A 144,179-nucleotide genomic window follows, 5' to 3' on the forward strand; every position below is an offset into this window, starting at 1 on the left:
TCCTTTCCACTTGCACTGCAAACGTGCGCATGCATCGCGCTATGCAATTAGCAGCGGCTGCGCGCACTATGGTACGCCATGCTGCGCACTGCATTCACACCATGCAGTCGTATGAGGTCCTATGCAGACAAGATTTGCCGCACAAGCGCCAAAGATGCAACTGGACATTTCTGTAGGCCGCCTCAGGAAAAAATACACACAATGGCCCCAACAGGGAAAAAATACACACATTGGCCCCAACAGGGAAAAAATACACACATTGGCCCCAACGGGGAAAAAATACACACATTGGCCCCAACAGGGCAAAAATACACACATAGACCCCAACTGTCACCTTCTAGAAGATAATAGCTAGTATCTGATTGGTTGCTAAGGGCAACATTTCCACTTCTAAAACTCTCACTTTATCTGTCTCCACTTATCTCTCTCCAAACTGTTATAAATCTCCTCCATAGTTGCTACTCCATATCATTTCATATATCCTCCATATCTATTATTTTACTTACACATAATATGTTACATGTTTCCTATTTTAACTAAAGAATTAAAGTAATGTCTCTATAACACATTCTATGGCTGACGACTTTCCTCTTTAGAGTCCACATCTGTTGCTGAGGAATCCACTACAGAAATTACTGGTGAGCTATGATATATTTTTGTCTGACCTTTGAGTTCTATTACACATAAATATGTTACATGTCTTCTTATCTAAACTATTGAAATAATAATAATGTCTAATTAACACATTTCATGGCTGATGATTTTCCTCATAAGGGTCCACATCTATTCCAGATCCTTCCACTACAGTAATGACTGGTAAGCTTATTACATTCTATTGTCTGATCTTTGGGTTCTATTACACACAATAACAGCCTGGAGTGTAACTAGAAATATCTGGGTCCCAGCGCAGCACCATAAATCAATACCCACCACCATGTCTGCGCCATCCCCAGTTAGTGTCCAATAACAATACAATATAATCAGGCACTAATATATGGTGGAAACCCGTATGACGGACTGCTGCTTCTTTCGGGGGAACACTGGATACCCACATGCAGGTTCGTATCTATAATGGGTGCAGGGTGTGCTCACCATGCACCCATATAGGGGTCTATGGGTGCTAGGAGACAGAGTGAAAAGTGATAAGAAAGTGATAAGGTGTCAGCCAATCAGCTCCCAACTGTCATTTTCCAAACACAGCCTGCGAGATGACAGTTGGGAGCTGATTGGCTGGCACCTTATCACTTTCTTATCACTTTTCACTCTGTCTCCTAACACTGCTTAGTAAATAGATCCCTCAATCTTATACTTACCTGTCCGTAGTGCCGAGCCGACGCTGCAGAGCAGCAAAAATTATCTGGGAAAATGGCGGCAACCATTTTCCTGGTGACCCGCGCATCCACTGTAGTTTCTGGCACTGAGCCATAATCTACTGCACACCGGCACCGCCAGAGAGAGGAGGGGGCCTGCACTGAGGGCCTGATTCAGAGCCGGATGCTCTGACAAGAGCGCTCGCTCTGAATCAGGGCCCTCCTACCTAAAATTGGAGCGGCCTCTTGGCCGCTCGCATAGCTGTGGGTGACCACCCACAGCTTATGCGAGTGGCCAAAATGATGGTCGCGATGGTCAAGACCATCGCGACCATCGGGCTTGCGACGAGACCCTGCGGTAGGGTCTCGCTGCCGCAAGCCCAGGAGTGCTTTTTGCTCTATCAGAGCCAAAAGCACTCCCACTGACATCACTCGTGATGTCAGTGGGGCCGGCTCCAGACGGTAGGTGTTCCCATGGGCGTGCCTCCGTCTGGGCAGCAACGCCCCAGCACGCCCACCAAAGGGGGCGTGCTGTCACTCACCATCGACAGCACGCCCCCTTTGGTGCGAGACCCATAGTCACGGCTGGCCATCGCTATGCGGGTCTCACGCATGCGCATGATGGAGCTCCCTCCGTCGTGCGCATGCGCACTAGGGCACCATCGACCTGCTTGCGAGCGCTTAGCGCTCGCGAGCGGGTCTGAATCAGGCTATGAGTCTGCACACAGACCCCCTCTTATTTCAAAATGCCGCTGCCCACAAGAGACGCAAAAGAGAATAAACATAGAAGCGCTCTCAGTCAGACTCTGAACATTTATTTACATACACATAAAAAATATATACAAATACACATCCAATCACAGTCAGTGTACATAGGGTTGATCCGAGCTTTACTATCACCCCATGGAAAACATTTTGGAGCGCTCCCCCCCTCCCCCAATCCAGCTATATCCATAATTTATACTTTTATTATTATTTAAAACAAAAAAAAAAACCACACACGTCGCCCCCCCCCGCAGGAAAAGCACTCACACATTGTTCCCTACAGAAAAAAACACACACGTCGCCCCCCTCCGCAGGAAAAACACACGCACATTGTTCCCTACAGAAAAAAAACACACACACATTGATCGCCCACAGGAAAAACACACGCACATTGTTCCCTATAGAAAAAACACACGCACATTGATCCCCCACAGGAAAAACACACACACATTGTTCCCTACAGAAAAAAACACACACACATTGATCGCCCACAGGAAAAACAGAAGCACATTGTTCCCTACAGAAAAAAAACACACACACATTGATCCCCCACTGGAAAAACACACACACATTGTTCCCTACAGAAAAAACATACATGCATTTATTGTTCCCTAAGGGAAAAAGTCCCACACACATACGCCACCACAGGAAAAAAACACACACAGGCTGCCACAGTAAAAAGACACACACATACAGATGTGTCCTCTTGCATCCTTTCCACTCGCACTGCAAACGTGCGCATGCATCGCGCTATGCAATTAGCAGCGGTTGCGCGCACTATGGTACGCCATGCTGCGCACTGCATTCACACCATGCAGTCGTATGAGGTCCTATGCAGACAAGATTTGCCGCACAAGCGCCAAAGATGCAACTGGACATTTCTGTAGGCCGCCTCAGGAAAAAATACACACAATGGCCCCAACAGGGAAAAAATACACACATTGGCCCCAACAGGGAAAAAATACACACATTGGCCCCAACGGGGAAAAAATACACACATTGGCCCCAACGGGGAAATAATACACACATAGGCCCCAACTATCACCTTCTAGAAGATAATAACTGGTATCTGATTGGTTGCTAAGGGCAACATTTCCACTTCTAAAAACTCTCACTTTATCTGTCTCCACTTATCTCTCTCCAAACTGTTATAAATCTCCTCCATAGTTGCTACTCCAAATCATTTCATGTATCCTCCATATCTATTATTTTACTTACACATAATATGTTACATGTTTCCTATTTTAACTATAGAATTAAAGTAATGTCTATATAACACATTCTATGGCTGACGACGTCTTTCCTCTTTAGAGTCCACATCTGTTGCTGAGGAATCCACTACAGAAATTACTGGTGAGCTATGATATATTTTTGTCTGACCTTTGAGTTCTATTACACATAAATATGTTACATGTCTTCTTATCTAAACTATAGAAATAATAGTAATGTCTAATAACACATTTCATGGCTGATGATTTTCCTCATTAGGGTCCACATCTATTACAGATCCTTCCACTACAGTAATGACTGGTAAGCTTATTACATTCTATTGTCTGATCTTTGGGTTCTATTACACACAATAACAGCCAAGGGTGTAACTAGAAATATCTGGGTCCCAGCGCAGCACCATAAATCCATACCCACCATTATGTCTGCACCATTCCCAGTTAGTGTCCAATAACAAAACAATACAATCAGGCGCTAATATATCGTGGAAACCAGTATGACGGACTGCTGCTTCTATCACGGGGAACACTGGATACCCACATGCAGGGGTGTATCTATAATGGGTGCAGGGTGTGCACATAATGCACCCATATAGGGGTCTATTTACTAAGCAGTGTTAGGAGACAGAGTGAAAAGTGATAAGAAAGTGATAAGGTGTCAGCCAATCAGCTCCCAACTGTCATTTTTCAAACATAGCCTGTGAGATGACAGTTGGGAGCAGATTGGCTGGCACCTTATCACTTTCTTATCACTTTTCACTCTGTCTCCTAACACTGCTTAATAAATAGATCCCTCAGTCTTATACTTACCTGTCCGTGGTGCCGAGCCGGCGCTGCAGAGCAGCAAAAATTATCTGACCATTTTCCAGGTGACCTGCACATGCGCAGTAGTTTCTGGCACTAAGCCAGAATCTACTGCACACCGGCACCGCCAGAGAGAGGAGGGGGCCTGCACTGAGTCTGCAAACGGACCCCCTCTTCTCTCAAAACGCTGCTGCCCACAAGAGACGCAAAAGAGAATAAATATAGAAGCGGTCTCAGTCAGACTCTGAACATTTATTTACATACACATAAAATATATATACAAATACACATCCAATCATAGTCAGTGTAAATAGGGTTGATCCCAGGTTTACTAACACCCCATGGAAAACATTTTGGAGTGCTCCCCCCTAATCCAACTATATCCATAATTAATGCTTTCAATATTATTATTATTTTTTTAACACACACATTGTCCAACACAGGAAAAAAACACACACATTGTCCCCCACAGGAAAAAAACACACACATTGTCCCCCACAGGAAAAAAAAAACACACACAATGATCCCCCACAGAAAAAACACACACATTGATCCCCCACAGAAAAAACACACACACATTGGACCTCATTCAGAGTCGGTCTCGAGCGCCGATGCGCTCGTAACTGACTCGATGGTTTGGCCTGCGCACGCGCAGCGGCCGCACTGCGCGTGCGCAGGCCCCGATGCGACAGAGAAACTCTGTCGCTTTGGAGCTCGTTACCAAAGGGGCGGCTCTCGATGTTGATCGACAGCTGCCCCCGTTTGGTAGGTGGGCCCGGGGGGTGGTTTCCAAAATGGAGGCGTTCCTTTTTGAAAAGACACTTCTGCGGGTATAGGGTCTTTCCTCACTGTTCACTTGGAAGGTAAAGGAGTCGGATTTTAAGTCCCATAAGAGTCCAAGGCTACGTTGAGCTGGTGGAGAATCAGTTCCTAAATCTAAATCTCTTAAGTCACTGTTATGATCTTGAGAAGGGAAGGCTTCCATCACTCTTTTGCTGTTGGAAGCTATTTTGTGAAGCCTGAGATTAGAGCAGGCAAGCATTTCCTGAGCTCTCTTGAGGAGGCTGACTGCTGTCTCATCCGTTGGCATAGATTTTAAACAGTCATCTATGTAGAAATTTTTTTCCACAAGTTGTCTAACATCAGAACCATACTCTAGATCGCCCTCTTGAGCTGAACGTCTGAGTCCGTAGATGGCAACTGCAGGGGAAGGGCTGTTTCCAAAGAAGTGTACCCTCATGAGGTACTCTGCAATATCTTTAGAGGGGTCGTTGTCTCTGAACCAAAGGAATCTTAGGAAATTCCTGTCACTTTCCCTCACGAGGAAGCAATGAAACATTTGTTGAATGTCAGCTGTGAGGGCAATAGAGTCCTTACGGAAATGTATGAGTACTCCAAGGAGTTTTTTTGTTAAGGTCTGGTCCTGTCAAGAGAACATCATTTAAGGAGATGCCTTCGAACTTGGCACTGGAATCAAACACGACTCTGATCTGACCTGGTTTCTTTGGGTGGTATACTCCAAACATTGGTAAGTTCCAGCATTCATCTGTGTCTTTAAGAATGGGAGCTATCTCAGCATGACCGTTCTCAAATATTTTGTCCATGAAAGAGAAGAAGTGATCTTTCATTTCTGGCTTCCTGTGGAAGTTGCGTTTTAGTGAAGAGAAGCGTTTAAATACTTGTTCTCTGTTGTTAGGTAAGCGCCGTCTTTATGTTTTAAAGGGTAGAGGTGCAACCCAGCTGTTGGCATCATCTTTGACTAGTCCCTTTTTCATTATTTCCAGGAATAGATTGTCCTCTATGGACATTGCGACTTGGTCATCCTTTTTTGTTCTTTGGGAGACTGTGCAAGCCAAATGTTCTTGGTAGCTGTCACAGATGTGGTTGTCACTAGGAGAGTCTATGACAGTGCAGTGTGGTAGTTCCTTTATGAGGAGGTGATTGTGACATAGTTGAAATAGAGAAGGGCATCCGTTTTCTGAAGTACAGGTAAGCATGCTGTTGACAGTAACTGGTTTATGCACATTTCCAAGACATACTTCTCCTATTATGACCCATCCTAGGTCTAGTCTTTGAGCATAAGGAGCATTGTGTGGACCGTTAATCTGACTTCTGGCTTTGTGGACTCGTAAGATATCTCTCCCAATGAGTAGAATTATCTGGGCTAGTGGGTCCAGTTCTGGTATCAGATGTGCTATATGTTTCAAATGTGCATGATGGATAGCTGCGTCTGGTGTAGGGATTTCAGACCTATTATCAGGGATCTCATTGCATTCAGTGATAGTGAGTAAGGACTCGACTTGATAGCCGATTGCTCTTCTCCCCATTGTCTCAAAACTCCCTGCACAAGTCCTTAAGGAGTATGGAGTGCTGGGTCCTTTGATATTAAAGGTCTCAAAGAAGGTTGCTCTGGCTAGAGACTTATTACTTTGATCATCTAGGATTGCATAAAGTTTGACGGCTTTCTCTGATTGGCTGTTAGGGTAGAGTCTGACTAAACAGATATTGGAGCAAGATCTGCCACTAATAGTGTCTTTGCAGACTTCGGTACATTGTGAAGCTATCTCTGGTATAACTGCAGTAGTGTCTCTTTGCTCCACACTGAGCTCCCCGCCATGCTCTGTGTCACAATAAATCCACAAAAACAGAGAATGGTGGAAACGGCACGTTGTGCCGCTGCTTATATTTGGAACCATGGATGAGCCATTGCTTCTGCAAATTGTAAGGTAGCTTTTGCACTATAGGGTTAATGCCTCTGGCTGTGTCGAGGAAGGCAAGTCCTGGTAAGTCTCCCTCACACTTGGCTACTTGAAGCTCCATTAGTAAGTCACTTAATTCTCTCAGTCTCTGATAGCTTTTGTTAGATAACCTAGGGCAATCATCAATTCTTTTGAATAGTGCACTTTCTATTATCTCTGGTGAGCCGTAGCACTCATAAAGTCTATCCCAGATCATATTAAGGCCATTCTCAGGATGGTTAATATTGATCACTCTTATCCTTCTAGCATGCTCAGCGGATTCATTCCCAAGCCATTTAATTAATAGGTCTATCTTTTCGCTATGTGAAAGGTCTAACCCTCTGATTCCATTTTGGAAAGAGGATTGCCAGGTTTTGAAGCTCTCAGGACGATCATTGAACTTTGAGAGTCAATTTGTGACCAGCTCATGGTGAGCAAGAAACTTGGAAAAGTCTAATGTGTCTTGATTGGCTTTGGGAGATGTTGTTTGTGCATTAACATGGTGAGTATATGGTGCGTGGTCATACCTGTTAGGATTGTATGGTTCCTGTTGGCTTGTATCATACCACTTTTGTGTGCGGGTAGTTGTGCCTTTGTTGTAGTTTGCAGATTCAGACACCTGGTTTGGGGAAAGGTTGTCCCTCATGGGTTCCCTGTGTCTAGAATTCTCTTGTTTGCAAGTTTGCAGTTCACTGTTGACTAGTGGGGGCACTGCATAGTGTGTTTGGCTTGTTTCACTGACAAAATCTGAATGCATGCTTTGTACTGATTGAGGTTTGCTGTCCATGTTGGATGCTTGATTTACATATTCTGATGTGCATTGCAATGAATTCTGCGATCCAAGCTCTGTGTCAAGCACATTGATCTTCCTTATATTAAGAAGTTCTACAGACTCTAAGAATGCTGCTTCGGCCATAGCAGCTGCTGCCTCCATCTCTGCAGTGAGCTTCTCACTAATTGCTTCTAGGCGTTGTTTCTCCATAACTCTTTCTGCATCCAGATGTGACCTCTCCATATCTCTTTCTGCTTCTAGACGTGATTTTTCTATTTTCAATTGCATCTCTTGTTCAGCAAAGGTGGCCCAAACTTTTGCAGCTTCTGCTTTTGTGCGTGCCATTATGGCTGCATTGCTGACAGATAAAGATTTAGAGGAACTAGAGACTTGGAACCTTGTTTTGTATGAAGATGTTGTTTTCTGTGACATGATGATGGAAAGGATATGCTTGACTGCGTAGAGGCTGCTGTATTGTAATGTGTAGATAACTGAGCTGACACTGTAGCAGGTCTCTGAGTAGTCAGGGTCTTGGGACTGTTGTTAGGCTGTTTGACTGTGCAGGGACTGTTATTTTGCCATATGCAGGTGGCTGTACTGACAGTGTGAAATTCCTGTGTAGTCAATGGCGGTACTCCTATTGCTGAGCTGCCATGGTTAGACTGTGTAGACACTTTTGTGCTGTCATATGCAGGTGGCTAAACTGACAGTGTAAAATTCCTGTGTAGTCAATGGCGGTACTCCTATTGCTGAGCTTCCACGGTTAGACCTTATAGAAACTCTTGTGCTGTCATATGCAGATAGCTCTGGCTGGCAGTGTAACAGATCTGTGAGTCTGTATGTGTCCCACTTGCTGATAGAAATGTTGCTGACGAAGTCAGATATATGCATCACACGCTGGGAGCCCGATGTTTTACTGTACTGCCCCGCACTAAGTGTCTGACAAATATTGAGCAACCAGCATAACCAATACTTTATCTTCCAATAATCCAGTCAGATGTGATCTGAAGAACTGAGTTTATTATTCGATAGAGGAACTTGCGTAGATATGATAAGTAATGATAAGTGATCATATGACAAGTGATGTGGCAAGTAATGTTGGTAAAACTGTAAACAAATAAACAATGAAAAGCAATTACTATATGTACATGGGAATACAAGACAAACATATACATAACATGAGATATGCAAACAACATGAAACATACAGTATGCGAAGTACAGGCTGCAATGTCATATAGTACAGCTAACATGCATTACTGACTAAGTAGATCTACAATATGATGGCACAGTTGGAGCTTAGAACTCACCATCGGATGCTGTACCAGGTTGAGCATATGTAATGATGACTGTCTGGGACCATGTGAAAAGGAAAATGGCTGCTTACAGCTCCTTTGGCCCAGAATGCATTGCTAGACTGCTATGGAATGCTAAGAAGGTCAAAATTGATAAGATTTAAACTGCTGCTGTCATGACCACTAGGTGGGGCTGCTAACCTGAATTAGTGCTACTTAATAAACCCTATGCTGAAGGCATGACGGCATATATGTAGGCTGCCACAGGAAAAAACACACACATACAGTCAGGTGTATAAATATTGGGACATTGACAGAATTTTCATATTTTGGCCTCTATTCACCATCACAATGGTTTTGAAATGAACCAAACAAGATGTGCTTTAACTGCAGACTTTCAGATTTCATTTGAGGGTAATTACATCCAAATCAGGTGAACGGTGTAGGAATTACAACGGTTTCTATATGTGCCTCCCACTTTTTAAGGGGCCAAAAGTATGGGACAAACTAAACAATCCTAAATCAAACTTTCACTTTTTAATACTTTGTTGCAAATCCTTTGCAGGCAATTACAGCCTGAAGTCTGGAATGCATAGACATCACCAGACGCTGGGTTTCATCCCTGGTGATGCTCTGCCAGTCCTCTACTGCAAATGTCTTCAGTTCCTGCTTGTTCTTGGGGCATTTTCCCTTCAGTTTTGTCTTCATCAAGTGAAATGCATGCTCAATCGGATTCAGGTCAGGGGATTGAATTGGCCATTGCATAACATTCCACTTTTTAGCCTTAAAAAACTCTTTGGTTGCTTTTGCAGTATGCTTTGGGTCATTGTCCATCTGCACTGTGATGCGCCATCCAATGAGTTCTGAAGCATTTGACTGAATATGAGCATATAATATTGCCCGAAACACTTCAGAATTCATTCTGCTGCTTTTGTCGGCAGTCACATCATCAATAAATACAAGGGAACCAGTTCCATTGGCAGCCATACATGCCCACGCCATGACACTACCACCACCATGCTTCACTGATGAGGTGGTATGTTTTGGATCATGAGCAGTTCCTTTCCTTCTCCATACACTTCTCTTCCCATCACTCTGGTACAAGTTGATCTTTGTCTTATCTGTCCATAGGATGTTTTCCAGAACTGTAATGGCTTTTTTAGATGTTGTTTGGCAAACTCTAATCTGGTCTTCCTATTTTTGAGGCTCACCAATGGTTTACATCTTGTGGTGAACCCTCTATATTCACTCTTGTGAAGTCTTCTCTTGATTGTTGACTTTGACACATATACACCTACCTCCTGGAGAGTGTTATTGATTTGGCCAACTGTTGTGAAGGGGTTTTTCTTCACCAGGGAAATAATTCTTCTGTCATCCACCACAGTTGTTTTCCCTGGTCTTCTGGGTCTTTTGGTGTTGCTGAGCTCTCCGGTGCATTCTTTCTTTTTAAGAATGTTCCAAACAGTTGATTTGGCCACACCTAATGTTTTTGCTATCTCTCTGATGGGTTTGTTTTAATTTTTCAGCCTAATGATGGCTTGCTTCACTGATAGAGGCAGCTCTTTGGATCTCATCTTGAGAATCGACAGCAACTGATTCCAAATGCAAATGTCACACTTAGAATCAACTCCAGACCTTTTACCTGCTTAATTGATAATGAAATAACGAGGGAATAGCCCACACCTGTCCATGAAATAGCTTTTGAGTTGATAGTCCCATTACTTTTGGCCCCTTAAAAAGTGGGAGGCACATATAGAAACCGTTGTAATTCCTACACTGTTCACCTGATTTGGATGTAATTACCCTCAAATTAAATCTGAAAGTCTGAAGTTAAAGTACATCTTGTTTGTTTCATTTCAAAGCCATTGTGGTGATGAATACAGGCCAAAATATGAAAATTCTGTCAATGTCCCAATATTTTATGCACCTGACTGTAGGCTGCCACAGTAAGAAGACCCAAACACATTAGCCCCAACAGGGAAAAATACTCACATAGACCCCAACTATCACCTTCTAGAAGATAATAGCTAGTATCTGATTGGATGCTAAGGGCAACATTTCCACTTCTAAAAAACTCTCACTTTATCTGTCTCCACTTATCTCTCTCCAAACTTTTATAAATCTCCTCCATAGTTGCTACTCCATATCATTTCATGTATCTTCCATATCTATTATTTTAGTTACACATAATATGTTACATGTTTCCTATTTTAACTATAGAATAGAAGTAATGTCTCTATTACATATTCTATGGCTGACAATTTTCCTGTTTAGAGTCCACATCTGTTGCTGAGGAATCCACTACAGAAATTACTGGTGAGCTATGACATATTTTTGTCTGACCTTTGAGTTCTATTACACATAAATATGTTACATGTCTTCTTATCTAAACTATAGAAATAAAAGTAATGTCTAATTAACACATTTCATGGCTGATGATTTTCCTCATTAGGGTCCACATCTACTACAGATCCTTCCACTACAGTAATGACTGGTAAGCTTATCACATTCTATTGTCTGATCTTTGGGTTCTATTACACACAATAACAGCCTGGAGTGTAACTAGAAATACCTGGGTCCCAGCGCAGCACCATAAATCCATACCCACCATTATGTCTGCTCCATCCCCAGTTAGTGTCCAATAACAAAACAATACAATCAGGCGCTAATATATGGTGGAAACCGGTTTGACGGACTGCTGCTTCTATTGGGGGAACACTGGATACCCACATGCAGGGGCGTATCTATAATGGGTGCAGGGTGTGCACACCATGCACCCATGAAGGGGTCTATTTACTAAGCAGTGTTAGGAGACAGAGTGAAAAGTGATAAGAAAGTGATAAGGTGTCAGCCAATCAGCTCCCAACTGTCATTTTTCAAACACAGCTTGTGAGATGACAGTTGGGAGCTGATTGGCTGGCATCTTATCACTTTCTTATCACTTTTCACTCTGTCTCCTAACACTGCTTAGTAAATAGATCCCTCAGTCTTATACTTACCTGTCCATAGTGCCGAGCCGGCGCTGCAGAGCAGCTAAAATTATCTGAGAGAATGGAGGCAACCATTTTCCAGGTGACCTGCACATGTGCAGTAGTTTCTGGCACTAAGCCAGAATGTACTGCACAGCAGCACTGCCAGAAGAGGAGGGGGCCTGCACTGAGTCTGCACACGGACCCCCTCTTCTCTCAAAACGCTGCTGCCCACAAGAGACGCAAAAGAGAATAAATATAGAAGCGGTCTCAGTCAGACTCTGAACATTTATTTACATACACATAAAAAATATATACAAATACACATCCAATCACAGTCAGTGTAAATAGGGTTGATCTCAGGTTTACTACCACCCCATGGAAAACATTTTGGAGTGTCTCCCCTCCCCCCAATCCAACTATATCCATAATTAATACTTTCATTATTATTATTTTTTTTAAACACACACACTGTCCCCCACAGGGAAAATAAACACACACATTGATCCCCCAAAGAAAAAACACACACACTTTGTTCCATACAGAAAAAACAAACATAAATTTATTGTCCCCCAAGGAAAAAAACACACACATACTGTAGGCTGCCACAGTAAAAAGACACACAAATACAGATGTGTCCTCTTGCATCCTTGCTGCTCACACTGCAAATGTGCACATGCATTGCGCCAGGCAATTAGCAGCGGCTGCACGTGCCACGGTACGTCATGCTGCGCATCGCGTTCACACCATGCAATCCTATGGGGTCCTATGCGGACACGAGACTCGCGCCATGCATGGTGCGATTTGCCGCACAAGCGCCAAAGATGCAACTGGGCATATCTGTAGGCCGCCACAGGAAAACCATTCACATAGGCTTCCAAAGTAAAAAAAAACCCATACACATTGGCCCCAACAGGAAAAAAATACACATATTTGCCCCAGCAGGGAAAAAATATACACATTGGCCCCAACAGGGAATAAATACACACATTGGCCCCAACAGGGAAAAAATACACACATTGGCCCCAACAGGGAAAAAATACACACATTGGCCCCAACAGGGAAACAATACACACATTGACCCCAACAGGGAAAAAATACACACATTGGCCCCAACAGGGAAAAAATACACACATTGGCCCCAACAGGGAAAAAATACACACATACCTTCTAGAAGATAATAGCTAGTATCTGATTGGTTGCTAAAGGCAACATTTCCACTTCTAAAAACTCTCACTTTATCTGTCTCCAATTATCTCTCTCTAAACTATTATAAATATTCTCCATTGTTGCTACTCCATATCATTTCATGTATCCTCCATACAGTATCTATTATTTTAGTTACACATAATATGTTACGTTTCCTATTTTAACTAAAGAATTAAATAATGTCTATATAACACATTCTATGGCTCACGACTTTCCTCTTTAGAGTCCACATCTGTTGCTGAGGAGTCCACTACAGAAATTACTGGTGAGCTATGATATATTTTTATCTGACCTTTGAGTTCTATTACACATAAATATGTTACATGTCTTCTTATCTAAACTATAGAAATAATAGTAATGTCTAATTAACACATTTCATGGCTGATGATTTTTCTCATTAGGGTCCACATCTATTACAGATCCTTCCACTACAGTAACGACTGGTAAGCTTATTACATTCTATTGTCTGATCTTTGGGTTCTATTACACACAATAACAGCCTGGAGTGTAACTAGAAATATCTGGATCCCAGCGCAGCACCATAAATCCATACCCACCATTATGTCTGCTCCATCCCCAGTTAGTGTCCAATAACAAAACAATATAATCAGGCTCTAATATATGGTGGAAACCGGTATGACGGACTGCTGCTTCTATCACGGGGAACACTGGATACCCACATGCAGGGGCGTATCTATAATGGGTGCAGGGTGTGCACATCATGCACCCATATAGGGGTCTATTAACTAAGCAGTGTTAGGAGACAGAGTGAAAGGTGATAAGAAAGTGATAAGGTGTCAGCCAATCAGCTCCAACTGTCATTTTTCAAACACAGCCTATGAGATAACAGTTGGGAGCTGATTGGCTGGCACCTTATCACTTTCTTATCACTTTTCACTCTGTCTCCTAACACTGCTTAGTAAATAGATCCCTCAGTCTTATACTTACCTGTCCATAGTGCCGAGCCGGCGCTGCAGAGCAGCAAAAATTATCTGGGAAAATGGAGGGGACCGTTTTCCAGGTGACCTGCACATGTGCAGTAGTTTCTGGCACTAAGCCAGAATGTACTGCACAGCAGCACTGCCAGAGAGAGGAGGGGGCCTGCAGTGAGTCGGCACACGGACCCCCTCTTCTCTCAAAACACTGCTGCCCACAAGAGATGCAAAAGAGAATAAATATAGAAGCGGTCTCAGTTAGACTCTGAACATTTATTTACATACACATAAAATATATATACAAATACACATCCAATCACAGTCAGTGTAAATAGGGTTGATCCCAGGTTTACTACCACCCCATGGAAAACATTTTGGAGTGTCTCCCCTCCCCCCACTCCAACTATATCCATAATTAATACTTTCATTATTATTTTTTTTTTAAACACACACATTGTCCCCCACAGGGAAAATAAACACACACATTTCATTATTTTTTTAAACACACACACATTGTACCCCACAGGAAAAAAACACACACATTGTCCCCCACAGAGAAAACACACACACTTTTTTCCATACAGAAAAAGCACACATACATTTATTGTCCCCCAAGGAAAAAAACACACATATTGTAGGCTGCCACAGGAAAAAACTCACACATAGGCTTCCAAAGTAAAAAAACCCACACACATTGGCCCCAACAGGGAAAAAATACACACATTGGCCCCAACAGGGAAAAAATACACACATTGACCCCAACAGGGAAAAAATACACACATTGGCCCCAACAGGGAAAGAATACACACATTGGCCCCAATAGGGAAAAAATACACACATTGGCCCCAACAGCGAAAAAATACACACATTGGCCCCAACAGGGAAAAAATACACACATTGGCCCCAACAGGGAAAAAATACACACATTGGCCCCAATAGGGAAAAAATACACACATTGGCCCCAACAGCGAAAAAATACACACATTGGCCCCAACAGGGAAAAAATACACACATTGGCCCCAACAGGGAAAGAATACACACATTGGCCCCAACAGGGAAAAAATACACACATTGGCCCCAACAGGGAAAAAATATACAAATACCTTCTAGAAGATAATAACTGGTATCTGATTGGTTTCTAAGGGCAACATTTCCACTTCTAAAAACTCTCACTTTATCTGTCTCCACTTATCTCTCTCCAAACTGTTATAAATCTCCTCCATAGTTGCTACTCCATATCATTTCATGTATCCTCCATATCTATTATTTTACTTACACATAATATGTTACAAGTTTCCTATTTTAACTAAAGAATTAAAGTAATGTCTCTATAACACATTCTATGGCTGACGACTTTCCTCTTTAGAGTCCACATCTGTTGCTGAGGAATCCACTACAGAAATTACTGGTGAGCTATGATATATTTTTGTCTGACCTTTGAGTTCTATTACACATAAATATGTTACATGTCTTCTTATCTAAACTATAGAAATAATAGTAATGTCTAATAACACATTTCATGGCTGATGATTTTTCTCATTAGGGTCCATATCTATTACAGATCCTTCCACTACAGTAATGACTGGTAAGCTTATTACATTCTATTGTCTGATCTTTGGGTTCTATTACACACAATAACAGCCTGGAGTGTAACTAGAAATATCTGGGTCCCAGCGCAGCACCATAAATCCATACCCACCATTATGTCTGTGCCATCCCCAGTTAGTGTCCAATAACAAAACAATACAATCAGGCGCTAATGTATAGTGGAAACCGATATGACGGACTGCTGCTTCTATCACGGGGAACACTGGATACCCACATGCAGGGGCGTATCTATAATGGGTGCAGGGTGTGCACATCATGCACCCATATAGGGGTCTATTTACTAAGCAATGTTAGGAGACAGAGTGAAAGGTGATAAGAAAGTGATAAGGTGTCAGCCAATCAGCTCCAACTGTCATTTTTCAAACACAGCCTGTGAGATGACAGTTGGGAGCTGATTGGCTGGCACCTTATCACTTTCTTATCACTTTTCACTCTGTCTCCTAACACTGCTTAGTAAATAGATCCCTCAGTCTTATACTTACCTGTCCATAGTGCCGAGCCGGCGCTGCAGAGCAGCAAAAATTATCTGGGAAAATGGCGGTGACCATTTTCCAGTTGACCCGCGCATGCGCAGTAGTTTCTGCCACTAAGCCAGAATCTACTGCACAGCAGCACCGCCAGAGAGAGAAGGGGGCCCGCACTGAGTCTGCACACGGACCCCCTCTTCTCTCAAAACGCTGCTGTACACAAAAGACGCAAAAGAGAATAAATATAGAAGTGGTCTCAGTCAGAATCTGAACATTTATTTACATACACATTTAAAATATATACAAATACACATCCAATCACAGTCAGTGTAAATAGGGTTGATCCCAGGTTTACTACCACCTCATGGAAAACATTTTGGAGGGTTCCCCCTCCCCAATCCAACTATATCCATAATTAATACTTTCATTATTTTTTTTAACACACACACATTGTCCCCCAAAGGAAAAAAACACACACATTGTCCTCCACAGAGAAAACACACACTTTGTTCCATACAGAAAAAGCACACATACATTTATTGTCCCCCAAGGAAAAAAACACACATACTGTAGGCTGCCACAGGAAAAAACACACACATAGGCTTCCAAAGTAAAAAAACCCACACACATTGGCCCCAACAGCGAAAAAATACACACATTGGCCCCAACAGGGAAAAAATACACACATTGGCCCCAACAGGGAAAAAACACACACATTGTCCCCCATGGGGTAAGAAACAGGAAAAAAAACACACATGCAGACATAGGCCTCCACAAGAAAAACAGACACATTGTCACATTTGAAAGTATTAGCCAATCAGCTGAACAAAGTCACAATTCTGTGCGCCTGAAAGTCAATCCCGCCCACTGTTCTAGCGTCCGCAGATGCAGTCGTCATCATTAGTATCAGCACTAGCCCCATGCTAGGTGCAAGAGATCATCTAAAACCAACATCCCTTACCCGTATGCACGACTCAGAATCACACAGAGATGTATATACACACACACGACACTCCTATAGCCGATACATGCGTTTTGATACCACCCAGTTGTTGCCAGAAATGCCTACTTCATGCTGGTCTCCATTTGCACAAGATGCGTCATGCACACACCTATTTGCTCATGCGGACACATTGCGTGGCTCATACGTACATTGATGCTGTTGGCTCAGAATAAGGCCCATAGTGTAATTAGGACTTTTTTTCTCTCATCTCCTTTCACGCCTCACAAATGTATTTGTTTACATTTGGTTGCAGCTACTCTTTAGTATAATTACTTGTCTAAGGCCCCCATTTACTAATGAGTTTTATCACCAAAACGAGTGATAAATGTCACTGTGTATGATAAATGGCGCTCCAGCCAATCAGCTCCCAACTGTCATTTTTCTAACAGTTGACAGTTGGGAGCTGATTGGCTGGAGAACCATTTATCATACACAGTGACATTTATCACTCGTTTTGCTGAGAAAACTCGTTAGTAAATGGGGGCCTTAATATTGTATTTCATATTCTGATTCTAAAGAAGCTACAAGAACTGTAAGGCAAGCTTATGAATCACTATTAGCATCATTACCTTTATGGGGGTGATTGAGACTTGTGCGTATTTGGACATAGCAGCGATGCTAAAATATGCTAATGCCACAAGAAGCATCTAAGGACAAAACACCTCTCCTGCCAGCGTCACAAATCCGAGTGCTGACAGAAGACTCAGCATTGGATTACCATCGGTCGTGATGGTTGCAGCCATTGGCCGTCAGTGTAAGCCTAAGCTGCTGTAACTGGTCAGCTAGGGCTAGTAAATCTGCATCTGAAGAGGTAACGGGGGGTGGTTAGAAACGCAGGCGTGTCGGACCGTTTTAAACACTGTTTTCATGGGCATCCATAAATTAGCCTCTGTGTTCATGCTCACAGCAGGAGAGCCCTCTGTGTATCTGGAGACCCGCTATGTCTGCGATAGCTGAGACTTACTCAGAAGGCTGATGACCATCTGATCTGCCTTCGATGTTTCCGGTTTTGAGCATGAGCAGTAAATACGAAATGCCTTTAGTGGGAGTCTCTAAGCACTAGACGGGCGAGTGGCTAATTAGCATATTTTCGCAATGGCAAATCCATGAGAGATCGCAGCTGCGATGGCATTTGCGTTCAGATCTGAATCAGGCCCTTATTATGCAGTGGCTGTGCAATGTTATACTAATGTTTACACTAGGCGTCTTGTGTTAATAGACGCCTCCTGCTTGCTTCTGTGATACCCTGCTGTGTTTGAGGACGCAGCCATCGGATCACTTGTGTGACATTGGCCATCTGAGTAACCCTCATTATGCTGTCGGGGCCAGTGAAGCTGCGTTGGAAGATGCAGATACTTTCCTCGGCACGCCCAATCATGTCACTCATGCTCCAGCTTAGGCGGCACTTTCATCATCATTGCCGATACTGATTAACACATGCACAGTACAAATCCTACATATGGGCCGATCACCAACCATCGGGTTTGCATACCACTCTGAATTAGACCCTATAGTCTTTGATAATATTATTAATAGAAAATTAGATAAAAAGGGGATAGGTACTAAAGGACAAGGGCCTGTAATACGTCTTCTAATTTGAATAATGTGTAACGTGAACATTTAATGAATATATTGTTTTCCCTGTGTTGTCCCAGAAATGGCTCTGAGACTGGTTAATGGAAGTAATCGATGTACCGGACGGGTGGAGATCTTCTATAAGGGAGATTGGGGAACAGTGTGTGATGACCTGTGGGATATGAGTGATGCAGAAGTGGTATGTCGGCAAGTAGGCTGTGGAAAGCCAATTGCATTTCATGGTAATGCCCTTTTTGGCCAAGGAAAAGGGAAGATTCTTTTAGATGACGTGAACTGTCGAGGAAATGAAATTATTTTGTGGAACTGCCCCCACCGTGGGCTGGGCACACACAACTGTGGTCATCCTGAAGATGCTGGAGTCACCTGCTCAGGTATGTACACTGTAAGGATAAGATTCATGTCCTAATAGTAAATGACATGGTGTTGCTAGCTGGAAACATTTTCTAAACATAAATTATGAACAGCAATAACATTTTAGAAAATGTTATTTGTCATCTATATGTTGTGCATTATTGTATAAAATATAATCTACTGTAATTCCATTTTCTCTTAACATACATGTAGTTTGGTTCCTCTTACAGTACCACCAGTAACCATGCACTCACCGACCATAACTGTCAACATCTTACCACTGTGGTTCTCCCAGTTGTAGGAGTTCAGTTCTTGCCATCAACAGGGTCCATCACCTGCACCTGGAACAGGGGCGTATTAAGAGGGGGCCCATGTGCATTCCCCGTCTGGGGTCCCTCTTCTCTCTCCAGTTGCTGGCCACCGCAGCATCAGTAGAATCTGCCCAGAGTATACTGCGCATGCACAGATTGCTGGTGAAATGGTACAGCCGCCATTTTCTAAGCGATTTCCTCACTGCACATGCGCAAAACGAAGGAAAAAAGGCATGGTGGCCATTTTCTGGCGTTTTTAGCAGCGCTGAGACACCTAACACGGGACCATGGAGAGGTAAATTTTAGATAATAGGGGTGCAGGGTGTGCAGTGCGGGCTCCCCCTGGACCCAGGGGCCCATGTGCACCGCACACCCTGCACCCATTGTGTGTGGCTGCTGCACCACCTCTTCACTGCTGACTGTGCCTGAACACGTATTCTGGATCAGGACTGCAGGGAAACAGGCTGATAGTTGAATAAGAGTGCAGTGTTTAACACAGGTTAACTGTGATGCCATATACTCATGAGGCGTCACGAGGGGGGTGTGGGCCGCACCCATGTGTCACCTTCTGAGGGGGTGACACCATATTACCAGCTCCTCTGCAGTGACAGGAGCCGAGTGCTGAAGTGTGACATTCTCCTGTCATAGAAGAGGAGCCGACAGGGCAGACTGCCCAGTCTTCAGGGGCAGCGCAGCATCTCCGGTGATGCTGGGCTGCCCCCGGAGTGATGTTATCGGGATCCCCCTTGAGGCCATGCCCCCTTTATTTAGGACACCCCCTTTTTCAGCCAGGGAGTATCTAGAGTGCACACCGGGTGTCCCCAGACCTGGTGACGCCTCTGCATATATGCCCTGACTTTATAGTAATTACTAAACAAAACATACTGTACTCTATAGTAAAGATAGTAAAGAGACTTTATTTACCTGTAACCGCTGGACCCATGCCAGAACTGCAGCGCGTGGCTCAGTGGCTGGCTGCGATGATACTTGATGTTACCGATGGTTTGCAGTCTTGCTAAGGATTACGGATGTGTGTAAGGTAAAGTGGGCGTCCTTATGTTGTGCTGCGACGGCATAGCGATCACAATGGATTAGCATACTATCACAGTGAGACTGTGTGCGTAATCGCTTTTGCAATCGAAGTTGCGATCGGTAGTGATTCAGGCCCATAGTCAGGTGTATGATTAACCAATCATAGCAAACAGGTGATAATAATCATCATTTTCATATGTATGTTGAAAAACACAGTCATTAACTGAACAGAAACTGCTGTGTAGGAGGCTTAAAACTGGGTGAGGAACAGCCAAACTTTGCTACAAAGGTGAAGTTGTGAAAGACAGTTTCATATCACAGGGCATACACCATGGCAAGACTGAGCACAGCAACAAGACACAAGGTAGTTATACTGCATCAGTAAGGTCTCTCCAATGCAAAGATTTCAAAGCAGACTGGAGTTTCAAGATGTGCTGTTCAAGCTCTTTTGAAGAAGCACAAAGAAACGTCCAACATTGTGGACGCAGTGGTCAGCCAAGGAAACTTGTGCATCAGATATAAGACACATCGGGACAAATGTAATAGGGTGAGAGTTTAGAAAATGTGAGAGTTTGGCAGTAAACTCTCTCACTTTTTAAACTCAGCCAATGTAATAGAGTTCGAGAACATGCAAACTCACATGTTTTAAAACTCTCTCAATTTATACTCTCATCCAGATGTTGTTCCCATTTTGAACTTAAAAGCTGCCCAATGTGAGAGTTTAGCAAATATGAGAGAACTCTCACATTTTTAAACTCAGCCAATGTAATAATGTCACAGAACATGCAAACTTGTATGTTTTTAAGACTCAAAAAACTCAAGATTTAAACTCTCATCCAGGTGTTTCCTGTTTTGAAAATACAACTCGATCAATGTATTAGTGCGAGAGATTTACTGCTAAACTCTCACATTTTCTAAGCTCTCACCCTATTACATTTGGCCCATCATGTTTACTTCCCTTTGAAATCGGAAGATGTGCATCAGTGCCATCAGCTCAGAACTGGCAAGAACCAGTGGGACACAGGTACACCCATCTAATGTTTGGAGAAGTCTGGCAAGAAGTGGTCTTCACTGAAGAATTGTGGCCAAAAAGACATACCTTTGATGTGGAAACAAGGCCAAGTGATTCAACCACGCATGAAAACATGGGGTGCAGAAAAATGGCAGCACGTGGTCTGGTCTGATGAGTCAAAATTGGAAATATTTGGCTGTAACAGAAGGCATTTTGTTTGCCAAAGGGCTGGAGAGTGTTACAATAATGAGTGTCTGCAGGCAACAGTGAAGCATGGTGGAGGTTCCTTGCAAGGTTGGGGCTGCATTTCAGCAAATGGAGTTGGGGATTGGTCAGGATTAATGGTATCCTCAATGCTGAGAAATACAGGCAAGTACATATCCATCATGCAATACCATCAAGAAGGCGTCTGGCTCTAAATTTATTCTGCAGCAGGACAGTGACCCCAAACATAGAACTATCTTCAGCGTAAAGAAGAACAAGGAATCCTGTAAGTGATATGGTCCCCACGGAGCCCTGATCTCAACATCAAGTCTGTCTGGGATTACATGAAGAGACAAAAGGATTTGAGATAGCCTACATCCACAAATCATCTGTGGTTAGTTCTCCAAGATGTTTGGAACAACCTCCCTGCTGAGTTCATTCAAAAACTGTGTGCAAATGTACCTAGGAGAATTGATGCTGTTTTTGAAGACAAAGAGTGGTCACACCAAGTATTGATTTGATTTAGATTTCTCTCCGGTTCATTCACTTTGCATTTTGTTAATTGATAAAAATAAACTATCACTTCTATTTTTGAAAACATTCTTACTTTGCAGCATTTCTTCCAAATCTGTGTAAAACTATAGCACAGTATTGTGTGTATAATATATATATATATATATATATATATATTATACACACACACACAGTCGAGTCACAGTATTATGACCACCTCCTACATTTGATGCCGACAGCGCATAGCCCATGAAATACATCACGTGCCATGCGCTGACTTGGTGGGCATATAAAGTATGTGATAGACCGTTTGCACACCATTTGTTGCTGTCATGACTAAAAGGGGCGATTTATCTGAGTTGCAAAAAGGGATGATTATTAGCTTTCGGGCCAAGGGTGGCAGTATTTCTGAAACAGCAGTTTGTGAACTATTCACGTGCTGCTGTGGTGAAGGTGTATAGTGACTGGACAAATGGCACCATTGTGAATAACCAACGTGGAAACTGCAGAGCACCACGTGCCATTGATGTGAGAGGTGAACGTCGGCTACAAAGGTGCGTGAGGGCCAACCAATACACTACAGTGGAGCAGCTCACCATCAAAATGAGGGCCCTCATACGTGTGTCTAAAATGACAGTTCAGCGAACCCTGCTGCGTATGGGGCTCCGAAGCAAATGGGTGGTCACTGCAACTATGCTAACAAAGGTGCATTGGTGGAAAAGGCTTCAATTTTCACACCTATACCGAAATTGAACCTCCGCTGATTGGCGAAGGGTTGGCTTCTCCGATAAGTCACGTTTTCTGCTTCATTGAACGGATGGACATTGGTGTAAAACGATAAACATCAGAGAACAAATGCCCTGCAACCACTGCTGGAAGAACACAAGCTGGTGGTGGAAGCGTTATGGCCTGGGGAATGTTTTCATGGCATTCTCTGGGCCCACTCATCCATGTGGAAGGCACCCTCAACCGATTTGGTTATGAATCCATCCTTGCAGATACATTGCTGATTGTCTTCCCTGAGGCAGATGGGATCTTCCAGCAAGACAATTCGACATGGCACACAGCTAGAAATGTCCAACAGTGGTTTGGACGAGCATGACCAAGACTTATAAGTACCTTCTTGGACCCCTAATTCCCTGGACTTGAACCCAACTGAGCATCTGTGGGACCACCTTGATCTTTGTTTTTGCTCTATGGATACTCCACCATGCACCCTCTGAAAGCTTTGGGATGCACTGCAGTCAGCATGGCTCCAGATACCTGTGCCGACCTACCAGCACCTTATTAAGTAATTCCCAGCCCGTGTAGCTGCTGTACGTGCTTCACACGGTGGTTACTCTGGTTATTAACTGGTGGCCATAATAATAATGTGACTTGACTGTATGTAATATATCTTGTGTGTGTGTGTGTATGTATGTATGTATGTATATATATATATATATATATATATACATATATATATATAAATTTCCAAACCTGCCGGCACTCTATTGTTAATCAGCAGTTAATTCATATCCAAAGAAAGCACTGGGCTCCAAGGCTCTTTTTAAAGATGCAAAAAATCAGTGTATTAACACATGGTTGCCAAAGTTTCAGGGCCTCCGCCCTTTCGTCAGGACACACAGTCTTTAAAGTGTGTCCTGATGAAATGGCGGAGGCCCTGAAACGTTGACAACCATGTGTTAATACAAAAAATCAGTGGCTCTTTAAAAAGAGCCTGGGAGTGCTGTGCTTTCTGTGTGTGTTTGTGTGTGTGTGTATATATATATATATATATATATATATATATATATACAGTCAGGTGCATAAATATTGGGACATTGACAGAATTTTCATATTTTGGTCTCTATTCACCACCACAATGATTTTGAAATGAAACAAACAAGATGTGCTTTAACTGCAGACTTTCAGATTTAATTTGAGGGTAATTACATCCAAATCAGTTGAACGGTGTAGGAATTACAACGGTTTCTATATGTGCCTCCCACTTTTTAAGGCCACTTTTCTCCGGCCAAAGCATTACCCCTGACCGCTAGTCAGTCCAGGCCGGGGATCCCTGGGGAGTTGGGTACCCCCCAATAAATCCATAGGGGTGTACCTGAAAAAAAAAATCCATACTCACCTCTCCTATGCGTCGATCACGTCCTCAAATAGGCAATCCAGGGGTTAAAATAAAAAAACTTATAAAAGAACTTGTGGTTCTACAAATAAAGACAATATGGAAAATTTTATTTTACACTTTACACTTTACACTATGAACCCGGCACCCACCGCCCTAGGGTGCCGGAGATAGCCCCGGGCTATCAGTCTAGGCCTGGGGTGCCCTGGAGAAGGGTACCCCTTTATTGGGGGGGGTACCCAACTCCCCAGGGATCCCTGACCTGGACTGACCAGCGGTCAGCGGTAATGCTTTGGCCGTGGAAAACGCTGAAAGGTTTTCCCTGGCTGTGGCATTATCCCCCCGCTAGACAGAGTTCGGTGCTGGTTCTGGAATTTTCAGGGGACCCCTACTCGTTTTGTCCCCGGATTTTCCAGAACCAGGACCAGCTCAACAAAGCCCTGTGCTGGTTCTTAATATACAGGGGCCCCTACGCATTTTGGCCCCTGTATTTTTAGAACCAGAACAGGCTTTATAAAGCCCGGGGTTGGTTATGCTTTTGGGGAGGGGGTGCACGTTTTTTTTTTTTAACACACACAGAAGCCATCACGGATCTCACTGATCTGTGATGGCTTCTCTAAAACTCGCACCTTTTAATGCTACTCGCATTAAAAGGTGTCAGTTTGCATAGTCCTAAACTCGCCTGCACTCGCAAATGCAGTAGCCTCGAGCTGAAAAGTTCGCAGGCTATTGAATTTGCGAGTTTCAGTACAAACTCGCAATTTTTAAAAGTGCGAGAAAGTGCGAGTTTGTACTGTTACTAATACTGACTACCTATTACATTTAACCCATGAAGTCTATTCAACTGGGGTCTGAGCACCCACATCGCACTCAGTGCCCACAATCTTCCCATTCGGTCACCACAACAATCCCAATGGGTTCCAACATCCTTCTCACGCCATACATCTATCTCATTTAGAATACACATTCAGCTCCCTAATTGCTAATTGCTAAACCTGTTCTACTCTGTCTATGCATGTACACTTTCTTCCCCTATAAGCCTCCATGTTGCTCTATCTTCTCCAATCCCTACTGCTGTGTGGTCTCCCCACTGTGCTAGTCTGTATTCTCTCATCCGCACCAATCTGTCTTTCCCCATCCGTGCCGCCCTGGCTTCTTGCATTTGTGCTAATCTGTTTCCTTACATCTGCACCACTACCTTCCCCCCAGCCATGCCGCTTTGTCTTGCCCTCATCTTTGCAACTCTTTCTTCATCCTTCTGCACCACTCTGCCCCCCCCCACATCCGCACTAATTTGTTTTACCCAATCCCTACCATTGTGTGTTCTCCCATTTCTGCTAGTCTGTATTCTCTCATCCACACCAGTCTGTCTTTACCCATCTGCGCTGCTCTGTCTTCCTGGGTCCATGCCACTCTGTAGCACTCCATACACGTCACTCTGTCCCCCCAAACCATGCCACTCTGTCTCCTCCCCCAATCCGCACAACTGTTTTCCACCCATCTACATCATTTTGTCCCATCCCCAGCCGCACCACTGTTTTCCACCCATCTTAATCACTTTGGTTTTCCCCTGCTGCTCAGACCTCAATTGCAAAGACTACATGTGTGTATTTCAATGAGCACACAATTCTGTGAATTAGCAGCTCCACCATTTTGTGAGTGACAGCAATCTCACTCTGTGAGTGCTGAATCTGTAGTTAACCACAGGGTGTGATGCCATACCATATCTGTATCGCGCAAGGCACACGTCCATTAAGGCGTCAGCCTTAATGATCAGAATTTCATACATTTTTTTCAGTCTGAGTGGCAGAAATTCAGTATGTTTTGTGAAAATTTAGATCATGTGTAAGAAGCCTTAATTGGGCATGCAAAACCATAAGGTTTTTTGTCTATGGAATTTCATTACTTTTTAAAAAAATGTATTAACTCTCAGTTTGGAGAAGCAAACCGTGCCACCTGCAGGGGGGAAGGGCAACAAAATTGTACACTAGCGCAGATGGAAGAGGGGCCAGCACACTGGAGGTGGTTTGGGAGGTACAGAGTGAGAGATGGCTGCAGGGGCGGGCTGTAGGCTTGTGGGGTAGCAGCAGCAGCGGGGGTGCAGTTCATAGGGGCATTAGAGGGGCTCACTGGTGTTGGGCATGCATCTGAGAAAATAAAATCAATAAGACGCAGATGCATGGATGTATCAGTGAGTTCTAGCTATGCATCTGAGTTAAAAATGTAATATGTATAAAATGTAATATGTTTAAAAAAAGCCCACTAGGGCTTTAGCATCTTCGCCTGGTGGGTGCCAACCAGCCAGGGCTCTGGCGTCTTCGGGTGGAAGCCTGTGTCAGCTCTTTTGCATGGCCACCGCCCACTAGGACTTCCGGCATCTTCACCTGGTGCCAACTCCCCAAGTTTAAAATATTAATCAGAGGCTAATTGCCTGATACTCTGCTCACTGGCTCTGCCCACAGTTCCAAGCTGCACTCCAGTCTCCATTTTCCACTCAGATTACTTAGAACAGGCATCAGTGCTCCTTTCCCGAGAACATTTTATTTAGATGAATCTAGGGAATGGAGCATAGCTTTGTTTTTTTATTTTAAGTTATTGTACAATTTTTGCTTCCTGTTTTGAGTGGAGTTTTCCTTTTAAGGCACACATGATACTGCTATTTGTAGGAAATTCAGAGTATTATAAGAAACAAAATAACAAAAAACCAAGATATAATGTGTGGGTACTGAATAAATAATTTACTAATATTGATGTTGGAAATTGACCAACCAAAAAAGTGTCTAAGTTCAGCAGCGAAAGTGTTAATTTATAATGGCTTAATGTAATAAATAGGTGATGTAGTTTATAGACCGGTGGACTAAATGCCGCCGGTCTATATCCCGACACGAGGAGCCCGACAGGGGACTTCAGATAGGCGTCAAAATACCGACGTCTATCTGAATCCTGACTCTGGAATGCCAGAGAAAAACAGCCCGAATGAGGTAAGTCTGGGGTGTCCTCAGCGTTAGCTGTGGGGGGGGGGGGGGGGAGGAGAGGAGGGTTAGGTTAAGGGAATGTAGCGGGGTTAGGGGAAGGTTTTTGGGTGGAAGGTTAGGGTTAGGCACTCCCGGGGTGGGGGGGACTTCGGGTTAGGCACTACCCAGGGAGTTTTAGACTTAGGCACCCCCAAGGGAGGGTTAGGGTTAGAGTTGGAGGGGGAGAGGGGAGGGGATCTCCTGCTGTCGGGCTTTTCGTGTTGGGATTTCAACAGCCGCCGATATTACATACTTATTCCAATAAATAGTTTTGTATTAACTCTGTCTCATCTCTGTCTAGACATATGTAATAAGTCCCTCTGATATTAGGGAAAGATTGAGCAAAGCTTAGAGGGAGATATAGAGTAGAGAGAGAAAGTACCAACCAATCAGCTCCTAACTGTCACTTTACAGGCTGTGTTTGAAAAATGACAGTTACAGTAGATGCTGGTTGGTTGATACTTTATCTCTCTCCAGGGGGTATATTTACTAAAGATCGATTTTGGATTCTGTTCGATTTGCCATTCGATTTTGGTTCGATTTCCCATTCTATTTGGGTTTTATCTACAGTATATGATACATGTTTTTCTATTTAAACTAGAGAAATAATAGTAATGTCTATTTAACATATTCCATGGTGATGATTTTCCTCATTAGGGTCCACATCTATTTCAGAACCTTCCACTACAGTTACTACTGGTAAGCTTATGATATTATGTTGTCTGATCTTAGGGTTGTATTACGCACAATAAAAGCCAGGGGTGTAATTAGAAATATCTGGGTACCCAGCGCAGCACCATAAATTTATACCCACGACCACGTCTGCGCCATCCCCAGTCAGTGTCCAATAAGGCAGTGTACAATAGTCTGAATTATATAAACAGTCAGTTTCCAAATTATATAACTACATGGATACATTTGTTTTGTAGCCCTATTAGGTTTGAGCTTTAAGGTACATTTTCAGTTTTGGTACATGGTCTTCTGTGCTGGAGTGCCCTATAGTAATTGGCCCTTGATTAATGTATTGTCTGTAGACTTATAGCTTTTTGGTCATTTATGTTAAAATAATTTATTATTATTTATTTATAGTTATTTCGATAGCGCACACATATTCCGCAGTGCTTTTACAGAGAGTATTTGGCCATTCACATCAGTCCCTTCCCCAGTGGAGCTTACACTCTATATTCCCTAGAAAAGGGGGCCCTAGACTGCACACCCTGAATATATATATAATGGGAGATGCTACTTGTGGAGACTATTGTTGCAAACACAAGAAGAAAAGGTACAAGTGCACAACTCCAACTTTACTAATTATATATAATACATTATGCAATAGAATTTTGCAATACATAGAGGTTTTAGCATAATCATGGCCAAGGCTATGGGCCTACCCAAAGCACCCAGGTAACCTCTGAGGGTAGGTCCCTATCATACTGGGGTTGAAATCCAGAGCACAGGACACCCCCAAACAGGCCCAGCTGAGCCACCCCACTACCACATGCTCACACACTATGGTACATTTTTGTTGGGAGCCAATTAACCTACCAGTATAATTTTGGAGTGTGGGAGAAAACCAGAGCATCCATGGAAACCCACGCAAGCACAGGGAGACTATACAAATTCCACACAGTTAGGACCATGGAGGGAATTGAACCCACGACCTCATTGCCGTGAGTCAGCAACGCTAACCATTACACCGTCTGTGCTGCCTTATCCCACCCAAATCTAAAAATGTATTGGATTGAGCATAAAATGTTTTAAACATAAACTGAATGCTTATTGCATGATACACTCTGCTCACTGGCTCTGCCCACAGTTCCAAGCTGCACTCCAACCTCCAATTCCCACTCAGATTACTTAGAACAGGCATCAGTGCTCCTTTCCCGAGAACATATATTTAGGTGAATCCAGTGAATGGAGCATAGCTTGTTCTTGTTTTTTTGTCTGTGTTTTACATCCTTGTACAATTTTTCTTTATCTTTTTTGGATGGAGTTTTCCTTTATGACATGCATGATACTGCTGCATATTTATAGGAAATTCAGAGTAATATGAAAAGACAAAACAAAAGATAACAAACAAGATATAATTTGTGTGGGTACTGCATAAATAATGTAATGTTATTGATGTTGGAAAGTGGCCAGCGCAAACAGTGCCAAAATAGACTCAGTAGCGAAGGAGTTAATTTATAATCACTAAGGGTCCTACTACAATCTGCATTTAAAATGCAGTTTTAGTGTGATATTTTCAACAAAATTCGCTTTGCAAATTTTGGAAACATCACAGGGATTTATTTGAAAGCCCTTGCAGGGACAGAGCTTGCGATTTAAGCTTTGTCCGTGCAAATCCCCTCCGCAATCTTTTCACTGTATATTTCAGAAAAAATACAGTGAGATGGTGTCAGTGCATGCACCGACTGGCTCGTTTAACCCCCCTGCGACTGCATCCCGCAATCCCCCGCAACGTCATCCCCATACTTTGACTTACCCTCGGTCATTGGTGCTCCGGTGAGGTCCTCTGGGGCTCCTTTCAGCTGGTCTCCCATCCAGCACTGTGACCCCAGTCAGCTGCTCTATGCAGCAGCTGACCAGGGTCACAGTGCAGGACATCATCGGAGCACCGATAACCAGCTGATCACTGGGGCCGGCTACCGGCTCTGCTCTGCCTGTTATAGCAGAGCAGGAGTCAGGGAACCAGGGGAAACCCTGGATAACACTATCTGAAGGTGGCGTTATTATCACAGTGCTTTCCTCTGTATTTTTTCACATTTTATTTTTAATAACTTCGGCCAGATCACATTCCCATTACAATTATGGGAAATGTGATCTGCTTACTAAAAATATGTCATAATTAGGGTTTGGAGTAGAATTGTTCGAGTTTTACTCCAATTGCCCTTTAGTAAATTTATGTGAAACTAAAGTAATGGGAAAAGGGTGTGAAAACCCCCCATCTCTCTTTTTTTTTTAGTAAAAATAATGTTGATAAATAGAGCCCTTAATGTAATAAATAGTTTAATATTAACTCTGTCTCTTCCTGGGTTGTATGTGGCTAGAGATATGCAGTAATGTCTATTAAACACATTCTATGGCTGATGATTTTCCTCATATGTTACAGAGGAATTTACTACAGGAATTACTGGTGAGTTGTGATATATTTTTGTCTGATCTTTGAGTTCTATTACACATCTATATGTTCCTATTTAAACTATAGAAATAACAGTAATGTCTATTTAGTATGCTCCATAGCTGATGCTTTTCCTCATTTGTGTCCACAACTATTACAGAACCTTCCACTACAGTAATGACTGGTAAGCTTATTAAATTCTATTGTCTGATCTTTGGGTTCTATTACACACAATAATAGCCTGGAGTGTAACTAGAAATATCCGGGTCCCTGTGCAGCACCATAAATCCATACCCACCATTATGTCTGCGCCATCCCCAGTCAGTGTCCAACAACAAAAATACAATATATTCAGGCGCTAACATATGGTGGAAACAGGTATGACTGACTGCTGCTTCTATCGGGGGAAAGCTGGATACCCACAAGAGAAGCAAAACAGAATAAATATAGAAGCGCTCTCAGTCAGACTCTTAATGTTTATTTACATACACATAAAAAATATATACAAATACATATACAATTACAGCCGGTGTAAACCGGTTAATAATTTCATTATTAAACACAGACATTGTACCCCACAGGAAAAAAAACACACATTAGTCCCCTGCTGAAAAACACATGCACACCTTGTTCCCCATTGGAAAAAAAACACACATATAAAAAAACACACATATAGGCCACCACAGGAAAAAACCCTGAAAAAAAGACCTCCACCGGAAAAAAACACACACACATATAGACCGCCACAGTAAAATAACGCATTTGGTATGGGATCCTGGCTGCCGCATGACCGGCAGTTCGATTCCCGGCTGCGGCAGCCCAACAAAACAGCAGAGCCCTGCAGCGGAAGCCCGACAGCGCTGGAAATCCCGATCGTCCCTAAGGTAAGTATAAACTAACCTAACCAACCCCCCTAACCCTAACCCTCCTTAGGGGTGCCTAACCATAACATTTTATTTAGATGAATCTAGGGAATGGAGCATAGCTTTGTTGTTTTATTTTAAGTTATTGTACAATTTTTGCTTCCTGTTTTTGAGTGGAGTTTTCCTTTTAAGGCACACATGATACTGCTATTTGTAGGAAATTCAGAGTATTATAAGAAACAAAATAACAAAAAAAACAAGATATAATGTGTGGGTACTGAATAAATAATTTACTAATATTGATGTTGGAAATTGACCAACCAAAAAAGTGTCTAAGTTCAGCAGCGAAAGTGTTAATTTATAATGGCTTAATGTAATAAATAGGTGATGTAGTTTATAGACCGGTGGACTAAATGCCGCCGGTCTATATCCCGACACGAGGAGCCCGACAGGGGACTTCAGATAGGCGTCAAAATAGCGACGCCTATCTGAATCCTGACTCTGGAATGCCAGAGAAAAACAGCCCGAATGAGGTAAGTCCGGGCCGTCCTCAGCGTTAGCTGTGGGGGGGGGGGGGGGGAGGAGAGGAGGGTTAGGTTAAGGGAGTGTAGCGGGGTTAGGGGAAGGTTTTTGGGGGGAAGGTTAGGGTTAGGCACCCCCGGGGGGGGGGGACTTAGAATTAGGCACAACCCAGAGTGTTTTAGGGTTAGGCACCCCCAAGGGACGGTTAGGGTTAGAGGGGGAGGGGAAGAGGGGAGGGTTAGGATACTTACCAGCTGGCGTCGGGATCTCTTGCTGTCGGGCTTCTCATGTTGGGATTTCAACCGCCGCCGATATTAAATATTTATTCCAATAAATAGTTTTGTATTAAGTCTGTCTCATCTCTGTCTAGCTATATGTAATAAGTCCCTCTGATATTAGGGAAAGATTGATCAAAGCTTAGAGGGAGATAAAGTGGAAAGAGAAAGTACCAACCATCAGCTCCTACCTGTCACTTTACAGGCTGTGTTTGAAAAATGACAGTTTATCTCTCTCCAGGGGGTATATTTACTAAAGATCGATTTTGGATTCTGTTCGATTTGCCATTCGATTTTGGTTCGATTTCCATTCTATTTTGATATTGGAGATTTACTAAAGCCAAAATCTGATGTCAGAAAACTGAATTTCACTCAAAATCGAATATAGGTAAAACATCAATGTTTTCCCATAGTTGAATATAGGAACCCTTAATTTTTGCAAATCAAACGGAAATCTAACTCCAAATACCCAAATGAATAGAATAAGGAGAGACAGTCGATGTGAGCGTTCTGTTGGCTGGAAATTGATTGTGATGCCTTTAAATGTCCCCAAAATCATATGGGGCAGTCTGGCTGTAGGAATAATGGCTGCTCGAGGCTATGCTATGCTGTGCACTTACCTGCGGTATCAGGGGAATAACTAGTTCTTTGGGGGCCCCATAGCAAAGATGCATACGGCCCCCCCATGGTGGGGTTCAGCCGACATAGCCAGGCGAACAAAAAAAATGAATAAATTTACCCCCAAGTTTTGATAAATCTCTTCCATAGTCGCTACTCCAAATCATTTCATGTATCCTCCCTATCTATTCTTTTAGTTACACACACTATATCACATATTTTCCTATTTTAACTATAGAATTAAAGTAATGTCTCTATAACATATTCTATGGCTGATGATTTTCCTCTTTAGAGTTCACATCTGTTGCTGAGGATTCCACTACAGGAATTACTGGTGAGTTATGATATATTTTTGTCTGATCTTTGGGTTCTATCTACAGTATATGATACATGTTTTCCTATTTAAACTAGAGAAATAATAGTACTGTCTATTTAACATATTCCATTGTGATGATTTTCCTCATTAGGGTCCACATCTATTTCAGATCCTTCCACTACAGTTACTACTGGTAAGCTTATGATATTATGTTGTCTGATCTTTGGGTTGTATTACGCACAATAAAAGCCAGGGGTGTAATTAGAAATATCTGGGTACCCAGCGCAGCACCATAAATTTATACCCATGACCATGTCTGCGCCATCCCCAGTCAGTGTCCAATAAGGCAGTGTACAATAGTCTGAATTATATAAACAGTCAGTTTCCAAATTATATAACTACATGGATACATTTGTTTTGTAGCCCTATTTGGTTTGAGCTTTAAGGTACATTTTCAGTTTTGGTACAGGGTCTTCTGTGCTGGAGTGCCCTATAGTAATTGGCCCCTGATTAATGTATTGTCTGTAGACTTGTAGATTTTTGGTCATTTATGTTAAAATAATTTATTATTATTTATTTATAGTTATTTCTATAGTGCACACATATTCCGCAGTGCTTTTACAGAGAGAATATTTGGCCATTCACATCAGTCCCTTCCCCAGTGGAGCTTACACTCTATATTCCCTAGAAAAGGTGGCCATAGACTGCACACCCTGAATATATATATATATATATAATGGGAGATGCTACCTGTGGAGACTATTGTTGCAAACACAAGAAGAAAAAGTACAAGTGCACAACTCCGACATTATTAATTATATATAATACATTATCCAACAGAATTTTGCAATACATAGAGGTTTTAGCATAATCATGGCCAAGGTTATGGGCCTACCCAAAGCACCCAGGTAACCTCTGAGGGTAGGTCCCTATCATACTGGGGTTGAAATCCAGAGTACAGGACACCCCCAATCAGGCCCAGCTGAGCCATCCCACTACCACATGCTCACACACTATGGTATATTTTTGTTGGGAGCCAATCAACCTACCAGTATATTTTTGGAGTGTGGGAGAAAACCAGAGCACCCAGAGGAAACCCATGCAAGCACAGGGAGAATATACAAACTCCACACAGTTAAGGCCATGGTGGGGCCACTCAGATTACTTAGAACAGGCATTAGTGCTCCTTTCCCAAGAACATATATTTAGGTGAATCCAGTGAATGGAGCATAGCTTGTTCTTGTTTTTTTGTCTTTGTTTTACGTCCTTGTACAATTTTTCTTTTTCTTTTTTGGGTGGAGTTTTCCTTTATGACATGCATGATACTGCTGCATATTTATAGGAAATTCAGAGTAATATGAAAAGACAAAACAAAAGATAACAAACAAGATATAATTTGTGTGCGTACTGCATAAATAATGTAATGTTATTGATGTTGGAAAGTGACCAGCCCAAACAGTGCCAAAATAGACTCAGTAGCGAAGGAGTTAATTTATAATCACTAAGGGTCCTACTACAATCTGCATTTAAAATGCGGTCTTAGTGTGATATTTTCAACTAAATTCGCTTTGCAAATTTAGGAAACATCACAGGGATTTATTTAAAAGCCCTTGCAGGGACAGAGCTTGCGATTTAAGCTTTGTGCGTGCGAATCCCCTCCGCAATCTTTTCACTGTATATTTCGGAAAAAATACAGTGAGAAGGTGCCCGCGCATGCACAGCCTGGCCCCGCTAACCCCCCTGCGACTGCATCCACAACCCCCCGCAACTTCACCCCCCATACTTTGACTTACCCTCGGTCATTGGTGCTCCGGTGAGGTCCTCTGGGGCTCCGGTCAGCTGGTCTCCCATCCTGCACTGTGACCCCGGTCAGCTGCTCTATGCAGCAGCTGACCAGGGTCACAGTACAGGACATCATCGGAGCACGAATAACCAGCTGATCACTGGGGCCGGCTACCGGCTCTGCTCTGCCTGTTATAGCAGAGCAGGAGTCGGGGAACCAGGGGAAACCCTGGATAACACTATCTGAAGGTGGCGTTATTATCACAGGGCTTTCCTCTGCATTTTTTCACATTTTATTTTTAGTAACTTCGGCCAGATCACATTCCCATTACAATTATGGGAAATGTGATCTGCTTACTAAAAATATGTCATAATTAGTGTTTGGAGTAGAATTGTACGAGTTTTACTCCAATTGCCCTTTAGTAAATTTATGTGAAACTAAAGTAATGGGAAAAGGGTGTGAATACCCCCCATCTCACTTTTTTTATTTTTAGTAAAACTAATGTTGATAAATAGAGCCCTTAATGTAAATAGTTTTATATTAACTCTGTCTCTTCCTGGGTCGTATGTGGCTAGAGATATGCAGTAATGTCTATTAAACACATTCTATGGCTGATGATTTTCCTCATATGTTACAGAGGAATTTACTACAGGAATTACTGGTGAGTTGTGATATGTTCTTGTCTGATCTTTGAGTTCTATTACACATCTATATGTTCCTATTTAAACTATAGAAATAACAGTAATGTCTATTTAGTATGCTCCATGGCTGATGCTTTTCCTCATTTGTGTCCACAACTATTACAGAAACTTCCACTACAGGAACTACTAGTAACTTTAGTAAGCTTATGCTATTATGTTGTCTGATCTTTGGGTTCTATTACACACAATAACAGCCAGGGGTGTAACTAGAAATATCTGTGTCCCTTGTGCAGCACCACAAATCCATACCCACCACCATGTCTGCGCCATCCCCAGTCAGTGTCCAATAACAAAAATCCAATACATTCAGGCGCTAACATATGGTGGAAACAGGTATGACTGACTGCTGCTTCTATCGGGGAAACGCTGGATACCCACAATTGAAGCAAAAGAGAATAAATATAGAAGCGCTCTCAATCAGACTCTTAACATTTATTTACATACACATAAAAAATATATACAAATATATATACAATTACAGCCGGTGTAAACTGGATTAATAATTTAATTATTAAACACAGACATTGTCCCCCACAGGAAAAAAAACACACATTGCTCCCCTACTGAAAAACACATGCACACCTTGTTCCCCATGGGAAAAAAAACACACTATATGGCCACCACAGGAAAAAACCCAGAAAAAAAGACCTCCACCGGAAAAAAAAACACACACACATAGACCGCCACAGTAAAATAACACATACATTTTTCCCCATGGGGAAAAAGACACACACACATTATTACTCACAGGAAGAAAATCACATGCATTATCCCTCACAGGGAGAAACACCCCCCCCCCCCCCAACGGGCAACAACAAACACATTGTCACATAAAACATTGTCAAATAAGCATACTGTAAAAACCCCTCCTAATTATTTCACTGGATGCTGAAAAGGCATTTGACCGAATATCCATGGGGTTCTTGGATCAATGCGCCTTGTACCTCTCTCCTTCTGCATTCATTTCTGCTAATGATCTGACGTCTGCCTCATTTGCAATTTCCAATGGCACGCGTCTCCAAGTCCTACAGAGATCCACGCAGGGAGGTGGTCTGGGCATCCCTAATTTTAAATGCTATTATCTCTCAGGTCCGGGTACTTTTAGAGTATGGGTTCGTGTTGATGTTGAAGGTCTATGGCTGCACTCTTCTGCTTCCCTTTTTGGTTCCCATGGGCTCAGAGCCCGAAAAAGATCACCTCATAGTCTCCCACTCCCTGGTGATATGGGACATATTTTGATACCTGTACAGTTGACTCCAAATTTGAAATATATATAACTAATTATTCATGTATTTGTTGCAGTACCTAATTGGTCTACACCATTTTATGGTAGGCTGTGTCTCTGAAATTATCCCACCTTACATTTCTTAAACAAAATATGATATATACAGCATATAAATAATATAGTTACTTGGGCCATGTACTCGACTTAAGCATGTAATTCTTTGGTAGCTATCAATTATATTTATTGCTCCCTCTTGTGGTAAATTGACATTAGAGCATTTTTGCTTTACAATCTGCACTGTACGGTATTTATCATTTAGTGTTGGGAGAAACCAAATAAAGAGAAAAATGACTACTTTTAGACCTCATGCTGTGTCTTAATATCATTATCCACAGACTGTTATATAGGATCACTAACTACAGTAACCACAAATTATGCAGCTGCATAGCGTACAGTGTATAATTTTGTGCAAATGATCTACAGCATCTGGTCGCAGAGTACATAACAAGGACCATGTTCACTTTATGCTTCACTAAATGCCTTGTGCAAACGCTCTGCATGAATAAAGGCCAAAATGGAAATGCGCCTAACACTTGCTCGCTGAATAACGTATGTCACACATTTTTATATGTTTTAAATTTATGATTGTGCCATGCAAATTGAGGTAGATAAGATTAAAGTTCTGCTGCTGGTAAAGGGGGATGTAAAAAACATACATGTACATTTTAGGAAACTGCAAAAGGGCATTGAAACTCCTATTTCCCTGGCACTGCCTCGTTGCCACACCTGGGGGTTTATGTACTAAATATTGGGCTTTAAACCCCAGCGCTTCTGATCGTGGTTATGCCTGAAATTTAAATGGGCAATGCTTTTTTCTAGTAAAACTTGGCTAGTAAAAGGATCACTCTTTAATATTTCAGGCAAAAACACGATCAGAAGCTCCGGCATTTGGAACCCGGTATTTGGATAGCCCCTACTCTGTTTTTCATTCTTACAGACATCCTATCCACTCACCAACTGCTGTTATTTTCCTGGAGGAAACTTTTTCCTGGTGTTTAACATATAGCATTTCTTTTACTATTACAATGTATTCATTTGTGTTTTCACATCACTTGTGCTACATTTTGTTTTACCTCCTTCTTATTTTTGTTTCATTCACACTTTTTTAATGAGAGAAGGAGCTGTCATAGAGCAGCACATTCATAGGTACCTGGGCGAAATTCAGGTATGATAACTATGGACCCCATTTAATAATGAGTGATATACGTGTTATCACTTGTTACTAATCTTAAAGGGTGCTCCAACCAATCAGCCCCTAAAGCCAGGCACACACCAGACCATACGCCGTCTGATCTGGCGGATCGGACGACATATCGCTCACATTGGCCAGTGTGTACCGGCTATGTCACTGATGATGCATGCTCCCAAGCGTTGTCAGCGACATTGTCCATCAGACCTGCTTGCAGGTCCGGCAGGCGATATCGTCAGCGGGACCATGCTGCCTTCGCCCCTGCTGTTGCTCCTTTGCTCCCGCCATTGGCAAGTGTGTATGCACTTGCCGATGCCGGGACTCCCACCGGGTCCCATTGTTAGCGAGATTGTGCTGGGTACACATCGTTTAGTGTGTACCCAACCAGGGGCGTTTTAAACGAGGAGGGGGCCCATGTGCAGACTCAATTCAGGCCCTCTCCTCTCTCGTGCGGTGGTGCAGCAGTAGATTCTGGCTTAGTGCTAGAATCGACTGCGCATGAGCAGGAACAGCAGTACAGCACATGCGCAGAGTCACCGGGAAAATGGGCGTCCCCATTTTCTCAGTGATTTTTGCTGCTTTGCACCCGGCCTGGAGCTGCGGAGCAGCACGCTGGTGACTATGGATGGGTAAGTATGAAACTATATGGGTCCAGGGTGGGTGATGTGGGCTCCCCTGGACCCAGGGACCCGTGTGCACCGCACACCTTGCGCCCATTATAGATACGCCCCTGTACCCAGCATAAGTGTCACTTTACAGACTGTGTTTGAAAAATGACAGATAGGAGCTGATTGGTTGGAGCCCCATTTAAGATTGGTAACGAGTAATAACAAGCATATAACTCCTTATTAAATGGGGCCCTATATTTGTTAGGGTCAGCAAAGGAGCAATAGGTATTGTTTAGGGGCAGCATTTGTGCAACTAAAATATATTACTACTTGTGTCACTTTAAATTAACAAAAAACAAAACAAAACGATGATCACTAAGAGAGTATGGGGGAGATGTATCAAGCCTTCTAAAGAGTGGACAAGTTGCCCATAGCAACCAATAAATCTCCACCTATAGGATGTACTTGATAAATGCTAGCTAGAACTTAGTTGGTAGGTGCTCATTTCTCAATTCTTTAGAAGTCTTGATACATCTCCCTATATTTTACATTTGTTTATAAAACTAAGCACCACAGTGATATTATAGTATTTTATCACTATGTAAACATTAAGGAATGCACTACTGCATAGATTTGGTAAATACAGTATGTTAGATCTAAAATAAAAACCAAATAGATAAGGACCTGAGAAGAAAATATTACCATACTTAAGGCCCCCATACACAGTGTGATATGCACCTTGCGATGCGACTTGCGATCCGACAGCCGACATATCAGGCGGTCCCCACACACAAAGCGATCGGGTGGACAACCGCCAGATATGCCAGCACCCCCCTCTGCCTCCCACATACCGCTGCATGGGATCGTACATCACATCCTCAAATCAAGTGAACATGCAGAAAGATCTGGAGGAGCGATGTATGACCCCATGGGAGCACGCACTGGCCGATATCATGCCCACACATGCAACAATGTTGTACCAATTTGTCAGATCGGCTGCTATATATCACCATGTATAGGGGGCCTTAAAAGGGCCACAAAAATCTCCTAGATATGAAGCCGCAGAAGCCAGGAATACTATCTTATTGTAATGTGAGAATCTATAATATAGAACCAGCGCTAAATAAAAAAATATATTGAATAGACAAATATGATGGACAGAGTCCTGTTAATGAAATCAATATAATTCTATTTATTACACTAAAATAAGCACTCTTGTGCAATGATATGATCTCTAATTGGAAATATGGATCATTTAAATATATACAATTTGCATATAAAATGACAAACAATAAAATAATAACAATTCTGGGACTCTGTGGAGGGAGTCCTATTCCTACTGTGACATTGGTGGACTTTATTTACATTGTTTTTATTTTATTGTTTGCCATTTTATATGCATATTTATATATTTAAATGATCAATATTTCCAATTAGAGATCATATTATTGCACAAGAGTGCTTATTTTATTCTAATAAATTGTATTATATTGATTTCATTAACAGGACTGTCCATCATATTTGTCTATTCAATATATTTTTTTATTTAGCGCTGGTACTATATTATATGTTGTTTCCCTGTTTATTGGGGATGACTACCCTAGTTACCAGCAGCTTTCGTGGCAGCGCGTCTATTTTTTGTATTTAATGTGAGAATCTGTAGGGCTAATGCGGGGGTTGCTGCTTCTGCATGTGGAAAGCCATAAACCTAGTAACGGCTGAGGTGTGCCCAGTGTGCGTGATCATTATCCCATAACAATATAAACACTTCAAACTTATCTAAGAATAAACACACGGAGACAGTAATGGATTTTAAAACAGGTCAGCTATTTATTTAAGAAAATTAATTGAATTATTTTAAATATTTTAAATATTGTATGGTGACTGGAAGGACGGCACTTACACAGAGCAGCCCAACAATGCAAACTCAACAACAAAACACAGCATTGGGGCGGGTTCCGCCCTGTGGATGTCAAACCCTACACTTGGATATTAAGCATAGACCTTCTACCATACACAATACCATCCTTAGATGGCTGTACTGCCCCCGTAGAGGTGGTACAGTACTTCTCCACACTTAATAGAAGGTGAGCACACCCAATGCACACACACTACACCCAGGCTGATGATAAGCCGTACTTCCCGCCACACAAAATAATAGCTAACAGACAATGAACGCTAAGGTAAGAGAGGGCGGGCAAATGTCCCCAGGAAAGAGGCCACAGGCTTGTAAGCCTGGCCTTAAATAAGCTTTGTCCCTACTCCACCCACTAAGAATTTAATAGGTTGCACCAACCCCATGATCACCACCCCAGGCCAATGCCCAGCCTCCTGGTTTAAGTCACTCCTGGCTCATTCGAGCCCTCTGTTATTCTTCTTCCTTTGATCTTATTTTAATCTTTATTCTGACTGCAAATATAAAAATAATGATGACGGAAAACTAATTTATAGTTATGCTGTAATTACTTGGTGTAAAATCATACCTGGTGCTAGGAGCTAGGAGATAAAAATAGATTTTTCTTTTTAGAGACTTATGTACTACACTGTGAAATATTAATTTTCTTGTATAAATGTGATATATGTTTGCTGTTACAGAATGGAATTACACTTGTGGCGGCCTAATGACTCAAAGCTTTGGTGTCATTTCAAGTCCTTTCTATCCTAGCAATTATCCTCCCAACAGCCAGTGTACATGGGAAATCTGGTCAGCACCAAATACTGCAGTAGAAGTCAGCTTTCTAAATATAAAGTGAGTATTGTACACTGTACAGTATGTGTATGCAACTATAGGTGACTTTGCACACTCTCGTGGCAGATACCAGAGTCATTAAGACTTTGCAGTGTATTTAAGTTATGTTTGCCTTGTGATATGAAATATTGTATTTGCAATTTTTTAATTGTACCTCCATTAAAATACAATCATTTATTTGCACAGTAACGTAAGAAAATATAGTTCTCGCCTCTCTGCTCCTCTCATTTTACTTTTCTCTTTTCATTTTTGTTAGTACTCATGTCTTCTGCTTGTGCACTGTAGGGGAGATTGTTGGAAATATGTGTGCATAGGTTAGTTGTGTGTTACATAGTTCCAGTACACACCAGCGGTCCAGCGGATGCTCTGAGACAAGGAACAGCCCGATTGCTTACAGTTTATTGCTTTATAGCACTCTTCACTTTCAACATCTCTCCTCGCTACAAGCTTCTCCATGTTACACAAACATTCAATCAAAGCTTTCCTGTAGCAACCTGTAACAGAAAGAGGGAACATAAGAAAACATCAATATATCATGTGACTTAGAGTCCACTCTTCTTCTTGAGTGAGTGTGATGTTACACTTTTCATAAGCAAATCTGCAGGGTTTTCTGCACTGGTAATGTGAACTACACCAGAAATCCTCTTTCCACTCGTGAATGAAGTGGTCTCATATGTTTAGACCTCCTGCGGTGGTTGGTGCTATATGATATGTTGATAGCACCCCTATTATCGCACTCGAGGTTAATGGTATCTTGTATATTCATGACATTCAATTCATTCAAACTTTCCTGGAGGAATCTTATGTAATACCGGCTGTTGGGATGCCTCCTATCACAATACCGACAGCGGCATCCCGATTGTTGGTATCCCGACAGAGGTCGGGTAAATATACTTACCCTCCCCCTTCTCCCCCTAACCCTCCCTTTCTGTAGCCTAACCATTACCCTCCCCACCCCACCCCGCACCCTAACCCTCCCCGTTAGTGCATAAACCTAAGTCTCCCCTCTTCATGCCTAACCCTAACCCTCCCCCCTTAGTCCTTAACCATAACACCCACAGTGATGCCTAACCTTAACCCTCCCCCCTAGGGGTACCTAACCCTATCCTCCCCCCAAAAATCTAACTCTAATCCCGCCACGCTGCCTAAACCTAACCCTCCTCCCCAGGGCTAACAGTTAGGACGCCCTGGACTTACCTTGTTCGAGCTGGCGTCCTTCTGTATTCTGGCATCGGCATTGGTATTTCAACACCTATCTTAAGTTCCTTGTCGGGCTTCCCTCGTTGGGTTTTAGACCAGTGCCATTGCGAGCTGCTGGTCTCATAATTACAATCCCTTCTTGGAGGTGCAAGGCCTCCTTAGTCAATTCAGTCAATGCCATGTATTCTGCTCCCGTATTATTATTATTATCCGTAGTAGACAATGCCACTGTGGGCTGTTTCCTACTTGCCCAGCTGACCGCTGCACCTGCCAATAGAAACAAGTATCCAGTGTAGGAATGGCAGTCATCTTCATTCGCCCCCTAGTCGGCATCATAGAATGACTACAATAAAGGATTTCTTTACCTTGTAAATTCCAACTTCATGGTAGACATCCCCTTTGTTTGAAATTATGTGTGTGTGCAGCTGTTGATATTGCAGAGTTATGTGGGCACACACCAGCGGATAATTCAAACTGTCAACAGCCCAGTTACTTAACCAGTGGTGTTGATTTTATTAAAGTACACGAACTACAGTCATACTCATTGATACTTACCTTTCTTCGTCAGGATCTCCTCCTGTTGGGATTTGAACCGGTGGCTAAACAGTATTTCAATCCCATTCCCCTCATCCTAACCCCAATATTTACTCTCAAAATGCCAGTGGTCGGGATGCTGGCACCGGGATTCTGACTCACTAATGCTACTTTTGATCTATTTCCTAGTGACAGAGTACACTTTCTGGTATGTGTGACAAAGCAAGACTTGTGTCTGGAAGCTCTGATTTTGTTAATTATTTGGTGATTGGTGATTTTATTGTTATTTAAACTGGGATCCATACACCGTGATGGTACCTGTTCCATTGGATTTGTGGTAATGACTAGCCCCCATACACTAGAGATAGACTGGGCCTATTCGCCGAACCCCAGATGCCAGGGTCGGCGCATTGGTGAAATCCAACATGTTGGGGATTTTTAACACATAGAATTTCACCAATCAGGAATCAGCTGATTGTATGGGGCCCTTAAGGTCCATAATGGAATTGAAACATTGATCTGTCCTGTAAAATTTATTATGGAGTAAAGATTTTGCTATTTGTGATCTGAAGTACAGTATGGTAGTGCCCCTCTATAGGTGGTATTCAATTAGTTTAGTGTCTGCGAAAAAGTTCCGCCTGCCCAACTTTTCGTCTACATCGCGTGTTTTGGACACGAAAACTTATCATGCGCGTCCCCGCTTTTCGCCCTATTCAATTACTAACCAGGCGAAAACGGCAAGCGGCGAATGTAGAACAGGCGGAAAGTGCTGTCAGAATGGGGGAAATCAGTCTGAAACCCCTAAAAAGATACACTAACATTGGGGATCAATGTAGAAGTGTTCCAATAGCCCTAATAAAACTATTTGGGGTACTAAAGCTATTTAAAATCCTTGTTATTAGCGTCCTTGTAAAAGTGGTGAAGAATGGCATTAAGCAGTATTTTTTGATGAAAATAAGTAGTCCTGTCAAATTTGGGGTACTTGAAAATGGGTGCAGGCATTTTTTAAAGTCTCTAAAGTGAAGTTTTTAAAATTGTGAAAAACGCACCAGTTACATGCACCTGCAATCCTAAAAACACCTGACCCATCCTTGCAGACCCCTAAGAAGGCTATTTCGCTAGTTTTTATGCTTGTTCCCCCACTTTTACTTTTACCCCCCCCTAAAATTAAAGTACTTTTTTGGGGTGTTCTAATGTTTTTTCCTAGGATTTTTTTACACATTTGTCCTTTGGGGGGTTACCCCACGTTTGCACCCCATAATAAAAATGTTGCGCTTCTTTTCTCCTGCTATTCTTAGGCAAATCTTTTTCACCTATTACATTGCATTGACTTACCGCGTAGATGAAAACCGTCTGGAATTGAATTTGGAGATATGATCCGACCACGCAAAAAGCCGAATAGGCGATACTTTTTAGTGGAAAACGGCTTTTCGCTTTTTTTTTTTATAACACAATTTATTAAAGTTGTTGAAAGAATACAATACAAAATGCATTATGAGTATCATTACATAAGCCTAACATATAATAGGGATAGCATCAAATAATATAGTTAACTTTTCATAATCCATAGGCAGAAAGGACTCTTCAATGTTACCACACAAAAGGCAATGAGGAAGATCTTATTGCATCATGATACCATAACATAAAGAAATAAACATATAGTATATAATTGACAAAAACCTTAATCATTTTGTTCTTTTTTTGTTTTGTATAGAGCTCAATAAAGGAGTAAAGAATGAAAAGGAAGAAGAGAAAGAGAAAGAAGGGGGGAGGGGGAGGGAAAACACATAGGGATGATAAGGTAATCCAATACCAAGGGTAGACAAGACTGTACAATTTTTACAATAAGACATAAGGTATTATGAAACAGACCACACAGAGCGGAATCTATATCTTCAAGTAATCAAACATTAGTGTCCAGCTGACGCATTAAAAACCAATTAGTGGGTTAAAAAATGTTTTGAATATGTTGCTGGGTTTCAGCATCTAGTTGGTCAATATAAGTACCCAACTTTTTATAAAAATGAGTGACACCTTTCTCTATATCAGGTAGAGTGGCTTGTCGCTCAAAGAACAAAAGCATATTTTTAATTCCAGTTACTGTAGGAGGAAACCTAGAGGTCCATTGATTTAATATAAGTTTCTTAGCTATAGTGAGAATAACTGTAAGTAGGGGTATAATAGATTTGCCTCTAGCGTCAAGATTCCAATTTGAAAAAAGTAGGAGGAGGCAAGCAGCAGGATTTTTAGCTAATCTTAAGGAGAAAATAGTATTTATAAAATGAATGGTTTTGTCCCAAAATTTTTTCATATTGCCACATTGCCAAAAATTATGAAAAAAGGATGCATCTGCAGCTCGACATTCCAAACATCTACCAGATTCATTAGGTGCCATATATTTTCTCTGTGATTGAGATATATACGCTCTGTGCAGCATTTTCAAGTGTACCTCCTGTAAGGCAGCAGATTATAAATATTTCAATGAAATAGAGCAATGATTTAGCCATTTCTCCTGAGGTTCCAGAGAAGTAATATCGTTTGACCATTTCAGATATGACCGTTGCCAAAGAGCTACTTTTTGTGGAGCTATAAGCTCTGGGTATAAAAATTTGATTCTAAAAATATTATTACGTAAAAAAGTAAGTAAAGTAACTACATGATCTACATCTTGACCTTCTAATAGGGCTGGGGGTTGATTTTGCGCAAAATGTCTAGCCTGTAGGTACATAAAGAAATTATTATGCTGTAATTGATATGTGTCTTTTAAATAAGGAAATGTAAGGATTATACCTCCCGGATCGAATATGTCTCTTATGGCGGCAATTCCTGCAGGTTTCCAAGAAAGAAACGTTTTATTCTCTAAACCTGGAGAGAAACAGGGGTTTCCCCAAAAAGTGTTATATGGAGAGCTGGTGGGATTTCTACGTAGTTTTTTGTTAATGGAGAGCAAGGCCTTATATGTACCTGTAAATAAGACATTAGTTAATATGTTAGCAGGTAATAAGCGTTTCGGGGTATGTAAAAGTGCGCTAGGTGAGAAGGGGTGAAAAAGAGCCTCTTCTAAATCCCAATTAATAAAAATAGATCTCTTCATCAACCAATCAGAGACGTATCTAAAGGGCGCAGCTTGTGTAAAAGAGTCAATGTCAGGAACTCCAAATCCTCCGTCACCCTTCTGTAATTTAAGCTTTGCGAAAGCAATCCGAGGCTTTTTCCCCGCCCATATATAGTTAGAAAAAAGAGAATTAACTTGCTTAACATCTGTCTTAGTAAGGCCAATAGGGAGCATCTGTAATAAATAGGAAAGTTTAGGGAAAACTATACTTTTAATAACTGTTATTCTGCCTAATAATGATAGTGGGAGAGGCATCCAGTGTAATAATGTCTGCTTGATTGATGAAATAACTGGCAAAAAATTTACATCATACAAAGATTTTAATCGAGTTGGGATTTGTACTCTGAGGTATTTAAGGGAAGACTTACATATTGGGAAAAGGAAAAGGGATGCGTGTGACGTAAGCAGGGAAATATCTCCCCTCCAGGGGAAGCATCTCCGATTTTGTAAAATTAACCTTGTATCCTGCAAAAGATCCAAAGCAATTTATTATATAAGTAATATTCAGAATAGAACGAAGGGGATCGGAGATGAATAGTAACATATCGTCGGCAAAAAGAGCCAACTTCACCTCATAGCTACCTAAGCGTATTCCCGAGAAGATTGGGGAGTTGCGCAGGGCTATAGCCAGCGGTTCTAATGCAATATCAAATAAAAGTGGGGACAATGGGCAGCCCTGACGTGTACCTCTATTAATATAGAAAATGGGGGACAAGTATCCGTTACTCAGAATTTGTGATGAAGAATTACAATACAGACATTTGAGGACTGAGATAAAGTCATCCGGAGCACCAAACCTATGAAGGGCTTCGAATAGATGGTCCCAAGTAATTAAATCAAAAGCCTTTTCGGCATCGAGTGAGAGGATAACACTATCAGTTTGAGATCCGGACAACTCCATCTTTTGCATTACTGAAAGAATCTTCCTAATGTTAACTACAGAGTGCCTTCCCCAAATGAACCCTGATTGATCTGAGTGTATAATAGATGGTAAGATAAGTTTAAGTCTGTCAGCCAATATTTTCAATAATTATTTTTAGTCAGAATTCAATAGGAAGATATGTCTGTAAGATTGAGGAAGCTCTGGGTCCCGTCCCGGTTTTGGCAAGACTTTAAGCAGCGCTGATTTAAAATAAAGAGGGAGAGCCTCTCCCGATAACAATTTGTTAAAGACAAGTTGTAGTGTTTCGCTGATTTTAGGAGCTAAAATGTTGTAATAGTCATTTGTAAGGCCATCAAGGCCAGGGGCTTTACCTGGTTTAAGGTGATGGATGGCGTTTGTTACTTCTTCTATAGTTATAGGGGCTAGAAGTGAGGAAGAATGGTCATTAGTCATCTGTGGAAGATTAATACTTTCCCAAAAAGCTGCCTTCTCAGTAGCATCAATCTGCGGTTCAGAGTATAGATTAGTAAAGACATTTTGCAGAATGCTGGATATTTGGGCTCCTGATCTAGTATTATTTCCATCTGTGGATCTAAGTGATTTAATAATAGACGGGGGGTGTAGGCCTTTCAATAAATTGGAGAGCATTTTGCTAGGTTTGTTACCATATCTATGAAAATGGCAATGAGAATGAAAAGTGTATTTAGCCTCAGTGTCAGAAGAGTATCAAACAAGGCTTTCTGGTAGAGATATGTCTCCTTAGCTGCTGAGGAGGGGTTAGTTTTAAAATGTTGATATGCTGTGGTTAGAGCGGCCTGTTTCTCAAGATATGTACTGCGAAACATTTTATCTTTATGGGCACAATAGGACATGATATCACCTCGGATCACTGGCTTTGAGGCCTGCCAGAACAATAAAGGAGAATCTCTCTCTGTATCTACATTGTTATGTTTATAACTGATCCAAGCAGATTCTAACATAGCACAAAACTTTAAAAAGTGGGATATATGTGAAGGAAAACGCCACTGTATAATCGGGCCTTTATTTACAGAGCATGACATTTTAAACCAACATAAAGAATGTCTGAAAGACATATAGGTTCAATATTAGATTCCAGTACTCGAGGGAACAATATTTCAGACAGTAGCAAGTAATCAATACGAGAAAGCGTGTGGATAAACATGTATAATCATGCTCTACAGGATGGCATGCCCTCCATACATCAACCAGGTGTAGTTGGCGGGAAATATGTGGTATTCCAACTCTCGGAGCTGAAGTTCGTGGACCCGGACATGAGGATCTATCAAGCTGCGGAGCAGCGACTATGTTGAAATCTCCACCATAAATAATAGAAGAATTATTATATTTATATAAACGACTTGTAATTTTTAAGAAGAAATTTTTAGAATAGCTGTTAGGGGCATAGATATTACATAATACATAGCGAGATGAATTTATAGTAACATCAACTATAATATAGCGTCCCTCTGGATCCATCTCCGTGGAGTGAACCGTAGTGGAGAGAGATTTTTTAACTAGGATAACAACCCCTCTAGCTTTCGATGAATATGGTGCAGAGGCCAAAACAGACCACCTGAGCATATTTCATTTGAGGATTTCTGGAGGCAACAGATGCGTCTCCTGAAGAAACGCTACATCCAAATGAAACTTAGACAAATAAATCAATATTTTTTTCCATTTGGCCGGAGAATTGATGCCTCCTACATTTAGAGTTCCGATAGTCATAGTAGACATATCACATGAACAAAATATAAATAAATGAAAAACATATCACTAAAATAGATATCAGAAGATGCGGATGTAAGCATCTAACAGTCATTATCAGAGCTTTCCAAAAAGTGATGGCTATACCAATAAGGGGGATACAAGACATGAGACATTGGGGAACGAGGAAAAGAATGGTAGAAATTGAAAAGAAAGAAAGAGTAGAAACAAGAAGTAGCATAGGCCATAGAATAGCCATGCATATATTGCATTGTGCAGATAAGGAAATCCGGTATAGTTTAAAGTCCCTATAGGGCAACACAAGGAGAGTGGAAACTCCCAGTGAGACCCCACCTGAATAAGTAATACTAAATGTAACACAGAACATTTAGTTTGGAGCTTATATTAAAAGGAAAGAAGGAGATGTGACTGAGCACACCGCAATCAAAGGCACTTATATACATATAAACAGTTAATTAATCTATATATAACCAGAGGAGGAATTAACACCCTATCACAAACATGAAAGAACCTTACTTAATGGAGAAAGGTAGGCATTGAATATAAGATATATACTTTAAGTCGGTAGGCTGATATTGATATCTGATGCCTAGCTCAAAATATCTTATACTTAGCAGTATCTTTTATAAGAGGAACATGAGTCACTTAATTATTCAAGAAGCAAGGAAAAGCAATCAAATCAAACGTGAACAGGACTCAGGGCGCAGCATCAGCGGCAGAAACAGCAGACGCCTCTTCTTCAGCCAAGTAACCCTCTGCATCTGCTACATTTGAAAAATCTTTAAATGAGTCACCATTGAAAAGTCTTAGACGAGAGGGGTATAGCTAAGCAAATTTCCGATTTCCCTTAAAGAGTCTGGAACATAAAGGAGAAAACTCTTTTCTAGCATGTGTGACTTCAGCAGAGTACTCTTGGAATATATGTATCCGGGAACCATTCCACGTCAAGTCACGCTGGCGTCTAGAGGCTGACCAAATGGCTTCTTTATGTAAATAATTTAAGCAGCGGAATATTACTGCTCGCGGCTTGCTTTCAGGAGATGTGCGTATTGGACCCAATCTGTGAGCTCGTTCAATAATAATATCAGTACTAATATCCTGTATATTTAGTAGCTGCGGCAAAGAGGATTGTATAAAATGCATGAGAGCTGGCCCTTTAATTGACTCTGTGAGGCCTATAATACGCAGATTGTTCCTTCTGGACCTGTTCTCAAGATCATCCATTTTATTAATGAGCTGGTAATGGGACTTTTGCAAAATGGTCGAATTGGTTTTGAGTTCAGCCACATCATAAAATACTTCTCCTAATTTCTGCTCAGTAGTAGTTATTCTGTCAGAAAGCTGTTTCATTTGAGTCTTAATACCCTGGACAGCTTGAGTCAGCTTGTCAGCATGTGCTTCCATTATGGGGCCCATTGTGTCCTGAATTGCTTTTACCACATCATTATATGTGAGTGGACCCTCAGAGGCAGGTGCGGGGGAGATGTGTATTGACTGGGAATCGGTAGGAGAAACATGCTCCAGCGTGTCTCCTACCTGTGTATCAGGTGCGGCGGCCATGTTGGATTCTGTCTTCCTCCTGTCTGCGCGCTGGCATTGTTTGTTTGCCGGCATTGAAGTGGAGAAATATCTCTCCATCAGGGCGTCTTCCCCTCCGGTTAGGTGCCTAGGATGCGGCTCTCAGCCACTTGTAAGTGGTGCAGTAGCTCCGATTAGCAGGGCTCACAGCGGAGCTAAGTCAGCCAGCGTCTGTACCCATCGGCACCGGAACCGGAAGTCCGGCTTTTCGCTTCTAACTGAATACGGCCCTATGGATGAATTTATATTATATACATTAAATATTATATATCTATACTAGATTATGTAATTTGTACTGACTATGTCACTACTAACCATGTGACACAGTCAGAACAGCAGTGCCAGCCATCCCTTACCTCCTGTGTTGCTTCTAGAGCCATGAGGAATTACTCACGGAGCTCCTCAAAGGCCCATGAAAGGAGCTGCTGCTGGGCAGTCACAGCAGCTTCTGCGCGGTCGGATGTGAGCTCTGATCGAGGAAGTTATGAATTGGTAGGGCTGGCAACAGAAAACATGGGGCCCGGTACACCCATGTTTCTGGGGCCTACCATCCCCTGGTCCTCATGAGGTACAGGTTAGTTGGCTTAAAAGTCTTTCTTACATACTGTATATGATGGTTTTTCTGCAATGGGGAACCATTGAAAAAATTAATCCTCCCTTGGCGGATGGTGACTTCAGTCGGTATTCACTATTCACATAAAAGATCACATGGGCCAGAATATGCTTATATGCTTCTTTGCACAGGAATATAACCAATGTTATCATCCTATAAATTGGTTCAATCAGCTAATGCATATTTACAGAGGTTTTGGTGCAGGACAAAATGCGAATGTCTCTGATCAAACAATTTTATATTATTAAACCATATTTGCTAATTTGGTATACCATTTGTATCAGTAATATATTTTCTTTAGAATTGGTGCCTTATTGACGATTACTGTTCCCAAGCCTTTTATTTTAATCCTGCCAGTCATAGATAATCTACAGCAACTCTCCCCCAGTTCTCTTCAGCCTCATTACTCCTTGTTTCTCTCCAGCTTCATTCCCCTGGGTCCCCCCAGCTTCCTTGTGTCCCTCGAGCCTCACCCCAGACCTGGGTCTCCCCACCTCCAGTCCCCAGTGTCTCTTCAGCTTCATCCCTTTTCAGATCCAGCTTGCTTGTGCCTCTCCAAGTCCAGTGTCCTTCTGTCTGCTCACTAGTGTCTCTCCAGATTCACAGTGTCTTTCCAGCCCCTTTCTGTCTCTCCAGCCCCCTACTCGCCATATTCCCAGTGTCTCTTCAACCCCTTCTATCCATCCAGCTTCCCAGTGTCTCTTCAGCTTCCCAGTGTCTCTCCATCTTCTCTGTCTCTCTAGCCAGCTTCTGTCTCAGCAGCCCCCTTCTGTCTCTGCAACCCCATCTTTCTCTGCAGTCCCCATCTTTCTTTGCAGCCCCAGCCCCCTTCTGTCTCTCCAACCCCCAGTGTCTCTTCAGCTCCAGAGTTTCTGTGTCTCTCTAGCTCCCCAGTGTCTTCTGTCTCTTAAGCACCCTAGTGTCTCTACAGCTTTTCAATGTCTCTCTAGCCCATTCTGTCTCTCCAGCTACTGTCCCATTCCATCTCTCCAGCTCCCCAAAGTCTCTCCAGCTCCATCCCCTTCTGTCTCACCAGCTCCAGCCTCCTTCTGCCTTTCCTGACCCACAGTATCTTTCCAGCTTCAGAACCCTTCTGTCACTACAGCTTCCCAGTGTCTTTCCTGTACCCTTTCTTCTTGCCAGCCCAATTCTGTTTCTCCAGCTTCAGCATCCCTTTGGCTACAGTTCACAGTCATAGTCACTTACCTTCTTGCTGCTGCTGATTTTATGGCATCAAGCGCTGCGCCAAAATAAGAAAAAACTTTATTGTACCAGCTGCCAGTACTGTAAAAGGAGAAGACCAAGTGACAGGGCTCCCTGGACCATGTACATGGTGGAGGAGATCCAGAGGCCATGGCAAGCCACTGAGGGGAGCATGGGGCCTGGACCAGCATGGACTATCTTGTGTTCCCAGAGGCCCAATCTGCCCCTGCATCTCCCCATTTGTCTCTAATCTTACTGGTCTTCCCTCCATTATTTACCTGTATTCTACCGAATTCAAAATAAAATATTTTTACATACACATAAGGCTATTAACCAAACTATGGCAACATTTATCTTTTCACTTATTTCAAAATATCTCCAAGCTCCACCTCTACGCTCTGCACAAAATCTCCCATCCACACTCATTACCTGCTCCCATTCACTGTTTTCAGGCTGCACCACTCTGTGGAATGTCCTCCCATGCGCAATAAGACTCTCCTCTAGTTTTCAGATCTTCAAGTGTTCCCTGAAAACTCACCTCTTCAGGCAAGTTTATTAAATTCCATAACTTTACATATTTTCTCTTTCTTCACTTTCACATCATGCCGACCATACAGCCCACCAAGAACCTCTGCAATCTGTCTGGACCAATATGTAGTATGTAGCAATTATCCTTGTGTATCAGTGTCTATTTTCCTGTAGATTGTAAGTTTGAATACAGAGCCTTCTTACATCTTTGTCTGTTATTACACAGTCTTGTTTTATTACTATTTTGTTCCCAAGTGTAAAGTGCAACAAAATATGCTGGCGCTATATGAATAACTGTTAATAACTAAATAAATTTGTCTCTTGTCTTTTCCTACTCGTTGCTTTCTTCTAGTGTCTCCAACCTGCACTCAAACATTTAAGAAGTTCTAGTTTTAATTATCTGGAAAAATATCACACAGTTTCTTGTTTAGCATCCAATATCTACTAACATATTGTACAGTGGTTTGAACAGTCACAAACATGCTTGGGCATTACTGCTGAGTCTCCAGGTCTCATAAGTATGGTTGTAATCGCAGATGCTCCACCACTGTAATGAAATATGTATTGCAGAGAGGTGGAACAGGTGATTAAGGTTTAAATGGCCAATTGTACCTTAGTATTTTATAACCTATTAGCGCAAAATAATTAGAAAGTATATACGTACCTGGCTACATGTTCTGTGATATCTCCTGTTTTATCTATTGTCTTTTTTCTTTTAACAGCTTAGAAAGTCACCCAAGTTGTATATATGACTCAGTGACAATGTATGATGGACATATTGGAAGCTCTGTGCTTGGAAAGATTTGTCAGCCAGTAAACAACACCTACCGGTCATCATCTAATTTAATGACCATTGAGTTCAGAAGTGATCGAAGTGTACAATATACTGGCTTTGAGGCTTGGTATAACACTTCTGCGGCACCAAATACAACATCAGGTAAGGTTTACTGACAACATGTGGAAGGATAATAGGCTTCATTATATGATGCCTATTAGACATTTTTGGGTGTAATCTGGTGTAATCTGTTCCAGTCATATTCTTTCTTCTATTTCAGTCATTCCCAAACTGGGTCCTCAAGGCAACCAAACAGTCCAGGTATTAAGGATATCCATGGCTGAATACAGATGGGTAAATCAAATTGAGTGAGGTACTAATTAAGTCAGCTAGCATGATTATCCTTAAAACCTGGGCTGTTAGGGTGCCTTGAGGACCAAGTTTGGGAACCTCTGTCCTATTTCATGATTCATTAAAGGGCTCTTATGGATAACTTCTCCACTTGTCCACTTCCCACTCTAGATGGTTTAATACATTTCCCCCTTAGTAACCATTTTTTTGGTTGCAGTATGTATGCTTGCTAGAATGATGGGGTACCACATCTTAAATACAGGCCCCTCTTTTTCTTATTGCCAGATGTTACTACATGGTGCATACTGAATTTCACAATGCCACAAGACTGAATTGCTACTATACGAGCTAACCAATAGTGAAATTATATAGGCAGTTTTCCTATACAGAAGGATTTGGGGATTAGAGGCAAAATGTTGAAAGTCAAGCTATAAAATGGACATTTTGTTACTACCTTAACTAAATTTGTAGTTTATATATTTTATTACCATGTTTATATAGTGCTAGCAGATTCACTTCCATTTTACAATTTGGAACACAGTAATAAAACCATAATGAGAGAGAGAGAGGTAAGTGGGCCCTGCTCACATTCTTACAAGTACTTTCATGAGATTAGTGCTATATATAGAAAGTAATTACAGATACTGCATGTCCTCTTGCATCTTTGTCGCTTGTGTGGCAAATCGTGCCACCCATGGCTTGAGTCACACATCCGCGAACTAGTATGCGTTTGCACCCACGACTTCCTAGGATTGCAAGTTGTGAACACAGTGCGCGGCATGGCCGCGGCTAATCTCATGGCACGATGCATGTGCACATTTGCAGTGCAATCGACAAAGATGCAAGAGGATACACCTGTAGGTGGATATATCTGCCTGTACATCTACGGTGGCTGACGGCGCCCAGGGCACATTCACCGCTCGATCCCCCTTAGTTACGCCACTGGATATTTAGAGAGATGTAGAAAGAGTGGGAGAAAACAAAAAATAGACAGTACTCTGTAACTCTGTTACTGCTTGAGAAAGGGCATTTGTGCCTGAAATGCTCTTGACTTGCACAATGACACACTTTGTTTAGTGTAACTGCTCCAGTGTGCTGTCTATTATTTGCTCTCTATATTATATTGGACTTGGCACCAGGACCTTATTTTTTCCTGATTTATTTTGGGTGCGAACCTGTTTTACATTTTTTTCTGTATATTACATCTGTTCAGCTCTTTTCTTTTGGGTTTCAAACGCAGGTTTGACTTTCACTTTATTGTGGAATCTAGATGTTATACAGTATTTGTACCAAGAGCTGTATTTAAATCTTCTCAATGTAAATGCTGAATTTCACTCAGCCAGTTTTGGCCTTTGCATTATATGGGTATGATATGGCTGTTTAAAGATATATGAGTATATTTTTCTTTCAACCACCCTCGGTTTGCTACAGTGCTTGTCTCACATCCAAGGTGGATTTCTTAGTTCCTCTCAAAGTGTTCCCATCAGTGTAGACAGCCATTTTGTTTGCTTACAGCTGCTGGGACAGCATGATGGCACAGCAGTTAGCATTGCACTGGGGACAAGTGTTTGATCAGGGTCCAATCTATGTGGAAATTGTATGTTCTTTCCATGTCTGTATGGGTTTAGTCCTGGTGTCCAGGTTTCCTCCCACAGTCTAAAAACTTACACATAGAATCATTTTACCATGTCATGCAGATATATTGGCTAGGCACAGAAAATAATTATATAGAAAAAACTTTTTTCTGTGTTTATGCGCAAAAACAGACAGAATAATGCAGCATATGTATTAATGGGAAGGTTCACATAACTTCCCACAACAAAATCTTAGAATACAAAAATATAATACAATATATGCGCAAAAAAGCTGTATTCATGTAATCATGGAAAGAATAATCACCCTTGTAAATCCAACATCATAGTAAATGAGGTCCTGTATATTTAGCGCTTTGATATATGGATCAATCACAGAAGTCCTCTTTTTTCCTCAATTTAGGGAAGTTGATGTACCAACAGCACCACTTCACGATGATATAAAATGAAAAAGAGAAAACCAATAGGGCAGACACCTTTATAATGGAAAAAGGTTTTTAATATTTAAAAATATTGCACTCACAAACATAATGAATTAACAAGCATATAACACAAAGGCATGTGTAGAGGGTCAGCATATACTCATCAGGCCAGCTCTTTGATGAAGACAGTGCTCAGAGCTACGGATACTCCACACACCTTAGGCCGAGACAAACAGGCAGACACCCCAGGGACATCCAATACTTAAAATAGCCACACCGCTTAACGCATTTCTAACCGGATTGGTTCTTCCTTCTGAGGACTACCTTCATCAAAGAGCTGGCCTGATGAGTATATGCTGACCCCCTACACATGCTTTGTGTTATATGCTTGTTAATTCGTTATGTTTGTGAGTGTAATATTTTTAAATATTAAAAACCTTTTTCCATTATAAAGGTGTCTGCACTATTGGTTTTCTATTTTTCATTTATATCATCGTGAAGTGGTGCTGTTGGTACATCAACTTCCCTAAATTGAGGAAAAAAGAGGACTTCTGTGATTGATCCATATATCAAAGCTCTAAATATACAAGACCTCATTTACTATGATGTTGGATTTACAAGGGTGATTATACTTTCCATGATTACATGAATACAGCTTTTTTGCGCATACAGAAAATAATTAACCTGTACAGAAAGCTATTAATTGTACAGAATAAGGCCCTCATTCAGAGCCGGATGCTCTGAGCAGAGCGCTCGCTCTGAATGAGGGCCGTCCTCCATAAAAATGGAGCGTCCTCCAGGACGCTCGTATAGCTGTGGGTCACCACCCACAGCACATACGAGCGTGCAGGATGATGGTCGCGATGGTCTTGACCATCGCGACCATCGCCAGTGCGACCAGAAGCCTGTGGTCGGGGTTTTCGACCACAAGCCCTGGAGTGATTTTGGCTCTATCAGAGCCAAAACCACTCCCACTGACATCACTAGTGATGTCAGTGGGGCCGGCTTCTGATGGTAGGCGTTCCCTTGGGAATGCCTCCGTCTGGCAGGCACGCCCCCGGCACGCCCACCAAAGGGGGCGTGCTGTCAATCAACATCGACAGCACGCCGCCTTTGATCAGACACAACGAGCGAAGGAAAGTCCTTCGCTCGTCGCGTCTGGCACATGCGCACGACGGAGCTCCCTCCGTCGTGCGCATGCGCAGTGCACACCATCGACCCACTTGCGAGCGGACAGCCGCTTGCGAGTGGGTCTGAATGAGGCACTGAGCTTTTATAACCAAGGTGTCATATATAACTTATTTCATGTTGGTTTTGTTTGCAGATGATATATGGAACAACCCATCATATGGTAAGTTCTATCTCTTAAAGTAACCCAAATGGCAATGTGCTTTATTGACTGTTTTTAAAATGCTGAATCCTTATAGACTAATCAATTAGATTAAAAGATTTTGTAGGCAAATAGTCACTGCTGCAACCTTAAATAGTGCCCCTCTGCATATTTAATTTAAACTAAACATTTATATTCATTATAAATCCCCAAGGCTATATGTCAAAATAAGTCCTAAATAGTGTTTCATATACATCAAACTTGATAGATTAATTTCCATTGTGGTATGCATACAATTGTACATTACAATATTTTAAAACATTAAATAGTTACATAAACAGACATATGAAGCAAGAGATGCCAAACTTAATAATAGATGAAAATGTCCCTCTCATCTCCCGCCTGTTCCTTTATATATATTTATATATACTAGCGGGGATACCCGACATTGCCCGGGTTGAAGAATGGACCTTAAAGAACATCTGCAGCTTTCATTTTTTACACTGAAGACCAACACTGGAGACCATGGCATATGAAAATGTGCTTGGAAGAAATTAGTAACTGTCAATGCAGGTGCAGTGTGACAGTTGATCCTCCAACTCACTGCTCTTCCGTTGGAGCTCTGCCTGGCCCCCACTGGTACACATCAGCCTGTGCCTTCAGATCAGTGTAGTGTTAGGCACTGGAAGATATCCTGAGTGAACTTGCTTAAACCAAAATTTCAAATCAGAGACTCCACGTCTACATGGTGGGCACCATATAGACCTCCATGGCCCTAACGAACTTCAAACCTAGCCAAAAACTTAATTCTGGTCAAACTACACCACCATGCCAATTTGGTGGAACTAGGTACAAAACTCTGAGCATGCCTCAAGGACAAACAGACAAAGTCACTTTCTCCCTTATTATATACTAGCTGGGATACACAGCATTGCCCAGGTTGAAGACTTCAAGTACACCTGCAGCCTTTATTTTTTTACTTCCTATAACTTGGATAACTATGCAAATTAGGAGTAAATGACAGTGCAGACAGGTGTATTCTCATGCCACTTGAATTGGAGTATATCAGGACAGACTGACTTACAGAACAGAAATCAGTATAGCTTCCAAAATCACTTGAGTTTCAGAAATCACTTCAGAATAGAGGTGGTGATTTAGCTGTGGACAGATATGCTATCGCAGCTGCTAACATGTTAGCAGCTGTGGTATCTATAATAAGGTAATGCGGCATTAGTGCATTAGTTATCACAGCTGTGTCCAAGGATGCAGTATCATATCATCTGCGATCCCTTTGGCCAGCTGAGAGACCAAAGGGTCACACAAGATGGCTGCTGCAGAATAGTAAAAGAGGCTAGAAAATCTCTGTCAGCCAATGGAGATCTTGCCTTTCCACTCCCCCCAAACATGGAGACAGAGGAGGTCATCGTCGCCGCCGCCCGCTACCTTGCCTGAAATGGCAGCAGACTGTCAATCACTGACAGTCTGCTGCCGGACTACTTGCAAGATCACAGACACGTGCTGCACATGTGCAGTATGGGTCAGGTGCACACACAGATTTCCCATAATCAGGAATCTGCATGATACCTGCCACTGCCTCTGCAGCTGAATCACCTCCTGAAATCACTCTGCATACCAACATTGAAGACCATGCCTAGCATGGCTGCAATGAGGGGGAATGTTGGGACTGGAGTCCCGTTCGCGGACAGATGGGGGCCTGTCTGGAGTGGGAGTGTGTGGCTGCGATCAATCTTGCCTGCTGTTTATAATCTCCTTATGTTAAGCTTTGCCAGGATCAAAGATAGTGGATTGATTATGCTGTCTGCCACAGTCTGAATGTATCGAGTGCTGAGCTACTCATGAGCCTGCCAGAGGGTGACAGTGGGCTCTATTCATCATGTTAATTACCTTTTTGCCCTGAGGAAACCGGATATCAAGCAAAATGCGCCATGGCATCACTGACCACTGAATCAGTCTTGTAAAAAATGTTTAAATAACTATATAATAAGATTTGAGTAGTCTCCTTGTGCACCTATGACACTACCTAAGCAGCAAAAAAACAATCAAAATAATAGTTCAACCCTTAGAACTCAGGGACATATAATTAAAACAAAATATTGAAAGCTGAAATGCGCTAATGTTTAAAATAACATAGATACTTCCCTTTCAAAGGTGGACAGTTTGTCTTATGGGTAGATGTTCTTTTCATAAATGATAATCTTCCAGTATATGAAAGACAAAAATGTATACCACGACCATAGTGTAGTATTATCGTGAAAAAGTATAATTATTATCATCAAAACAAAAAAACATAACTTAGAATGTAATGTGTACTTCCGGTAGCCTGTACCATACACTATTACATGAATCCGGATATTTTAAAAGATGGGAAACTACCAGAAGTCCACTAAATGAGGGCACGTAGATGTAAAATTGGAGGTATCCGTATTACCTCTGTACGACATCCAGTCAAGGTCCTTCTGGAAAATTCCTTAATTAAAATGGGTCCTGTCAGAGGTGTCCAGCGCGTTTCGGGAGCGGTTCCTCCCTTCCTCAAGGCAGTGTGACAGGAACTATTCTACTGGTCCTTAAATACCTAACACTGCATTAACTTCCGAGTCTTTAGGTCAAATAATCTTACAAAATGGGGTTTTAAATATATATTCCATTATACTTATTGTTCAAAGGAAGAATAAGATACACAGAATAAATTATAAATGTGTTGTGCAATGACTAATGTGTGCAAGTGCAATAAATACCACCAATAACAGACAATTTGGGAATATATTAGAGTTACTTTCTCACACAGAACAGCCGGTTGAGCAGTACAAACTAATACATATAATTGGCAACATTGTTTCTATCTTGGTAGGAAAGTAATGGTTACAACTACATTAGCTATTGAGACAGTAACTGTCATAACATCATCACAGTGGGAAGCATTGCCTGAAAAGATAAAGCATTGAAATAAAGGATATAAATCACATATTACATATATTGAACTATATAGCTCTCACAATGGTTCCTTATAGAGAACTTTGTTGAAAGACACACAATAAAATTACAAAACCCGGTGAGTCTGTGTCTTAATCACTTTATTTGTATACTTCAAGCACTTTGTCTATATAATAATTTTAATCAAGATACTTATTAGGGATACAGTATCCCCAGTGTCGGACTGAGACATGAAGGGCCCACCATGGTAATGCAATGCTAGGAGCCCATTGAAAAACTTCCAACCCACCGCAGTACCCCTTTTTGTTGTCCCCTCAAAGGGACCTCTAAGTACCAGTTGCATGAGTCAGGGAATCGGGGAATGTAGTTAGTTCAAACTAGGGGTGAGCGGGTTCGGATTTCTGAAATCCGAACCCCCCCGAGCCCCCCCGATCCGAGTCCGATCCGAGTCAGGCTCGACTTTTCCCGCCTGACTCGGATTCTGAAATCGAGGCAAAACGTCATCTTCCCGCCTTCCGAGTCTCGCGGGTTTTGGATCCTATATAAGGTACCCACGTCGGCGCCATTTTCTCACTCGGCTGTGGACAGTGAAGAGGGAGGGTGGGAGTTAGGGCTGTGTAGTGTAGTGTAGTGTAGTGCTGCTGTTGTCCACTACTTCAAAGTCCATAGGGGCTGGCTGTGTTGTGCTGTGCTGCTGTTGTTAATAGGGGCTGTGTCCACTACTTCAAAGTCCATAGGGGCTGGCTGGACTGTGTTGTGCAGTCAGTTCTCCATAGGGGCTGTGTCCACTCCAAAGTCCTGTGCAGTGTCCCAGTCCTAAAGAGGTGCTGTAGTGTTGTCCAGGGGGTGCTCTGTCCATCAGGGGTGCTCCCCCCAAGTGCTAAAAAAATAATATATTTTCTGTGTTTGTGAATTGTGTGCGCAGTAGCCGCACGTGCATCAACAAAGTAGTGCCAAGCGTGCGCCTGTGTCATAAGTAAAGGGCCGGCTGGCTTGACCGTTAAGGGTGCTGTAACCCCCGAAAGTACACTCCAGTCCAAACCAAAAAAAAAATTATTTTCTGTGTTTGTGAATTGTGTGCGCAGTAGCCGCACGTGCATCAACAAAGTAGTGCCAAGCGTGCGCCTGTGTCATAAGTAAAGGGCCGGCTGGCTTGACCGTTAAAGGGTGCTGTAACCCCCAAAGTACACTCCAGTCCAAACCGAAAAATTTTTTTTTTCTGTGTTTGTGAATTGTGTGCGCAGTAGCCGCACGTGCATCAACAAAGTAGTGCCAAGTGTGCGCCTGTGTCATAAGTAAAGGGCCGGCTGGCTTGACCGTTAAAGGGTGCTGTAACCCCCGAAAGTACACTCCAGTCCAAACCAAAAAAAAAAATATTTTCTGTGTTTGTGAATTGTGTGCGCAGTAGCCGCACGTGCATCAACAAAGTAGTGCCAAGCGTGCGCCTGTGTCATAAGTAAAGGGCCGGCTGGCTTGACCGTTAAAGGGTTCTGTAACCCCCAAAGTACACTCCAAACCAAAAAAATATATATTTTCTGTGTTTGTGACTTGTGTGCACTGTGGCTGCACGTGCATCAACAAAGGAGCAGCGCCAAGCGTGCGCCTGTGTCCCATAAGTAAAGAGCCGGCTGGCTCATTTCTTAAAGGGTGGTGTAACCCACAAAGTGCACTACTCTCCAGCAAAAATAAAAAAATATTTTCTGTGTTTGTGTGCGCTTTAGCCGCACGTATATATATCAATATAACATAAATGGAGGACCAAACTTTCTCTGATAAAAATAAAATAGGGAAAGATCAAGAACCACTTCCTACTAGTGCTGTTGCTGCTGCTGGGAGTTGTTCATCATCCCAGAGAGGAAGTAGGAACATCACTACTTTTACTAAACAATTGACCCTCCAACAGTCCCTAGCGATGAGGATGAAGTACGACAGCAGTCATCCTGAAGCAAAACGTATAACTGAGGCCTTGACTGCTATGTTGGTGTTAGACGTGCGTCCGGTATCCGACATTAGTGCAGTGGGATTTAGACAATTGATGGAGGTAGTGTGTCCTCGGTTCCAAATCCCGTCTAGATTCCACCTGCATCCTCAAAGCAGCAGCGACAAGCGTGCGTCTGTCTGTTAAAGGGTGGTGACACCCTCAAAGTGTGCTACACAAACAATTAAAATATTGTTCTTTTTTTTTCTGTCTTTGTGAAATGTGTGGGCTGTAGCCGCACCTGCATCCTTAAAGCAGCAGCGACAAGCGTGCGTCTGTCTGTTAAAGGGTGGTGACACCCTCAAAGTGTGCTACACAAACAATTAAAATATTGTTCTTTTTTTTTCTGTCTTTGTGAATTGTGTGGGCTGTAGCCGCACTTGCATCCTCAAAGCAGCAGCGACAAGCGTGCGTCTGTCTGTTAAAGGGTGTTGTAACTCTCAAAGTGCTCCAAAAAAATCAAATTTTTTTTTTTAATGTGTTTGTGACTTGTGTGCGATGTAGCCACACTTGCATCCTCAAAGCAGCAGCGACAAGCGTGCGTCTGTCTGTTAAAGGGTGGTGACACCCTCAAAGTGTTCTACACAAACAATTAAAATATTGTTCTTTTTTTTCGGTCTTTGTGAAATGTGTGGGCTGTAGCCGCACCTGCATCCTTAAAGCAGCAGTGACAAGCGTGCGTCTGTCTGTTAAAGGGTGGTGTAACTCTCAAAGTGCTCCAAAAAATAAAAAACTATTTTTTTTATGTGTTTGTGACTTGTGTGCGATGTAGCCGCACTTGCATCCTCAAAGCAGCAGCGACAAGCGTGCGTCTGTCTGTTAAAGGGTGGTGACACCCTCAAAGTGTGCTACACAAACAATAAAAATATTCTTCTTTTTTCTGTCTTTGTGAATTGTGTGGGCTGTAGCCGCACTTGCATCCTCAAAGCAGCAGCGACAAGCGTGCGTCTGTCTGTTAGAGGGTGGTGTAACCCTCAAAGTGTGCTCCACAAACAATAAAAATATTCTTTTTTTTTTCTGTCTTTGTGAATTGTGTGGGCTGTAGCCGCACTTGAATCCTCAAAGCAGCAGCGACAAGCGTGCGTCTGTCTGTTAAAGGATTACATCGGTGACAGCATCCAAGTAGGCATGTCAGACAGTCCGTACCTGTACTGGCAGGAAAAAGAAGCAATTTGGAGGTCCCTGTACAAACTGGCTCTATTTTACCTGAGTTGCCCCCCCTCCAGTGTGTACTCCGAAAGAGTGTTTAGTGCAGCCGGGAACCTTGTTAGCGAAAGGCGTAGGAGGTTGCTTCCACAAAATGTGGAGAAGATGATGTTCATAAAATGAATGATCAACTCTTCCAGGGAGACCAGCCTCCAGAACGTACAGAGGGACCTGTGGTTCCAGCAGGGACGAATTAATACTCTGTGAGGATGAGGATGTACATAACACTGAAGAGGGTGAGGAATCTGTGGATGAGGAGGATGAGGACGACTTCTTGCCTCCGTAGAGCCAGTTTGTGCAGGGACAGATTAATTGCCAGCTTGTTTTGTGGGGGCCCAAACGAACCAATCATTTCAGCCACAGTTGTGTGGCAGACCCTGGCGCTGAAATGATTGGTTTGTTAAAGTGTGCATGTCCTGTTTATACAACATAAGGGTGGGTGGGAGGGCCCAAGGACAATTCCATCTTGCACCTCTTTTTTTTCTTTGCATTATGTACAGTTTGGGGCCTAGTTTTTCAATGCCATCCTGTCTGCCACTGCAGTTTCACGCCTAGATGGGTCACGTGTTTGTGCCGCCCACTCGTGTCGCTTAGCATAGTCATCCAGCTACCTCGGTGCAACCTTTTGGACATAAAAACACTATTGTGAGGTGTGAGGTAGTCAGAATAGACTGGAAATTAGTGGAAATTAAGGTTATTGAGGTTAATAATAGCATAGGAGCAGAAAAACCTACAAATTCTGTGATTTTAGCTGTTTTTATGCTTTTTTTCAAAAAAATACAGATCCAAAACACAAAACCCAGAACCCAAAACACGGAAGGGTGGTTTTGGCAAAACCAATCCAGATCCAAAACACGAAGAAAGATCCAGATCCAAAACCAAAACACAAAACACGAAAAGTGGCCGGTGCACACCCCTAGTTCAAACACGGTATGAACACAGGCAGACACTAAGGATAAAGAACACAGGGCCTGATTCACTACCGGTCGCAACAGCGATTGCGCACACATTCGGATGATTGTTGCCTTCTGCGCATGCGTATGCATTACAGTGTGCATGTGCGAAACACAGGCATGCCAGTGCGTTCAAAACAATGGTCTTGCAGTCTTGCTATGGATTACAGATGTGTGTAAAGTAAAGCGAGCGCCCTTATGTAGTACTGTGACAATATTGAGTTCACAATAGATTAGGATACTATTGCAATGAGACTGCGTGCGTAATCGCTATTGCAATCGCAGTTGCGATCAGTAGTGAATCAGGCCCACAAACAGGGCAGACAGACACTTAAGATATGGAACACAGACAGGACAGGCAGAAACCAGATATAGAACACAGACAGAATAGATAGATGCAGGATAAAGAACACAGACAGGGCAGGCAGGCACCAGATATAGAACACAGACAGGACAAGCAGACACTAAGGGGTAAAGTTACTAAGAACCGAGTCTGGTTGAGTTAACAATTTCTGGAGAGTTTGGGCATATTTTTTCCACTTGCAAATTTACTAATGTAAAACTCAGAGAGAGATCTCCTTTGCTATGGGAAAATACTGGAGAGTTAGCAAACTCTCTTCAGTTCACCATCGGCTAAACCTTTTCACTAGTGAAACTAGGATTCGGGAATTTACCAAGATGAGAGTTTCTAAACTCTCATGAGAATGGACAACACTCCTGTAGAAATTCGTGAAATCAATTCACCTGCCTGTGATCTGCGAGTTTGGCAGAAATTTACACAGATCAGTGTGATCCAAGAATGTTTCTGCCTAAAGTGGGGTCCCCCCTCTCCCGAAACCCCGTGCTTGGACTGAAGTCCGGGGCTCTTCCCTGCACCCCTGAGCTGTGGGTACTGGAGTAATAAAGTGTTAAATAGTTGAAAACTATTATATTTTACAGTGGAACTACAGGTGCCAGCATGCCTGCCCTTTGTCACTTGTGGAACTACAAGTGCCAGCAGGCGGCCGGTACCTGTAACTACACGGTAAAATAAATATTTAAATAAAGACAGGACCATTAAAAGTAAGGGACACAATGTAAATGCAGAAAGAGGTGTCTCTAGGACACCTCCTGCATGCAACTATGATCCAATTGCAACGTCCATCGATTCTGCTTCGGATCACCATCGCGACCATTGGGATCAGTCACGATGTTTGCTGCCCTCGTCCATTCTGCATAAGCCAAAACTCACTCAGCCTGGCCGTCGGAGCGTCTCTGCCTTGTCCAGGAATTCTGCGTACAAAGACGCAGACCCTGGGCTTAGCACGCCTACAAAATTGGGGTGACATGTCCCTCTTTTTTACAATGGTCCTGGCTGCCACCCCCGCTCCGCCCCCCCAAAACTTTGCAGCATGTTAATCTAAGTGGGAGACTGCAAGTGATTACGCAGGACCTGCTCTACAAATGCACAGATCCACAACATTTGGATATGTACGTTAACCATCTGGTTTATGTACATATCTGAATCATGCCCAAAATTAGAACATGTATATCCCCAATTAGAGCAGAGAAAAAACCACCACAATGGCCCTGGTGGCAAAAGAATAAATGAGTGCACAATAAATAAGCCACACACAATGTGACACGGAGGTATTGTGAAATGATTTCACAGGAGGAGCATTATAAGCAAAGAAGACACCTAATTAGTGTAACTGGTTATTGTCACCCATGGGAATGGTCTCTCTAATCTCTATCAGTCTATCTGCTATTCACTGACAAAAGGTTATAATTTGTCAGTATAATACAGGTAAGTATAGTTAGGTTACATATAACATATATACCAACTAAAGGAGAGATATTCCCCTCTTTTCCATCAGGACATTTGCTAATGCACTAAACTTTATGTGGAATGATTATGTGCATGTCACAAGTGATTTAAATGTAATTGCTACCAGTGCTATTTTATACAATTACAGTGTGTTTTAGATACATGCTTTTGTTTTATTATGTCTATTTTTTAATGCTATCTATTGTAGGTTTTTGAATAAATTTGTTTTTTATATTTAGAGGAGCCTGGATCGTTGATTCATTTCAAACAAGCGATATACAGTATATGAGATATTATATTTTATAGCGCAGTCCTAATTTGTAGTTTTTTATTAGGCTTATTTCAACCTTCCACTATACTTTGATAATTTATGTGTATTTATGATAAAAAATTATGTTTAACAATCGTTGATTTTTTTTATTGCAGAGAAATGTGGAGGCATTTTTACTAATTTAAATGGAGCAATTCATTCATCCAGCACAAATTCTTCTGATTCTGATAGCTGTGTCTGGTACATCACGGTGAACAATAATTACAAAATTAATCTGACTGTTTCTCACTTTTTGTAAGTATAGTAATGGAAACCTCTTCAGTGGTTGCAGAACCTATTTCCTTAGATGTATTGGGAGAAATAACAATAAATAAATGTCCCATATAGGGCCTGATTCAGAGATGGACTCTATTGCAGCCGCGGTTGCGTTCCGGAGTCACAGTGGTGTTAATATGCAAATGCTAGTTTCAGCCTTTATTAGTGTGCGCCCTCCCTGTGACTAGCATGCGCCGGACGCCCACTTTCAATTCTCTTGGACAATGTAATTCCACCGGTTGTACTATACATTCCACCAACAGCGCACCTTCATGTCCACCATCAGCGCACCTTCACATCCACCATCAGCGCACCGCAGCGATATATTGTCCAGTCGCATGTGCCATCGCTGGGTACACACATTGTGTAGTGTGTACCCATCTGTAGCTTACTATGTTTTAGAATGACACTCTGTTCATTTTTGTTCTGTAATCTCTTTGACTTGTCTCAACCCTATCCTGTCAATATTATGGGATAATCTTGTCTCCATGAGTAGATAGTGGAGGTAGAGGCAAGGGATGTAATGAGACCTCAATAGTATTTAGAGATGTGAGGTTTGGTTTCCTGGAAAACAAGCACACACAAAGTTTGGGGTTAGGAGTGGAATCGAGTCCTGGCTTGGATCACTTTTGGGGTTCCAAGTAGAACCGAGTCCCAGGTTGGGTCTGCTGTAAGTTTGGATTGCATGTAAACAGGCACAAATTACTTTATTTTAGCATTTTTTCTCAATTTTTTTTTTAAAAAATCCCCACAAAACCCAAAACCGAATTCAAACCAAAACACTTGAGAGTGGTTTTACCAAAACCATAGCTATAACATTTGAGGATGGCTTTGGCAAAATCAAAACCAAAACATGGGGTTCTGCGCACATCTCTAATAGAATTGTGAATGGCTTGAAATAACTTAAAACTAAGGGCTGCAGCAGTTGCATATACAGTATGGAGGACAGAGCCGTTACTAGACTTTTTGGTGCCCTGTGCCAGAAAGAGCATTGCCCCCCCCCCTTTTTCAAATAGGGACATAAGATAGTGCACCTTAAAAAGGGCCATGGCCTAATGGGGAAGGGCCAGGGAAGAGACAGGGGAGGCCAGGAGATGCTGGGGATAAAAGAGGAAGCTACAAGTGAGAATGATAATAAACAGGAAAATTGACAGGCCCAAACAGCACCCCCTGCCCTGCGGTGCCCAGTGCCATGGCACTGGGCTCCATCAGGGCAGTTAAAGCCCTGATGGAGGACCCCAACAGGACCAAAGGGAACCTTCTATATTCAGTTTGCATTGGGTACTGTGATATCTTCCTAGGATACTTTATTATGTAAAATGTCCAGGATGTAGTCATAATCCCAGCGTGCGGGATGCTGGTGCCGGAATCCCAACACCCATCAGAATCCCGGTGCTGGCATCCTGACAGTAAGTAGTGGGGTTAGGGGGAGGGTTAGGCACTAGGGGGAAGGTTAGGGGGAGAGTTAGGGTTAAGGGTTAGGCACTAGGGGGAGGGTTAGGGTTAGGCAGTAGAACGGGAGTAAGCTAAGTAAGGCTCTGTACATTGGGGATAATAAATGGAGACAAGCAATGCTAATACGGAACAACAAATGGGATACACAAAAAATAGTGGTGAATAAAGCAAAAGGAGGCAGATAAGAAACAATAGGTGTAACTTACAAACCGCAAATGCTGTAGATCCTCAATGAGTGACAGGTGCTTCCTCTTGTACTTACAGTAAAATGAATTTTAAGGTGAATGCTCACTTTACAGTCTTTGGAACACCCTATAAAATCAGCATGTTCCTAGTTCTGATTGTTTTCGGAAATATTTAGAAAATGTACATGTTGGTAACACAATCAACAGGTCACATCATGTCCAACATGCTCCAGCTCATTTCTATAATCTTGTCCCACTGACATAAATCTTGTTTTTCTGCAAGGCGGATTCCATAGTTATTATGATCATCATCAATGATGTCATTCACATCTTATTTATTTGTTTGTTAGGATTACAGTATATTTTTGTGCCATTTCCTCATTATAGTCATTCTACTTTTTCTTTATAATTCTGTTCACTAGAATGAAAACGTCCCTGTCCTGCCACTCCTTCTCTCTGTCTGTCTACGATGGGACTCCGCATGGGTCACCTTTACTTGGGGAACTCTGTGAGCATACTGCCCGAGTTTTCACCTCTTCATCCAACAGCATCAGCATAGTGTACTCCAGGCTGAATCGTGATACTGATTTTGGCTTGGAATTCTCTGCCTCGTATTACTCTGTCTTAAACAACAATGCTAATGGTACTTTAATGTTACTTTCATTGAAAGTACAGAACATAGAGTTTTATTACATCACTAAATTAGATTGATCATTTCATAGGTTTTTAGGAGTATGATATAATTTATCATGGTATTATAGTTAAAGCTAAAATAATAGTTAAGTAGGATTTTATATTATGTTGGAGTATTTCCTCACCCGCTCCATCTGTGGACCTTATTTACAACAGGCCCTGGATACACAAAGATGTTCCCAGATAGACTGCCTAGTACAGACTGTCTACCCACACACCTATTCTCTGCTGCCAGGAAACCAAAAAGATGAGATCCAACCTCCAATCCTAAAAATTGTTCCTATCTATAAATAAAAAGTTACCATTTATCTTCCCAAATACTACTTAAATTAGCCTAATCTTTCATTCAATAATACATTAATACTGAAAGTGAGGGGATATCAGAACGATTATCTGTTTATTACATTTTTAGGAGTATGCCTATATACATACCTCCCAATACCGGAGGTCTCAACATTGGAACATGGGGATTGGTTGTTGCAAAATAGGGGTATGGCCACACCCCAAGTGGGCATTTTCTTTTGCAAAATATATATTTATTTGCTTGATGCTTTGGAGAAACCTGCCTGCCAGTGTGCGTGCGTTATTCACTTCCCAACCCCCACACAAATCGAGATGAATAATCATGTGACAGTCCTCCAAAAAATGGACAGTTGGGAGGTATGTGGCTAGAAACCAGAAACGCAAAGAACGTCCTCAGATTGCAACCTATTGTGCAGCAACTCTGAGCTGAGGCAAATATTTAAGTCTGTTTTGACTAGCGGAAATACCAATATTCCGGTTTCACTGAAAGGGACAGGGGCCGGCTGGCAACTTTTAGCCTGGAGGGCAAATGCATGCAAGCGGCCCTGGCAGAGGAGTAGTGTGTAGCCAGGGTGCTCGGCAGGGCCGGCCCTAGCCAATTTGATGCCCTAGGCAAGATTTTGGCTTGTGCCCCCTAGCACCGCCACTAGTTCCGCCTCTAACCCAGCACCCCACTCCCAGCAGCAAACCTCATCCAGCAGGCACTCCTCACCCAGCACAGCGCCCCTCACCCAGCAGCACAGATCACAGCTGCAGCACCCATCACCCCTCACCTGGCCAGCACACAGCACCTCTCACAGCAGTCAGCTCAGCACCACTCACTCATGTTGAGCTGACTTAGTAAAAAACTCACTCTTAAGAGCTGCCAGACTACCTCTGAAGCCATGCGTACGCCCGCCCCTACAGTTGTTTCCCCAGCTCCTAGTCATTCCTGTGCATGGTGGCTGGCAAATACATTGCCCCCACAGGAAAAAAACACACTGCCCCAAACAGGGAAAAATTCAAACACATTGTCCGTTATGCATTATCCACTGACAGAGGCCCCCATTAAACAATGAAGCATAACCTCTTTAGCCCTCGCTGAAGGGGTTATGCCTTCCTTTCTGGATTTAACAACAACAGTAACATAAGATTCCCGCGGTTTGTCAAGCATCACTCTCGCCATCTTTTAGATGACGAAAGCGATGCGTTCCCCATTGCTGGCAATGGAGACCCGGCGGTGCCTTTCCGGCTTCTGCGAAGCCTTCCAGGTACTGCTGGGTCCCCGTGTCATGCACATGCGCAGACAAACCATTGTGCATTACACTGGCCCACCAGTGAGCGGAGAACCCCGCCGATGAGGAGGACTTCATGGGATCTCGCCGGAGGGGTAAGTATTGATAAATACCAGTGGCATTTTCGTTTGTATCACAGTGATACTAAATGAAAATTGCCGCTGGTATTTTCATTCGTTTATAAATGTGGCTCAGTGTTGTTATATTTGGTAGGAGAGCCGGACAAAAGAGGATTGTAAAAAAAATATATAATAATAATAAAAAAAAATATATATTTATATATATATACATACACACACACATATGCTGTATACATATATACACACACATATACTGTATATATGTACACACACATATACTGTATATATATATATATATATATATATATACATATATAGACTTATGTTTAAATATGTATGTATATCTATCTATCTATATATATATATATATATATAGATCTCTCAAGATAGCTATATACATACTGTATATGCTCACACACAAAAGTAATATACTGTACTGTAAATGTATAATGTACCAGGAGCAGGACAGGTAGTCAGGTCACAGGGCTGGTTTGGCTCAGGCTGTGTGTGCTGGGCTTTTCTTTTTTAGTGCCGGGGACTGTCACAAAACATCAGATTCCCGGCGGCAACTGCAGGAGCAGAGCGGACACAGGCGCTGGGGGAGAGATGACCAGAGGTGAGTGGAGACAGAGAGACCTCCTTCTCCTGGCCCGACTTCTTTTCCCTCTTCACTACGGGCTGCGCGGCAGCGCCGCAACTGCCAGTGCCGGCGTACTATGAGTCATTCTGACTCACAGTTTGTACCTGACTGGTGGGGGCGGCTGCAGGCCCCTTCATAGTGGCGGCTCGACCGTGGTGCCAGGTACCGGCCGCCGCTAGTTCCACTAGACCAGCGTCCATTTCAGTTGCTGTCCCTGCCAAAAATCTCCTCCGGCCCTAGGCTTGGAATGCCCCTAGGCATTTGCCTATGTTGCCTATGCCTATGGCTGGCTCTGGTGCCCGGAGCATGTGCGTCCTACGGCGCCCCCCCTCAAGTGTTCCAGGGAGGAGGCAGGTCCATATGGGATTGATGTAAAGTAAAATTAAAGATTAGGGGCAGCCACCTGTAGTGGTGCCCATATGCAGTGCCCCCCTGTGCCCCAGGAAAGGACCCCCTTATGCAGGCCTCCAGTAGTGCCCCCAGTAGTGATACCCCTATGCAGTGCCCATTATACAGTGCCCCCAGTAGTGGTCCAGCCTGTTCAGTACCCCTTGTGCTCCCAGTAGTAAGCCCCTTATATAGTGCCCCCAGTAATGGTCCCCCATGTGCAGTGCCCCTTATGCCCCCAGTAGTAAGCCCCTTATATAGTGCCCCCAGTAGTGGTACCCCCAATGCAATGCCCCCAGTAGTGGTACACCCTATGCAGTGCCCCTTATATAGTGCCCCCAGTAGCAGTCCACCCCCCATGCAGCGCCCCCAATAGTGGTAACCCTTATGCAGTGCCCCTTAAATTGTGGCCCCAGTTGTAGTTTCCCCCCTATGCAGTACCCCCAGTATTGCCCTTTATATAGAGCCCCCAGCAGTGATCCCCGATGCAGTGCCCACAATGGTAGCCCCCTCCCCCCTATGCAGTGCCCCTAGTAGTAGTCCCCTACACTTGTAGTGCCCCTAGTAGTAGTTCCCCCCTTTGTAGTGCCCCCAGTAGTAGTAGTCCCCCCCTTGTAGTGCCCCCAGTAGTAGTAGTCCCCCCCTTGTAGTGCCCCCAGTAGTAGTCCCCCCCCTTGTAGTTCCCCCAGTAGTAAACTCCCCCTTGTAGTGCCCCCAGTTGTAGTCCACTGCCCTTGTAGTGCCCCCAGTAGTGATCTCCCCCTTGTAGTGCCCCATCTTGTAGTGCCCCCAGTAGTGGTCTCCCCTCATGTAGGGCCCCCAGCAGTGGTCTCCCCCCTTGTAGTGCCCCCCCCCAGTAGACACACGTAACAAAAAAATAAAATAAACACTTACCTGAATCCCCGCTCCCGCTGCTGCCATCAGCTCCTCCGTCTGTCCTCCCAGGCCGGCCCGCTCTGCATTATGGTAGAGACATCATGATGTCTCTACCATTACCCACTGCATTAGCCGGAAGATGGAGCAGCTCCGGCAGTGGGCGCAGCAGCAGTCAGTGAGAGTCTGACAGACTCTCATTGGCTGCTACTTAAAACAAACGCACAGCAGCCGGTACCGGCAGCTGTGTGTTTGTCAGTCACTGTGTAGCGCTGGCCGAACTCCGTCCGGTCAGCGCTACACGCGCGGTGCAGGCAGCTGTGTCACAGAGACACAGACTGTCCGCAGCACATGGCACCCTGCCCCCCGGCCCAGCCCGCCTCTGGAAAGAGACACCCATAAAAATTTTCCCTTCTTAACCTTAGTATTATTTTTAACATTAGCAAGAATTATGAAATTAGACAGTTTTCTAGATTTCAAAAGAATATTTTATTACCATAGTCCAGAGGTTCACAAATACAGTCCTCAAGGCACCCCAACAGTTCAGGTTTTAGAGATATCCAAGGTTGAGCACAGGTGGTTAAATCAAATTTGACTGAGCTACTAATTAAGTCACCTGGGGTCAAGCATGAATTGTCACAGTGCGACGGACCCCGGCATCTACTTACCGGGTCCGGCGGCACAGGGCTCTGGGGACTATAGCGAAACAGTGGGTGAGAAGTGCCAGCACCTGGTGCAGTGAATTCCACTGACTATCATCTGCTGCAGGCTCACCAGTGATCTTTCCGTCCTCCTGGATGCTGCATGCTGTCTGTACACTGGCCCTGATTCAGAGCCGGACGCTCTGACAGAGCGCTCGCTCTGAATCAGGGCCGTCCCTCTTGCTTTTTGGAGCGGCCTCCTGGCCGCTCGCATAGCTGTGGGTGACCACCCACAGCTATAGCAAGCAGCCAAAATGATGGTCGCGGTGGTCAAGACCATCGCGACCATCGGGCTTGCGACGAGACCCTTGTGGTAGGGTCTCGTCTGTCGCAAGCCCTGGAGTGCTTTTGGCTTTATCAGACATAAAAAGCACTCCCACTGACATCACTAGTGATGTCAGTGGGGCCGGCCCCAGACGGTAGGCATTCCCATGGGAACGCCTTCGTCTGGGCAGCCACGCCCCCGGCACGCCCACCAAAGGGGGCGCCCATCAATCACCATCGACAGCACGCCCCCTTTGGTGCGAGACCCATAACGATGGCTTGGCCGTCGTTATTTGGGTCTCACGCATGCGCACGACGGAGCCGCCTCCGTCGTGCGCATGCGCACTTGGGCAACATCGACCCGCTTGCGAGCAGGTCTGAATCAGGCCCACTGTCCATACATGAGTTCGCGACATGGATATCCTAAAAATCTGGACTGTTAGGGTACTCTGAGGACCGAGGGCCTGATTCAGACCCGTACGCTATGCTGCGCTCGCTCGCATTGAGCGATTTTTTGCAATCTGCGCATGCGTATGATTCGCAATGCGCATGCGCGAACCAGTCAGTGCGATGGGAAAGTGCTCGCCCGTAGCCCGCAGTCGGGCCGCTATTTTGAGACAGATAGTCCCATTTGTGTGTGGTAACAGGGGAAGGTGCTTGTAAACGGGGGTGTTGATGTGCGAACGCAGGCGTGCCCGACCGTCAGAACGGAGTTTAATGAGTGTGCATAATTAGCAAAGTAGCGTCATTACACACGTGACTGGGTTGTATTTTAGCCTGAACTGCTCGCAATGTTGTGGTAGGAAAAGGCTACCACAAGCGCTGCGAGCTGCTCCGATGGCTCTCGATATTCCTGATTAATCCTACAACTGCCGGAGATGACGTGTGTTGCGAGTGGCAAAGGGGCATCTTTATACAGGTGCGAGCGCATAGTGCGGCCGCTCACTATTACTTAGTTGGTGGCTTTACGCGACGCACTGCGAGCGCATGATTTAAATAGCTGTCCCCTTTTAGCCATCGAGAGGCCGCAAATAGCATCTGGGTCTGAATCAGTCCCCGAGTTTGGGAACCTCTGCCATAGTCTATAGCTTTATGATTAAAGTTAAAATAATAGTTCATTATATTATTACCTATTATATTTGTGTTACTATATGTCTATAAGCACTGTGGCTAGCTAAACTGGGTAATTTAGTCAGTGATAGGTGTCTGCACAATAGGGGTCTGCACGATGCATCAAAAGGTCATAATAAATAATCAGTAAACCCCACCAACAATTGAAATGGCAGGACTTCACTGGTGATAGCCACACCATGCAAATCATAGGGAAGTGTATTTAACTAGCATTGTAGTGGTAAATTTACCACTGCAATACGTGTTCCGTTGCTGCCATCTCAGAATGAAAAGTACAGAAAACAATTGATTCAAATTGTTTTTTTTTTTTGAACAAAGTATTTTCTCACTGATCAATACTTACTTTTAACATACGTATATTTTAATCTATTTTTGTAACAATATTATTATTATTAGTTTTTTTTATTAGAGTTACTGAAATCTCAAGTTTGGGCTACTAGCTTCATTGCCCCCCCCCCCCCCCCCCCGAGATTCCTAGCACACACATGCTTATATTCCCTGTGACTGTCCCAACAAAGCGGTAGTTTTACCCTTACTACTCCAGTACTGTATGGCCGAGGCAGCAGAAAAGTACTCAAAAACTAAATTGCCAAAATGATGGTGTGGCAATCCTCTGCGAAACAGTCTCTTGTGCATAAAATTTTAGCTCATCTCTAATTAAGTGCAGATGGATAATGACCCGAAGCATACTGCAAAAGCAACCAAAGAGTTTTTTAAAGCTAAAAAGTGGAATGTTATGCAATGGCCAAGTCAATCCCCTGACCTGAATCCGACTGAGCATGCATTTCACTTGATGAAGACAAAACTGAAGGGAAAATGCCCCAAGAACAAGCAGGAACTGAAGACATTTGCAGTAGAGACCTGGCAGAGCATCACCAGGGATGAAACCCAGCGTCTGGTGATGTCTATGCGTTCCAGACTTCAGGCTGTAATTGCCTGCAATGGATTTGCAACAAAGTATTAAAAAGTGAAAGTTAGATTTAGGGTTGTTTAGTTTGTCCCATTACTTTTGGCCCCTTAAAAAGTGGGAGGCACATATAGAAACCGTTGTAATTCCTACACCGTTCACCTGATTTGGATGTAATTACCCTCAAATTAAATCTGAAAGTCTGCAGCTAAAGCACATCTTGTTTGTTTCATTTCAAAGCCATTGTGGTGGTGAATAGAAGCCAAAATATGAAAATTCTGTCAATGTCCCAATATTTATGGACCTGACTGTATATACTGTATATATTGTGGCAGTATCACCAGAGATGGCGCTGGTGAGCAGCAGATTCTGTGTGGGGCAGGAGAGATCCACCCACACAGACAAGAAATGGATTCTGGGAAGAGGTGTAAGGGCGGCCGAGTGAACTCAGTCCAGGGAGGACTGAGGCAGACAGAGATCACTGTGCTAGCAAGCCAGTGTGGGCCAGGAGGCCTGAGCCTAGACCTGTGAGATACAGGGAAAGCTATCAAACTCTGGGACTGAGCTATGGTACCTGCAAGGAAGCAGGCCAGACTGTGAGAGGTGACAGCCAACAAGCTAAGGAAGCTATACCATGCCAGGAGGCCAGTGTTTTACTGGAATGCTATGGGTGGAGTCTGATTCTGCACCTAATAACTGCACCACTGACACTAGTCTACCGAGCTAATTACCCCAAATTATCACATTTGGTGGAGAATGCAGGCATAAAGGTTCTACGCAAGAAAATGTGAAATTCAAATGGAAATATGGAGGCTCACTGCACCTGTATGGTAGAATGATCACAGCCTTGAGATGGTGATGAGTGAAGATAAAATGTGTTTTGAAGTATTTCATGGAAAACTTGTAAGCATGTCTGAAAACCCTGCTACAAAGTCTGCTAAAAGTTGTGCACTTTCTTCAGCATTGGAAGGGTTAAAAGAAGTTGTATGGTTTATTCTGTTGAAATCAAGCTCATTAAGACAAGGTGTGTCTAATTATGTGGCCTGGACATTTGTTTTGCAAAGAAAAGAGCAAGTGCTATGTTGATTGCTGGACATTGTAGTTCCACAGAAGTGAAAGCAGGTGCTGTATTATATTGTGCTGTAAGACAATTGAAAGTCAAGTGTTGTTACAAGTGAAAGAAGAACTGTGCTAAAAAAAAAAAGTGTTTAAAATTTAAAGGGACAGACACCCAATTTATTTTGGGGCACAAATACTGTGGTTCTAGGCTCTTCATGGTGCTGGTATCTATTCAAGCCGAACCCTGCTTCACTTCTAAATCACCAGACAACATGGATGACATGGTGAAGGCCTTGCGGATGGCTAGAGCAGCTCTGCAAAAATCCAACAAGCAGCAGTAGGCAAAGCTCAAGGCCCAAAAAGAAAATGGTCTGGGTATGGTGCAAGGTCCGTCCAGAAAGGACTATATCAGCCTGGATGAATTTGACAATATGCGTAAAGTTTTGAATGAAGGTAATGCGTCTTTTGCTGGGAAGGTTGATAACTTAATGGAACAATTAGCTGATGAGAGAAATGTTCATGAACAAACTGAAAATAAATGAAGTGGTGAATTGTCTTTGAAAATGGCATTTGAACAGCAAGAAATAAAAAACGTGAAGTTATTAAAGAGACAGACCTCAAATTGGCAGCTATGTCTGAACGCCTAGAGGAAGCTAAAATGTTCCAATGTGTTACAAAGTATGAGAATGATGTGCGCCTAGCAAAGAATGACGTATTAGAGCAGGATGTTGTGGAATTGCAGCAAAAGTGTGTGGTACTTCAGCATGAAGTGGAAGAATTGAAAGAAGGTGTCCAGAGATATCAGTGTGATGCAGAGCACGCACAAGTGAAAGTGGCAGATCTGGCTCTGGTGTTAAAAGGGAAAGACTCTTTCAATGTGTCCACACAAGTAAAACTTAAAGATTGTGAATTGGAGAAAAGTTCTCTGGCTGAAGAGTTTTGTGAAGTAAAAGAGAAGTATCTCCAGATGCTGAAAACTCGCGCTCAGTGGGAAATGACACTGAAGGAAAAGAGATGGAGATGGTCCGTCTTGAAGTCAACTGTAAAGAGCAAGTACAAACTCACCAATCCGATTTAACAGCAGCTAGAGCAGTTTCAGAATGTTTGATGGAAAGAAATGTATTCCTGGAGGAAAGTCTGCATAATGCCGCAAAGCAAAGTGAATCTTTGGAGAGAGAGCTTAACCTTGCCCATGGCAGGGCTTGGAAGTTGAAAGGACAGAAGAAGAACCTTGAAAAGTGTCTGCTAAGTACACAGGACCAGTTGCAAAGATTCCAAGCAGAGGGGAATACCAAAGAACTGGAGTTGCAATGTGTATTAAAAGTGGTAGCGTCTGAAATAGTTGTATCAAAGTTGGGGAATTCCCTAAAAGTCTGTCTTGCAAAAGTGGATGAGAGTCCTTGCAGTGACTTCCAGCTTACACTGATAGCTGAGGGTATGAAGTCCTCCCAAAGAGATACAGGTCCAGATGGCAAAACCGTGTCTGAAGTTGATGATAAAGAACTGACGTATACAGATGGTGATCGCATGACCTGTCAAGCAAAGGTACAGGATGTACAGAAGTCTACGGAGATAGTGATGGCTTCAAAGGATGAAACTCTCTTGCTGCCGTGGATTCAGGGTGATGTGAATGTGACGCAATCACACAGTTTGTAGTGCAAAGCAGCACCTTAAAGAAGGTTAATTCTGAGTCTTGTGAAGAATAATACTCAGGTATGTGAAACAATGCCTTCATGCAAGCAGGATGGAACTTGCAATTCTGCTGAATTTGTCTATGAGGAAGTAGGGCACTATGGGAAAATGTGCCTGAAATCCTTAAAGCTTGATATGCTCAAGAATGAATCTCAAGTGCTTCATATAGAAAGCAAGAAGTACCACAAAGTGAGTAAAAAAGTTAGGAGGAAAATAAATTCTGGAATCTGGAGGATGAGACCCCCAGAGGTCGCAAGAGTTTGTATGACCGTGAATGCATGGATTTCCCTCATGAGGAGAGTGAAGAGGGACATCATCATGAGAATGCCTCGTCCCATGTCGCTGAACCCAGGGGTTTCAAGCTGGGGAGGGGGATATGTGGCAGTATCACCAGAGATGGCGCTGGTGAGCAGCAGATTCTGTGTGTGGCAGGAGAGATCCATCCACACAGAGAAGAAAAAGATTCTGGAAAGAGGTGTAAGGGCGGCCGAGTGAACTCAGTCCAGGGAGGACTGAGGCAGACCAGTCAGACAGAGATCACTGTGCTAGTAAGCCAGTGAGGGCCAGGAGGCCTGAGCCTAGACCTGTGAGATACAGGGAAGGCTATCAAACTCTGGGACTGAGCTATGGTACCTGCAAGGAAGCAGGCCAGACTGTGAGAGGCGGTAGCCAACAAGCTAAGGAAGCTATACCAGGCCAGGAGGCCAGTGTCCAGTCCTGCCATGTGGCAGGAAGGACCACCAATCTCAGAGACTGTGAGAGACTTTCATGCAGAGTGGCTGCTTCTGTAGCGAGGGTTTAAGAAGTGAGCTAGTGCCCTAAGAAAGGGCTAGGTGTTTGTTATTTTCTGTTTGTCTCCTGATTATGCTGGAAGTAAAGCACCACGCTCATTTGTTTTACTGGAATGCTATGGGTGGAGTCTGATTCTGCACCTAATCACTGCACCACTGACACTAGTCTACCAAGCTAATTACCCCAAGTTATCACATATATATATATATATATATTAGGGGTGTGCACCGGCCACTTTTCGTGTTTTGTGTTTTGGTTTTGGATCTGGATCTTTCTTTGTGTTTTGGATCTGGATTGGTTTTGCCAAAACCACCCTTCCGTGTTTTGGGTTCTGGGTTTTGTGTTTTGGATCTGTATTTTTTTGAAAAAAAGCATAAAAACAGCTAAAATCACAGAATTTGTAGGTTTTTCTGCTCCTATGCTATTATTAACCTCAATAACCTTAATTTCCACTCATTTCCAGTCTATTCTGAACACCTCACACCTCACAATAGTGTTTTTATGTCCAAAAGGTTGCACCGAGGTAGCTGGATGACTATGCTAAGCGACACGAGTGGGCGGCACAAACACGTGACCCATCTAGGAGTGACACTGCAGTGGCAGGCAGGATGGCAGTTAGAAAAACTAGGCCCCAAACTGTACATAATGCAAAGAAAAAAAGAGGTGCAAGATGGAATTGTCCTTGGGCCCTCCCACCCACCCTTATGTTGTATAAACAGGACATGCACACTTTAACAAATCAATCATTTCAGCGCCAGGGTCTGCCACACAACTGTGGCTGAAATGATTGGTTCGTTTGGGCCCCCACAAAACAAGCTGGCAATTAATGTGTCCCTGCACAAACTGGCTCTACGGAGGCAAGATGTCATCCTCATCCTCCTCATCCACCGATTCCTCACCCTCTTCAGTGTGTACATCCTCATCCTCACAAAGTATTAACTCGTCCCCACTTGAATCCACCACCACAGGTCCCTCTGTACCTTCTGGAGGCTGGTCTCCCTGGAAGAGCTGATAATTCATTTTGATGAACATCATCTTCTCCACATTCTGTGGAAGCAACCTCCTACGCCTTTCGCTGACAAGGTTCCCGGCTGCACTAAACACTCTTTCGGAGTACACACTGGAGGGGGGGCAACTCAGGTAAAATAGAGCCAGTTTGTACAGGGGCCTCCAAATTGCCTCTTTTTCCTGCCAGTACAGGTATGGACTGTCTGACATGCCTACTTGGATGCTGTCACCGATGTAATCCTCCACCATTCTGTCAATGGTGACAGTATCATATGCAGTGACAGTAGACATGTCAGAAATTGTTGCCAGGTCCTTCAGTCCGGACCAGATGTCCAAACTTGGTCCTGCCTGCCCTGCATCACCGCCAGCGGGTTGCTTAGGATACCTAAGTTTTTTCCTGGCAGCCCCAGTTGCGGGAGAAAATGAAGAAGGAGCCGTTGACGTGTCACGTTCCGCTTCAGCTGACAGTGTGTTCACCAGCAGGTCTTTGCACCTCTGCAGGCTTGTGTCGGCCGGAAAGAGAGACACCACATAGGCTTTAAACCTAGGATCGAGCACGGTGGCCAAAATGTAGTGGTCTGATTTCAACAGATTGACCACCCTGGAATCCTGGCAAAGCGAATGAAGGGCTTCATCCACAAGTCCCACATGCCGAGCGGAATCGCTCCGTCTTAGCTCCTCCTTCACTTTCTCCAGCTGCTTCTGCAAAAGCCTGATGAGGGGAATGACCTGACTCAAGCTGGCAGTGTCTGAACTGACTTCACGTGTGGCAAGTTCGAAGGGCTGAAGAACCTTGCACAACACGGAAATCATTCTCCACTGCGCTTGAGTCAGGTGCATACCCCCTCCTTTGCCTATGTCATAGGTGGATGTATAGGCTTGTATGGCCTTTTGCTGCTCCTCCATCCTCTGAAGCATATAGAGGGTTGAGTTCCACCGCGTCACAACCTCTTGCTTCAGGTGATGGCGGGGCAGGTTCAAGAGTGTTTGCTGGCGCTCCAGTCTTCGGCACGCAGTCGCTGAATGGCGAAAGTGGCCAGAAATTTTTCGGGCCACCCAAAGCGTCTCCTGCACGCCCCTGTCGCTTTTCAGAAAATTCTGCACCACCAAGTTTATTGTGTGAGCAAAACATGGGACGTGCTGGAATTTGCCCAGATGTAATGCCCGCACAATATTGGTGGCGTTGTCAGATATCACAAATCCCCAGGAGAGTCTAAGTGGGGTAAGCCACTGGGCGATGATTTCCCTCAGTTTCTCTAAGAGGTTGTCGGCGGTGTGCCTCTTACTGAAACCGGTGATACACAGCGTAGCCTGCCTTGTAACGAGCTGGCGTTTCTGAGATGCTGCTACTGGTGACGCTGCTGCTGTTGCTGCGTAAGGTGATACATCTACCCAGTGGGCTGTCACAGTCATATAGTCCTTAGTCTGCCCTGTTCCACTTGTCCACATGTCCGTGGTTAAGTGGACATTGTGTACAACGGCATTTTTCAGGACACTGAGGACACTTTTTCTGACGTTTCTGTACAGTCTCGGTATCGCCTGCCTAGTGAAGTGGAATCTAGACGGGATTTGGAACCGGGGACACACTACCTCCATCAATTGTCTAAATCCCACTGCACTAATGGCGGATACCGGACGCACGTCTAACACCAACATAGCAGTCAAGGCCTCAGTTATACGTTTTGCTTCAGGATGACTGCTGTCGTACTTCATCCTCCTCGCTAAGGACTGTTGGAGGGTCAATTGTTTAGTAAAAGTAGTGGTGTTCCTACTTCCTCTCTGGGATGATGAACGACTCCCAGCAGCAGCAGCAACAGCAGCAGCGGCAGCAGTAGGCGTAGCAATGCAGGATCCTCCGGAGGAATCCCGGATAGGAGAGTCAGTCATGCCAGTGATATGGCCTGCAGGACTACTTCCGATCCTGACTAAGGAGGAAATTGACGAGGAGGGAGTTGACGGTGTGGTTTGCAGGCGCTTGGATACAACAGGACAACGGGATTTAGGTGTCCCTGGACTGCTTACGGTCTGAGCCAAAGTTTCTGAACTTGACAGTAACTTTTTATGAACGCGCTGCAGGTGCCGTATAAGGGAGGATGTTCCTAGGTGGTTGACGTCCCTACCCCTACTTATTTCACCTTTACATATGGTACATATGGCAAGACAGTTGTTGTCCGGATTTGGATAGAAATATTGCCAGACCAAAGAGGTGGAATGTTTGGTCTTCTGCCCAGGCATGACCGTGATGGGCTTTTTCATCCCACGGACAACAACTGTCTCCCCCGGAGCCTGATTTAAACAAACCACATCACCATCAGAATCCTCCTCGCCAACTTCCTCCTCAGCGCCAGCTACACCAGTATCCTCATCCTGTTGTACTTCAACAGTGACATCTTCAATTTGCATATCAGCAAGTGGACTGTGGGTGCTCCTTTCAGCACTTGCAGGGGCGTGCAAATGGTGGAAAGAGCCACCTCTTCCCGTCCAGTGCTGGGAAGGTCAGGCATCGCAACCACCACCACACTTGGACTCTCTTTGGGGATTTGTGATATCTTCTTAGAAAGCACAGTTCTTCGCTGTGCTTTTGCCAGCTTAACTCTTTTGATTTTTTTAGTGGGAGGAGTGCTTCCATCGTCATGTGAAGCTGAACCACTAGTCATGAACATACTAGGGATCGACCTTAGCCGTTCCTTGCCACTCCGTGTCGTAAATGGCATATTGGCAAGTTTACGTTTCTCTTCAGCTGATTTAAATGTCTTTTTCAAGGTCATTTTCCTGAACTTTGCCATTTGGGATTGTATGTGCCCTCTACTATGACATTGGGCATCGGCCTTGGCAGACGACGTTGATGGCATGTTATCGTCTATGTCATGACTAGTGGCAGCAGCTTCAGCACTAGGAGGAAGTGGTTCTTGATCTTTCTCTATTTTATTTTTATCGGAGAAAGTTTGGTCCTCCATTTATGTTATATCGATTTGATATATACGTGCGGCTAAACACAGAAAATAAATTTTTTTTTGGTTCGGACTGGAGTGTACTTTGTGGGTTACAGCACCCTTTAACGGTCAAGCCAGCCGGCCCTTTACTTATGACACAGGCGCACTCTTGGCACTACTTTGTTGATGCACGTGCGGCTACTGCGCACACAATTCACAAACACAGAAAATAATTTTTTTTTGGTTTGGACTGGAGTGTACTTTGGGGGTTACAGCACCCTTTAACGGTCAAGCCAGCCGGCCCTTTACTTATGACACAGGCGCACGCTTGGCACTACTTTGTTGATGCACGTGCGGCTACTGCGCACACAATTCACAAACACAGAAAATAATTTTTTTTTGGTTTGGACTGGAGTGTACTTTCGGGGGTTACAGCACCCTTTAACGGTCAAGCCAGCCGGCCCTTTACTTATGACACAGGCGCACGCTTGGCACTACTTTGTTGATGCACGTGCGGCTACTGCGCACACAATTCACAAACACAGAAAATAATTTTTTTTTAGGTTTGGACTGGAGTGTACTTTCGGGGGTTACAGCACCCTTAACGGTCAAGCCAGCCGGCCCTTTACTTATGACACAGGCGCACGCTTGGCACTACTTTGTTGATGCACGTGCGGCTACTGCGCACACAATTCACAAACACAGAAAATAATTTTTTTTTTGGTTTGGACTGGAGTGTACTTTCGGGGGTTACAGCACCCTTAACGGTCAAGCCAGCCGGCCCTTTACTTATGACACAGGCGCACGCTTGGCACTACTTTGTTGATGCACGTGCGGCTACTGCGCACACAATTCACAAACACAGAAAATAATTTTTTTTTGGTTTGGACTGGAGTGTACTTTCGGGGGTTACAGCACCCTTTAACGGTCAAGCCAGCCGGCCCTTTACTTATGACACAGGCGCACGCTTGGCACTACTTTGTTGATGCACGTGCGGCTACTGCGCACACAATTCACAAACACAGAAAATAATTTTTTTTTAGGTTTGGACTGGAGTGTACTTTCGGGGGTTACAGCACCCTTAACGGTCAAGCCAGCCGGCCCTTTACTTATGACACAGGCGCACGCTTGGCACTACTTTGTTGATGCACGTGCGGCTACTGCGCACACAATTCACAAACACAGAAAATAATTTTTTTTTTGGTTTGGACTGGAGTGTACTTTCGGGGGTTACAGCACCCTTAACGGTCAAGCCAGCCGGCCCTTTACTTATGACACAGGCGCACGCTTGGCACTACTTTGTTGATGCACGTGCGGCTACTGCGCACACAATTCACAAACACAGAAAATATATTATTTTTTTAGCACTTGGGGGGAGCACCCCTGATGGACAGAGCACCCCCTGGACAACACTACAGCACCCCTTTAGGACTGGGACACTGCACAGGACTTTGGAACTGACTGCACAACACAGTCCAGCCAGCCCCTATGGACTTTGAAGTAGTGGACACAGCCCCTATTAACAACAGCAGCACAGCACAACACAGCCAGCCCCTATGGACTTTGAAGTAGTGGACAACAGCAGCACTACACTACACTACACTACACAGCACTAACTCCCACCCTCCCTCTTCACTGTCCACAGCCGAGTGAGAAAATGGCGCCGACGCGGGTACCTTATATAGGATCCAAAACCCGCGAGACTCGGAAGGCGGGATGATGACGTTTTGCCTCGATGTCAGATCCGAGTCAGGCGGGAAAAGTCGAGCCTGACTCGGATCGGACTCGGATCGGGGGGGCTCGGGGGGGTTCGGATTTCAGAAATCCGAACCCGCTCACCCCTAATATATATATATATATACTGTGTGTGTGTGTGTATATATATATATATATATAAATATATACTGTATATATAATATATATAGAGGGATAGATAGATAGATATAAAGATATATACAATATAGAGATAGAGATGTGTATATATAGATATAGTGAGGCGCTGCATATATGGTGCGGTTCTATTTAAACAATCCAAGTTATATACTGTATTGCAATGTTACTGTATGCAGTGTAGTTTTAATTAATAGCTATACTTGAATATGTATGTACTTTAACCTTTATTTTTAATTTTCCAGAAGTCACTCTCTCCTGCTACTCTGACTACATGACAGCTCGAGTTTCTTCTTGGTATCTTCACTCTTTGGGTCATTCTTCAGATAACATTTTCCTAAATGATCCAGAGTGCCGTCCTCGGGTTGTGTCAGGCTGGTTGGAGTTTCACATCCCTTATCAAAGTTGTCTGACAGTGAAACAGGTATGAAAAGATCTATGGTATACAAAGACAGGACTATACACATGACTGTGTCACATTTGCAAATCCAAAACCTGCCAATTTGGCAAGCTTTGTGCGAGAGCGTGTAATAGGTGAAAGTGTTCTTATTTGAGATGAGGGGTTTGGGTTCAGGGTAATCAGACAAATCTTTAAAATAACCTTATTTTAATAACACACACTTAAAAAACTCTATTGATTTTTTTGAAAAATTCACTCATTAAATAGAAATTGCTTCTGGGCCCCTCCGGGGTTAGGGGCCCTGAAGCTTAAGCTTCATTAGTTTCACAGTAGATCCGCCTCTGCCTTGAGGTGACTGTCAGCTACTGTACATTTAATGTTGACCATTTCCTTCTATCACACTTGCATGATGAAGTACCACTTGGTGCGTTTGCTCTTAATTATAAGGCCTTATGTCATATCTGTGACACTTGAAGTATTTGTAATTGGGCTTTTTGGGTTTTACACTCTTTCATAGCAAAACTGAATTCGCAGCATTGGTCTCCACAGGAATGCTTTCTTGACACTGCAGCAGTTTGGCCCGTACAATATCTGTTGATAGCTTGGAGCACATGACTCCAAAGCTACTATTAGAAAATCATATTCTGGCGAAAGATTTTGCAGCATCGCCATTGCACCTTCTCGTCATCTACTTGGATGCCTTTTGAAGTAATTTGTTGAGAGAGAGGTTGCTAGCTATCTATATATTCATTCATGTTGTTGCATGCACTTAGCTTAGTAACATCCTGAGGACCTCATTTAGAGTCTCTCTAGATGCGATCACTCGCCCCTAGCCTATGCAAATTTGTCAAAGTGACGCCACGGGAAGCAATCACTCTCCAAGGCATAAGCACGCCCACCATATCTTAGCGAGCGGCCAGCGTACGCCCAATCGCACAGGCAGGGCCGCCCACCAGCACACGTCATCTCCAGGAAGTGTATTAAAACATTGGTACATTGAGGACAATCGGAAGCGATCGCAGCGCTTGTGGTTGCCTTACCCTACTGCAAGCACTGTGAGGACTTCAGTGTAAAAACAGGGATGTGACGTGTACTATGATGCTGCGTATTAATTATGCACGCCTCTAAAATGGTGTTGAAACACTCAGGCACGCCTGTGTTCGGACCTCCACTCTCCCCGTATTAGTGTCCTGCCCCTGTTACCACCCACAAATGGCCTCTCCTGTCACTCATTTCACTGGGCTGTCCTTGCTGGGCGAGCGAGTGGCCTGCGATCGCACAGAGTAGTTTGCGCACGCACATAATGAAGAATGCGCATGCGCATATGCAAACCATTGGGCCGCTTGCGAGTGCACAGCGCTAGCGAGAGACTCTGAGTGAGGTCCTGAGTGTGCCTCTGGTTAATTCTTCTCAATAAGCTTTTGTCTTCATAAGATGTATGCAAATCTACTCACCTTCTGGTGAATGATGGAATACACATGCTGCTCTACAGCTAAGCCTAACATGCCGATCACTCTATCGATATCATCTGGGTTAGCGTTATACCTGGGATCGCTAGTAACTTTTCCACAACTTTTCCCACTTTAGCTGCATCTGCATGCCGGGTTTCCATGTAACATAGTTATCTGAGCCTGTTAACTTGGCAAAGCTCATACTGGCTCATGCACTGTACATTTTTATCCTTAAAATGAATAAAAGATTCCTTGTAGTCAAATCCAGGATCAGATTGGCCCACAGGTGTACAGTGGGTCCATCCTCTGGGGGTCAGGTTCCAGATTGTAAACTCAAAAGATTCACTGTTAATCTACAAGAGGGTCAGTAACTTAGTGGAGCAGGACCATGGATCACATTGGGTGCTTGGTGTAGTTTCCATATGGAAACTACACCGATATTTGCCCTTCTTGCTGTAATGACACCTCCCCCCCCCCCTTTGTAAAGGAGTTCTGTTCTATGCAGGCTAACTATGTCCTTTCTAATAGTTGTCAGATCCTTTGTTCCATGTTGTTGCAGCTGCTTTCTCTGTGTCGTTATTCTTTGCATGCTGGTGGCCTGAGCACATAACCAATTGGCAGATCTAATAGATGTTGTTCTAGGTGCCAGCATAGTTTAATGGAGGTCAGTCCACACAATGAATAACTTAACCAGGTTAATTAACTAGGCTAAGTTAACCAGGTGAGATAGACCTTACAGTGCTGCTGGAATATCCCTTTCCTATAGGACCTACAATCTGATGGCAAAGAATCAGAGCAACATATTCCGTATATTCTAAGTTGGAGTTAAATGCATAATTGGCTCTTCATATACAGTAAATCAACTTCAGGGGCTATTGCTCATGACACACAATATAATTCACCATGCTGAGCCTTTTATGCTAAAAGAAAAAACATTGATCAGGCTGACTCCAATTGAGCCTCTGGAGGTTTACAATACAAATGGCCCAAATTCTACATATTTACAGATTTTGCACAAATAATGAGCAGCATAGCAGCTAATTGGTGTATTTATTTATCTATCAGGTTCAAAGAGACATGATCATCTATACAAACACCCTGTTCACTTACTCTACTAAACCAGTGGTAATTCATAGAAAAAAGTTCCGTCAACTCCTGAGATGCCAGATGTACCAGGACACCATGGTGGAGACCCTGTACAATGCTGATGACATAATGGAGAACAATTTAACTCAACATGGCCTCTACTCTGCTAATCTAACTTTCTTCCACTCTCCAAGTTTCATATACCCAGTTTACGAGTATCCGTACTTAGTAAACCTCGATCAAAATTTGTTTCTGCAAGCCAGCTTGGACACTTCAGACCTGGCACTAGTCCTGTTTGTAGATACATGTGTGGCTTCACCTGATCTATATGATTTCACAAGAAACGCTTATTACATCATACGTAATGGGTAAGTAATGTTAACAGTTTTTTTTCCTTTATACTTAACCTTTTCTGGAAAAACACCTGTTGTTTACAAACACTTTGCTTAGCATTTAGCTGAATTCTCTGGAGAATTTTCTATTACAATTTACAGCACAGACCAAGTAGTGGAGTAAACCAACTGAATCCCTCAATCAGTGGTGTTACTAGGGGGGGTGCAGGACTCACTGGGTGTCACCATCCGAGGGTGTGACACCAGAATGCCTGCTCCTGCTCAGTGACCAGGAGCCGGGCACTGCACTGTGACGTATTTGTACAGTGCCTGGCTCCCGGTCACTGAGGAGGAGCCAGCAGTGCCAGTAGAGTCTCTGGGGCAGTCCAGCATCTCCAGTAGTGTTGGCCAGCCCATGAGGCCATGACCCCTTTTGGGGTGTGCACAACTTTTGTCGCACACAGGGGGTCTATTTTTCAGTATCACCCACTACAGTGACGTCACTGCCCTCAATGACTTAACTGTGGCCATCATGCACTTATTTTATAATAGATTATGTAAATCAAGTTTATGCTGTGGAACATGGGCCTACACTGTCTTATGCAAAGAATAAGCCCTGTAATTGTAGACTCTATATAAAATAATTATTTTTATCCTTCTTTTTCAGGTGTTTTAAAGTCCCTGATTATAGAACCTATTATTCTTCCTCATTGAGCACAGTCCGATTTGGATTCAATGCTTTCAGCTTCTTAAGCCAACATTCCAGTGTGTATATACAGTGCAAGCTTGTTGTATGTAAGCGGTACGACAGCCAGTCACGATGCAATAAGGGCTGTATAATGAGACACAAGAGATCACTTAATCCCAATCATGATCATGTTCATGTTTCTGTAGGACCTTTGCTTGTGAAATACAATTAAATAGTGAACAAGCATCAACTTTACACAGAATTAAACAGAAAAATAATTTTCTGTGTATTTGTACAATTAAAGTAAAATGACAAGATGAATCATAATGTTAGATGTATTAACAATAAAATAAACATCAATTAACAATAAATGAAAAGAAAATTTCTGTCATGTCATTTTTTAAAATCGAATAAAATTGATTGTTATCAAAAAGTGCATGTGTAATAAATGTATAAGTCTTAAGCATAGGCGTGCGAATAAAGCCAGCACAGGGGGCCGCTTTGGCACTTTCCCCTCCGCCGGGTCATGGACTACCCAGTCCCTCCTTCCTCCAGAACATACACTACTCACCTTGACTCACCTGGCCACGTCTATGTCCCGTGGGAGGGGGAGACGGGGTAGTACATGACCCAGCGGAGTGGGAAGTGCTGGAGCAGCACCACCTCTGCTGGCTTCTGCGCATGCCTATGGTGTTAAAGGAAAGTAAAAGTAATCTTGTATTTTATTTTTAATAAGACAAACAGGGGTATTCAATGTGGAGCGAAAATGTCAGAAACGGCGATAAATTATCGCCGATGACATCATTTTCGCCAATTTCAGTTATCCCTGTTTTCAATTTCAAAGACTTTTCGCAGGTGTGAAAAATCTTTGAAAAAAAACGGGGATAACTTTTCACCATGTTTTACATGGCGAAAAAAATTGCAGAATTGGGATTTAGGGGTGCAGGCTTAAAAAAAATATCCTGCACCCCTGGGAATGACATTTAAAAAATAACTGTGTCAAAAAAAGTTTTTAAAAAAAATAGGGACACCCCAAAAAAATAATTAAAAAATTTGGGGTGAAAGAAAAAAAAGTTTTTAAAAATAAGGAAATAGGTTCAGGGTTATTCTGTAAGTATGCGGCAGGTGTTTTCTAGAATAGATTATTAGCGGCAGGTGCATTTTTGCAGAATTAAAAAAAAAACACTTTAGGGACTTAAAAATATGCTGGTACCCATTTTCATGTACCCCCAAATTTAATGGGACCACTTAAAAAGACGAAAAAAATAACCTAAGTGCTCCTCTGCATCACTTCTTCAATGTTGGGAAAAAAACACCTGCCGTGGCTATTTAAAACCCCGACTTTCTTTTGCAGGCAAAAACGGGGGTACCCATAGTGACCCCCCATGTCTGGACTGCTTTAGGGGGGTCCTACAATTAATTCCCGAAAATTTCAGTTTTTTCGCCGATCCTAATTCGCCGGGTCCCATTTTTGTTCATTTTAAATTGAATACTGGGATAAAGCGGGCGCGCGCCCGATACTTTATCCCAGGAAAAGCTCCGATGTGGAGCGAAAAGTCCAGCATGGACTTTTTGCTCCCATATTGAATACCCCTGAATGTGTACAGTACAGTATGTCTTATACAAGTAGTCTGGGCACAGATATGCACAATGACAATTAATGAAAGATAAGCATAAGTGTGACAGGCCAGACCCAAACACTTCATGCCCAATTTAATCAAGTTATTTATTCCCAATATGCCAAAGTAGTCATTAATAAGTTATAAACTGTGACATGCCAATTTCCACAGCACTCATGCTAACTGCCTCTTCTGCCTATCCCTAATTTCTCCTTAATACCAAGCTTGGGTAAGCATGAGTGATAACCATAGTACTTATTATATTCGGAATTAGTATAAAAGACCGCCGGTCGTCAGCCTGGCAGTTCAAAGCACGACGCTGGCAGCCCGATGGGTGAAGATTCCGACGGAGGTAAGTATGAAGCCTAACCCCTCCCCCTCTCCACCCCTCCATAACCCTAACCCTCCCTTAGGGGTGACTAACTCTAACCTCCCCCCCTAGTGCCTAACCCTAACCTCCCCCCGTTAGTGCCTAAACCTAACCCCCCTTCCACGCACCCTAAAACTAACCCTCCCGGGTGGTGCCTAACCCTGACCTCCCCCCTAGCCTAACCTTAAGCTTCTCCGGGATGGTGCCTAACACTAAGATACCCTGAAGGTCCCTAAACCTAACCCCTCCATCACTGGCTACGTGTATACTTACCCCCGGCAGCAATCGATCGGTCCGTTGTCCTCTCGGCATTCCAGCGTCGGGATTAACATAGGCGCCCGTATTTCAACGCCTATGTTAAATCCCTTGCCGCGATTCCAGTGTCGGGATTGAGACAGGCGGCCATGCGGCCGCTGGTCTCATAACTACATACCCTGTACACCACACTACACCCACTTACCAGCATTCTGTATGGTCCTAGGGACAGTTACTGAAGATCTAGGCTTTCACATTAAGTAAGGGAGTGTCTACAAATATTATGCATATTTCTAATGCAATAACAACACAGTGGCAAACGCAGGATTTCTAGAGCCAGGTTTCCAAATGCTTGATTTTAGAGCGAGTGTGGTCAGTCCATGAGGAGGGCAGAATTAGTACTTATCCAGCTTTAATATGCGTCATACAATGTGTATTGTGTGTCATAATCCAGCATATACAGGCCCACAGTAAGCCGTTAGATGTGGCAGTAGGGCCATCCTGCCTGAGCTGAATGTTTTTATTTTAGATGTGAGCACGATTCCAGAGCATTGGAGCAAGTCCGGGAGCCTGGAGGAGCAGCAGAAGAACCTAGCACTTCCCTCGACATATATGTACATATTAGGCTCTATAGCAGTGCATCCCTAAGAGTGCATGTTTTCCAGAACTCCTAGTTGGTGCACAGGTTATTTATTACTGGCTGATACATGTTAAAAGATCCACAGGTGGTGCTAATTATTTCATTTGTGATACTGAGAAGAACATATAGCACTAGTAAAATTAGCTTATATTACTATTTCTACTGTAGTCATGGTATGTGCTGGGGAGGAGGGTTTCCAGGCAGACGGAAACCCCCCCTGCGTTTGCCTATGCAACACACACGAGGACTCCTGTAACTAGAAAGTTAGATATTTATTAGCTTAACCAACAAGGCTATTCAACTGTGGTTGCTGGTGCAGTGGTACATTTATATAGGCTGCCTGGATGTTGTGTGGCACAACCCCTTGTGGGAACCTTCTTTGGCTCCAGCCATGATGTCTAGCTATTGCGTAAGTATGGCACATAACCAGAAGGCCCCCAGGTACACGGGTGCTTAGCACATCAGACGTGGTGGAGGGGACACGATAACAGGTGCAGTGCGATCAAATAATTCCTCCTCTCTCTTCTCCTCCTCCTTTGTAAGAGTCTCTCTCTCACAGCTGGGATTCTCTCTGCCCCCATCCAGGCACTCATCAGCTCCAGCTACAGCCTCTGCAGCAATTTCCTGTCCTTCCGCTTGCTGATGGGGCATCTTACAAGGGGCCCTTTTCTGTAGGACTTTCCTCTTCTTTTATAATGATGGAGATTCCTAATGGACCCTGCATTTTACAGTTTTTTTCTTATATAGGTGGGTTTGACTTTCCCACTCCGTCACTATTGATAATTTTGGCTTTTTGAATGCTCTATCCACAAACACCCAAACACCAAGACCTGTGAGCTATTCCCAGTGCCCTATCTAGTGGTCAGGGTGCCCCTGGTAAAGAGAAGGACTTGAAGAATAATTGATGGAGCATCTCCACAGGGATTTAAATTCATGGTTGGCTGCCTAGTGTGGTGACTCAGCACTTTGACTGGCACCCCTAGCGAGTGCCATCCTGGCCAAGTGGTTGTTATGTTCCTGCCTACTCTACTTCAGTGTCCTGGGTCTGGCTTCATCAGCGAGTCTCCACTAACATGAGAAATCACTCCCATGTGATCCACCACAAATGTAGACGAGACACATTCGCGCCTGCCAAAGGGACATGCTTTCCCTTACAGACACTACTGTACCTTCCTGCAATTACCTCTATATTGAACTGAAATGGAAGTGCAATGAGACCAGAAGTGAGTAGGTTGAAAAACATTTCCTAACACAAGAATTCTCAGGTGCTGACAAACATGTAATCTCTCCTTGCAGAGGCCACAGCTGCCTCCAGAGAGGAATAGTTAGTTCCTCAAAACTTAAGTACTCAAGAATATAAAGGGAAAATGAGGCATCCGTGTGTCTACAGAAAAATTTATTTTACTTGAACTATAGATCTCGTGACATGAGAATACTTTACTTACTTAAAATTTTGAAAATACATAACCAACCCAACATGGAAATAAAATAACATATACTGTAAACATCCAAATATCAAACAATATGGGGCATATTCAATAGGCTGTGAGAATAGCAAAAAACCCGCACCTGTGAGGTTTTTACTGCAGGTGCGGGTTTTTTGCTATTCTATTAGGTCCATGTTTTTTTATAAACACGCGCCGGGAGGTTTTCTTTCACGCACCTCCTGAGCAAGCGTGATTTTTCCTAAAATCGATGATTTTAGATAAAATCAGCGGTACTTGCTCTAACACCCCCATGGTACCCCCCCCTGAGGTCTAACTAAGCAATTGGAAGTATCCAATTAGCTTAATTAGTCCTTAATTGCTTACCTCCTGCAGCGCTGTCTTCTTCATCCTGTGTCGGGAGCCGTCTCTTATGCAGCAGCGGTGAGTATGTCAGTGTGTGTGGTGTATGAGGGTGTGCATGTGTGTGTCCCGCTGTCAGTGTGCCCCTGGAGTGTTTGTGTGGCCCCCTGGAATGGGCGCTGGGAGAACTACATCTCCCAGCAGCCCTTGCCCTTCCCACCAGCCCCTGGGACTCCCAGCAGCCCCCTCTCCAGTAAGTAGAGAGAGGGGAGGCGGATACCACTGGAGACCCCTGGCCAGGTAAGTGAAGATTTTTTTTTTTAAATTACCCGGCGCTGGGTTTTCAGAACTGAAAACCCCGCGACCAGTATTTTTGGAATTGAATACCGCGGGTATAGGAAGCGCGCATACCTGTGGTATTTCTAAATTGGGCGCGAGGTTTTTACCTTGCTAATCCTCACGCCCAATTGTATATACCCCTATATGCCCCTATGTATATAGCAGCAGTTTCTTCCTTACGCTCGGTACACACCTGAATGATGTAACAAGTTAAGTGACGGTCTTTCCAAATTCACTTACGTTACGAACCCAGAACACACAATTTCTGGCACACACAGGGCCTGATTCAGAGCTGTACGCTAATACAAACACATTTTGCGAATTTTGCCGCTTAGCAATTGCTAAAATATGCTAATGCATCAGCCGGCGGAATTTGTATTGAGTCGCCCTCCGGAGCCTTTGCAGCTGCCCACAACTGTGTACACAAATGCTGCATAAGAGGCAGATCCTGAAAACATTGTCTCCTCGAGTGAGTTGAGTGAGCCAGAATGGCCACGGTAACTGAGACGCTGGAGCTTTGTTCTGTGAGTGTGTGATTGGGAATGCTGACTAGTACACGCCCAGGAAATGGTACCGACATGCCTGCACTTTGGCCAGAACTCCCCATAAACCACCCACAAAATTTTACAGTTAGTCATTTGTGAGTGAATCCTCACAGTGAGCTCAATCGCAATTTATTCGCCGTGCATACTCAATGCGGCTGTGATGCTTGTGCAGACCACTGATAATCACTCAAATGAGTGAAAATTGGCATAGTGTTCAAATCTGAATCAGGTCTACACTAAGCAATCTTCTGGACAACGACACAAAATATCATGTTGGGTGATCGTATCCAACTACTCATTGCTAAAGTACACTATGGGGTAAATTTACTAAAGGTCGATTTGACTTTCGTTTTGTAGTTCGATTTGGCTCATCTCAAACCGACTCAAATCGAAAGTTAAAATCCCTCTTCAAATCCCTCATTTACTAACATTTGACTTGAGAATCATTTCTCAAATCAAATTCGATTTGGTTTGGAACAGTGATTTGCTGTTCAATTTGACATGTACATGTACAAATCGTGCAGCAAATCCCACTTCAAACCGAACTGCAAATCCCCGACTGACTCGAACTGCTTCATGCTTTCACTTTCAGCATGAGCAGTTAGTTTTCACACAGATACATACAGACATCAGTGAGATACCTGCATGTATCTTACTATAAATAGCTTATAAATAGTTAAATGTTAAAAAAAAAAGACTTGGGCCCCGCCCTAAAACAGAACCAGCCCTGGACTTTACAGAGTACAGGGAAAAAAATAAGTAGGGTTCCACTGTACTTAATACAACCAGCACTGGGCTCTGGGAACCAGTCCTGGTTCTGGATTTACAGGGAAAAAATTGTGTAGGGATTCCCTGTAAGATCCAGAACCAGCACCGGACCCTTTCTAGCGGGGGACTGATGCCATAGCCAGGGGAGCCCTATCACCGGGCCCACCAGCCGCATCATCAGGTCTGACCGCTAGTCTGCCCAGGCCAGGGATCCCTGGGGAGTTGGAGACCCCCCCAATAAAGGGGTCCCCCTCTCCAGGGCACCCCTAGCCTAGGCTGATAGCCCGCGGCTATCCCCGCCACCCGTGGATGGTGGGTAGCGGGTTGTTAGTGTAGGTGTGGTGTAAAAATAGATTATTAAAAACATTGTCTTTACAGTAGAACTGCAGATTCCAGCAAGCCTCCCCTGCATGCTGGTACTTGGAGAACCACAAGTACCAGCATGCATGGCATTAAGGGCCAGCTGGGACCTGTAGTTCACCTGTAAAGAAATGTTTAAATAAACACAAGACACACACACCGTGACAGTAAAGTTTTATTCATCCCATCTCATGTGCAACAGATAGGACATGGGACTATGTGATGAACAACATGTATAAGCAATAGATTGGGTGTGCACACTATACTGTACAATGGTTGTGCAGATGTTTCACAGGTCGTGTGATTCCACAGTATATTCTATAGTGTGTAACCACCTTTAAATAGGTTGTATGTGTGGATTTGATTATTTTGTACAATTTTTAAAAAAATATTACCAGATCTTAGTAATATGCATTTGATGCATTTATGTATTCCATACTGGCATCATATATTCATGAAAATTGCATGAAAAGTTATTCTCTTTGATTTCATTAATACCACTGAGTAGTTATAAGCAGCAGCAGTCTCCTCCCATCTGCTTGTGGGGGAAAGCAAGCACACTGATCGTGCTCACCTGGATTTGCGCTGGGCTGAGGGGCTCACAGTGCCCCCCTCCCCAGTGCGCACATTTTTTTTTCTGAAAGGGGCGTGGCCACACCTCCCACGATTTGGGCACTTACCCTACCCGCGGGTCCATGCCAGTTCTCTAAGGCCCTGGTTATAAGTTAGTCTAAGTGTATTGGAGGTGATTATGGGACAGTATGTTTCTCACAGGGCACCTGGGTTATCTGGGTGGTGAGATTCCACCCTGTGCTTCTCAGACTCAGCCACAGTATTTATCCAGGTCAGGAGAGTCCCTATAGAGAAGATGTATCAAATCTTGGAGAGAGATACATTTTATGTTGGCCTGTGACAGCATTTCGATTGCAAACATAAGCATATTTTCGCAATGAGCCTGCGTGCGTAATCGCAGCTGCGATCGCAATAGAGATCCATAATGAATTAGACCCTTAGTCCAAGTACACGGACAGAACAGGGTTGTGACAATAGATCAGTTGGTTGCAGGACATCGCAAATCCTAACACATTCATCACACCTCATGACTTTTTCAAAGGTAATAGTGCTTTTTGTGGTACTGTCCTTTTAACCGCAATTTTAATTGTCTTTAATTATATGTTACCAATTGGCGGCATTCAGGAGATAATTAGCCGCAAGATTTCGTCTCTGAGAGGTTTTGCCTCGGTTTGAGATCCAGGGCCGGCGGGGGAAATGAACGCATGTTCGGTTCTCTCCCCAGATCTCTAAATTCGGGTGGGTTCGGATCTCTGAGACCCGAACCCGCTCATCTCTATATATAATGTTGCACAATATAATATATTTAGAGTAGTATATATGATAGTAGTCAAAGCACATGAAAACATGGTATAGATATATAGTTTGATCTACAATAAAGAGATTTCTCAAAAATTATTTAAAGAGCCAGGAACAAATGTTAAAGTCCAATAAAGTAGATAATCTTTAGGCAAAACAGTATTATAGCCGAGAATCTCATGCCATAATGACTTTTAAAAAGAAGGGAATAATATATATCCGAGACGCAGGAATGGCAAATATATAGGAGAAGAAACAAACAAGGGAGAAAAAAGGAGAGAGAAGAGGGAAGGTGTACCAGTCTGATATATGAAAGCACATGCAATATGTATGGGCTATGGACATTACACTGAAGCTTTGAACAATTTAAAATAAATCCACATGGACTAAACTAACTATACACAAATTTAGATAAATTCGAGATCTATCGTCTCATTTAGACCTTGTGGGCTCAAAGTACGCATTTTCATGTCCATGCAGCTTCCTGTCTGCATAAATGCCTGAATCTATCACCCCCCCTAGACATGATAGGGATCTGTTCTACTGTACACCAACCACCTTAAGTCCACTAGGATCATTCCCATGTGCTTCTATCAATTGTCTAGGGACACTATGGTTAGTACATTTCTTTATAATGTTTCTTCTATGTCCTATAAATCTCTGTTTCAATGGCTGTATTGTACGACCAATATAGAGAAAGATACAAGGGCATGTTAATAGGTGAACCACATACTGGGAGTTGCAATTGATGAGCATATTGATATCAAAATTCCTCTGGACAACAGATAGAATTTTATTCATGATATAAAAGCAAGTGATACATTTGTTATGACCGCACTTGAAATAGCCAACTACTGTACCTTAGAACACATCAGGTTGGGTAACCAATGTTTCAATACTTTATACACGCATTTTTGTCAGGGTGCAACTTGCACCTGTCACAAGCCGCCACACTGATAATATTGTGCAAAGCGAACGTCGAATCAGTGTTTGTTGATACTCCGCCTACATCCTGTTTGTCATTCTGGGACTGATATGGATTGGCTCCTGCATCCATATGCTGTGAACGCTGCTCCAGTGCCGGTGATAGCGTTCACATGTTTCCAGTTCTAGGGTGGTCTTCTGTATCTAGTTGAGTTCCCAGTATCCAGTCACCCTTATTGTTCCTGCTGTTTGTGTCATCTATGCGGCACGGTACGCATTTATACTACCTGCCGCTCGTGTCATCTTGGTGGCATGGTCTGCACTCCTGCTCTTTGCCGTTTGTGCCATCCAGGAGGCATTGACCGTGCTCAGTGTCCAGAGTACACAACCCAGCAGCCAGTGGCTTGTGTCAACCCAGCGGCACAGGTCGCACACCAGGGTATGCTATCGTGTGTACTGCCGGTAGTGTCATCACGGCGGCACTAAGTGCACCTCAGTGTCCTGTGTACGCAATCTTGTGTACTGCCGGTAGTGTCTTTCCGGCGGCACTAAGTGCACCTCAGCGTCCAATGGGCCTGATTCAGAGACGGACTCTCTGAAAGAGCGCTCGATCTGAATCAGGGTGTTTTTTTTTTATTTTTTGGTGCGGCCTCTGGGCCACTCGCATAGCTGTGACCAGCCACAGCTATTGCGAGCGGCCAGGTGATGGTCGTGATGGGCTCGACCATCGCGACTGTCGGGGCTTGCGACGAGACCCTAGCAGTAGGGACTTGTTCCCGCAAGCCCCAGTGAGCTTCTAGCTTTTAATAGAGCCGGAAGCTCACCACTGACATCACGTGATGTCAGTGGGGCCGCCCCCAAATGGCAGGCTTTCCATCGGGAACGCCTCCATTTGGCCAGCAACCTCCCCTGCCTACCTCCAAAACAGTGCGAGCTGTCGATCAAAATCGACAGCCGCCCCCTTGTGGTGCGATACCCGGAGTGACGGAGTGCCCGTCGCTAGCCGGGTCTCATGCATGCGCACGTTGGAGCCGGCTCTGGCATGTGCATGCGCAGTGGCCAAACATCGACCCGCTCGCGATCGCATAGCGCTTGCGAGCGGGTCTGCATCAGGCCCTATGTACGCAACCTTGTGTACTGCTGCTAGTATCATCCCGGCGGCACTAAGCGCACCTCAGCGTCCTGTGTACACAATCTTGTGTACTGTTGCTAGTGTCATCCCGGTGGCACCAAGCGCATCTCAGCGTCATCTTGCCAAGTCTTCCAGCCCTCAAGGCTGCTGCTCAGCCCAGAGGCTTCTACCGGCCCAGAGGCCGCACCTCATCTTACTGGCCCTCAGGCCACAGCCAGCCCAGGGCTGCTACTGGCCCAAAGGCCGCACCTCTTCTTATTGTCCCTCAGGCCAAAGCCAGCCAGGGCTGCTACCGGTCCAAAGGCCGCATCAAGCCAAAGTTTTCCAGCCTTCAAGGCTGCTACTCAGCCCAGAGGCTGCTACCGGCCGAGAGGCCGCACCTCATCTTACTGGCCCACTGGCCACATTCAGCCAAGTCACTTCCAGCCCTCAAAGCTGCTGCATGGCCCATGGGCCACATCACATTTTACAGGCTCACAAGCTTCTGTCACTCAAAACCTTATCAGCTGTTAAAGCTGCTACACGGCCGCATCTATCTGTTGTGGGACTATACCCCTTGACTAAACCTCCAGTTCCTAACATTATCACCGGCCATAAAAGATTGAGGTTTTGGTCATGGAACCTGGACAGAATCCTACACAAATTCTGGCGGCACAGATTCAGGTGCTCACTCCAAAAGTGCAGGAACTTTCCATCAAGTTTGAGGAGACTCGGACTGCACCCTCCCGTTCCTCTGCCCTTGAGCCCAAGCTGAATATGCCTGACCATTTTACGGGGAGTCGTAAGGATCCTTTAGTCCTGGTGAAGTGAATAAAGAAGTTGATCTGCAAGTCCAACAAAATTAGCGGAATCACTTCATTACATGTCCTCCTTCAGTTTCTCTAGCTGCTTTTCCAAGCTGGCAGTGTCTGAACTCACGTCATTAGTATTTTGATTAATTATGTTTTCATTAATTAATGAAATAAATAATAATTTGTATAATTATAGTAATAAAAATAATGTTATAATCATTAAATTAATTAATTTTAACTGTGCCTGAACAAGCAACACACTGCCTCAAGGAGCCCCTAGTATAAGCCGGGTGGCACCCTAATAATGACGTTATATTTTTTAACATGCAAGTTTTAAATTAAACATTTTTAAAAGTGCCTGAACACATAACAAACTGTAACGCTCCTAGTAAAAGGGTGGCACCCTAATAGCAATAATGATGTTCTAATTTTTTTATATATAAAAAAGTGACCTAGTAGGTTTTTAAGTAACACACAGTGCTCCAATACACTTTTTTTGTGCCTCACAGTGCTGCTAATCTTTTTTTTTTTTTTATTAGAAAAAACAGTGCCCAGTATGCTTTCATTTAGTGACAAACAAACAAAACAGTGCTGCAGTCCACTCCTATGGCATTTATTTTTGTTCCTCACAAAGTGCTTCAGCCAGCCCACAGTACACAGTATCTCTGCTTTAATAGTGCTCCTCCCAATCATTTATTTTTTTACACATCAAACCTAGCGATATTGCTAGCAGTCAGTGCATTGTTAATGAATGATGTAACAGTGATTGTTCCGTCGTTCATTAATGTTGTCCAGTGTGGACGCACAATTACTGTTCACAGGCATTAATTCCAATGTCGGAATGAATGCCCGTTGCTCCAGTATGTACACAGCCTTAAAGTCAGATGAATATGAAATTTCAGTAGAGAGAAGAAGGGGCAAACACCGGATTAGAAGGGGGGGCTTTCTAGTATTTATATATATATATATATATATATATACATATATATATATTAGGGGTGTGCACCGGCCACTTTTCATGTTTTGTGTTTTGGTTTTGGATCTGGATCTTTCTTCGTGTTTTGGATCTGGATTGGTTTTGCCAAAACCACCCTTCCGTGTTTTGGGTTCTGGATTTTGTGTTTTGGATCTGTATTTTTTTTTTAAAAGCATAAAAACAGCTAAAATCACAGAATTTGTAGGTTTTTCTGCTCTTATGCTATTATTAAGCTCAATAACCTTAATTTCCACTAATTTCCAGTCTATTCTGAACACCTCACACCTCACAATAGTGTTTTTATGTCCAAAAGGTTGCACCGAGGTAGCTGGATGACTATGCTAAGCGACACGAGTGGGCGGCACAAACACGTGACCCATCTAGGCGTGAAACTGCAGTGGCAGACAGGATGGCAGTTTGAAAAACTAGGCCCCAAACTGTACATAATGCAAAGAAAAAAAAGAGGTGCAAGATGGAAGTGTCCTTGGGCCCTCCCACCCACCCTTATGTTGTATAAACAGGACATGCACACTTTAACAAACCAATCATTTCAGCGTCTGCCACACAACTGTGGCTGAAATGATTGGTTTGTTTGGGCCCCCACAAAACAAGCTGGCAATTAATGTGTCCCTGCACAAACTGGCTCTACGGAGGCAAGATGTCATCCTCATCCTCCTCATCCACCGATCCTCACCCTCTTCAGTGTGTACATCCTCATCCTCACAAAGTATTAACTCGTCCCCACTTGAATCCACCACCACAGGTCCCTCTGTACCTTCTGGAGGCTGGTCTCCCTGGAAGAGCTGATAATTCAATTTGATGAACATCATCTTCTCCACATTCTGTGGAAGCAACCTCCTACGCCTTTCACTGACAAGGTTCCCGGCTGCACTAAACACTCTTTCGGAGTACACACTGGAGGGGGGGCAACTCAGGTAAAATAGAGCCAGTTTGTACAGGGGCCTCCAAATTGCCTCTTTTTCCTGCCAGTACAGGTATGGACTGTCTGACATGCCTACTTGGATGCTGTCACCGATGTAATCCTCCACCATTCTGTCAATGGTGACAGTATCATATGCAGTGACAGTAGACATGTCAGAAATTGTTGCCAGGTCCTTCAGTCCGGACCAGATGTCCAAACTTGGTCCTGCCTGCCCTGCATCACCGCCAGCGGGTTGGTTAGGATACCTAAGTTTTTTCCTGGCAGCCCCAGTTGCGGGAGAAAATGAAGAAGGAGCCGTTGACATGTCACGTTCCGCTTCAGCTGACAGTGTGTTCACCAGCAGGTCTTTGCACCTCTGCAGGCTTGTGTCGGCCGGAAAGAGAGACACCACATAGGCTTTAAACCTAGGATCGAGCACGGTGGCCAAAATGTAGTGGTCTGATTTCAACAGATTGACCACCCTGGAATCCTGGCAAAGTGAATGAAGGGCTTCATCCACAAGTCCCACATGCCGAGCGGAATCGCTCCGTCTTAGCTCCTCCTTCACTTTCTCCAGCTGCTTCTGCAAAAGCCTGATGAGGGGAATGACCTGACTCAAGCTGGCAGTGTCTGAACTGACTTCACGTGTGGCAAGTTCGAAGGGCTGGAGAACCTTGCACAACACGGAAATCATTCTCCACTGCGCTTGAGTCAGGTGCATACCCCCTCCTTTGCCTATGTCATAGGTGGATGTATAGGCTTGTATGGCCTTTTGCTGCTCCTCCATCCTCTGAAGCATATAGAGGGTTGAGTTCCACCGCGTCACAACCTCTTGCTTCAGGTGATGGCAGGGCAGGTTCAAAAGTGTTTGCTGGCGCTCCAGTCTTCGGCACACAGTCGCTGAATGGCGAAAGTGGCCAGAAATTTTTCGGGCCACCCAAAGCGTCTCCTGCACGCCCCTGTCGCTTTTAAGAAAATTCTGCACCACCAAGTTTATTGTGTGAGCAAAACATGGGACGTGCTGGAATTTGCCCAGATGTAATGCCCGCACAATATTGGTGGCGTTGTCAGATATCACAAATCCCCAGGAGAGTCTAAGTGGGGTAAGCCACTGGGCGATGATTTCCCTCAGTTTCTCTAAGAGGTTGTCGGCGGTGTGCCTCTTACTGAAACCGGTGATACACAGCGTAGCCTGCCTTGTAACGAGCTGGCGTTTCTGAGATGCTGCTACTGGTGACGCTGCTGCTGTTGCTGCGTAAGGTGATACATCTACCCAGTGGGCTGTCACAGTCATATAGTCCTTAGTCTGCCCTGTTCCACTTGTCCACATGTCCGTGGTTAAGTGGACATTGTGTACAACGGCATTTTTCAGGACACTGAGGACACTTTTTCTGACGTTTCTGTACAGTCTCGGTATCGCCTGCCTAGTGAAGTGGAATCTAGACGGGATTTGGAACCGGGGACACACTACCTCCATCAATTGTCTAAATCCCACTGCACTAATGGCGGATACCGGACGCACGTCTAACACCAACATAGCAGTCAAGGCCTCAGTTATACGTTTTGCTTCAAGATGACTGCTGTCGTACTTCATCCTCCTCGCTAAGTTGGAGCGTCAATTGTTTAGTAAAAGTAGTGGTGTTCCTACTTCCTCTCTGGGATGATGAACGACTCCCAGCAGCAGCAACAGCAGCAGCAGTAGGCGTAGCAATGCAGGATCCTCCGGAGGAATCCCGGATAGGAGAGTCAGTCATGCCAGTGACATGACCTGCAGGACTACTTCCGATCTTGACTAAGGAGGAAATTGACGAGGAGGGAGTTGACGGTGTGGTTTGCAGGCGCTTGGATACAACAGGACAACGGGATTTAGGTGTCCCTGGACTGCTTATGGTCTTAGCCAAAGTTTCTGAACTTGACAGTAACTTTTTATGAACGCGCTGCAGGTGCCGTATAAGGGAGGATGTTCCTAGGTGGTTGACGTCCCTACCCCTACTTATTTCACCTTTACATATGGTACATATGGCAAGACAGTTGTTGTCCGGATTTGGATAGAAATATTGCCAGACCAAAGAGGTGGAATGTTTGGTCTTCTGCCCAGGCATGACCGTGATGGGCTTTTTCATCCCACGGACAACTGTCTCCCCCGGAGCCTGATTTAAACAAACCACATCACCATCAGAATCCTCCTCGCCAACTTCCTCCTCAGCGCCAGCTACACCAGTATCCTCATCCTGTTGTACTTCAACAGTGACATCTTCAATTTGCATATCAGCAAGTGGACTGTGGGTGCTCCTTTCAGCACTTGCAGGGGGCGTGCAAATGGTGGAAATAGCCACCTCTTCCCGTCCAGTGCTGGGAAGGTCAGGCATCGCAACCACCACCACACTTGGACTCTCCTTGGGGATTTGTGATATCTTCTTAGAAAGCACAGTTCTTCGCTATGCTTTTGCCAGCTTAACTCTTTTGATTTTTTTAGTGGGAGCAGGGCTTCCATCGTCATGTGAAGCTGAACCACTAGTCATGAACATACTAGGGATCGACCTTAGCCGTTCCTTGCCACTCCGTGTCGTAAATGGCATATTGACAAGTTTACGTTTCTCTTCAGCTGATTTAAATGTTTTTTTCAAGGTAATTTTCCTGAACTTTGTCATTTGGGATTGTATGTGCCCTCTACTATGACATTGGGCATCGGCCTTGGCAGACGACGTTGATGGCATGTTATCGTCTATGTCATGACTAGTGGCAGCAGCTTCAGCACTAGGAGGAAGTGGTTCTTGATCTTTCTCTATTTTATTTTTATCGGAGAAAGTTTTGTCCTCCATTTATGTTATATCGATTTGATATATACGTGCGGCTAAACACAGAAAATATTTTTTTATTTTTGCTGGAGAGTAGTGCACTTTGTGGGTTACACCAGCCTTTAAGAAATGAGCCAGCCGGCTCTTTACTTATGGGACACAGGCGCACGCTTGGCGCTGCTCCTTTGTTGATGCACGTGCGGCTACTGTGCACACAATTCACAACACAGAAAATATTTTTTTTTTTGGTTTGGACTGGAGTGTACTTTGGGGGTTACAGCACCCTTTAACGGTCAAGCCAGCCGGCCCTTTACTTATGACACAGGCGCACGCTTGGCACTACTTTGTTGATGCACGTGCGGCTACTGCGCACACAATTCACAAACACAGAAAATAATTTTTTTTTTGGTTTGGACTGGAGTGTACTTTGGGGGTTACAGCACCCTTTAACGGTCAAGCCAGCCGGCCCTTTACTTATGACACAGGCGCACGCTTGGCACTACTTTGTTGATGCACGTGCGGCTACTGCGCACACAATTCACAAACACAGAAAATAATTTTTTTTTTGGTTTGGACTGGAGTGTACTTTCGGGGGTTACAGCACCCTTTAACGGTCAAGCCAGCCGGCCCTTTACTTATGACACAGGCGCACGCTTGGCACTACTTTGTTGATGCACGTGCGGCTACTGCGCACACAATTCACAAACAGAGAAAATAATTTTTTTTTTGGTTTGGACTGGAGTGTACTTTCGGGGGTTACAGCACCCTTTAACGGTCAAGCCAGCCGGCCCTTTACTTATGACACAGGCGCACGCTTGGCACTACTTTGTTGATGCACATGCGGCTACTGTGCACACAATTCACAAACACAGAAAATAATTTTTTTTTTGGTTTGGACTGGAGTGTACTTTCGGGGGTTACAGCACCCTTTAACGGTCAAGCCAGCCGGCCCTTTACTTATGACACAGGCGCACGTTTGGCACTACTTTGTTGATGCACGTGCGGCTACTGCGCACACAATTCACAAACACAGAAAATATATTATTTTTTTAGCACTTGGGGGGAGCACCCCTGATGGACAGAGCACCCCCTGGACTACACTACAGCACCCATTTAGGACTGGGACACTGCACAGGACTTTGGAGTGGACACAGCCCCTATGGAGAACTGACTGCACAACACAGTCCAGCCAGCCCCTATGGACTTTGAAGTAGTGGACAGCCCCTATTAACAACAGCAGCACAGCACAACACAGCCAGCCCCTATGGACTTTGAAGTAGTGGACAACAGCAGCACTACACTACACTACACTACACAGCCCTAACTCCCACCCTCCCTCTTCACTGTCCACAGCCGAGTGAGAAAATGGCGCCGACGCGGGTACCTTATATAGGATCCAAAACCTGCGAGACTCGGAAGGCGGGATGATGACGTTTTGCCTCGATTTCAGATCCGTGTCAGGCGGGAAAAGTCGAGCCTGACTCGGATCGGACTCAGATCGGGGGGGCTCGGGGGGGTTCGGATTTCAGAAATCCGAACCCGCTCACCCCTAGTATAAATTTGGGTTAGCTGCTGGATGACATGATACTTTTAAGTACTTGCAGGGGTGCCATGGGTTGGTGGTCCAGAAGCCAATCAAATTATTTGTGATCAATATTACAGGAAAAACCGAAGCTGGTAGCTGTCAATCATGAAATATGTGAACAAACAGAGCGCAACCCTGTCCACCACCTCATAACTGAACCTAAGGGTGACATATAAGCACATTTTACTTTATGATATAAATTCTTGATAAATTTCTCAATGGGTGGTGTAAAAAAATGCTGGTACTCTAGGGCGCCGTGATTCAAGAAAGTTTGGGAATCACTGCTTTTCAGTGTCCCTGGAATAATTCAAATATTGTTATTCATTCAATGGATGAAGGGGAAGGGCTTCTGTATCATGGATATGATTACATTAGATTAGCAGATAACTTTCTGACATAAAGTTTTATTGAAAAAAATAATAATAATTGCCAGTATCTTTCATTTGAAATTGATAAATAGTTGGATACAGGAGGTAATTGTTAATTTTCTTACGTAAAACTGTAATTACAAAATATATGTCTGCTTCCAAAGTCCATAACACTGTACCTCAGTCAATCTTCCTGGAAAACCGAAAATATCTACCCCTGGTGCATTATGGCAACCTTTAGCCTAGTACGCTCAGTTTCTTTTCTGCAGGTATATCTTTAGTTGTAAGCTTATGATGATGATAAAGATGGATATACAGCGCCTCTCTTAAACCTAAGAACTGGCTAGCTTTGAAGCCTGATGTCTACCATTATACTAGTTGTGTTAATGACTTTTGTCCTTATGAGAGGAAATGTGAGTATCGTGCCACTGACTGGTGTTATCTGTACGATCGGGCAATGCTTGCCATGTGAAAGTCAGTTTCTTGTGTAAATTATGTCACAATCTCACAAGAAAAGAAAATGCTGATCACTGAGCAGGACGTGGTAACTTTGTCTACTGAGCCACAGCTGCTGCTGTTCATTTAGGCTGAGATCAGTCCAGACTGACTGTAAGCATTCTGAACTTCCCCAAATGTCTGCCCTCCTCCTGACCACAGCCAAAGCCCTGCTATCAGGAGTTACCAAGAATAGCACCTATCATTCCTTTGAGGGGTATGATCACACACAATGACCAGGACAAATCTTATGCTATGTAGATATTTTATGATCTGTAGGGACGTGCTTTATTACCAACATAATTATTAGTATTGCCAGTCCTACCTACAATTCTATTTACTGTACATGTAATAATTATCTGACACGCATTACTCAATCAGCATTTATGCAGCATGCTATATAAGCGATACATGTACTAATAACAATGATGACAAATGTGGTATTGGTGTAATGCATTAATAAGATTTAATATCTTTTTATGGGCGTGGCACCTTATGTACTATTATAACATATATATACGAAAACACAAAAGAATAGGGGTACAATATGAAGACACTTTGTTCTGTTACATTTGATTTAAATATCCTTCATTATTAGAAATATTAAAATGAGTATAGAATTCTTCAATCGAAACATAACAGTATATAATTACAAAATACATTAGATCTAATGATTTTTAATGATTTATTTTGTTTTAGATTTTTTTATACTGTGCATGCATCTATGTCACACTGCACGTGTGTAGCCGTATGCTGCATACACATGACAGCATAAGTGGCTGTAATCTCATCAACGAGGGGGAGGACTGGAAAAGAGAGCCACGCTCGCGGCTCCGCCTCCCCTCCTGGACGTTCCGACTCAGTGCTGACAGCAGCAGCCTGGCTGTGGCTTCTGAGGCCCCACCCCCAAACAGCAGGCCCTGCCCCCTTCCACATCCCACGACCCCCGTATTCCCCCAAACAGGGGAAAGCCAGAATAGATTATGGGAAGTTAGGAGCCTAGGGTCTCCTTCTCACATGCTTGTCTCTCCTCTGCCTCTACAACTGCCAGCTCTCCTCTCCTGGTCCCAGTGGCCGGGCTTAGTGTGAACAGAAGGTGTCTGCCATACACAGAGGTACCCCAACCCTTCCTCCTATACAGTCTTTCCTGCCATCCTCTTTACCATTCCTGCCTTTGCACCTCCCCATATCTGTACCTCTGCTCACTCCTTTTATGTTGCTGTGCTCTTTATCATCTTTCCTCTACCCCTTCCCCATATATGTGCATCTGCTACCTCCCAATATTTGTGCCTTGCTCAGACTACCCAAATCACTTATTCTGACCACTCCCTATCTGTACATTTGCCCCTTCCCCATATTTGTGCCTCTGCTCTTCCTTATCTGTGCCTCCCCCCCCCCTCTTCTTATCTGTGTCTCTGCTCCCTTCCCCGCGGCTCGCTAGCAACTTTTAACCTGGGGGCAGGCACAAGTAAGTGGACCAGTTTTTCCACCAGCGCATTGTAGTAGGGAAAGACACATGATAATAGCCTCTGTAGGTGTGGCTTGTCTAATGTGGGCGTGCTTTAAATAGCCAATGAAATATCTGAAAAATTGTTATGTCAAAGAGCTATTAACAAATACAGCGACCAGCCCCATCCCAAACCAGAAACCATTCTAGTGACCCCTACAAAATGCTCACAGTACTCTAGTGACGGATATACAATGCAGGGACCATTCTACTTATCAATATACAATACAGGGACTATTCCTCAGTGACCGCCAGATCAGGGAGCATTGCAGTGATGTGCAATATAATGCAGAGAGGTTTGCAGTGACTGTCAGATCAGGGAGCAGTGCAGTGATGTGCCATATAATGCAGAGAGGTTTGCAGTGACTGTCAGATCAGGGAGCAGTGCAGTGATGTGCCATATAATGCAGAGAGGTTCGCAGTGACCACCAGATCAGGGAGCATTGCAGTGATGTGCCATATGATGATGAGAGGTTTGCAGTGACTGTCAGATCAAGGAGCAGTGCAGTGATGTGCCATATAATGCAGAGAGGTTCGCAGTGACTGTCAGATCAGGGAGCAGTGCAGTGATGTGCCATATAATGCAGAGAGGTTCGCAGTAACCGTCAGATCAGGGAGCGTCGCAGTGATGTGCCATATAATGCAGAGAGGTTCACAGTGACCATCAGATCAGGGAGCGTCGCAGTGATGTGCCATATAATGCAGGGAGGTTTGCAGTAGCCGCTAAATCAGAGAGCGTCACAGTGATGTGCCATATGATGAGAGGTTCGCAGTTACCGACAGATCAGGAAGCGTTACAGTGATGTGCCATATAATGCAGAGAGGTTCACAGTGACCGTCAGATCAGGAAGCGTGCAGTGATGTGCCATATAATGCAGAGAGGTTCGCAGTGACCATCAGATCAGGAAGCATGCAGTGATGTGCCATATAATGCAGAGAGGTTCGCAGTGACCGTCAGATCAGGAAGCGCGCAGTGATGTGCCATATAATGCAGAGAGGTTTGCAGTAGCTGCTAAATCAGGGAGCATCGCAGTGGCTGTCAGATAATGCAGAGCATCCCAGTAATCGCCAGATAATGCAGAGGCCAACAGAGACCCACGTATAACACAGATATATTATAAATATCACCTAACACAAAATAATAATACCCCCCCATAAACACACATTATTACAGCAACCCCAGTACAGACACTATTAAAACACCCCCTCCCCCACAAAAAAATGGAAAAAACACCTCTCCCCATTGCATAAGTATGCCACCCCCCACCCCCCACAAATTTAATTTAAACATTTCATATCTCCACTGACACTTACCTGTCTGGAAGGATCTGTCTGGTCCCTGCGGAGCTCCAGGTACAGGAAGAAATAAAAAAGACAAGATAGATTTGATTTGAGAAGGGGCGGAGACTCAGGTGAGGGGGCGGGGTCTTGGGCAGGGACAGGAGGAGGTGGATTAAAATAGACAGGGTAGAAGAGGGGGGTCTACTGGTGAGGGGCGGAGCATTAACCGGGGACAGGAAACAGTTTAGAACAGTAAGAGAGGGTAGAGGAGGGGCAGGGTCGGGGTCTTGCCCAGGACACTGACAGGAGTAGATTCAGTAGCAGGGGTGGTCTCGTCTCAGACAGGAAGCAGGTAGTGTACCAGTGCACACTGCACAGCCCCTGCTGCGGAGCGGACTCGGAAGGAGTGCTCAGTGTGCAGCTACAAGCTGCATGGATGTGACAGAGCCGGGTAACAGGCAGAGAATGCTGCCCAGCTGCTCTGATGGTCCTATTGTTGGAGCAACTGCAGAGCACTTTCTGCCTGTCACCCGGCCGTCAGTCCTGCATGTACAGTGACACCGGCCCTCACTGAAGGAAAAGTGTATCGGCCCGGGGGGCATATGGCACCCTGCCCCCGGGCCCAGCCCGCCCCTGCCCCTTCCTATCTATGCTCTTGTCCCCTTTTCCCCTGTGTGCCTCTTCGCATTTGTGCTTCTGCCCCTTCACCCAATGGCTGCTGGCTGCCGATTAGAAGAGACATGACTGACGGAGGACCAACTACGTTCAACACCACATGATTGCACCTAAGGATGCCAGGTAAGCACAATTTCAGTTATTAAGCCGTGTATATGTGTGATATTTATTTGTGTGCGCATATGTGTATATGCGTATGTGATGGACATACAGTATGTGCCTCTGTGATGTGTATGTGTGGTGTATGATGGTGTGTATGTGTGATGTGGTGTATGTATGATGTGGTGTTTGTATTTGTATGTCTTGTGTGTATGACATGTGTCTGTAATGTGTGATGTAGGGATACGGTCAGAATCACAGCGTCGGCATCCCAAAGTAGCAGAGTTAGGGGGAGGATTAAGGGTTATGGTTAGGTACTAGGGTGGGGTTAGGGTTAGGCACTAAGGGGTGATGGTTAGGTTTAGGGTGCGGGGAGGGGGAGGTTAAGTTTAGGCAGGGCCAGACTGGGACTAAAAATAGGCCCTGGCATTTGAAGCACACAGGCCCACCTCGCGTCAGGATCTGGCTCCTGGTATAGACTCCTCCCCTTACTATTCCTGGCCCCTCCCACTTCAGTCTATGCACTTACAAATATAATTAATATTAGAAAATAGAAGTATACATCATTCTCTGTATTATGGTGCGTACACACGATACGATTAAAATGCACGATATGAACGATAACTATATCGATCTTATTGCTATCGTTCATGCATTTTTTGGTGCCTCCAACCCACCAACCCACCAATGAGCGGACACATATGGACGATAAAGATATCGTTCATCGACCATGCATGCAAGCCAACCTGGCAGATATCGACCAGGTTGCTATAGGGACCCGCGGCCGTCATTGGTGGTGTGCTGGATGATCGAAATAGATCATCCAGCACACCCGGGAGATCGTTCAACGATATTATTATCGTTGACGATCGTCCCGTGTGTGTATGCACCATTAATCTCACTCTGTATGGAATTCAAAATGTGGTATAGTCAGACATTGGTATTTGATTTGGTTCTGTTAGGTAGAGCTAGTACTGCATTGGTGTAGGTCACACACACAGAAAAGGGAAGGTATTTTCCCAATAACCAAGCCCTGGCTTAGCAGCTGTAGAGGATTAGATTGTGTGCACTGTGAACCAAAGCAGAGCCATTACTACACATATTGGTGTCCTGTGTAGTGTTCACTGTAGGATTTTGTTAGGGCATTAGTTATCAGTGAGGATGGCACACCAACGTGTGCCTCTCTGTGAGGGGTATTGTCTCATGGCATGCCCCCCTCCCCCCCCCCTTTACATCATTCATACAAGGGAAAAGGAGACACATGATGTTTAAATTAATATAAACATGAGCCATTAACAACCAAACCACAGCATAATGTGGGCCCAGTGTGACCTCTAAAGATACACAAGGGGAACACATGAAATAAACACATTTGGATGGAAAATAATAATATACAGAGTTGATCTCGCATTTACTACTTTATTACCTGCTCAGCGACATGTGGGAAGGAGCCGCACTCACACTCCTCCTCACCCGGGCCGCAGACATGACAGTCACACCTGCACTCTTGTGAGGTGGTCTGCAGAGTGTGACACTAAGCCCGGATTCACACAGTGACAGCAGGCCTGATGCCAGAGCATGTGGTGACATCACTGCCCACCTACCCCACCAAACAGGCCTAGGCTACACATCAGGGCCCCTGATTCAAAGTATAGCACACAGCAGGGCCCCCAATTCATAGTATGACATACAGTAACACCCCTTATAACACATTATAACACATTATTCCACACAGTAGTAATGCCCCTTATAAGACATTATGCCACACACAATAATGCCCCTTATTAGACATTATGCCACACGGTAATGCCACTTATAAGACATGCCACACACAATAATGCCCCTTATTAGACATTATGCCACACGGTAATGCCACTTATAAGACATGCCACACACAATAATGCCCCTTATTAGACATTATGCCACACGGTAATGCCACTTATAAGACATGCCACACAGAGTAATGCCCCTTATTAGACATTATGCCACACGGTAATGCCACTTATAAGCACATATAAAAAACATCAAAAGGTTAACATCACACAATACTAAATATGTATGAATGAATTATAAGCCGCAATAATGTGACAAGTGACCTTAATGATAATGAAGTCAGCATGGGAAATTGTCCTAATAAGCTAGAGTCCAAAAACTGTGTCCTCCGTAAAGGAGGTCGCTTAACTGTGGAAGGATGCAGGGCCTGATTCTGACCCGCTCGCAAGCGCTGGACGCTCGCAAGCGGGTCGATGGTGCCGAAGTGCGCATGCGCAAGATGGAGAGAGCTCCAACGTGCGCATGCGCGAGACCTGGCGAGCGATGGGGAATCCGTCGCTCCGGGTCTCGCTACAAAGGGGGCGTGCTGTCGGCTGGTGAGTGACAGCATGCCCCCTTTGGTGGGTGTGCCGGGGGCGTGGCTGCCAGACGGAGGCGTTCCCATGGGAACGCCTACCATCTGAGTCCGGCCCCACTGACATCAGTAGTGATGTCAGTGGGAGTGCTTTTGGCTCTGATAGAGCAAAAACCACTCCTGGGCTTGCGGCAGCGAGACCCTACCGCAGGGTCTCGTCGCAAGCCCGATGGTCACGATGGTCTTGACCATCGCGACCATCATCATGGACGCTCGCTATAGCTGTGGGTGGTAACCCACAGCTATGCGAGCGTCAATGAGGCCGCTCCAAAATGAGGTAGGAGGGCCCTGATTCAGAGCGAGCGCTCTGGTCAGAGCATCCGGCTCTGAATCAGGCCCGCAATCCCAAATGATGATAAAGCTGGTAAATAGCAATAGGGTATGTGGTCACAACAATGTACCACTTATTGGGTAGAATAACTCAGCTCCGCTATAATATAAAGTTAGGTACATACTTTGTATTTGCATTGGTGATACAGATAATATATATATTGGACTGTGCCCCTAGCCAGCAATCATTCCTCTTTCCCTTTGTTAATTACTGGAAAAATTTGTGGAAGCGGCATCACGTGGGCAGCACAAATCAACTGTAGGCGGAGCCAACACCAAAGTGTCCCTATCCAGATGTAACTCAAATCACCCCACCTGCTTCCAAATAACAATCTTACCCCTCTGACCATCCCACCTGCTACCACATACCACAACACACCACTCTGACAACCCCCCCATGCCACTCTGACCAGCCAATGTGCCTGCACAAGCTAAAACACATGCCAGTCCAACCTCAAATACACCTCTATCTGCAGTTATGTCATGTTTTTGGATGTTGACAGTCAAAATGTTGACAATGCAATTTTATCCTAACACTAACCTTCATCTAGAATACACCTTAACGCTCACCCTAATTGCACCGTAAACCTAATTGAAGCCTAACCCTAACTGCAGACCCTAGCAGCAGCCTAATCCTAAACCTACCCTAACTACAGCCTAACCCTAAATACAGCTAATCCTAACCCTACCCTTACTATATCCTAATCCTAAACCTACCCTAACTACAGCCTAACCCTAAATACAGCTAATCCTAACCCTACCCTTACTGTATCCTAATCCTAACCCTACCCTAACTACAGTCTAACCTTAATTGCAGCCTAATCCTAACCTAACTACAATCTAACCCTAACTGCAACCTAGTGCCAGGCACAAACTTAATATGCTCCATGAGCGATATCATTAAGTATTTTACCCTGCACTGCCCGGCTCAATGTCATTAACGATATCGTTCAGTGACGTCACCGACTATATCTCCGAACTTGCAGGAGCTGATTGTCCTTCAAGTTCGGCCAATGAACGATATGATGGGAGCGTGCATCGTCAACGATTTCTTGCATACACACTGATCAATTTGAACGCATATGAACAATAATTATACCGTTCAAAAAAATCATCTAGTGTGTACGCGGCTTAATTCTAACCCTACCCTAACTGTAGCCTAACCGTACCCTAACTACAGGATAACCCTAACCACAGCTAAATCCTGAACCCACTCAACTACAGGCTAACCCTAACTGCAGGCCAAACTTAACAGCAGCCTAATCCTAACCCTACTCTAACTATAGTCTAACCCTAACCGAATCCCCATTACAGCCTAACAGTGATCGCGCTGAGCGAAAAAATTTGTGGGTCCCAGGGACCCCTTACTTTGAAAAATTGGGGTCCTATTCATCTTTTTCTGGGTTCCATCATATATTATGGTACAATGCTAGGGGCAGGTAGCAGTTAGGGTAGAGGAGGTTGAGGGCAAGCAGTAGTTAGGGTCAAGCTGCATATAAAGACATGGAGAAGTGGGGGTAGGGGGGCTAAGGGCAAGCAGGGAGGGGATAAGTGCAGACAGTAGTTGCGACAGTGCTGTTGGGCAAGGATGAAACTAGGGGCAGACAGTGCTAGGGGTAAGGTTAGAATTCTGCTGGGGTAGCATTGGAGCAAGGAGGGGGTTAGGGGCAGGCAGTACTAAGGGCAGTGCTGTGGGGGTAGGTAGATAGAGGCTAGGGTAGTACTGGGGGGCAAGGATGTGGTTCGAGGCAGGGAGTACTGGGGGTAGGTAGGGGGTAAGGGTAGATAGTAGCTGGGGCAAGCAGGTGCTTAGGGACAGGCAGTACTTGGGGTAAGGAGGAGGAAAGAGTAGATAGTTGCTGGGGCAAAAAGGGGCTTAAGCACAGACAGTACTATTGGCAGTGCTATATTAATACTGCTGACTGAGCCTCCCAGTATATACCATGCCCAGTTAATAACTTCATTGAGGCCTGCAGGCACAGAGAACACACATTACTGCAAGGGAGACACTCCTACATATTCCTACCTTACGGGCTCACAGCCTACATACAGACTAACTGTCTCCCCGGGCACAGATGGCGGCCAGGGGAGTATATGCAGGCATCACACTGGCTCGCTGCCCGTACACAGAGCCGCATTGCTCACATTTGCAGTGGAGGAGGGTGGCTGCGCCTGGGGTCAGTGCGCTCTGAAGACGATGCAGAGGCACCGTTGTAGACTGATCTTGGCTGGAAGAGCACTCAGCAGATCGACATGTGGTGCTGCTGCTCCTGGGCAGTTGGTGGCTGAGAGAGAGAGCGGAAGGAAGACCCTGCAGGCTGCGATTGACTGAAGAATCAAATGCAGTGACTGGCTGGGGAACCAGGTGGCAAGCGATTGGCTGGGGTGCTGGAGGTGCTGCTGCTGCTCCTGGGCTGTGGGCGGAGCCTGTTGGCCACAAGACGGGGTGGTCGGTCGGCGTCTGGTGATTGATTGAGGACTAGAGGGGTGGTGACTAGAGGAGGAGACGCCACGGCTGGCTATTGGATGAGAAGGCGTCGGTGGCGGTGATTGGCAGCTGCGGCGCTGCACACAGGCAGTGCATCCCACAGGACTCAGGCAGTTTTTACAATCAAGTCCCCGACAGCCTGTAGCGCGTAAAAACGCGCTATAGCGCGTATTTTGCAAACCCTGGCCTAATCCTAACCCTACCCTAACTATAGCCTAACCCTAACTGGTCTGCAGTTAATCCTAACCCTACCCTAACTACAGCCTAAACCTAACCACAGCCTATTCCTAACCTAACTACAGTCTAACCCTAACTGCAGTCTAATGCTGGGCACAAACTTAATATGCTCCATGAGCTATATTGTTAAGTAATTTCCCCTTCACTGCCGGGCTCAATGTCGTTAACAACATTGAGCATACACATTGAATGATATCGTTAATGATATCGTTCAGTGATGTCACCGGCTATATCCACGAACTTGCAGGAGCTGACGATATCGTCAGATTGTCCTGCAAGTTCGGCCGATGAAAGATACGATGGGAGCGCGCATCATCGATGTCTTGCATACACACTGGACGATATGAACGATAACTATATCGTTAAAAAAAATAGTCTAGTGTGTCCCCGGCTTATTTCTATTTCTAAACCTACCCTAACTGTAGCCTAATCCTACCCTAACTACAGGAAAACCATAATTGCAGCCTAACCCTAACCTCAGCCATATCCTAAATGCATATGTTGACATTCTGGCTGTCAACATTCACAATGACGACAATATGTCAATATTGACATCCTGAATGTCGACATTATGGTGTTGACATCCTAAATGTTCACATGATGATTATATAACCTCCAGTACACTTAATTTCTAATATAAAGGGCCTCAACGAATGTCATCAACGAGTGACATTCTTGTTATCACTCGTTACTAATCTTAACTGATGCTTTAACCAATCAGCTCTTGTAATTTTTCAAAAACATGAGTTAGGAGCGGATTGGTTGGGGTACACAATTTAAGATTAGTAACGAGTGATAACAAGAATATCACTCGTTGATAAATATGGCCCATAGTTACTACATATAATCAATAAATTATAAGTGTAACATATACAGTAAATGACTTACCTTTAAGGTGGAGGAACAGGTTTCAGTGGTACTGTAGCTCCCACCCAGGACGAGGCTGTGTCAGTACCTGTAAGGTCAGAATGACTCTTGGCTCTGCTATAAGGGGAGAGAGCACAGAAGAGAGGGTCTGTATGGGGAAGGGGGGATCAGGGGTGTTTCACGTGGGGGAGTGAGTTGGGAGTTTGGCGCTCTAGGAGGAGAGAGAAGAGAGGGGAACTTGTGTGGAATAGGGAGGGCAGGGATTCTGCGGAAGGGGAGGATTTGGAGTTGTGAGGGGAGAGTAAGCAGGAGAGGGTAACGTGTGTGGGGAGGGGAGGCATGGGTGCCACAGATAGGAGGAGTTTATAGCTGTGAGGAAACAAAGCAGAAGAGAGGAACCTGTGTGGGGGAAGGAGAGGGGTGCAGAGGATACGGGAGGGGTTGGATCTGTGAGGGGAGATAGAACGAAATATAGGAACCTGTGTGGGGGAAGGTGGGGGAGGGGGGTGCCGCAGATGGGGTATTTTTAATCTGTGGGGGGGAGAAAGCAGAAGAGGGTAGCTTGTGTGCGGGAGGGGAGGCAGGTTGGATGTGTGAGGAGAGAGAGATCAGAGCTGTGAGGGAAGAAAGAGCTGAAGAGGACCTTTGTGGGGGAAGAGGGTCAGGGGTGCCACGGATGGGGAAGAAGAGAAGTTGTGTGGAGGAAGGGGGGGAGGGGTTGCCGCATATGATCTGTGAGGAGAGAGAGATCTGAAGAGGAGAACCTGTGTGGGGGAAGGGGGGGTACCACGGATGGGGGAGGAGTTGGATCTATGAGGGGAGAGAGAGCTGAAGAGGATAACCTGTGTGATGGAAGGGGTTATTGTGGGGGATACCGCAGATGGAGGAGGGGTTGGATCTATGAGGGGAGAGAGAGCTGAAGTGGATAACCTGTGTGGGGGAAGGGCGGTCGGGGGGTACCGCGGATGGGGGAGGGGTTGGATCTGTGAGGGAGAGCTGAAGAGGAGAACCTGTGTGGGGGAAGGGGGGGTCGGGGGGTGCCACGGATGGGGGAGGGGTTGGATCTGTGAGGGGAGAGCTGAAGAGGAGAACCTGTGTGGGGGAAGGGGGGGGGTCGGGAGGTGCCGCAGATGGGGGAGGGGTTGGATCTGTGAGGGGACTGAGGAGAGAGAACTCAAGAGGATAACCTGTGTGGGGGGAGGGGTCAGGAGGTGCCGCAAATGGAGGAGGGGTCATAAGGGGAGATAGAGCAAAGCTACGGGCCTCTACCAGGATGGGATGTAGAGTAGCTGGCGCATGCAAGAGGAAGGAACACTATTAGGAGCCCTGCGGTAGATATGAGGAGGAGAGGACCTTTGCTATGCGGCTTACCTGGTTTCAAATGGTGACCGGCGCAGAGTGCGGGGTGAGTACAGCGCTGTCTGGTGATGCGTTGTACGGAGCGGCGGGGACCCGGTGACTGGCAGCCCATGTGACAGGAGGTGGACTAAGGGGGCGGAGACCATCGGGCTGGCTGGAAGGTGTGCCGGAGCCCTGAGGCAGCGCGCAGTGCAGACTGCTTAAAGAACAGTTCCAGTGACATCACAGAAGGGGTGTGGTTTATTTCTCTGCTTCTTGAGTCCTCTGCTACAGGAAACAGCTGCTGCTCGGCTGGACCGGCCCATGTGACCATCGGCCCTTCTGGCATTTGCCAGAACAGCCGGATGGCCAGTCCGGCCCTGGGTTTAGGCATCGGGGAGGGAGGGTTAGAGTTAGGGTAGGGAGAGGGGGAAGATTGAGGACCTCATTCAGAGTCGGTTGTTGCGGCCGCTCGGTCATATGGTAAAAGGGGCCGGATATGCAAATGAAGCGATCACAAGTTGCGGTCCTAAGATGAGTTCATTTGCTGAACGACCGAGGGTAAGAAGCGGTCGTAAGACTAAAGCACGCCCCCTTCTCATTCACAACACACGTCATCTCCTGGGATATAAGGATTAATCGGGAATCATCGGAGCTGGTCGTAGAGCTTAAGGTTGACCCTCTCTTAAGCACTACGATCAAGTCAGTGTACAAACCTCCCATGTCACGTGTGCCATGACACTACTTTGTTAATTATGCATTCCCATTAAATGCCGTTCGCATAATTAGGCACGCCTGCATTCGGATCTCCACTCCCCCGTTTTCAAGCACCTTCCCCTGTTACCACCCACAAACGGTTCAATCTGTCACTCAAACTAACGACCTGGCTGTGTTCAAGGAGAGAGAAATTTCTGATCATAACAGCTAGTTTGCGCACGCGCATTGCAAACTTTACGCATGCGCAGTTTAGTGAACATCGGTTGTGTACGACCGTGCGGCCGCAACGACCGACTCTGAATGAGGTCCTGAGTCCCCTGCTCATGGGCTGGTGTTGTGTGCTTGGCCCCCAGGCTAAAATTCACCAGCCAGCCTCTGCAGGCGTGTCACTGAAGTGGTTGCAAACTTGGCTCCCCTATTTGAATTTTGGACTGCACTGCAGCCCCACCTCTGGAGCCACCACTGGATGCAACCATTGGTCACACCATCTAAACATGCACTGGGCCCATGCTAGATGCAGATTGTCCATCAGTGTATGGCCTCCGATTGTCAGCAAAATTATGCGTCCAAGTTTGCAACCACTTCAGTGATACGCCTTCGACACTCCCATAACACGCCCATAAGACGGGTCCATCTCCTGTGTCCGCCTCAGTGGACTCTGGCCCTGATTCAGACCTGCTCGCAGAGGCAGCTCGCAGATCTGAAGGGTGTTTTTTCTTTTTCAGTCCTGCCTCCTGGCCGCTCGCTAAGCTGTGGGTGACCACCCGCAGCTTTAACGAGTGGCCAGGTGATGATCGCGACCATCGCGCCTTGCGACGAGCAGTGGTGAAACTAGGGTATTTGGAGCCCAGGGCAAATTTTAAAAAAGAGCCCCCCCCCGAATAATGGGCATGGTCACAAGGGGTGTGGCAACATGACACACCCCTTTCTTGTCACTGGGAATACTTAGTTCCATATTCACCTTAATACAGTGCCCCTTATACAGCCCCCCCTATGCAGTGCCCCTAGTAGTGGTCCCCCTTATGCAGGCCCCCAGTAGTACCCCCAGTATACAATGCCCCCCATAGTGGTCCCTCTTATGCAGGCCCCCTGTAGTGCCTCTTATGCAGGCCCCCAGTAGTGGTCCCCCTTATGCAGACCCCGATTAGTGCCCCTTATACTGGCCCCCAGTAGTGATCCCCCATATGCAGTGTCCCTTACACAGTTCCCCCTGTAGTAGTCCCCCTTATGCAGCCCGCCATTACTTCACCTGATACAGTGCGTGATCCCCCATATGCAGCCCCCCAGTAGTGATCCCCCATATGCAGTGCCCTTTATACAGTGCCCCAAGGAGTGATCCCCCTTATGCAGTTCCCCAGTAGTGCCCCTTATGCAGGCCCCCAGTAGTTATCCCCCCACGCAGTGCCCCCTGTAGTGGTTCTCCTTCAGTGCCCCCTGTAGTGGTTCTCCCTTTTCAGTGCCCCCTGTAGTGGTCCCCCCTGTGCAGTGCCCCCAGTAGTAAGCCCCTTATATAGTGCCCCAGTAGGAGTCCCCCCTGTGCAGTGCCCCCAGTAGTAAGCCCCTTATATAGTGCCCCAGTGGGAGTCCCCCCTGTGCAATGCCCCTGTAGTAAGCCCCTTATATAGTGCCCTAGTAGTAGTCCTCCTTGATGCAGTGCCCCCAGTAGTAGCCCCCCCCAATAGTGGTCCCCCCCAATGCAATGCACCCAGTAGTAGTACCCCCCTATACAGTGCCCTTTATATAGTGCCCCCAGTAGGAGTCCCCCTTGATGCAGTGCCCCCTGTAGTAGTCCCCAGTAGGGGTCCCCCCCAATGCAGTGATCCCAGTAGTATCCCCCCAGTAATAGTCCCCAGTAGTGGTCCCCCCAATGCAGTGCCCCCCAGTAGTATCCCCCCCTTGTGGTAGGGTCTCGTCTTCCGCAAGCCCCAGTGAGCTTCCCGGCTCTAATAGAGCCGGAAGCTGACCACTGCCATCACTCGTGATATCAGTGGGGCCATCCCCAAATGGCAGGCGTTCCTTCGGGAACACCTCCGTTTGGCCAGCCACCCCCCCCAACCCACCTACCAAATGGGGCGAGCTGTTGATCAATATCGACAGCCGCCCCTTTTGGATGTGAGCGCCAGGGCTCTCGCAAGCCGCTAAGCGCTCGCGAGTGGGTCTGAATCAGGCCCTCTGGGCGCACGTGCAGTGTGACATAGATGCATGCGCAGTATAAAAAAATGTAAAACAAAATAAATATTTAAAAATCATTAAATCTAATTTATTTTGTAATTATACTGTTATGTTTCAATTGAAGAATTCTATACTCATTTTAATATTTGTAATAATGAAGGATATTTAAGTCAAATGTAACACAGAACAAAGTGTCTCTTCATATTGTACCCCTTTTCTTTTGTGTTTCCGTATATATACATGTTATAATAGTACATAAGGTGCAACGCCCATATTCTCCGTTTATGACAATTGAAAGGGGGCCCAAACCACAGGCTATAGATTCTCCCTAATAAATACCCAATTTAAAGGATATGAAATTATTATTGCATTATAGGCAGCCCTCTTTACTCCATCATCTATCACTATCAACAAACATTTGTTACAACCTTATATATGGTGCACTGATGGATCTCTGCATCTGCACAACTCTGAATAGTCTGGAATCCCACTTACACACCCACAACACACTTATGGTGCGTACACACTGGGCGATTAAAGAGGACGACTGAACGATAACGATATCGTTATCGTTCAGTCGTCCACTTTATCGTACATTTTTTACACCAAAACGATGAACGATAACGACGACGTGCGTTCTCGCGGGTCGTTCGTCATTATCGTCGTCGTCAGGTTGCTGCATGTTGGGGAATGGGGGAGAGAGATGGGCGCTGAATGATATTGTTAATGATATCGTTCAGCGGCTGTGAACGACATTGAGCACAGCCTGCCGGGGACACACTAGACGATATCGCTCAGGGAGCATATCGTCTAGTGTGTACGCACCATTAGTGTAGACTACATATAAATTCCCAGTTGCCGCCCAGATACAACTGACATCTGTATGACTGTGAATTGCCCATAATTGCTCTAGGTTGTGTATGTAAACTCTGATGCATGCACCGTTTACTAAACATTATGAGTTCCCGTCCACAGACAGATTTGCCTGCAACTCTGAATCATGTCCTTGGTGCTTAGTTGTTGAGTTTGCCTTCTAATCTACCCATTCCTTTTTCTATCTTTGTTGACTAGATCTGCTGGATCTTTGACCCTTGACATCAGGGCTGTAACTAGGGGTGTGCAAGTAGTGCTGTCACACAGTGTGCAGGGGTTGATATTGTTGTTGCCCCATGGCACCTGAATGTGGCTTGCAAGGTGCTGGAATGGCACCCTGCAGCCAGTAGCGCTACTGCTGAGACATCCAGAGTGTCCAAGGAATGCTCTAGGCAGACACCTTTCTGCCTGTAGAACTTTCCAGAGTGTCCTTAGGATGTAGATGTAGTAGATGTGATGACAGGATGTCACTGGTTTAGGGGACACTGCCTCCCTGTTAAGGCACTGCATGATTTTGTTTGGTTGCCATGCTGGCTCTGCTTACCCCTGCTGCAGCAGCCCTAACACACAAGGATTCTTTTTGGGAATCCTGGATAGGGGTTGATTCACTTTGCCTTTGCAAATTGGGTGCAGGACTACCTCCAATCGCTAATAAGAAGGTTGATGATGAAAGTGTTGGTTGTGGAGATTGTATGTGCTGGGATCTATTCATGCTGCTGGTAGCAGATGCTGGACTGCTTGTTAAATATAATTTTCCATATTTTGGTAAATAGCTTGAATGAACTCGCTGCAAATTACGTAACAGGGAGGTGGTGCCTAGATGGTTAATGTCCCTACCTTTACTTATTTTGGCCTCACAAATCACCAAGATGCCTTGACAAATGTTGTCAAGATTTAAGTAAAAATATTCCACATGGAAGAGGTGAATTATTTGGTCTTTTGCTCAGGCATGACAATGAGCTTCATCTTATCACTGGCGGGAACTTCTGCCACTGGTGGTTAATTTACTTTGACACAAACAACATCATCCTCCTGAATTTTAGCAACTTCTTCTTGTCCAAAACATTAATTATCTACATCCTCATTAGCATCAGATACACAAATATACCCCTCATCCTGTTGCACTTCCACAGTAACAGGATCTCAGTCGGCTGACAGAGATTTCCTGTCCTCTTCCTCACAGCTATGATGGACAGCTATGTGACCCCATGGGTCACCTTAGCTGGCCGATGGTCTCCAGAGTATCCGATGCTGCATTGGACAATGCAGTTCGGATACATAATGCAGCAGGAGGCATGATGCCTCCTGCTGCATTACCATATCTGCACAGACAGAATAAGCTATGCTGCTTGCGAGCAGCTTAGCTATTCCGTCTGAAGCTAAATCAGGCCCACAGTTTGCTCTTTAGCCTTAGTTTTATTTTTGTGCATTGATTTGCCTGTTTTAGTGGTGACACATCAAGACTCAGAGTGAGAAGGTGCATGTGTGGTTATAGAAGTTGCCTTACTGTGTTTGGAACTGGCTTTCACAGTAGGCATTTTAATGCATGAAACAGCAGTAGCAAGACCACCACTCACAAGCAAAGGCCGTTAGATGTGATTTTTTTGTAAGATTGTGAAATACTGTTTAGATTTGAGGTACCCTTTTTTAAACTTTCTTTCCCTTTGACCTCCTGTAAAAGTTGATGTTGAAGTGCTATGATTTCCCACGCAAGTACTGGGTTCCTCCTGCTCTTCTATTGACTGATCCAAGACTGATTTTAATTTTTAAACCATGACAGGAGTAAAGTTACTGTAGTTGAACTTAACTGCCACCACACTAAGTGAACATACAATGAGATAGGGAAGACTGAAGATTTTAGTTGATACCAGCAAAAAATGCCTTTGGGGAGCAACTGATGACCACATCTGTGAGTACAGTAATATATGCTGCCTCTCTAAAACACACATTGTTGTAGAAAAAATATTATTTTAACTGAATTCTAAAAGATTGGAAATTTTTTTAGACACCAGAAAAAAATTTATTGTCTGTTGTGCAATTATTATTTTTTTATAACCGGAAAAGTGTCTTCTTTGTGATGCAGCTCACTCAGACTCATCACAGTATTTTTGGACAAATAATCTTTAGATCCCACCTACTATAATGCAAAAATGACTAAATATAATATATTGCTTTATAGAAAGATTATAATTAAAACAAATGCAAGTTCACTGTAACATACACAAGAGCAGGGCCGCAGCTAGGGTAGTGCGGCCGGTGCCATCACACAGGGCACCACAGGTCAGGGGGCGCTGTTTGGGCCTGTCAAATTTCTGTTTATTATCATTCTTGCTTGTAGCTTCCTCTTATTTCATCCCCAGCATCTCCTGGCCTTTCCTATCTCTTCCCTGGCCCTTCCCCATGAACCCTTTTTTGGGTGCATTATGTCCCTTTGTTAAATGAGGAGGGTGCCAATGTTCTTTCTGGCACAGGGCACCATAAAGTCTAGTTACAGCTCTGCACAAGAGCCTGTTTGCATGGCAGCACTGTGGTGCAGTTGCTACTAGTATCTGACAAAGTCAAACACACATACATAACACAGTGACAACGATGCCTGCACCTGCAGTCACCCTTCCCACCCACTCCATCTATCTACTAAAAAACTCTCTATGTCCTAATGGCATTTTGTGAATAACAGCTACAGTCTACACCCTCTCCCTACACTCTCCTGTGTGAAATAGCGCCTGATTACGAGAGAGGGACTGTTATATTCAACCCATAACACACGTGATCCAAGATTTCAGTGAAAATTATTTTGTCTCGTTCTGAGATCTGAACTTTTGGGAAGACCCAAGCCGGGACTCGGTTCTCCTCATAAACCCAAAGTTCGGGTATGTTTGGATTTCAGTTAACTGAACCCACACATTTCTAATTAAAGGTTGTGCTGTAATTATCTTTTTTAAACCATATCTGATGTTATGAGAAAAATATATAAGATGTATTTTAGAGATCTGTATATGCATGGTAAATGTGATACATTTGTGTTACAGGAATGAACTACACTTGTGGGGGTCTATTGAATCAAAGCTCTGGAATAATTTATAGTCCCTTTTATCCCAACAATTACCCTCCCAAAAGTCGGTGTACATGGGAAATCCGAACCGCACCAAATACTTCAGTGCAGCTCGACTTTCATACTATAAGGTGAGTATTGCATATGTGTAGGATTATTTATTCATTAATAGGATCATTATTATTATTATTATTATTATTAATAATAATAATAATAATAATAATAATAATAATAATAATATTATATTATAATTAGATAGTGCCTATACTTTATGAATTACCATACATTTAAGGGCTCTCAATACTTGTAAACTTCACACAATGTGATCTCAGCTTTCATAGTTTAAAGTGAGCATTGCATCATAGGTGTTCATGTTAAACAGGGCTCAGTTCTATTTAGCTATACAGATGTGTCCTCACTCATCTTTGCCTCTGCTGCAACTTGCCATAGCATGCATGCCGCAAGTCGCGAGTCTGCAAATGGGCACGTGCGTCTTTTTTGCTCCCACGATCCATAGGAGTGCATGGTGCAAATGATGCCGCAGCCTGACATTTTGTAGCCTACGCATGTGCAGCAAATCGCATGCCGCAAAGCATGTGCATCAGCAGCAAAGATGAGCAAGGACACGTCTGTAGGTTACCCCTTATTGTGGTACCTACTGTACATCTGGCTGGATACTGTAGGTTAGAAATTGTGGTGAAGCAATAGCTTTAATTATTATTCTAATTATCATTTTTATTATTATTATTATTATTATTATTATTATTATTATTATTATTATTAATAATAATAATAATCTTTATTTAGATGGTGCCAACATATTGTTCAGCAATGTACATTGAGCGGCTTGCAATACAAGTCAATTTCATACAATTTCATACAATGACTAAAAAACAAGGCAACAAATAGCTCTGCCTTCGATCAATGATGTGTAATTGTAAATTCTCATTTGCCTTAGTCTTGCATTAAAGTACACAGTAAGGTAGCTAAATAACATCAATGAACAGTTGGGTAATTAAATAAAGCTGAGGCCTGATGGAAGCTGTCAGATGAAGACCCCTGAAATCTTCCCACCATTCACAATGTCTATCACATAAATTATTCCCCTATATATTCATAATGTATTTGGATTTGTCATGTGCTGTTGTTCCTGTTTTTATGTTTTTTTCTATTTAGCTTGGAAAGTCACCCAAGTTGTAGATATGACTCAGTGACCGTATATGACGGACCTCCTGGAAGCTCTGTGCTTGGGAAAATATGCCAGCCAGCAAACCACACTTATCGCTCATCATCTAATGTAATGAATATTGAGTTCAGAAGTGATGGATCTAACCAAAATATTGGCTTTGAAGCTCAGTATATCACATCGGCGGCAACATATAATGGACCAGGTAAAAATCATAAGACAGTAATAGTCCGGCGCTACTGAAAAATGTGAAAAATAGTATTTTTCATTATATCATGTATACTAGATACTTTTGTGTATAGTCTATGACTGGAACATAATTAACTGAAGTTTTCTCAGCAAATATTTTTGTTAGTGAAACACATGTACAGTATGCCATGATGGAAGCCTATCTGCCTACTATGTGGTCTGCCAGTGAGTGGGACCCTGATCTGCTCCTCTAAATATGAAGTGGAGCCCATTTAGGACTCTCAGTACCAGTGTGATGGAATATTGGTTTTAGCACTGACAATATCCACCTTTCTAATATAACACAGTCCAAAGATATGTCACCTTACAGTTACTGCACCATTGATATATCACGTTTTACTGTATACCCTGTACAGCACTGCTGAAACGTTGTGGTACCTTTAAAAAATAATGATAATAATAAAACTAATAATGCATGGTTGAGACTGAACAAATTGTACAACAGGTACTTGTACCTCAGTAAAACATACCATTAATAGGCAAATATCAATTGAAAAATGCCATAGTCAAATTGTGCAAAATATGATCTTAGAAAGGGACACTATAAAGCCCCAATTCTACAATCAAACCACACCAGTCATCCAATAATAGACATGACACCAAGCAGTTGAAATACTATGGCCACAGCCTTTTGTTAAACATCTTGCATTTCAAAATGCTCAGGGGGATAGGTGTACTGGGCCAATAGTTGCCTTGTAATTGCCCCACAGGCCATGTATACCATTCTGGATAATCCAAAAAATATATTATGTCTGCAATGCACAATCTAACTGGCTACCTGAACATCCATCTTGATAACAAACCAAAATCAGAGTATAAGGGTCATATTTATTAAAGTGAGAGATTTTAGAAGTGGATCTGTTGTCCATAGCAACCAATCAGATTCTAGCTGTTATCTTCTAGAATGTGCTAGATAAATGATAAGTAGAATCTGGTTGGTTGCTATGGACAACAACTCCACTTCTATAAACCCGCACTTTAGCATATATACCCCTAATAACCCAAAACCAAAAGAGAACACCTCCCAGACCACCGCCCCAGTCATTACTAGGGGTTTTACACAAATATAACCATATAGCCCCACTTTAATGGTAACAACATATAATCCCGAGTTCCTTAATTGTCACACAGGTGGTAACAGACATCAAGAACAACAACTCTTTATATTATTATTAATACCATATATCCTCTCCTTTATACTTTATATTGTATTTCCAGACCTACATTATATCTGACCATTTTCATCTTTTTTTAAATATTTTTTTAAAGCAAATAATTGACATAATATAATAGCAATTCACAATGTAACATAACCAATAAAACAACACCCTTCTTCTTCCTCATTAACTAATCTGTTCTTGGTGAGAAGGAAATACAAAACTAATCTGAAATGTTGTTTAGAGGAGGAGGTAAGCGTAGCTTCTGTTGTTAGCCCAACTAGCCCCTGCCGAGCATGTGCTGGCCACGTCTTCCAATTGCTCTACTCTTATGTAATCACTACTGCTGCCTAATCTTGCAATATTTCCCTCACTAACCCAGGTCAAACCAACTACTGTACCTTTCTTGACCACCATATTACCTAAAGCCCTTTGATAACAGTAAGAACCATGTCAGGCTCGGTGCTGCCGATGGTTTATTCTTTGGAGATGGTAGTTAGAAACAAAACCTGTTGTTTTGCAATAGACATCAAACATTCCTAGTGCAATATAATAGTGTGAGGTAATTATCCTCTACTGCCCAGGAGACCAGAAAACAAACTAAAGAACAAAAAATAGTTCTTGTAAATAGGGAATAGAAAAATCACATTTTGTAGATGTCTAATATGATACATAATGTTTATGTTTATTAGGAGATTAACAATTGTTGCTTTTTTATTGCAGAGAAAAATGGAGGCATTTTAACTGATTTAGAGGGAGAGATTTATGCTTACAGCAATGATCCGCCTTCTAATTACCGTGTCTGGTACATCAGTGTTAAAAATAATTACCAAATTAATCTTAATTTTACTAATTTCTGGTAAGTATAGCAATACAATTACGTCAGTGAAGACAGAACCTATTTCCAAAATGTATTGGGAGAAAAAATATTAATTATCATTTATAAACTTTAAGGCTAATTTCTGAAAACATTTGTGCAAGAAATAGTTCATAGAAATGTAAAACAGCCCTTTCTGTGTTCCAGTAACTACACTAATGTACTTAATGGTTATGTTTTGTTTCTCATTTTTAATTTTTATATTTGCCTGCATTATGTTGGCTATAATACCCTTTTGCCTTACTTTCTTACATATTTTGTTTGTATCAGTTAACAATTCTTTACTATAGTTTGTTTGTGTGTATGTATATTTCATACAAACCCTCTATTTAAAATGTTTTTTATTTTTTATATATATCCAGTATATATTTGTTTTAAAGTAAATGGTAAGAGATTCATTGATTAAATTCTCATTGCCAGACTTTTTTTGGAGGCAGAAAAAAGATAACATAGGACAAAAAAAGGGAATATATATGAGACAATGGAGAGCAATACAAAACTAGGCTAACAAGAATCTATAAACCACAAAGGGATATATGCATTAAGCCTTGGAGTGAGATAAAGTGGACAGAGCTTGAGTTCCAACCAATCAGCTCCTGTCACTTTATAAACTTAGTACAAAATAACAAAAATTGGTAACAAAATTAATCACTAGGCACTCTTTTTGTGTATGATAATAAAGAAAATATAATATTCTGAAGCTCATAAGTGTTTTGCCATACAAAACATTTCATTAAATTCATAGCCTGAAACAAAATGGGATATTTCAAGACAACAACACTGGTACAAAACCATTTGCTGATACTACAGCCTGGAATTATCGGGGCATAGATTCAACAAGATTTAGTAAGAATATTTGTCAGTTCCCTTTGTAAAGCATAATCTATGTTAACTTTTAAGAGGAAGTTGGATTAGGTGATGTGTTCAAGGTGGTGAGGGAGCCTATTGCTATGTACCTACTTAGGATTTTATGAAATTATAACAACATATTGTGCAGTGTGTATGTACTATATGCACGCTCCCGCGGTCGCATGAGACGTTGTCAGATTTGATGTGCTGCACATCAAACCTGACGATATCGCATGCGGCTCCATTCATGTTAATGAAGGATGGAATGAGTGATCGTTCCGTCGTTCATTACATCGTTCTGATGTCGGGCCGACATATCGCCCCTGTACACATTGTCCTGTGTGTACCCACCTTGAGTCTATACCTCTCTAAGTTGGATCTAGCATATTCTATAAAATGATAGCAATAATCTGATTATTTGCAATGGACAATTTCTCCACTTGTCTCGTTCAGATGTTTTTTTAAACCTCTCCCTATGTCTAGTAAAGTACATGAATCTTCTTGTGCAAAGCAGAGAAAATGTTAAATGGTTACAATTTCTGACCTTTAACTGACTTTACTTTCTTGTAGTACAATAATTTTATATTTTGTAGCCTAGTTTTGCAAACCATTACGCTACAGGTGATCCTTTTGTATCATTATATATTGTCTTATCTACAGTATCTTAAGGTGCATACACAAGGTCAGATTTGTCAGATGTGTCAGATGAACGATTTGACCAACGATTTGAATGATTTGAACTATGAACGATTTTTGACTGCATGAAAATGACTGAAATCGTCCAAATCTGACTGTAAACACATCAGATGTCAGATATCGTTAATCTGATCATCGGGAACGTGCATCGTTCATCGTTCAGACATGTCAGATTTTCCTTCAGATATGAACGACTGAACAATGTTTTCAATCGTTATCGTTCAGATCTGAAGAAAAATCTGACCGTATGTATGCACCACTACAAATGGTCACTGCAATAAAGTTTCTAGCAGTATGTCTTGTATCCAGTTGTGATCTTTTAGCTACCTTGTACTGTATGTGTGTTGTAATTTATATTTCTGTAAGAATAAAGTATTTTTATTGTGCACCCTCCTTGGTCTTTTTCACACTTAAGTAATTTTCTGATTTTGTAATTCTGTTAATCAGGATGAAAAGATCTCTGCCCTGCCAGTCCTTCTCTCTGTCAGTATACGATGGGACTCCGCGTGGGTCACCTTTACTGGGGGAACTCTGCGATAAAACTGCCCGAGATTTCACCTCTTCATCAAACAGCATCAGCATAGTGTACTCCAGGCTGAATAATGATACTGACTCTGGCTTGGAATTCTCTGCATTGTATTACTCTGTCGCCCACACCAATCCAAATGGTATTTTAATGTTAACTTATTTCAGTAAGTTGATGTAACATGGAACTGTACTGTTTTACTATATTATATTTTATTCTTCTGTCACTTTTTACTGAATATTTTAATATCTTGGTTTAGAAGTAGGGGTGGGCAATAAGCTGCCCCCCCAGCTGTTGTAGAACTACAAATCCCAGCATGCCCTGCCACAGTTTTACTATTTGGCCTTGCTAAAACTGCTGCCATATATGCTGGGATGTGTAGTTTAACAACAGCTGGAGGGCCGTTTATTGCCCACCTCTAGACTGTAGAGCATTATAGTTGAAGTTAAAATAAGAATTATGTTGTTACTTTATTTGGTTGTGTTAACATTATTGGATGCTGTAGATTGCAGTGCACTATATTCATTTTAAACGTAAAGTGTGTTGGAATACTTCCTGAACCAATCCATTTGCTATATGCTCTGGATGCGCAAAGAAAATTTCTTTTGTTTCGCACTGGTACGGATAGTCAAACAGCGCCCCATGTTCTCTGCTGTAAGGAAACTAAAAATATCAGAAACATTGCGCAAAAGTGTAATTGTCACATCAAAGCCAAACTCCTACAATTCTTCTTCTAAAATTCTGCTCAGTTTAGCCTCATTTATGGCACTAATTATTAATGAGTGAAGAGACATTAGGGTGTATATTTATTAAAGTGGTTTAAAGAAGTGGAGGTATTGTGTAATGGTGAGAGTCAACTCCGTATAAACTTTACTCACTTACTTCTGAATCCTACTTCGTGTTTGTCCCCTTAGTCTTAAAGCTAAATTAGAGAGGCAATTCAACGTAACCAACTGAATCAACTATAGACGCAGTAACTGGGATTTCTATTTATGTTGTTTTAATTTTATAGGTACAAATAGTCCAGCAGTAAACAGCAGTCACAGCAAATAGAACAATGCAAACAATGGGCCTGATACAGCTCGGGGCGGAGGTCTACACTCGCACGCACCCGGTCGATGTTTGCGTTCTGTGCATGCGTATGCACCACAATGCGCATGCGTGAACCAGCCACTGCAATCGCAAATGCAAACGCAGCGGATACGCAGTGACACAAAGAAATGATTGACAGCAAGTGCCATTTAGGGGTAAAGAGGGGGGTCGTCAAAGGAATGCAGGCGTGCCTGTGCGTTTGAACGCCGTTACAGGGGCGTGCATAATTAAGCCTCAGGGACGGCATACGTAGCCAGAGCTCTACATGGCGACAGGAAGCTTCGCCGATTGTGAGGCTTGTCAAGCTCAACCACAGCTATGCGTATGGGTCCGATGTTACTCAATGTTACCAATGTTTTCGCTGACTTGCAGATGTATGTAATGGGAAGTGGGCGGCTTTATAAGCTGGGGGGCATCTTGGTATAGTACTGCGATCGCACTGCACTATGTTGATCCACCCTGGTTTGCCTTTAGAGGAGTCACTGCCTTCGCTGCTGCTGCCGCTGCACTGCTCCTGTCCTTCTCCTCTCCAAGCAATACTTACTACCTGCCCACTCCCAATTGTCTGTTAGTGGCACCTGCCAGAGTTCTGGCCTCATTGGTTGTCCATCCATGGTGATCGAGATGCTTCACCAGCGCGTGGGCACGCAGAGTCTCTCTCCGATGCATCCACTGACACCAATGCTGAGTTTAAGTGAAATAAGTAACAAGTGGGCATGCTAATAATCCAGTTCAGCCCATGTTCACAAAGTAATGCTACATACAAGGAAGGAATAATGAACACATATTTTCTTTTAAATAACGGGAGTGGTAGTATCAAAGAGTTGATGGAAAAACCACATACACACTAGTAAATGCGGTCCTTTCATCTCTATATCGATTCTGTCACAGCACCTCATTTGGCTGTCTTCTCTTGCACTTGGCTCCCGCTCAGCCCCCTGCTGAGCCTCTCTGGCGGTTTGCAAGAGTCTGGGACAAACATCCAGTTTGTCTCCTACTCTCTTTTTTGTAAGGATGAAACCCAAAGTACAAGAATGTATATTTGCTCATTTGTGTTATTATACAACACATTGTTGATAAGCTGTTCATTGATTTAGGGTGAAATGAATTAACTCCAGCAATTAGCCACCTGTATTTGTGCTTCTGTTATATAATTGAATATTATAGTACCTTGCCATAGCATTACCATTACTTCTATGTTTCTGTTTATTATTGTCAATTGTATCCAATGCTACACCAACTTAGGATGTTTGTGGTAGCACCATTGCATTGTGTTAATGTTAAGCCATAAATACATTATTGCAAATGTTTGCTTTTGCTTCTCCGAACACATTAAGCATCACAGTTACACCATCCTTTGGGGTCTATTTACTAAGCAGTGTTAGGAGACAGAGTGAAAAGTGATAAGGTACCAGCCAATCTGCTCCTAACTGCCATGTCACAGGCTGTGTTTGAAAAATTATAATTGGGAGCTGATTGCTGGCACCTTATCACTATTCACACTGTCTCCTAACACTGCTTAGTAAATAGACCCCTATATCTTTTCTTACTGTTTTTAATAGATAAACACAATTAGCCTTGCTACCTCCTATTAGCCAGGTGTCAGGCTAAAGGTTACCAGGCCTTTACTTTAATAAATATTCCAAGTGATTTACCAGTGAATGAGTGAGTGAGTGAATAGGTGTGTGTTTCTGCAAATGGTTCCTAAAATGCCAGGTAGGGTTTCTTGTGTCAACCCTTGCAAGGTCCCACAATCAGATGAGAGGAACTGACTCTTGTGGAGGCGCTGGTTTGAGCAAAAATATATGAGACAAGGCTAAACATGTGCTTTAACAGTCCACCACTCCTCTAGGTTTGATCAAGCAAAATCAGAACCCTGAAATTGGTTTGCTACAACTTCTCACCTCTGTAGACCAGCCTGTTTCACCACTAAACTCAATTTGTGAAAAATGATGCTCATCTCCGTAATTGTAAGCTAGGCAGTAGTTTATTCCTGTTGTTTTCTAATGCTTGAATGCACTTTGCTCTACAGCTGTTTTTAAAATATACATATATACATATGGCACTGCATACATTGTGCAGTGTTATATAGACAATTTAATGCATATCATACATTCATTTCCAAATTCATCTTTATTATATCTTATTGCTGTCAGTGTTATGAGGTGACTCAGTAGCTACCCTTGAATATGTATACACTGCATGCTTTAATAAACCATAATCTTTATTTTTCACTTTCCAGTGACTCTTTCCTGCTACCAAGATTATATGAAAGCTCAAGTTTCTCCTTGGTATCTTGAGTCTTTGGGACATACTCCAAGTCACTTTTTTCTAAATGATCAACATAATCAACAATGCCGCCCTCGGGTTGTGTCAGGGTGGTTGGAGTTTCACATTCCTTATCACAGGTGTCTGACAGTGAAAAAGGTAGGAAAAGATCTGCAGTATACAAAAACAGGACTAGTCACATGACTGGGTTGTCTTTGCATGTACTAACTTTGTTAACATGACCAATTCTCACAAAATATTTCTAGCCACCAGCCAGAGCTTCTGACTTTTTGGAAGTGTAGTCTTGCTGAAGCCTATGAGGGCAATTCAATCCCTAGCATAGAGTACCACCAGAAAAGTCAGGTGTAGGCACTCCTCACACAATATCTTTGCTGTTTGCCCACATACCAAGTTGAAGTGAACAAACAAGTGGGGAGGATTTGCACTTCAGGACTGAATATGTATCTAGGTCAACTTTACCAATGTGTATATCAGATATATAATATCACTCTTGTAGGGTGCAACCCAGGTCCTGTTACAGTGCATATACAGTAAATAACACACCAATAAGTGAAAGAGGCTGGTCTTTTTTTTTAACTTTTAATCATTCAGTTATAAATGTGGGCATACATTTTCAAAATCAGCAAAAAACAAAATGTGACAGTAAAGATAGAAAAAGTTGTTAAAACTGAAGTTGTGCACTATCATGTGCAGGTTTTATATTTGTTGAGAACAATATAATTGGGTTCTTTATTACAGTACACATGTCCAATATCCAGAGGCATACGTGCACGCAGGGGTTTTTTCTAAGTACCCAGAAACCCCCCCTACCCGCCGATCAGTAAATGTAGTGCGGACCGCAGTGTAGAGTGCAATCCGCACTATACAGTAACACCACTGCCAGCGATGAGTGTCATTCTACCCGGTAGCGGTGAGTTTGATTTAGCAGCCAATGAGAGTCAGACAGACTCTCATTGGCTGCTGCGCCCACTGCCGGATCCGGGCTGGAGCTCACTCAGGAGCTACACCTTCTGGCTCCCGCAGTGGGTGATGGGAGAGGCATCATGATGTCTCTCCCATAGTCTAGAGTGCTATTGAAGGACAGAAGGATTAGTGCACCATGATAATGCTCAAACAGTAGTTATTTATCTCATCAGGTGGTTTCAATTATATATGTTTACTATTTTATGCTAGTCTGCTGGGGTGCTGTGAGGGGGGGTGGGTACAAATTACCCAGGCCCAGGGCTTGTTAGAGGGTTCAATGCCGCCCCCTCCCTCTTACCTGTCAACATCCTAGCACACGCTGGGTTGCAGTGGGAGACTAGGGAGACTGCTGCAGCAGCAGTCTCCTCTCCTCTGCCTGTGGGGGGGAGTGATCACACTGATTGCGCCCCCCTTGGATTTGCATGGGGCTGAGGGTCTCAAAGCGCCCCCCTCCCCAGTGCAGAGCACTGCTTCACCAGAATCTCAACCGGCTTTATCCCAATGGTAAGTATTAGGGTTAGAAGGAGGGTTAGGCTGCAGGGAGGAAGGTTAGAGTTAGGCTGCATGAGGGAGAGTTAGGGTTAGGCTGCAGAAGGGAGGGTTAGGTTGCTGAAGGAAGGGTTAGGCTGTGAGGGGGAGGGTTAGGGGGAGGGTCAGGGGTTAGGGTTAGAACACTTGCCTAGTTGGATCAGGATGCCGCTGTCGGTATTCTTACTGATGGCATTCCAACCACCGGGATCCCGTACATAACCCTTTTATAGGGCTAACTTTATACATTACACATTTATATTGTATTGGGATTTTTTTTGCATAAAGTGAACATTTCATTCTAAAATCTTTCGATCCATAGGGAGGGAAAAACAAACATAGAAAGCAACAACCCTATAAAGTATTATGCATTCATTATTTTTCATGCTTCGAGACTTACACAGTGTCCAGAAAAAAACGCTGCATACATGAATGAATCGTTAAAGCAATCTATATTACCAGGGGAAGTTTAGGAGTGGAGGGGGCCCGTGTGCAGCCTTCGTGTGGGCCCCCTCATCTCTCATTGGTGCATTAACCTAGTAGACCCTGGCACCGTGCCCCAGAGTTTACAGGGAACATGGCCTCTATGCCATAATACCAGTGATGCTCTACTGCACATGTGCAGATCTTCTGGAAAATGGCACCCATGCCATTTTCCATTTTCCCATAGATATTATCAGCAAACTCAGCAAAGAGATACAGTAAGTATAGTAATCTATGGATGCATAGTGAGCTGTGTGAGATCCCTTGGACCAAGGGGCCCATGTGGACCACACACCCTACACATATCCAGGAGGCTCAGACAATTAGAACCCACACCCTACAGCCTATTATGAAACTACAGATTGAGAGACACATGTTCACATAATCTGAGTTATAAATTATTGCATAATTGGCTCTAATCAGTCAATGACAAAGACAATACCTCAAGTACAAGCCATGTGATTCACCATTCTGAGTCTGTCATGTTAATATCTAAAAAATACAGTATTGATGCATTAGACTGTAATTGATCCTCTGGCTGTTCACAGGTGGTCCTAGCAGTTACTGGCCATCACTGGCTCAGTTTCTACATATCACAGATTTTGAACAATTGCTGAGCAGCTAATTTTTATTTTATTCATCAGGTTCAAAATGACACAATCAGCTATACAAACACCCTATTCACTCGCTCTACTGAACCAGCGGGAATTCACAGAAAACAGTTAAAACTAACCTTGAGATGCCAGATGTACCAAGACACCATGGTGGAGACTCTGTATAATACTGACGACATTGTGGAGAGCACTGTAACTCAATATGGCCTATTTTCTGCTAATTTAACTATCTTCCAGTCTCCAAATTTCATACACCAAGTGTACGAGTATCCACACTATGTGACCCTCAACCAAAATTTGTTTCTGCAAATCACCTTGGACGCTTCAGACAATGAGCTAATTCTGTTTGTAGATACATGTGTGGCTTCCCCCGATCCATTAGATTTCACCAGAAATGTATATTACATCATACGTAATGGGTAAGTAATGATACTTATTTTTTATCCATTAAAACCACCTGTTGCATAAGAATAAGAACAGAGGAGTACCACTGCTTTGGCAGCTGAATTCTATATTATGCTCACTTTACAACAGTATAGTCCAAGTAGTAGAATGTGGACCAAATGTAGCTGTCAATGACTTAATTGTTGCAACTTGCCAGCATGCAGATATTGTATAACTATGCAAATGCAGTTCACTCTATGAGGCCGATTCAATTGTTCTCGCAGGCGGCTGGTAGTGCCGGGCGCCCAAAGGAACAATACAATCGTTGCTCTATTAGGGCGCGAACAACCGCCGGTGCTGGCATATCTGCTCGCCCCCTCCTGAGGAGGATAGCAGAAATGTGAGATAAATCCTGGTTTTGTACCCTAACCTGGACTTTAGATTGGTTTAGATATTTTACTCGGCTAAACCTGGTCTAATTATCCGTGAAGAGTGTGATAATTAATGGGATAATTAATAAGCGCCCAAAACAATTGAATTGTAACATTGGGTGCCCATAAATGACATAAAAAACAATTGAAGTGCCCCTATGAGACACTGGAACCACACTGTCTTAAGAAAAGAAATCCAGTTCACTGTATGAAATCCTGGAACAACTGTGATGCTAGATTATAGGAAACATGTCTTTTTTTTCATCTTTGTTCTTCAGGTGCAGAACAATCCCTGATTACAAAACCTACTCTTCTCCCTCAAGGAGGGTAGCTCGGTTTGGATTCAGTGCTTCTAGCTTCTTAAGGCAAAATTCCAAAATGTATATACAGTGCAAGCTTGTTGTGTGTATACAGAATGACCGCCGGTCACGCTGCAATCAGGGATGTATGATGAGACACAAGAGATCACTTGAACCCCATCACGAGCAAGTTCATGTTGTCATAGGACCTGTGCAACTTCTGACACACAAATAAAGTGTCAACAAGTGTAAACTTTATGTGAATTAAAACTGATAATTTTGTTCTTTATTCTTTATAAATTAATCCCTATTAAAGATGAAATCATAATTATGAGATTTATTACCAATAAAATTATATTTTAATCCTTCTCTTCCAATTGTTAAAAAAAATAAATCAAATATCTAAATAAATTGTTATAAAAAAAAAAAAACACGGTTTATTGATCTTAAGGGAAAGTAAAAGACATTCTGGATGACTTGACATTTGGGAAAATAAATATGTAGTGTAGCTCAAAGGAAATCTTTATTTATATATCTTTTTGTTTATATTGATATTCAGCAACAAATCAATGAAAAGCTTGCATGACTTACAGTAAATCTGTCACCTTGTGTTCAAATGCTGCTTAAACCATCCTGTATTTTATACCTTCCTATCTCCCCAATGTTTTTCACCTCCCCGTCATCTCCAAAATGTGTTTTATGCTCCCTATCCACCCAACAAGTTTTATGGCTCCATCTATCCCCTAACATGTTTTATGCCCCTACTTACTTGAGTCACCGCAGATCTGCTCTGATGTGGCCCATGGCACCTCCTACTCTCGTCTTCTCCCAGCTACAGTCCCAGCTCTGCTCAGGCTGTCACTGACACTGCATGCTGAGTCAGAGGCAGGGACATATTGATCTCAGCTCTGAGTCCGCCTGAAAGCGCAGGTGGGGTGGCCCGGTGGAGGCATATTATTATAACTGATAAGTACTGAGAACTCAGCTGTTACTTACATTAAGCCAATTCTGACATCTGACTACAAATGGTGACTGGTGCCCTAGGTTGCAGTATGAACAGCCTAATAGCTGAGTAGGGACTTATTACACCTGCAGTACTTTTGTACTATTATGTGAGAAGATGGCAGCTTTGTAAAACTGTCAGTGAATAATAGTCTTTAACAAGTTTGTGTTTATTCTGGACTAGCTGATGTACCCAGTTTCACAAGGGTAGACCTGAGATATTTCCATTTCCTTCATCCCATCTTAATTTAACTTGTATTTTTTAGTTCATGTTATGCCTCTAGGGTAAAGGAGTACAGATACGTAAACTTTACATTCAAGTAACACATACATAATACAAAGACACTGGTTGAAAATACTTCAATATAGTAAGTGTATATAAACATCCTTCAAAATCAATGTGACCTTACTGTTGTGGGACATGATGAACAACTCCTCCCAGTTTTCCTCCACATGGCTTACAATTAGTTCACACATCTCCCTAGCCATCAGCTGAGTTTCAGACATGAGATAGGAGAGGGACTGGAACAGACAGGCTCTGTCTCTTGTGATGGGGACAATGGTGTGAGGCATCTCCCCTTTAACATTCAAAATCTCAATTGCCATATTCGAGAAAAAGAAAAATCCTAATACAGAGCAAGTGATTGAAAATGGAAAAAAAGCTAGTAAAGTCCTTAGTGGCGACTCTAGAAATGGGGCTGCAGTGCAGTACAATATTCAAATCACACCAACTGCCACCCCAAATTATACCAAACATCACTGGCAGTTGATAAGAATAAGGAATAACCAGCGCTGGATGTTACTTTTCCTCTAATTAAGATATGGCTTCTCTTCTCTTTCATATAAGCTGGAATCCCACTTACCTTTTTATATACACCTGCTGGAATACGAATGTATCTTTCTACAGATCAAAAAACGATATATGATGAGATATCAAATCCCCCGTTGTAACGGCACTTACATTCTATTTCTATCCCGCTTGTCTCAAAAGGTTTCTTTATACTATGCAAACTGGATACAATGTAGTGCAGAAAAGGGATACTTTTCTATCACACAGAAACTTTCTAGTTCTGTCTCGAATCCACATCAGGTTTTCTTTAGATCCTAAAATTAGGAATGCTGTAGTTTTCGGAGCCACCAGATTCCCAAACTTAAGTAGTGTCCACACCAGGTGTGTCAAATCAACATGAAAATTTATTAGAATACAAATTCCTCCACAATCCGTATAAAGTCCCCAAAGAATAAAAAAACAAAAGCACAAAAATCAAGGTAACCCTGCTAGTTCTTTTTACAAATTTTAATTCCACAGAAACTTTTCAGTTTTCTTATATCACGTGTGGTTTTCTTTAAAATGTAAGGAAACGTTATGTTTGTCATGACCTTTCTTAATATTTCTTATATGTTCAGCTGTTCATTCCTTTAGCATTCTCCCTGTCCTACCAACATATTGATATCCACATTCACATTCCAGAAGATATATTATGTTTTTACTGCCGCATGTGATGAAATCCTTTATTGGATAGGACTTGGATGTTACATTTGATTTGTAGTCGGTTATTTTGTTTTCTGTTTTACAATTTTTTCACGTTACATATGCCGCACCTGAAAAAGCCTTTTGATTTAATTTGAATAAGTTTTTTATCTACAGGCATAGCACTTTTAACTAATAGGTTTTTGAAAATCTGCGCCTTCCTATATACAATTTGAGGTTTCTCTCTAAGGTGATTTTTAAGAATGGGGTCTTTTCTTAAAACTTTCCAATGTTTTTTGATTATATTTTCAAGTTGTTTATATTGCGAAGTATATTTAGTAATAAATAATACCTAATTCTCTATTTTTGACGTTATTTTTTCTTTCTTTTCTAGTATTTCATTTCATTATATATTGTGATTCCTTTCTTTAGCTGGTAGAACAATATTTTTTATCATACCCTTTATTGAGAAACTGTTCTTCCATGATTTGTGCTTGGTCATCATATATATCCAACTTAGAACAGTTCCTTCTTAATATTTGAAATTGACTGTATGGCACACTTCTTATCCAATTTGCATGATGATTGCTATCTTGGTTGATATATGAGTTGCAATCCATTGGTTTTGTAAAGTTTTTTGTCAGGAGCTCTTCATTTTCTACATATATGGTTAAGTCCAAAAAGTTCACTTCTTTCTGGCTCTTTTGAAAAGATAACTCTATATTTCTCTGATTTGAATTCAAATAAGTACAGAATTCATTCAGTGAAACATCATCTCCTTCCCATATAAACAGCACATCGTCTATATACCTTATCCATAGCACTAGGTTGGCACTCATGGCCCATCCATACTTGTTGATCTTCCCACTGGGCCATGAAGAGGTTAGCATACCCTGGCACCAACCTAGTGCCCATAGCTGTACCGGTTAACTGTAAGTAGAAATCTCCTTCATACCAGAAAAAATTGTTCTTTAGTATGAATTCTACACCTTTAAGAATGAGCTCCTTTTCTTGATCATTAGTAATACATTTATCTAGATGGTATTCCAAAGATTCCAAACCTAAATGATGCTGTATAATGGTATATAGAGATTTAACATCTGCTGTTATTAAATGCATGCCTGTTTGCCATTTAAAATCCTTTGTCTTTCATATAAGACTTAGGCCCTGATTCAGACCCACTCGCTAGTGGCAGTACGCTCGTTCCGAGCGATGTTCGCACATCTGCGCATGCGTACGGATCGTTATACGCATGCGCGAACCAGTCAGTGCGGCCAAAATTCATGTGCTCGCAAAATAGCGAATGCCTGATAATTTGAGTGACAGGATGAGGCGTATGTGGGTGGTAACAGGGGAAGGTGCTTGAAAACGGGGAGTGGAAATCAGAACGCAGGCGTGCTTAAAGGTCAAAACGGGCGTTTTATGGGTGTGCATATTTAAAACAGCAGCGTCATTGACCACGTCACTGGGTTTTTTGTAAGCCAGAAATGTTCGCAAAATTGTGGTAGCAAAAACCAACCACAAGAATAGCGAGCAGTTCATACGCTGGTCGATGTACTCGATTAATCTAATAAATAGCGGACATGACGTATGGTGCGAGCGGCCAGGGGGCGTTTTTAACAAATAAACGAGCGTATGTTTTGCTTGCTCGTTCAGACTTAGAGGTGTGAACAGACTGCAATTTGCGAACGGATCATTTGAATAGCCACCACTTGTTTTTGAACGAACGACCGCAAATAGCGAATGGCTCTGAATCAGGCCCTTAGTCTCAATTACTAAAGGTTGGATTTTATGATCCAAAAAATGTGAGAGATTTGATGTGATGGAGTTAATCCCATCTACTATGGGGCGACCTAGAGGATGTTCTGTAAATTTGTGGACTTTTGGTAGTATATAAAGTACCGGGATAGAAGGTTTGTCCACGATCATCTTAATTAGAGGAAAAGTAACATCCAGCACTGGTAATTCCTTATTCTTATTATCTTATTCACAGAGTATTGGGTGTACTCACATAGGAATTGGTACTGCAGCTGGTTTTATGTTCATAGAGGCGCGGAGTTTAATAGGCAGTTGGTGATGCTCCCCTATTTGTATATTGGACTGCGCTGCAGATCCACCTCTGAAACCGCCACTCAACCCAGAGAATGAGCTTATAGTCATGTTTCTAGTTTCAGGGGTTTGGGCTGGGTATTGATGAGTCAGTCAGTGAGTCAATCAGTCAGGAAATTTGATTTTATATTTATAGATTGGGCACATCACAAACTAAAAATGGGATCTTTATGTCACCTATTTAAATGTATAATGAGTAGATGACTAACCAGCTTTGAGGTTCGGCTTTTCCATGGATGCATGTTTTTTTTTAATGAAAGTATGTGGTGGAACACTACATTGCCAACACAACCCCATAGCAAGATTGGGAGCTCCCAGATGCAGTCCTTCCTTCTCTGTCTCCCACTCACTTCTTCTTAACATGTACGGGGAACTGCACATGCATGGTGAAGTCCACTTTGGACTCTACTGCGCAAGCTCTGAAATAATAATGGGTGTCAGCAATGTCGGAACTGCCTGCATGCATATTAATGCCTGCACAAGCTAGTAATGACTACTGCCATTGCAGGATGTGCACTGGCAACTGAACCCCTCAACCTTCAGGACCTCCTTGTATGCACTGCACCCAGGGGCAGATTGGACATAGACCTCACAAGAGTTTACTGGTGGGCCAGACCGTTTCAGGCCACAGACATCACATATCCATCGAGTCCGGCTCCATTAGAGTAACTGCATGAGACCACTCTCCCTCAAGTCTTGCAGTGGGAACGCAGCTGCTTTACATTAGCCATGCAGATGGACCTGCTTGTGTTCCGAGGGACTTCAAGCTGCCTACAGCTGTCTTGTTGCTGCTTACCTATGTATAACTTAGCATGTACCCTTATACAGTATAATGGTAATGGTGTATTTGTTTTTTGGTGTATTTGTTTATGATAAACTAGTGACCCTCCCCCACACGTAGCAATTTTGAATTCAAAGCGATAGTCTTTTTTAACTAAAGTCTTATAGACTTGTAGATGACACTAGCAGTTTTTCATCTTAGTCTTTTACTAGGACTAAACGTGTTGGGAGCCTTTACCCCTTCTGTTACCATGGACAGCTATTATTTGAATATACTATATATTTATTTTAAAGCAATCAATATTGTATGTTTTATTTTCATATATTTATAAGTATCTGTGATAAAAATAAATTCCCAGTTTTCATATCTTATGGTTAACAAGGAAAGGTTTAGAAACCTTTCACCTGGATGCTTGCTAGATTTATCTAACATTTGCAATTTACATGATTAAGCACTTTAATTAATATACAGTAGGCACATTAGGCGCTCTGATCTAATTTCATTTCCTACACATAATTTGTTTGAAGTTGCTTCTACTACTTTAGTGCTTTTCCATTGGATTGAGCTGACACCCCATTGTTTTGGGGGGTGATATTTGTTTAGTTTGCATATTACTATTACTTGCACTGCACTCATTTACTAGTTACATATATATATATATATATATATATATATAGTACTGTGCAAATGTTTTAGGCAGGTGTGGAAAAATACTGCAAAGTAAGAATGCTTTAAAAAATGGAGGTGTTAATAGTTTATTTTTATCAATTAACAAAAAGCAAAGTGAATGAACAGAAAATAAATCTAAACCAATCAATATTTGGTGTGACCACAATTCTCCTAGGTACACTAGCACACAGTTTTTGAATGAACTCGGCAGGGAGGTTGTTCCAAACATCTTGGAGAACTAACCACAGATCTTCTGTGGATGTAGGCTTGTTCAAATCCTTCTGTCTCTTCATGTAATCCCAGACAGACTCGATGATGTTGAGATCAGGGCTCTGTGGGGGCCATATCATCACTTCCAGGACTCCTTGTTCTTCTCTACGTTGAAGATTGTAATTAATGACATTGGCTGTATGTTGTCCTTCTGCAGAAGAAATTTGGAGCCAAGCATTCTTATTTAGCAGCATTTTTTCCACACCTGCCCAAAACTTTTGCACAGTACTGTATATACTGTACATACATATACATTCCGAGACAGCACTCACAGCAGTATGATAAGAATGGTGCATGTTCCATAA

At 43.5% G+C, this 144,179-nt stretch overlaps 1 protein-coding gene and 1 pseudogene across 1 annotated transcript; both read left to right on the plus strand.

Moving 5' to 3' along the window:
• The first annotated feature begins 15,592 nt into the window (after window positions 1-15,592).
• Window positions 15,593-89,173, plus strand: LOC148501479 (scavenger receptor cysteine-rich domain-containing protein DMBT1-like; annotated as a pseudogene).
• Window positions 89,174-99,586: 10,413 nt separating this feature from the next.
• On the plus strand, window positions 99,587-137,807 carry LOC148501480 (scavenger receptor cysteine-rich domain-containing protein DMBT1-like). The gene is made up of 8 exons (XM_088450418.1): window positions 99,587-99,752; window positions 124,927-125,080; window positions 126,126-126,340; window positions 128,265-128,400; window positions 130,411-130,631; window positions 133,824-134,008; window positions 136,489-136,877; window positions 137,552-137,807. The coding sequence occupies exons 1-8, from the start codon at window positions 99,587-99,589 to the stop codon at window positions 137,805-137,807; spliced, it is 1,722 nt and encodes a 573-aa protein (XP_088306544.1).
• The last annotated feature ends 6,372 nt before the right edge of the window (window positions 137,808-144,179 follow it).

The sequence above is a fragment of the Taudactylus pleione genome, unplaced genomic scaffold (genome assembly GCF_031769625.1).
Source record: "Taudactylus pleione unplaced genomic scaffold, aTauple2 ptg000518l, whole genome shotgun sequence".
Lineage (NCBI taxonomy): Eukaryota > Metazoa > Chordata > Amphibia > Anura > Myobatrachidae > Taudactylus > Taudactylus pleione.

What these genes read in the sequence shown, in the direction of transcription:
- LOC148501480 (XM_088450418.1), top strand. Translation starts at nt 99,587, where the DNA reads ATGGAACCTGGACAGAATCCTACACAAATTCTGGCGGCACAGATTCAG. An exon ending in CTCGACTTTCATACTATAAG is followed by an intron (nt 125,081 to 126,125) that starts GTGAGTATTGCA and finishes TTTTCTATTTAG; the next exon opens with CTTGGAAAGTCACCCAAGTT. An exon ending in GGCAACATATAATGGACCAG is followed by an intron (nt 126,341 to 128,264) that starts GTAAAAATCATA and finishes TTTTTATTGCAG; the next exon opens with AGAAAAATGGAGGCATTTTA.